This window comes from Camelus ferus, chromosome 25 (genome assembly GCF_009834535.1).
Source record: "Camelus ferus isolate YT-003-E chromosome 25, BCGSAC_Cfer_1.0, whole genome shotgun sequence".
Taxonomy (NCBI): Eukaryota; Metazoa; Chordata; class Mammalia; order Artiodactyla; family Camelidae; genus Camelus; species Camelus ferus.
The window spans coordinates 14417029-14561207 of NC_045720.1; the positions used below are offsets into that span (position 1 = coordinate 14417029).

General features: G+C 37.1%; 1 non-coding gene and 1 pseudogene across 1 annotated transcript; both read left to right on the plus strand.

Moving 5' to 3' along the window:
• The first annotated feature begins 2318 nt into the window (after positions 1 to 2318).
• Positions 2319 to 113752, plus strand: LOC102503981 (annotated as a pseudogene).
• LOC116659919 lies at positions 70377 to 70483 on the plus strand. The gene has a single exon (XR_004315292.1). It is a non-coding gene; the product is annotated as a U6 spliceosomal RNA (small nuclear RNA).
• Positions 113753 to 144179: the final 30427 nt, after the last annotated feature.

Genomic DNA, 144179 nt, shown 5'->3' on the forward strand with positions numbered 1-144179 from the left:
AACCTTTCCTTATCCTGTTAGATATTGATGTTCTGCCTCTTCAATGAGATTTCAAAAACCTTGAAGGTATGAACAGTTTCATTTCCTTTAATAGCGTGTTTTACGAAAAAATGATTTTAGAGCAGAAGGCTGAGATAGTGACTCTACTTTCATGTAAGTAGCAAAGCAGACATTGGAGGACACGATAAAACACGTAGTCAGCATGTTAAATGTAATAGGAATCAAAGGAAAATAGAAAGATTTAGAAAGACAGAGTGTAAACAATGGACCATAAATCTCCGCAGTGAGGATCAAAAGAAGCAAGTACCAGGGCACTTGGAGAGCCTGGGATGAGTTCAGTTTGATGGAGAAGAAAGAGCGAGACGTTATGGTCAAACGAGCCTAGATTTAAAGGGTTCTTCTGTTTGTTACCAACTGTATGACCCTGGGGTTGTGAATGAATTCTTTGAGTTTATGGAGAGTCTCCCATGGGCACTGGACATCCCTGCCAGCTCTTGCTGAGTACCTCGAACTGCAAGGTCTAACTGCACTCTGACCTTGAAATGTTTCTTTCCTTTAGCTACTTATGTAGGCAATTCTAAGAAGTAGGGGAAGGCAATTGCAGTACTGTACTATACTTGTTCCTATCATCTGTAAAGTGGGTATAATATTCCTACCTCACAGTATTATAATGATGATGCAATGACAAACATTTTGATAGGCTTTTAAGAAATGCCAGTTCATGTTGCTGCAAATGACATTCTTTTATTATTTTTTATGGCTGAGTAGTATTCCATTGTATAACTATACCACAACTTCTTTAAAAAAATACATATATATATAAAAGAAATGCTAGTTCAAACTTTCCCCCATAATTGTAGCAGAGGTGTGTCTTCAATTAAGTTCAAACATGACCATCTGGGAAAGTTCAGGCACTTACTTTTACCTCAAAGATTGGCAGTAGAATGCTGAGCCCTGGAGGCTACTGAGCAGAGGAAGGAAAAGGTAATTTTCAAAAACACATTTTTCAAAAAGAAATGCTTTTGCAAAGGTAGAGAATCACAGTGACTCATTTTATAATTGTTCACACATTACATCACTGTTGGATAACGTGTCCATGCAGGGATTTAGTGGTTTTAGCCTAGTGGTGCTTTCCGAGAATAGATTAGTTGGCATTTATCCCTGATTAATGATATGTCAGCCTTAATTTACAGGTATAGTCCAGTGAGAGTTTATAATTCATTTCCAGGATCTAATAAAGAAGTTTACTTGGTTAAGGTAGGGCATGATTTCCCTTTGAGCTTCCAGTCCAGACTTATCATCATACTAGAAAAGAAAGAGAGAGTAACAGGAGTTGTAGGAAATGAGAGTGTAGGTGAGAAGAATCACTGAGAATTCATAAAGGAAAGGCAGCTGGACCAGGACAATTATACGTTAACAAACAAACACCATCTTGAAACTTGCCTACCTAATAACAACCCTTTTTTTTTTTTCTAACCATTGGCTTCAGTTAAGGATTACCTAAGCTTTTATATACTATGAGCTTAATTAATCATTTTATGTCTTAAAAGAATACAGTTTACTTCAACAAGATGACATAAATCTATACTTTATACAAACCACTGACTCTCTCACTCCTGCCTTCCCTCCTCACCCCCCACTTACTTACTTTAATTTCAGAGTTTAAAACACATATGCCTTCTAGGTGGCTTATATGTTTATCTAAATTGAAAACTGCAAACTGAAATAATTCTTCCTTCCTCTTAAAGGCTCAATGAGTCATGTTCTATTTCTGTTTATTGTTAAAATTCCCTGAAGTATCATGGGCCATCTTTTATCCTCAAACATGAGCCTACCTGTGGCAATCAGTAAGAAAAAAAAATGTCCTATTATTTTTCAAAAAAGATGATTAGTTTCTGTAGCTCATACTTTTTCTTCTTGAGATTTGTACTCAACAGAACTTTCTAGGCAAACTAAGGAGACTGTCCTATTTTCAAAAGATCATTTTTTAGCATCATTATAAAAATTCAACCTAATTGCACATTGAGGATACCTAGATGAAATTAATTCGTGTAGCCAGCAAAGGTTTATACAATAATTCCCATATTTATAGCTCTATTCGAGGCACTGATTATAAAATTAATTCTACAGTCGTTTTGTCAAAAAGAGTATCAGATAGTAGAGGAGACAAATTGCAACATAGATAATTATATCGCCATGTTCTAAGAGTAATGATAGAGAGGTAATACGTTATTACAAAGATATTTAGAATAGAAGGGTGTACTGCCCAGAGTTAAGAGTAGAGTTATTAGGAAAGATTTTACCAAGGTTGATGATCCATGAGTCGAGTTGTAAAGGATGAAAAGGAAGTAGGTAACAAGAATGGACTCTTCCAAGCAGCCATGTATAAGCACGTATGTCAGAAACCCAGAAACATGGAGGTGGAGGTGGACACAGGGAAAGCTATGAGCAGTAGGGTGATATTGAGGTGAGTTATGAACATGGCGAGGTAGGCAGAGGCTACACTGTGGAGAACCCCATATGCTACCTTAAGGAGCTTAACTCATATGGTAAATGATGAGAAGTCATCATGGGGTTTTGAGAAAAAGTGGCACATTTATATTTGCCTTTTAGTTTGAATGCAGTCAGTTGTGGGAGAGCAAACTGATGGCAAAGAGAATTTCGCTGGATAAGGTTGACTCTAATCCCTAAAATAAAGGTAACATTTAATCTTTAATATTGATGTACATACCACATATAGCATAAGCCTAACATAGTGGCTCACCTATATTTAAGATTCAATTTAAGAAAGTATCATGCAATGGAAAAAATTACAATTAAATTTGGACAATTACTTAACATCTAACCTTCTGTAATTTTGAGGTGACAATACCTACCTTAATTCATTTATGAGGATTAAAGAAGTCAGGGTATAGTCAGCACCTGTTCAGTGGTCATTGGATTGGAGAGTTGGAAGATATGGCAGAGCCAAGAGGGTAGGTGTGTTAAGAATGTAAATATTGGTTACAACTCACAAACATCACAGAATACAGAAATAAAAACATGATTATTACAGTGAGTCTCGGGACCACACCATTTTAAGGAGAGCACGCCATCCGTGAGACTTTTATACATTAGCTTTCTATGTAAAATTTTGCACATTGGACTTCTGTGTAAAAGAAATGGATGTTTATTACTTCTAGTGTGGTATGGCATGGTGTATGGTAAAATCGATGTGGCCACAGGGGGAAATGAGCATGAGGCTTGGAGAAAGTTCTTATTATGCGCCAGAGAGCAAGGTCACTATGTGCCACACAGGGCCACAGGGGAAGTGCCAGGTTTTGGTCTAGTGGCAGAAGATGGGAGCAAGCAGAAAGTCTAGGCCAGAGCCTTTATTGGAGATTTCAGGGGAAAGGCGAGGCAGGGTAAGGGCTATGGTTGAGGACTGGCTAGTTTGAATAATTCCAGAACACTCTGGGCCAAAGGGGTGATCTCTGATGGCCTGATTCCTAGAACAGAGAGCAAGGAGATATTGTCTTGAAAGCCAGTTAAGAGTGCAGCTTATATGTTAAACTTCTACATATCGGAATTTTATGTAAATTTTTACACATTGAACTTCCACACAAAGTTTTGTTGAATAAGGATGTATCCATTAAAACAAAGAAGGAAAAGAGGAGCCAAGGGACTGAGGAAATGAGGAAATAAGGAAGGAAGGAAGGATGGAAGGAAGGAAAGAAGGAGGGAAGGAAGGAAAGTAAAATAAGCCAAAACTCCAAAACCTCCTCATTACATTTTTCTTCCGTAATTATCATTAAATAAAATTGATTTTGTTAAATTTGCCTTAGTTTTTCTCATCCTTGTTCCCTTCCGCCCACCACCCAGGACATTTGACAATGTCTGGAAATATTTTTTGATTGTCACAATTTGAGGAATACTACTAGTAGCTAGTGGGCAGTGGCCAGGGATGCTGGTAAACACCCTATTTTACACAGGGTAGCCTCTCGCAAATATTTTCTCAGCCAAAATGTCAATAGTGCCAAGACTGAGAAATGCTAAGCTAGATTAGTACCATTTTAGAAAGGGATGGCATTTTGTAAAACAGCTGTTTGTCCTCCCATACTGTCACTGGGAGACTAAGGCCAAAATAATGAATTATAAAAGTACTTGTATATCAGAAAATGCTTTGCTTAAAAATATGTTTAGTAAAAAATACTTTTTTAGTTAAAAATTATTTTACACAATTAAAAAAAAATCAGTGCATTGTGATTTCTAATTTTCTAATCAGATCAGCCACATGCTTCTTTTGTCTTTATTTAAAGAAGGAATTTTTAAAAATTTAAAAAGAAACACCCAAAGTTTGCTTTCTCTGTGAAACTGTATACCTCTGAGAACTTAGCACACCAACAATGCACCTAACAACTTCCCCCATTATAAGTGAACTTCAAGGTCACAAAGAGAGAAGAAGGCAGAGGAAGAATTAAGAAGTTGACAGTTTTATTGTTCATTATAGATTGAAACAAGAAGATGGGAAGATTATCACAGGGCAACATTGCTTTAATTCTACTATCATGGAAAACAGTATTTTAAGGCGAAAAAGTAAGTAGGAAAGTTGTAAACTTAAAAAACGTTCAAGCCGTTATTCAACAAATATGGCCACTTTGGACATGTGCTGAGTCAGGTGTGAAATATGAAAAGTGGCCTCTAGGAAACAAAGATTCCACTTTTGAGTAGCCTCCGATAATAGTGGATACTCAGATAAGGAATGTGATATTCTGAGTAAACTGTGTAAAAATTGAGAAAAACATTGTGTAAAAGTCTAAATAAAAATAGTTCTTGGGTGGTTTGGCTGTGTGAAACTAATGACAATGTATTAAATAATTTATACTCAAAATACAGTTAAATGCAATACATTTTGTAAATGCATTCAATGAAGTACCACCTTAAACCTTTTTTTTCCCAAGTAATCTAGACAGTTCGTGTTGTTTTCCATCTTACTCTTTCATTTTTGACTATTACTTGCTCAAATTCTACACCTATCCTGGCAAGTAGTGAGCACTGAGGGAAGAATCAGTTAGTTGAGTTGCATTGACTTGTACTACACTGTTGTCTTCTGGTTACTTTTAACTCCCCTGAATAACCCATAGGCTTCTCATTTTTTTCCTACTCCCATAGGTTCAGCAATCATCTATATGCTAATGATTCTTAAAATTACATTTCTTTCTAGTCCAAATCACTATTTTTAACTTCTTCCTATGGACCCAAAGTCTCTTCCATTATCTCATCTTGGTGAATGTCTTCCAAACTCCCAAGACATTAATTGGTAAGTCGTCTGTGATTATCCCTGTTTTTTTGAAAGATGAGCTGAAACTTTTCTCATCAAGAGGATAAAAGAATGACACTATGGTCTTGAGAACATGGGTCCATCCAGACTATATATGTGTTAATATGTTCAAAACTGGCCAAGAGTACAGATAAGATGGAGACTGCCTAGTGTATCTGCCATTTAAGTTATGATAACTTGCAGGAGCTGCTTCTATGGTGCGTTGGGAAAAGTAATTGAACATCATGAGCAGGGGAGGAGAGAATGGGAGATAATACCAATTTCAGTAGCTGTTTCTATTCCACTACCTTGTGAAGAACGTGACATATAGTAGACATTTTTAAAAATTTTGTTGAATACATGACTAAGCTGGATTTCAGAAGCTCCAATCTCTTTGGCAAGCTTTTTATCTGAAAAGGACCGTAGTGTAAAGTCTTTGTGGGACATATGGTATGTGTCACAGTCTTTTAACGCTGCCTTTGTAGGGCAAAAGCATCCATAAAATACCACTGCCTCCCACAGAATCATTCAGAATAGAACTTCTATAAACTCCTAGTCTCATATCTTCCCACTTTGCTGTATTAATGTCTGCAAACTCTGCTTTCTCCTATTTTGTAGTCAGTGAGCTGTCCATACCCCTCTTTGAGGCTAACCCCCTTCCTCTCTACATCCTATTCCCTTTTACTTACTCAAGAATGCCACTCTATTAAATGTCCTCTCTTCTTTATATCATCATTTTTTTCTATCTCCTGAATCAATTCTACCAGCACACACTTATTTCTTTCATTTTGGTACAGAGGAATGGACTTCTTTTGGTTTCACTGCCCTCCTCCTGATATCATCCCAACTCTCTGGTCCTCTTAAAGCAAATTTCCTCAAAAGAATTGTCTGGACTGGCTGTCTCTAGTTCCTCACCTCCTATTTTCTCCTAAATCCACCACTCCAAACAGAATTTTGCCTTTATCACTGCACCATAAAACGGGACCCTTGTCAATGTCACCAGTGGCCTCCACATTGCTAAACTCAGTGATCAGTTCTCACTCTTCAACTTATTTGACCTACCAAAATCAACGCAGTTAACTACTTCCTCCTCCCTATAGCTCCTTTCATGGAGTCTAGGACATCACAGTCTCCTTGTTTTCTTCCTACAGTATTGGCCCCTCATTCTCAGTTTCCTGAGCTTTTCCCTTCTTATCTCTTAAGATGTTTAACAGCTGAGTGTCCCAAGACATTTCCTTACACTTCTTAGCTTCTCCCTCTTCACCCACTTTCTTGACAATTTCATCAAATTGTATGTCTTTAAGTAATTATCTATCTGCTATAGCTTCCAAGTATATATTTCCACCTATGCCTCTTTCTTATATTAAGATTCACATACTCAGTATCTTGATACAAGTCATTTATCATATATTTTACTTGTGCTTATTTTCACATATTTTCTCCTTGTCTGTGGTTAGTTTCTTCATTCTTTAAACAGCATCTTTTGAAGTGCAGGAACTTTTAATTTTAATGAATTCCCAATTTATCCATTTTTTTTTAGGGACAATACTTTTGGGGTTATATCTATAAAATCTTTACTTAACCTAAGGTCATAAAATATCTCCCCTATGTGTTTTTCTAGATGTTTTGTCATTTTAAGTTTTTAATTTAGTGCTATAGTTTTTTGAGTTAGTTATTATATATGTTGCAAGGTATGAATCAAAGTTATTATTTTTGCATATGGTTACCTAGTCATCTCAGCAACATTTGTCAAAAAAAGATCTTATTTCTTAATGAAGTCTTCGTATTTTTTTTCAGAATCAGTTGTTCAAATGTTCAAGCCTGTTTCTACATTCTCTCTTCTGTTTCATTAGTTTGTTTATCTTTACCACCAATGCTGCTTTCTCTCCGAAGCTCTCTGTGCAGCTATCATCCCCTCTGATACTTTGCTCTGCGAATTCTAGCACTTGGATCTTCCTAGGTTTAGTACCATCTCCCCATCTCAGGAAGTGCTCTGGGTTATGACTGGGTTCCTACTCCCTGCACTGAAACCTGGCAATTATCTCAAGGCAGTAACCTGGGGCAATCATTGAGTAATCTCATCTGGTTCTCATCTCTCAGGGATCACCATCTTTTGTTACTTGATTTCAAATGTCTTCCAAAATTTTTTTCTTATATTTGTTTAGAACGTTTGCTTGTTTCAGGTAACAGGATAAATCCATTTCTTATTGTTCCACCTTAGCCGGAGGCCAAATTTATCATTCCTCAGCCTCCTTTTCCTATACAATCAGAGGCAATGAATAATAATAACTTTTTAAGAAACATTGCAAACCGTATAAAAAATAGAAAAGTAAAGTGTTAGTTACTTGAAGGATTCACGCATTTAACATAATGCAGTACAGAATCAGAAGATTATCAGGACAAATGAAATAATTTTGTACACCTTGGCTTCTGTGTAGCTTATAATAACTTAGGACATTGTCTTTTTGCCACGTGGGCTGTTGGAAGAGATGACATTATTTGAATGGGTATAAAGTTCAAGCTGATGGGTTTTCACTGCTTTAACAATTAAATTATCTTGGCAGTTGACTGGTCTGTTGGTTGTTATGAAATACATTGTGCAACTGTCCCTAAACCTTTGCATGGTGACATGCTGGTACATATCACTCTCACTTGGGAACTTGGATAGGCACCATGATGTTCCCTTTGGTTACAGGATTGTTATTGAGTTGTATTTCTCTCCAGTAGAGTGGGAACTATGCTATTAAATTGCAGAAGAAGTCAGCCAAGGCAGAGGAAAGTTGACTACTCAAAAGGCCTGTGTGCCGAGTAACTGAGAGCCCCTCAAAAGAACTTCTGGACGAGCACAAAGACAGCTGTATCATTCAGCTGTATCATCTTAGCACATGTATAGGACCATAACTTCCTATTCGTTTAATAGTTATTTGTTAAATTCAATAATTTTCAATGTCTATATTCCAACCTATATGCTTGGATAAGAGACTTGGACCTAGAGTGGTTAGGAGTTAATTTTGCTCAAAATGTGCTAAAGAAAAAAAAAAATGCATTTTTTTTCCATTTAACTCCAGGAACAAACGCTTAATTCTCTCTGCCTTTGTTTTTTCCTCTCACCAAATCTCAGTCCTAATAATAACTGTTAAAATAAAAAAAATCTATCTTGTCCCATGCACTATGCTAAGTGCTAAGAAAACAGATATAAATAAGATAATATGGCTTCAGTTTTTAAAGAACTTAGAAAAAGGATTTAGAATACCTAAAACCAGAATATACACTTTACTCAATTACTTTTCTCTCCTAATCAGTCAAAAGCACCCTTCTGTGCCCCAAATTTCAGATACTATTTGCAAGTCCAGTCTGTTACCTGTGCTTCTGACCAACTGGCTATAAATCAGAGGTTCCCAAAACCTCCTGGGTTTGACTGATTTGCTAGAGTGGATCACAGAACTCAGAGAAACATTTTATTTACTAGATTCCCAATTAGTTAAAAAGAATATAACTCAGAAATAGCCAAATGGAAGAGATGCACAGGGCAAGATACGGGGAAGGGGTGCAGAGCTTCCATGCCCTTTCCAGGTGCACTGTTCTCCTGTACCTCCACATGTTCACCAGCCTGGCAGCTCTCTAAACCCCGTCCTTTTGGGCTTCTATGGAGGCTTCATCACAGAGGCAGAATTGGTTAAATCATTGGCCACTGAAGATTGATTCAAACTTCAGCCCCTTTCCACTCCCCGGAGGTAGGGTTGGGGTGGGACTGTGAGTTCCAACCCTCTAATCACATGATTGGTTTCCCTGGCAACGAGACCTCATCCTTAAGGTTAACAAAGGGCTTTCCAAAAATTTCTGCATCAACATAATGAAGGACACCATTATCACTTTCAACACAGAAAATTCCAAGAGTTTTAGGGAATTTGTACCAGGAATGAGGACCAAAGACCAAATATATATATATATCTTATTGTAAATCATAATATCACATAAGGTGAAAGGAATTAATTTTTTTAAAAGATACTTACTATATAATTCCATTTACATACATTTCTAGAAAATTCAAAAATAAAGAGTCACAGAAAGTTGATCAATTGTTGCTTAAGAAGAGGGGAGAGGGAGGAGAAACAGGGATAAAATCTATTGGAAGGGTGATGGATTTCTTCATTTTCTTGATTACAGTGATGGTTTCGTGGAAGTCTATATGTGAAAATTCATCAAGCTGTACCCTTAAATACATGCAATTTTGCATGTCAGTTATACCTCAATAAAACTGGTAAAATACAGACTGTGATTATAATCATTAGTGTAATGTCGTTCTAATATCTTCTGTTTAGAGAGCTCACCCTGAATAATTGGAAAATAGACTCTCTTTTTTTTTTTTTTTTTTTTTTTTTTACTTCTCTCCAATATATTCTCTTGCTTCTAGGTGGGAAAATTAAAGAGAAACTCACTAAAATGGAGTAGGGAGGCCAGAAGGGGAGCTCTCATGCACTTACCACTCAAGGGCAATACAGATTTCACAGGAAGAGACATACTTTGCATCTCTGGCAGGAAGTGACACTACTTTGCCACTGCCAGTAGAAGGAAGAAAGAGTTCTCCTTGTCCGGCAACTAGCTCAGCCAATGAGAGACTGTGACAACTCAGCCAATGAAAAGCTACCATCTTTTGAACTCCCAGTTTCCTCCAATGGAGTTTTTGTTTATAAAAACCCCTCCAAACTTCCCTTCTCCTCTGTAAAAAAGTTTTATCTCTTTTGCTTTATGGGGACTTGCACGTGGTTTGCCATAGATGCATGTCCCCAACTGCAACTTTTTTGTTGCTCTAAAATGAACTCATTTTGCTAGTAAAATAACTAGCTGTTTTACTGTTTTGGATTAACATTTTTCTACTCTTTTAAGTCTCCTAGGACTCATGGTTTTAAATTATACTGCCTTAGTCAGAAAGAGTGGAGGGAAAGACACATGTGAATTTTGCCTAGGTGCCAGGTGTTTAACATAAGGTTTTTGAGCCCTATTGCTACATGGAAAGCTGAGAAGGCTTGCTTAACACAAAGCACTACATTACCCCTAGTAAAATGCCAGGTAGTATTACATCTTAGTAGAGTGTGGGTTGATTTGGGGGAAGAGGTCTCCAGGCATCATTTTCACTGATCAACAAATAACATATTCCTTTCTAAAGCTGGCTTTGAGTCTTAGTAATAACAATGACTTGTATTTGTATAGGATGTTAGTGATTACAAAGTGTTTTCACATTTATTATCTCATTCATGCATGCAAAGTCCTTTGAGGTGAATTAGCTCCAATTTATGAATACTAACGTTGACAGTTAAGGCAGTTCAACAACTTGCTTTCTCTTCAGAGGCAAAAGTGGAATTTTAACCAAATTAATTTGACTCTCAGTTCAACAATCTATTCTCCAAACATAGCTGCATCCAGTTTAAATGATAAGTTCCTTGAAAGCAATGTACTTCTGTTTCCTTTGAACTTCGTAAAACCCTTGTTGAAGCAATCAACAGTTTTGTTTGACTTATGGATTGAAATTTTGGCAATTTTAAATAAATAGTTAATTTCAGGGGATAGGAATGGATATAAAAGACCCTGCAAAATAATAAAGTGATTTATGGAGAATAAAATGCTATTAATCCTTGCTCTAAACCACTAAATTCATATTTGATTTCTTGGAAAGGAGAAAGAGAAGGAAAGGAGAAGGTAATGCTAAGTATCATGCATATTATTAAGGGGAGAAGCCATATCCCAACACTGTTGATCTTCTCTGGACCTGGATTAGTTTTAGAATTTGCTTACACAGCCAATGACCATACTCCTCACTACCTTCTCTGAGGATTCAAACCTCCCCCAGCATCTTGTCCACCATAGAACACAAACTCTATGCTAGAGATTGTGTGGTTCTTACTGTCAAAGTAGAAAAAGAACAGTCCCTGGCTCTAAAAGGGCACTAATCTAACTAGGAAGGGAAGATTAAAAAATTGTTCAAAACAAATAAATGAAAGATAACACTAAAATTTTTATATATCTTGCTTGTCTGACAGAGTTCTTAAAGAAGCCATAACATTTACATGTTATAAAAATTACGTGTTGTAATCACTTTTGATTACAAAAATTACATATTGTAATCACTTTTTTTTCTAGATTAGGAAACTCATAATAAACAGCCTTAGAAAACACAGAGAATGATAGAAACAGGTTTAAGTCTTAGTATGACTCCAAAATCATGATCTTTTCCCAAATCCAAAAGGTAAATATATATATTCTGTTGATTTACAGACAAGTTGCCAAAGTAATTCAAAGGAATAAATATAGTCTTTTCAGCAAATAGTGCTAAAATAATTATGCATCTCCATGCAAAATATAAATCTCAGCCCTTACCTCATACCTTATATAAGAAATAACTCTAAATGTATCATAGACTTAAAAATATAAAAGCTAAAACTCTAAAACTTCCAGAAGAAATGACAGGAGGAAACTTTGTGACTTGTGGTTAGGCAAAGATTTCCTAAACAAGACACAAACCGTATAATCCAGAAAAGAAAAAAACAAAATGAACTGAACTTCATCAAAATTTAAAACTTCTGCCCCACAAAGACACTGTTAGAGAATGAAAAGACAAGCTACAGACTAGTAGAAAATATGGCCCAAACACTTGTGTAGGAAAGACATATTTAGGTAATAAATAAATACTCTTAGGAATTAAAAATAAGAAGAGAACCCAATTTTTGAAATGGGCAAAAGATTTGAACAGGCACTCTACCAAGAGGATATATAAATGGCAGTGCTCGACGTCATTAGTTATTAGAAAACTCAAACTAAGACCACAATGACATATCATTATATATCCACTAGGTATCTAAATTTAAAAAAAAATACTGACAATACCAAGCTTGATTAGTATGTGATTCAACTGAAATGTGCTCATATTGTTTGCCATAATGCAAAATGGTACAGGCATTAAAAAAAAATGAGCTGGCAGTTTCACGTAATGTTAAATATTTTTCCTTATAATCCAGCAGTACTACTCAGTGTTATTGCTCAAGAAAAAGGAAACATTTCCCACTCAAAGTTCTGTATGTGAATATTTATGTAAACTTATTCATAATAGTCAATATTGGAATCAAGCCAAAGATCAATCAGTTAATATATTAACAAAATGCAGTATATGCTTGTAATGGAAGGCTACTTAGCCATTAAAATGAATGAACTATTGATATATGAAACAACATGGGTGGATCTTAAAGGCATTATACCAGAAAACACATATTGTATGATTCCACTTAAATGAAATTCTGAAAACGGCAAAATTATGAAGATAGACAATAGGTTAGTGGTCACCAGGCATTGGAGTTGGAGGATAGAACTGACCACCAATAATCATGAGGAACCTTTCTGTGGTAATGGAAACGTTCTATATCTTGACAGCATTGGTTAAATGTAGTCTGTCTTTAACAAAGTTCACCAGTGGCGCACTCAAAAGGGCAATTTTACTATATGTAAAAATTATCCTTCAAAACCCTGATTAGTAGAAGAGGTGACATGTGTTAATAAGTGCAGAGAGACTTCAGAGGAGGAAAGAGGTCTAGGGATTGAAGTAATCCACAAAGACTCCCTTGTGTGAAAAATGAGAGAGGTTTTCAGTGGGGAATGAGTGTGAGGAAAAGCACACGGATCACTGTTTACAGAAGAATGAGATAATTCATATACTTGTTTGAACTTTCCTCCTAGGGAAGTAAAGGGGGGGCCCTGGGTATTTGCTGAATGAGGTTTGAAATTTTAAGGGCCAGAGATGGGCACAACACTAAAAGTTGAGTTAACGTAACTCTCAAGTTGGAAATCAAATCACAAAGACAATTTTCCAGGCAGTATCCAAGACTGGCACATAGTCCAGAACTGATAGTCTGAATAGAGCATCAAAGTGTCCTGGTCTGAAGGACTGGAATGAGGGGACAAGAAGCTGGACAGTAATCAGAGAAATAAAATGGCCATGAAGTTTACAAAGGTGAATAGGAGGTTAGCTGTAGAGAGAGTCACTCAGGGTCCGTGGGCACCCAGAGGCAGATATTTTCATAGAACCTGACAGACTTGCCCTATTAAAAAAAAAAAAAAAAAAAAAAAGCAACTATTGAGAACATTAAATTGGTTCAGGTGTGGAGATAGTTCGCAATGGAGAGATATGAGAGACACAATTACAGGTATTATTTGTCAAATGTACTTCTATCTATACTCTGTGTATGGTCTGTTAAATTCAAGTAATGCCAAAATGCAGCTTTTTATGGTGGTAATTCATGGCTTGACATTATAATCTTTTATTAATAATCAAAACAACTTTCCAAAAAGTTTTTCTTTCTTGCATCCTATAATAATAATTGCTTGCACATATTCAGCAAAGTGAGATATTTAGTGAGGCAATCAGCGGCGTCGGGAACGAAAAAGTAGTTGGCTTGGGCTATGCTTACTTGGCCCTAAATTTTATTTCTTAAGCTACAAGACTGATGTTAAGAGGATTAAGTGGTGGTTGCCAAAGGGTGTTTCTCAGTTGCTTCCTGGAAGTACTGCTGGCTGCTTCATTCCCTTGCTTTTCAGGGCAGTTGCATGAATCTACTATTTTATTAAATTATTAATTCATACAGTAAACATTTATTAAATATCAACTATACTCCTGGCATTGTTATGTGTTCTGGGGGACAGGATACCACTGGTGCAGTGTGGTGAGACTTCAAGCTTTAAAAGACAAAATTGAATAGGATACCATACCTGCCTTCAAATACTCAAAATAAAAAATATATAAACATATATAGCTGTTGAATGTACTGGAATCTTACCTGTGTTCCAAGGATAAGTATTAGATCATGGGCCATCTATTAATGGACTTGATAAATACGTTGTTGTAAAACACACTATTAAAAGGTGGGTCCTCATAATACTTCCTAGGGAATAATACAGTATTTTCCATTCCTCCACCAGTAACATTTATAGTTAGGGTCTAAAAAACTTCAAAGCAGGGGAGAATCAGCTTCTAAAATTTATGTGTTCAATTTATAAAAGCATATTGTGATATCTCTTACTTTCATTTATCTTTTCTATTATCTTAAAAAAATTTATTGTCATTTATTTCTGCTCTAATCTGTTATTTCCTTCCTTCTACTAACATTGGACTTTGTTCTTTATATATCTATATCTATATCTGTATCTATATATACATCTTAAGGTACAAAGTTAGGTTGTTTATTTGAGACTTTTCTTGTTTCTTGAGGTAGATATTGATCAGTATGAACTTACCTTTTAGAATTTGCGGCATCCCATAAATTTAGGTATATTACATTTCCACTTTTGTTTGTCTCAAGATGTTTTTTTGATTTACCTTTTGATTTCTTCTTTAACCCACTGGTTACACAGTAGCATGCTGTTTAACTTCCACGTATTTGTGAGTTTTCCAGTTTTTTTCATGTAATTAATTTCCAGTTTCATACCATTGTGGTTGGAAAAGATGCGTGATATAATTTCAACCCTCTTAAATTTATTAAGACTTGTCTTGTGACCTAACACGTGGTCTATCTTGGAAAATGTTCCGTGTGTACTTGAGAAGAATGTGTGTTCTGTTGCTTTTGGTTGGAATGTCCTGTAAATATCTGTTAAATCCATCTTTTCTAACATGTCACTTAAGGCTGATGTTTCCTTACTGATTTTATTTATGGATGACATATCCATTGGTAAAAGTGGGTTACTCAAGTCCCCTATGATTATTGTATTACTGTCTATTTCTCCCTTTAGGTCTGTTAATATTTGCTTTATATATTTAGTTGTTTCTGTCTTTGGCAAAAAATATTTACAAATGTTATAACTTCTGGTTGGATTGAATTCTTTATCACTATGTCACACGCTTCTTTGTCTTTTATTACAGTATTTTAAAGTTCATTAGTCTGATATAAGTATAGCTACTCCAGGTTTCTTTTGGTTTCCATTTGCATGGCATATCTCTTTCTAGCCCTTCACTTTCAGGTGTGTGTGTCCTTACATCTAAAGTGTGTCTGTTACAGGCAGTATACAGCTGGATCTTGTTTTTTTTTAATCCATTCAGCCACTCTATGTCTTTTGATTGGAGAATTCAATCCATTTACATTTAAAATAATTATTGATAGGTATGTGCTTATTGCTATTTTGTTCATTGTTTTCTAGCTATTTTTGTACTTCCTATCTGAACATTTCTTCTCTTGCTCTTTTTCCTTTGTGATTTGATGGCTTCATTTGGTGGTATGCTTATTTCCTTTCTCTTTATCTTTTGTGTATTTGCTGTAGGTTTTTGTTTTGTGGTTACCATGAGACTTACATAAAACAACTTACCATGAGACTTACATAAAACAACTTACATCTGTTGAGCTATATATGTATTTACATATATATATAAAATATATCTGTAACAGTCTATTTCAAGTTGATAACAAATTAACTTTGACCCTACTCTAAAGCTCAATATGTTTATTTTCTTCCAGCTTGCTTTATGTATTGAATGTCATATTTTACATCTTTTTATCTTGTGTATTATTTAACTAATTATTGTAATCATAGTGTTTTTCACTATTTTTGCCTTTAACCTTTAAATCTTCTAAAAATTAGAAGAAAAGGGAACTCTTCCAAACACATTTTATAAGGCCATTACACTATTACCAAAGCCAGAAAAGGATGTCACCAGAGAAAGAGAGAGAAAGAAGATTACAGACCAATATTCCTGATGAACATAAATGCAAAAATCTTCAACAAAATATTAGGAAACTGAATTCAACAATACATTAAAAAGATCATACACCATGATCAAGTGGGATTTATTTCAGGGATGCAAGGATAGTTCAACATCTGTAAATAACTTAATGTGATATTTCATATTACAAAATAAAGAATAAAAATCATATGATCATCTCAATAGATGTAGAAAAACATTTGACAAAATTCAACATCCAAAGATAAGCAGTAAATTCCTTGACATAGGTCTTGGCAATAATTTTTGAATCTGACAGCAAAAGCAAATGCAACAAAAGCAAAAAAAAGACCAAGTGGGACACATCAAACTAAAAAGCTTCTTCATAGGAAAGGAAACCATCAACAAAATGAAAAGTCAGCCTTCTAAATGGAAGAAAATAAGTCCAAATCATATATCTGATAAAGAGTTAATATCCAAAATATACAAAGAACTCATACAACACAATAGCCAAAAAAAAAAACCTAATTAAAATGGGCAGAATATGTAAATAGACATTTTTCTGAAGAAGATATACAGATGTCCAACAGGAAAATGAAAAGATATTCAACATCATTAATCATTAGGGAAATGTAAACTAAAACCACAATGAGTTATCACCTCACCCTGTTAGAATGGATATTATAAAAAAGACAAGAAATAACAAGTGTGGTGAAGATGAAGAGAAAAGTTTTAGAAGACTTGATATGTAATTTGGCTGCATCTTTTGATTTCTAATTAACTGAGGGTTCTTTATTTTGTATCTTTGAGCTACTGTACAATGAGGACCTTACTGAGTTTCTAAGTAGATTAAGTGACTCAAAGAGCAAGTGGTTTAAAATAATGCCTTGTATAGTAAGTACCCGGCCATGTATATTCATTTTTAATATTTTATACTACACTTTTCATTGTTTTAATAAAATCAATGTTACCCACTATGGATAAAGAATTATTTTATATATTTCACCTCAAACTGGTGTCCAAAGTAGGGAAGACAGATGACGTAAACAGCATTCTTTTTAGCATCGTGCATGAATGAGATCCTATTATAGCCATATGTGTATTCATTCAACAGCTGCTCCATTTATGCAGGTGACACCTAAGTTTGTATCTTTCCTAAACCTCAGTCATATGCATTAGACTGTCCATAAGACATCTCCATTTGTGCATACCAAATCATCTCGAACTCAGCATTTCAACATTGGAATTTAACTCCTGTGTTAACTACTCAGAGAAAAGCATCAATATAAACTAGTTCTCAACTGAGAGTTTATGAATTATTCTCGATTTTTTCAATAGTTACTTCTAATCCATTTGTTAACTATGTATTTTAAATGTATTTCCTGTATATTTTTAAAGCAATCCACCTTTATTCACCCCATTGCCGGTAATTTAATACAGAATACCATAACCACTTGGCTAGATTACTGATACAGTCTTTCAGTTATCTTACATCCTTTGTACTATACTGTCCTCCTTACACATCCATATATTTTTCTCATTTTATAACGTGGGTGTGGTTGAATTTGCAATCATCCATATTTGATTATGTAATTTTTATATGTAGAGCTCTTAAAACGTCCTTGCTTTCAAGATAAACTTTCCTTGATATGGATTACAAATGTCTATATGATCTGTTCCTACTTTCTTCTCCAGCCTCATCTAAGTCCTTACCTTCTACTCCAATCTCCAGTGGTAATAAATGTCTCACGGTTTCTCAAAGGCATGCTGAGCTGGCATTCCATTTCTCTGGAACTTTTAAATTTTTTATTTAGCTAATCTATGACTGTCTAACTTCTGGACACCACCTAAAAGGAGAAGAGAACATAGCTTGGGAAAACATCTGGAAAGTTATAGAACTAATCTAGGCATGTGAGAAGAATTTGTGGTCTAGAATGTTAACTCCAGAAATGGGGGATGGGGTAAGGATGAACCCTACTAATAGCTCAGTGGATTTTATTGAAAAATAATGAATAGATGAATTTCCAAGAAAATATCAAGGTTCTTTGAGAGTATATTGGTGATATTAGAAAAAAAAAAAAAAAGAACACTGAGATGGGGATCTTCACATTAGTCTCTCCATCTACGAAATGGATTTAATACTATCTGCTTTACCCTTATCCTACAGAGTTATTGTGAAAATAATATAACAACTGTGAATGTCCTTTGAAATAACATACAGTTCTATATAATTCAAAAAGGCTTTATTTCATGAATTGGCCAGGCCACGTGATACTTAGGACTTTGGCATGCTTCGCGTTCTCTGGGCATCTGCATCCAGAATGCAGCACGACAGTACATTTGTCTAGAAGCAGGGGGTAACTGCTGCCAGAAAAGTTACACAATATTCCAGTTGGCCCTTGTATCAGAAATGATGTTATTTAAGTGTATTCGCTGACAAATGGAGGTTTTCTGGGCAAAAGAGTTTTTCTTTTAGGCAACTAGATAGGACTTGGTGCTAAGGTACAGTTCTGCACTGTGTGCTTGCAGCTGGAGTGAAGGAGAGAGGTAAATGAGCAGTTCAGCTGTTAATGCCAGGCTTCAGAGACAGGACCAGAGAACGGGCGCCAGATTATTCATCTGGCTCTTTCTCAGCCAGTTGGGAGAATACAAAAGAAAACAAATATTATTTCACAACGGGGCTCTATATTAAAACACGCACACACACATACACCAACTATGTGGTAACCGAGGACAAGGAATCAATTATTTTTTCTGAGGTAAAGATTTTTAGACTGCAAAATGTGTGATTTAGTTTTCTGTGTCTGGTACTTCGTTCTTAGGCCTTAAAACATGCAGTAAACATTTCAAAACAAATCTTGAGATTTTTAAAACTATGTGAATCAATTTGTTTAAACATTAATTTATAAGAAAAAGACATTCAGTAGAAGTTTCTTTGGACTCATTTTAGGATCTCAAAATTTCTTCCTCTTATTTGTATAAAAGACAATGAAAATCATAACTAATTATAATTAACTAGATAAAGAGAATAAAATTAAGACTATGGAGAAAAATAATCAGAAAATGACTTTACTTATGGTGATCATTATAAAAGCTCAGAATGAAAAGTACACCAAAAACATACCTAAATAAAGGGAAAATTTCTCTCAAATTTTATTTTCTCTTCTCTTCTTTTTCTTCTCTTCTTCTCTTTTCTTTCTTTCTTTTTCTTTCTCTTTCCTTCTTTCTTCTTTCCTTTTTTCGTTCTTTCTTCTTTCCTTTTTTCATTCTTTCTTTCTGAAGTATCAGCAGCTTTTAATTGTTGTATGAAAGAAAAATATTTATAAATTTAAAAGTCCAGTTAGTTTTAATAAAGTGAGATCTTAGAGGAAATTTTAAAGTATCTATAATGTCTCTGTTTCCTATAGAGAAGAAATACATAATCCTACTCATAAATTATGTGGCTGCTGTGTGAATTTATAGTTGCCCCCTTTCTCTAACATCTCTTCCAGTGTACTTCCAATGCATCTGCATGTAATAAGCATGTTTTGCTAAAATTCCAGATCTCTAACGTTTGAAGTAATTTTGCTAAAAAACATGATTTTAAAGAGTTCAAATGTGAGCAGATACAGATATTTCCAACTGGAAAGACAGATTCTCCACAGGCCAAATATGGAAATTTCTTTGGCTATAGGAGTTTAAGTACTTCCCACTCTGGAGAAGCTTATGGCTTATCAAATGCAGATGAATATGGTTGTCCTACCCACCTCCCTGAGATGTCATGAGTCAGAAGCAAATCCGCATGTGAAAATGCTCTGTGCGGGAAGTGGTGGGAGCATAGAGGGAATTAAAAACATTGCACAAGTCTAATAAATTTTATGAAACACAAACACTGAACAGAAAAGATTCCTAAGGAAACTTTTTTTGTGCTTGGGAATATAAAATTATCAACCCAAATGATCTGAACAGAAGTTTGTGAATTAGTTTTCACATACTCCCAAATATTTTTTAGTAACACATTGATTTGTATGCTGAAGACATTTAAGTGCCTTTAACTAAAAACTACAGAGAAACCATCAGAGCAAGCATCCTGAATAGACTCTGTGACATGATTTGTTGATTTGATGCTACAGATACACCATAAGTCACAGGGTGTCCCTCTGCAACATGACAGCTGTGCACAGGGAATTTTGTGTATTAACTTCAAAATTGGGGAAAGGGTTGGACCAACACTGAAAATACTCACCTTCTAAAGTCTTTGATTTTATTACATATTTTTGAGACCAGTTGTATCACTTTTACTGGAGACATGCTTTAATCCTTGCCTTTTGTATGTTTTCACATACATTTCATATATTTTTCATTTCACTGTTATGGGATTCACTGGGGTGAACCTCCCTTGTGTCCTCATATTCAGTTTCACATTACAGGTTTCAAGAAGAACCTCATTTGCAGTCATGAATCTTTGTCCACATTTCTATAGTTATTGACCCCTTATCTTTTATTAATGATTAAGATCATCTCAACCACAGGCTTCTTTTCACTTTTGTGCCCAATAGATTGGTTTTAGAAATGGAGGGCACTTCATGACCTCCCTCTTCTGTTTTTTTCTTCTATAAATTCTGTCAGTTTTCTTTTGAAGAAGTAGCTAAAATGCAACACTTTTCCTGGACTCTTGTTAATCTCTTTTAGGGCAAAGTCTTCATCTTTATCAACTGCACATCATTAATCATTGAGCAACATAGAGCTAAGTCAGTCTTAACAGTTGTACCACATCCTGAAATACAACCTATAGTATCATTTTACTTTATTATGTGAAGTATTTCTGGTCTGGAAAAATTGATTATAATTCTGTGTTTATCTCAGTATTTATCTTGTAAAGAGACATTTACCAGTACACCAGTTTTCTTTCACCCTATTGTGTCATTGATTACTCTCTTCCTAGTCAGCCTAGTCAGTCATTCCTGTGGGCATAAAGGCATGCTTTCAGAGAAAACCTGTTAAAACAACTGAACCAAAACAATGCATATGCAAAGAAATCTTGACCTCCTGATTCCTCTAACTAGGATCTCAATTCCCTGATATGCTTCAACACAAATCTCTTCAATATCACCTACTCTCCCTGCCTTCTCTTCCTTGCCACTCAATCCCTTTCCAGAACACTCCAATGAGACTTTTAATCCCAACCACTCACTCAGATATCTCTCACCCAAGCCACCAGTGAACCCGTTATTGTCAGAACCCATGGGTAATAGTCTGCCCTCATCTTACCAAAACTCTCATACTCATTCAGGAATTGATAATCTTATTCCTTTGCACTAAAGCCATTTTCCTTTCCTAGTTTGCGTGACCCCAAACTTTTTCCCACCTCACTGAATGCTTCTTTTCATGATCTTTTTCTCTCTCTTACCCTTTTACCTCTTCAATAAATTTTGGGGTGTCCTGGGGCTGCCTCTGCCACTCTTTCTTTTCTATTTACATTTCTCCCTGGATATTCTATGCCATCAAATAATATATAAAAACTCGATTTATATCTCCAATCTAAAACTCTCTCCTGAGCTGCACAGTCATAAATGAATACACTTTATTTTATGTTTGCTTTTAGAAGTCCACTAAGCACCTCAAAATTATTTTGGCAAGAGCTGTTTTTCTCCACATGCCTCCAATGACTCTTCCTACAAGCTTTCATTAGTCACAGTAAATGGTACACTTTTTCACCCAGTTGTTCTGTCTTAAAACCTATAAAGTATCTTTGATTCATCTATTTCCTTCAAATTATACATCTAATAAAATCAGAAAATCCAGGAGGATGTACCATTATAATATTCCCTCAATCTGATCACTTATCTTTACTGCCACTGCTACAATCAAAGACATTTATATTTCTTACTTAGAACAGCATAGAAGCTTCCTATTGGTCTTCTTGCCTTCAACGTTGCATCCTTTTAGTCTGTCTTCCACATGGGAGCCATGGTTTTCTTTTAAAAGCATTGATTAAATCACAAACCATGCTGATTAAAATATCAGACAATTGTATTCCATTGTACTATACTCAAATATAAGGCCCTAAAATAAGCAAGGTCTTTTAAAACTGGCTCAAATGATCTCTCTTCACTCTTCATGCTGGCTTAAATTTGTTCTAATACACAAACTCCATTTCTACTCAAGAAACTTTTCCTAGCTAAATCTTTTGCTTGGAATGCTCTACTTCCTAACAATCTGGCCTATCTCCGCATCAGAGAGATCTTCCTTTACTATCTTTGCCTCCTGCCTTCTCTGGCAACCAGAAATCACTTTCTATAACTTAACATACTTCTCTCTTCTTCATGGATTTATCAGTTCTTGAAACCATATGTTTATTTATGATCAGCTTCCCTATTAAAAAGCGAGCTCTGTGAAAAGATAAACTATGTTTGTTTTATTCTAGCATGTTCCCAAAGCCAAGAATAATACCTGGCACCGTAGAAACTCAATAAATTTCTCTTTGAAATTGTCTGCTTAATTTTCGTGATAGTGCAATGAAACGTATAGCTACTATACAATTGAGAATCCTGAGCACAGTTAAAAAAATTTATTGTTATTTCTGGTTTTACAACATCCCTTTGGCAGGCTTACTATGTATTAGGCAATCTGCTAAGAACTTTATTTCCCTTATGTATTTCCATCTTTATAATATCCTAGGAGATTCAAAGGATATCCCTCAGCCTCCCTTCCATCCAGGGAAAGCTTCGTAACACAGTTTTAGGCAAATGAAACATAAGCAGAAGTTTCTTGGGCAAAGTTTGTTTTAGAAAACACACTGGAGATATTCCTCCTTCCTTCTGCCTTAAAGTCCGTGGGTATGATGTCTCTATCTGCAACAGTCATCTTCTACCATGGTAAAAGACCAAGAAGCTCCAGGAGTCCTCCTGACATAACTGAGCTATGGAACCAATAACAGAAGCAGCTACCTCCACACTCCTTGTTATTTGAAGAGAAAGAAAAAAAAAAAACAAAACTCTTATTTGTTTCAACCACTGTTGGATGGATTTTCTTGAGAGTAAAAGCATTTTGGCATCAAACATTTGTCGATGTTGAAAAAATCGTATTTAATGAATTGTCTTTATTTAAAGGGAAAAATTTGCATTATTTCTGAATGTTCAGTTAGTAAGGCATGATCTATTTTGTATATTCAATAGGCATGTCTCTTTTGAAATGATTTAAGGTGCATCAAAGTGTCCCATCATTCAGTTTTGATCATTACACAATGGAAATGTCAGTTAACTTTCCTTTGGGCAATGTTCCTCAAGCTCAAGTGTTCCTCATGATTCCCTGTGGATACTTGTAAAATATAAATACTTAGAAATACTCACTATATTAAGATTCAGAAAGTTATACATATAATATATATATAATATAAATATATAACTTAATATACTTTATATTAATATATAGTATACATAACTTTATATATTGTATATAACTTAAATACATGGACAATTCTAAAATATATTGTAGCTTGAAAATCATTGCTTAAATCTTACGCTATATGATTATATAGAATTAAATCTTCAGTTTGGTAACATTACACCAAAGAGGGCATTTTATTTGATTAATAAATTGACTTCAACCAGCGGAGAACTGTAGGAGAACTAAACAGGATTAGATAAAACTGAAATAAATATTATAGAATGGGGGAGAGGATTTGTAGATAATCCATTGGGATGGAAGCCTGGCTTATTAGCTTGAAGCAGCAGGTACAGAGGGGAAGTGACTGAGTATAATGAGAGGATTGGGAAGAGGATGGTTGCCAGTCACAGACACTCACTGCCAGAACATTTCCCTTGCTTTCACTACAAATTCCCTTACATCTCAGCTTTTCAAACGTCTCCCAAGTAGGTGCTTATTTCAATAGTTTACTTAATCATGCCTCAGCTACTTGGGCAAAGAGAATCAACATAGACAGCTGTTTTCTGTCAGTCAGCTACAATTAGTTGTGTCATGTAACAAACCACTCTAAAACTCAGTGAATTAAAAACACCTATTTATTTCTATAACTCTGTGATTCAGCTGAGTGGCTCTGCCCATCTGAGCCAGGCGTGGCTGATCTCAGCGAGCTTGCTCGTGCGTCTTTGTCAGTTGGACAGAGGTTAACTCTTCTAGGAGAGTCTCAACTGGGATGACAAGACTTAGACCACCTGGTCTCTCTCTTCCCTAGACACTTGTCTCAGCTTGTTCTCATGGTGTGGCAAGGGTTCAAAAGAGGAAGTGCACACACAAGTACTTTTAAACTTCTACTTGTGCCAAATTTGTAATTATCCTAATGATCAAAACACGTCACCTAGTCCAGCCTGCACTATGGGAAGAAACTACAAGGAGGTATGAAGAAAGGAAGGCTGGAAAGTTAGGGCCAATCAACACAATGGTAGTTTAATTCAACACTTTAGATCTATAGTAACAGTCAAAGAAATTGATAGTTTCCCACCGCAACTGTCCTTTCTTCTTAGTGACAGAAGTTTTATTTTTAGAGGGAACATGTCCATGTAGGATTAGAGACTATTGTCTTCCACCTTTGAAAGTACATGTACCCATGGGACCAGTACCATTCAAAGCAGTGTAAGTAGTAATGTCCAGTGGTAATTCTAGTAACATCCCTTAAATAGGATTTTGTCACAGTTTTGTCATCTTGCTATTCCCCCTTCTTCTTGGCTCCAGCACCAATTTAAACATCACATAACACCATCAGCCATTTCTTACTATGAAATGACCGTGAAAAGGAAAACAATGTTATAATGATAGAATGGAGAAACAGGAGTTTGTGTCCCCAGTGACCCTATGGAACCACCATATTAGCTGTGTAATGTCTACTTTTGCACTAATTTTCCTGTGAGAAAAAAATAAGCTTCAATCTTTTCCAAGCATTGTAATTTTCTTGTAATTTTTATCTGAAGTTAAATCTCATTTAGTGTAAATCTGCAGGTCTCAAATATTTTATAAATGCTAATAAATTGTCCATTTTTAAAAAAGGGAAATAATATAAGGCAAACATAAAACCCTAGTTATGAAAAAATATTTTAAGAGGTTTCCTCTGTGTTGGACTTCTCAAAACCTTAAATGCTAACAAGCATGTTTAATCTTTAAGAAGGAGATAGTGTCCTATGTTTGCCAGTAGATGGTCAAGTCAAGATACATGTTTTCTAGAACACAGTTTTGCAAAACCTATTTTATTGTTTATACAAGCTACATCAATGTGCACAATTTCAATTTTTTTTTTTTTTTACTATTTGTTACTCTAAATATTATTTATGTCACCAAATACTACTCTGGTGGTAAGAAAATACGGTCACTAATACCATGAGACACCCAGTTATACTGTTGTGGGAGAAAGGAGTTTGGGTGGGGGTGGGGATGGGATGTGTTCCAATCTGGATCCAAATAGGAATGGAGGGAGAAGAGAGTTCCTGTAGCAAAGTGCTCGTGATAAATAATCACACTACAGAATCTGCAACAGAAGAAAAATGGGCATCTGTAGAGAATAAACCATATAATTAGTGCCTATTTTTCCTAACAATAAGAAACAGCAAACTAGAGGAAAGATCAATGTTAAGAAAACAAACTCACAAGGATAAAGAAAAGGGCATTTTCTGTTTGTTATTTCCTGGTTTGCTTTGGAATATTTCTTTTTTCACGGAATTTATTTTAGCTTGGCATCAGCCTGTGAAAAAGGTGATCTCTCAAACCAGAACATTTTCTCAGGCTTTTCCAGCTGTGAAAATAATGAATGTGTTTTAGAAAAGACCAAGTAGTTACCAAATATGGCCTCTGAGGATGAACGCTCTGGCTGCAGTATTTTCTCTGGCGATTTTCTAAATGTTTAATGACTTTATTTCACAATTTCCACCTCCTTTTAAACTAAGCTTAGTTTAATCAGCAAGAGTATTTACATTTTAAATGTAACTCAACAGTAATTTATCCAACATTTAATGTAGCCAGAGCCCTGGATAAGATGTGCAGAGTGTACTGCATAAGAGATTGCATTCTTGTCCTCATGGTGTTTATATTCTGATTGGGTTGGCACATATGCCATGAAGAAGAATGTGTTCTGGGCTACCTGAGAGTTAAAGTAAGCATTTATAAATATGAGAGAGACAGAGACAGGGACAGAGTGACAGACAAAGACAGAGAGAGGATATGAGGATACCTGGGAGAGGAATAAAGGAAGGATTTGGAAAGGAGGGATTATGAAAAGTATCTCTGAAGTATAAGAAGGATTCATATGTCAGATTCAGGGAAGATTTGTCAACAAAGACATGGAAACAGGAAAACCAAAGATATGTTTGGGTACTATAAACTTAATACCCTTTTACACAGTCACATATTTGGTGAATATTTGATAAGAAACAAGATATTTGGTGGAAATAAAATAGCCAACGAAAGGAATATTAAAGATTTTCAAGGATATTTAGATCTGTTTTAGAGGATGATTGTCCTTTTGGAAACATATAGAATGGAAAAGATTGGGAGAAAACTGTAGGCAGAAACTGGAAGTGGGAAGAGGTTGTTGCGGTCGAAAAGTCAGAGAATCACTAGATGAACATGGACGTGAGCAAGAGGGTGTAAGAAGAAGAACTGAAAGCAAGAAACATTAAAAGCATAGAGTTACAATGCTTAATTCCTGATTTTATGTAACTAAGTGCTGGTTGTGGGGCTTGAGGGAGGCATAGTAACATTAGTGGAAGAATCTTAAGTTTTACTTGGTTATCTGAGACAATTAGTCAATGTAGTGCATAAAATAACAATATACTTTAGAAACAACACAGAAAAAACACCACAACAACTTACCCATTACATACACTAAAATGGTTATCTTTGAGAGGATGGAGAAATGCAGAAAGATATCATGATATAAAGGAAATAAATTAATAAAATATGGAGAAAATTCCATATTGTGATCAGACAGCAAAGGATAACCCAAGAGATTAAGCCTAAAAATATTCAACCCTCAAATCCTTGTTGGAGGGCCATAAGCCATTCTAATTGTACTCCTGGCCACAGGTACCTTCTACGATGTGATTTTACACTGTTGTGTAATATCTGGAGTAAGGGGCCGACCGTGTAAGCCATCAAAGCTGTCCCATGTCTTCTCTGTAACCGAAACGAGCACATTCAGTATTCACGCACAGCAAACGCTGCACACAAAACTGTTCGAAGTGAAGAAATGAGTTGAAGGAAAACAGCGAAGTAAAAATAAAAGGGAGAGGAAAACAAAGCAAAGAGGAAACAGGAGGCCAGAAGAAAAGGAGAGAACTGTGGCGGGCCCTGTGACAGGCCACCCAGATCCTCCTTAAAGAAAGGACATGCTTCAGCAACAGAACGAGGCATCGTGTATCCGAAAATACATCAGTGCAGACGTATAAGCCTGGTCTTCCAGCCCAACTCAGGATGTCTCTGAAGAACCGTTCTAGCTCTGGAGTGCCCCACTGGGTTGTTCAAGGACATTTTGAGAACTGCTTCACAGCTCAACTTCTCCCTCTGCCCATTTCTGTTTCCTTTCCATCCCTTCCTCAGGGGTTAGTTCTAATCCTTTAATAAATTCCTTGCATGTTAAACTCCATCTCAGAGCCTGCTCGCCCAGAAGTCAGTCTGTCACAACAGTGTTGCCCAGGTGTTTTGTCTGCATTACAAGCTATCCACAGACATCATTCTGTGTCCCTCTCTCCTGGAGTAGCAGCACGCTCACCCGCACTGGCCATAAAGAGAGTCAAGAGGATTAATCCTTAGCCATGGACCTATTCTAGAACGTAAGAATCAAGAATGGCATTTGGTTGGCAGAGCTGAGAAAAGAAGAAAAGGCACAAACAGAATAGCAAGATGAATCCTGGAAACAGTGTTGGATAGGGTGGTGGTGAAGGTTCATTAAGGAAGTTGAGAGGTTTGTGGTGGGTAGAATAATGTCCTACGATGTTCCAATGCTAATCATTGGAACCTGTCAATATATTACCTTACATGGCAAAGGGGACTTTGCAGATGTAGGGACCTTGGGATGGGGAAATTATCCTGGATGATTCAGGTGGGCCTATTGTAATAACAGTTTTTCTTAAAAGTAGAAGAGGAAGGCAGGAAAGTAGAGGTAGGTGAAAACATGATGAAAAAGTGAAGGTTGGAGAGGTGCAACATTGCTGGCTTTGAAGTGGGAGGAAAGTGGTATAAGTCAAGGACTGTGCATGACCCACAAGAGCTGAAATAGATAGATAGATAGATAGATGATAGATAGATAGATAGATAGATAGATAGATAGATAAAATTTTTAAAAAACTAAAAAAATGAATTATTCCTTAGAGTCTCCATAAAGAAAGACAGCACTGCTGGCATCTTAATCTTACCCCAGTGAGACCTGTATCAGACTTTCAATGAAGACAACATGTGTTGTCTTTTTATGTGTCGTTTTAAGCCACTAAGTTTATGGTAATTTTTCAGCAGCTACATGAAACTATGTGCATATACATATACTATATGTAAGTCGAATCATACACTACACAATGCTCATACCAGCCACATGGCAAGTGTGGGGAAGAGGAGTAAGACATTGGGCCAGTAGTAAAGGGTCTTGTGATTAAAATCTTCATCTGCCACTTAGAACTATGACCTTCCTCAGATCACATCTCAGCACTCAAGTTTTCCTGTCTAGAACCTGAACAAGTACAATGACCTTATGGAGAGTCTCTGAACTTGAGTTAAACACATGCTGGACACATAGCTTGTGCTCAGAAAAATATTGATAAACCAAAGTGCTTGTGTTAAGTGTGTATACTATTTCCCTTTATTTCATTTTCTCCCTTGTTATGAGGCTCTTAAGTCATGCCCGCATCCTTGGAAGGAGCCCCCGGGAAGTAAAATCATAAGGCTATTAGGCCTTCTTTACAGCAGTCTTCAGATGTTTAAATCTCAGGCAAGCAGGGTCACTGTGACTGTTGATCATGTCTAAGAATATATTTTCTCCCCACATAAGAATGAGGGACAGAGATAAAGAAGAAAAGAAAATGCAGCATTAATATCGTATCATCATTATTTGTCTCAATTGGCACTGGCTTTCCCACTGAAGAGCATCTAATTCTTTATTAAGTTGGTATTCATGCCCTTTAACCAACCCCCTCTGGAAGCCCAGTGTCTGCATTTATTATTCTCAGAGTGCAAACTGGCCATTTAACATCTGGTCTGCATTTGTTTTCCTTCAGTTTCCTTTACCCTCCCCTACTCCCTTATGCATTTGACTATCTGTGCTTTTCTAAAGATAGTAATCTCAATGGATGTTAATCCCTTTTAGCATTTTACATTTAAACCTCTAGCTTTCTGCAAAGAGATCAGAGACACACCTGATTGACTTAGAGAGGTGTCAGAAATAAAATGCCTCTACCTGCATGTAAAGGGTGTTCATCGCAAAGATATTAGAATTATTCTTTCAGTCTGAAAAGAAAGGTGCTCTGTAAAATAAAATCTGCAATATGCACACATATCTAACATAATGCATTTGCCTTATGGTAAAAGAGCGGTACACAGGTCAGGAATAATAAAAATAAGAAAATAGATGTGTGGGAGGTGAAGTGATAAATAGGAAGTTTGGGATTTGCAGATACTAACGACTACATAAAAACAAACAAGTTTCTACTGTATAGCACAGGGGACTATATTCGTTATCTTGTAGTAACCTGTAATGAAAACATGAAAAGGAATATACGTATGTATGTGTATGACTGAGACATTATGCTGTACACCAGAAATTAACACAACATTGTAAACCGACTATACTTCAATAAAAAAAAAATGGGAGAAAACAAAATAGACTTTGTATGTATAAATGTGTCTCAGCTGGTGCTTGGCTGGCTACAGGAGAGTATCAGTAATTGGGGGAACTTCCCCCTAAGTTCCTGAGAAGTTCTTCATGGTCAGAGGAACAAGGCATAGTTTGGCCATAGTTTGAATGAGTCACACCATGAAAGCAGAACGATGGGTAAATGTGAAATACTCAGTTTTTTAAAAATCACAGTTGGAGCAACATCTGGGCTGAGGAAAAGGGAGCTCTTGGGCAATGTGGCCATTCTGTCAGCGCTGCATAATACAAGAGAAGGAATGGGAAACCGGATGGAATTAGAATTGTTCTACACTGGTGCGTCAGAATTCTATTGAAGTCCAGCGGGTCTCAGCATTTGAAAAGCTGGATTTCATATGGGGCATTTGCAAGTCGTGACTTCCTGGCATGCCTAAATGTAAGAGTAAACTCTTTTCCATCACACTATGCCTCCATCTGGTCGAATGAAATCAACTTCAAACTTCTATCCACTAACTCTTGGAATTTATATTTAACTGTGTAGCAGGAAAACCTGAGTAAACTGACCCATATCCATGCACCATTTGCTTAGGAAGTTCTTCTGTTGATGAAGTACTTCCTGGTCCCTTTCACTTTGTCACCTTTCTTCATTCATTCATGCCATTTTTGTCCTTAGTGGGAGAGCTACATGCCAACTTGGGTTTTTTGTGTGTTTGGTTTTTTTTTTTTTTTTTTTTGGCCTCAGGGATTTCTGTGGAAAAGAGTATCTAAGGCTGACCCTTCTGGGTTGGCTTTTGGGCCAAGACGGACCGTGGCGCCCTTCTCTTTTCAGTTTACAGCTTACACGCTAATGAATATATTCAGGTCATCTGGTTGAAACCTCTTCATCTACCAGCTTATGACTTTTAATTCTAACTCCACCCATTCTTAAATCATTCTTTCTTGAATCAGAAATATGTGTCCCTCCTCCTTTCTAAAGTTCACCCCTCAGTTCGACTCTACATTCATTCCCCCCCACCTCCCTTTTGAGACAGTCCTTTATCAGTTATCTCATCTTTGTTTGTATCCTCAGTCATCTCCACCCTTTCTCCAAAGGCTTTTCTAACCTTTGTTTTGTCTCAAAATCAAAAACCAAAGCAAAACCAAAAATTTTTCATGACCCTGCCACACCTCCATCTACTCTCTAATATTTTAATTTCTCGTCACTGACAAATGTTTGTTCTATATCTACTGCTTTAATTTTCTTCATTTTCCTCAGTGATATTTCCAGAACTCTGGTAAACCTGTACTTTTATCAATAATCTTCTAATTATTCAGTTTGGCAAATTTCTCAGCTTTAAGTTTTCTTGAAACTTTTACCTCTATAAGACTTAAATGTTACCACATTATCATAATTCCATTTCTGCTTTCCAGTAACTTCTATAATTTATCTTCTGGTTTCCCTTTATCTTACTCTTGGATTCTTCCACATGATAATTTATTCCATTCTCTTTCCACAATACTTTCAGCAAATTTACTCATTACTTTTTTATATTTTCTCATAGAAGTCAACTATCCTCTGAAAATGTCATCACAGCCTATGACCTCATTCAGCCATTCAGTAACAACACAACTATATTCACTGAGTACCTTTTATGACCCAGACATCATACTAAGTGTATTATTAGAAGTAAATTGAAAGGCAAACTCATCTGTTTAATTCCAAAGTCCATGCTCTTTACAACTACATTATAGAAACTCCAATTAATATACCTTGCGCTAAGTAGAGTATAGCAAACCAAAAATATCTGCATTCCTGACCAAGGAAGCCATAGTCGAATTCTCTTTGGAATTCCAGTCCTTTATTTCTGACTTCCTGGTGATTTACATATGGCCTCAACACTGCAAATTCAACACACAAAAATTTATCTCCCTAGAAAAATATTTTTTAATTCTAATTATCCAACATGGATAATCCCACATAGAATATATACAGAAAGTATCACAATATCCCTTTCCTCTATGTCTTGAAGTCCCATCAAAAGCCCCTACCTGCCACCTTCCAGAAATAAAGATGGAAAGCACAGTATGTGAGCATAGACGTCACAAGATGATGATGTTAGCTGATCTTGTTTTACCTTCTGTGAGTGAAAGAAAAAAAATGTAGTTTCTTCAGAATAGTTATATGGAAATGTGACAAATGTTTTATTAGAGTTTTCAAGGCTGATTTTCTATATTACCGTATTTCACATCCTATCACATTTCAGACAATCACAGATTGTGTTGTATTCTGAAGGAGGAAGGCATTATAATTTCAATATAGAAAGGAATGGAAGAACATTGTGTTGTGAGCCCCCAACCACACTCATTGTACTTCAGCTTAGTTTTCCAGGAATCTCTAGTCCAAAATCTTGCATCAAGCTTTGGCTCTCCTTACTCTCTTGAGAAATATGTCAATTCTTCCTCCTTATTGTATTATATTAACCTATCCCACAGATGTACTGTTACGGCCACTTGAGTTTAAGCTCTCATTACCCGAACAAAGACAATCTAATGCAGAGTCCACCCTTAAGAATACACTGTGTACCAGAAGAGACAGGATTACAAGCAATTAATTATATTACAAGACAAAATAGAAATTATATCAAAGATTATAAATAACTCTGGGGATGATTGTGGTTGGCTTGGCACATTTTAGCTACACATACATGGTGTTTAATTACGTTTCCTAATGCTCAAAAACTTCTTGTTCAGCTACTACAAAGGGCTAAGAACTAGTCTCTTCTCTGAAGGAGATAGAGAGAGGAGTGTCAGTGTTCTGATTTTTTACCAACTAGTTGTAACAACAAGACAGATGATAATGGATTCCTCTCTTATAAATCAGGGGTTCTCAGCCTTGTAGAATTCAGGGATATTCACTAGCCTCTAACTGAAATCTTGCATTTTCTTCCATTATGAATGCAGAAAAACAGCACACACATACACATACACGGTGGTCTTAGCAAAACTTGTCACCAGATTTCTAGTTTGTAATATTATAGTTCAGTGTTGCAGATATTTCAAAGTATTACTTAAGACATCACTACTTTGAAATTACAGTAGACTTTCTACTAGACCTTTTTTAATGCATTAATAAAGAATCATATAGTATATCACAAATTTTTTAATATTTTGATAACTGTATTTCCATACATTGGTTTGTATTATAATCCCATGTGTGTTATTTTATGAATTTTAAAAAATTACATTCTTTCTAGGAGGGACTCATAGGTTACACCAGAATGTGAAGTAGCCATAGCACGAAAAGGCAAATAACTTCTCCATGAAATCTGGTGCTTTGGAAGTCTGGGGGACTAAGAGACTGACAAGACGGGAGTGGATGCAGCTTTCCAGAGGAAGCAGCGCTGCAGTAACACAGGAGCTTTTGCTCAGGCATGGGACACGGAATCCCAGGAAGGCTGATCAAGATGAGCAGAGTGAAGAAACAAAAATAAAGACAGAGCAGCATGAATGAGAATAAGTCCATTAGCTGGAAAAGTAGATGACTTATATTCTTAGGGCATAAGCCACTTCTGATAGCATAAAGGAATTGGCAAGGTATTTCATAGTAAACACGGTATGCTTCTTTTTCCCCAGGAAGCCGTGTCTACTCTGGGAGAATTTGACGCAGTTGATGTAGTATGTTTAAGATCTGAATTCTGCCTTAGCACTGTTTGTTTGGTTTTTTTTTTTTTCTTTTTACTCATGTACAACTTTTTTTCTTTTTTTTTAACGTAAGAGTTTTACATCATCCTTGCTTGGTTCCTCTGTGGTCTCAGTTATGTAGTGCAGATGTGAGCAGAGATGGTTTTAAGGATGCAAAAGAGTAGAATAATGCTTGGAGGGAATGGGACCTGGGGGTGGGTAACACACAGAAAGAGATCAAATCAAGACATGATGCAAAGTGACAGGGCCCAGAGGCCATTTAAAAAATGTCCTGCTCATTCACACTTTTGTTCTAATCCCTAATGGTTTCTAACCACCAAGATCAACCTCTGACTTTTCTTTGATAACCCTGTGCCCCACTGCGCTCTTAAATCCATTCAAGTGGCCTAAGGTCACTGATAGAGCTGAGTGTACTGTTGGCAGGGGGATGAATTTGGCTCTGAGCTAAATTGCCATTCAGTTGAAAGCCCACCAGACTAGTGTTCTTTTCTGACCCAATCCTCTTCATCATAAATATGCTTAAGAGAGACTCTGCAGGTCTCTTTTTAACTCTGGTGTTTGTTTGATTCTTGACCTATGTTCATTTGTTATTTTTGAGCAGGTTGTATATACTTTTTTCTAAAGTCCACGTTAAACTTGAGTAACCATATGTCAACCGTGTTACAGAGCAGTTCATGAATTTTTATTCTGTGTATTTGTTACTTCACATGGAGTAATGGGTGAGCTGGGGTACCAAGAGACTCCCTTCTGTCTTGGCCTTGAGTCCAGATTAAAAACATGAGATGTAAACATAATAGAAGCTACTGGAGAAGCATCTCTACCATAGATTAATTTTCTTTACAATTTCATAGAGTTTAATTGTTTGCTCAACTTTGAATCCATTTATTCTTGCCCCACTCTCTTCTTTAGTTCGTTCCAGCCAAAACTTCCCCCAACAAGAGAAAAGCTTGTAAAATAAATGCTCACGGCTGCCAAAGGGAATTCTGACAGGCTGCTGGATACAGTGGTGTTGCAGTTATGAAATTCAGACCTTTCCCACTGGAGCTGGGAGAGAAAGCAAACACTCAAGACAGACTGCCAAATCACTTTTGGAAACTGATTCTGGAGACCTTGCTCATTGTGCCTCCGTGGTCTCTCCTGCGTCATCTCCAGCCTATCTATCCTTCTGGTTATAATAGATACTGGAAAAGATACAGTCTCTCTAAATATTACTGATTTTTTTTTCCCTATTTACTCATGTGGAAATGTATGCATCACTCTATTAGAGCTGCCATTTAGTCACACTGAAGTACGTCCATCACTTATGTATGCCTCCCTCAGTTCACAGAGCTCACAATAAACTTCTGTGCCTGGAGATGCCACCGCAGACAGCTGCACAGAGAGATGATAAAGAAGTTCTAGTGTGTCAGAGTTTCAGTGTGTAGTGGGTGTAAACATCCCACCAGGTTGCTGTTTGATAAATGAAATTCAGGATCCAGTAAGCTTACAATTGCACTCTGAGAATCCAATGCTTTTTATCTATACTGAGTGTTGAATGTGGGTTTAGCACTGGGCTCAGCTCTACAGAGTGGAGGAAGGAAAAATATGTCAAGAGAGACAGACTCATCAAATGAAACTGTTGGTAGAACATATAAAAGCAATGTATGAGAGTATTTAATTAAACACCCTATAGTTGGGAAGATTTAAGATAATGTGAAAACCTAGATGGTCCAAGCATTGAGAGGGATCTTCCTAGTAGTCAGCATCAAAAGAGAGGCATAGAAATAGCCTGATTTTTATTGTCAGGGAAACAACAGGAATAAAAATTTGGAGAGAGGAATGATAATGAAACATTTCTGGAAAAGACTGGTTTGCCCATGGATGCATTGGGATGGTACTTTAGTGGGAAAAACTGGAGTCAGTCTTTGGGAGTCAAGGGGACGTCAAATTCCAGCTCTACCCCTTGCCAAACTAGGGCCAACTACACTGGGCATGTTTCTTCAAAACTCTATGCCTCTGTTTTCTCATCTATGAGGAAAATAATTTACCTAGCTTACAAGGTATTTTGAGTAATAGACAACATAATTAATACAAATTTCTGAGAACAATGCTCAGCACCTAGCGAACAATCAAAAGATAATAGTTGTGATGTTGTTATATTAAGCTGTGTAGGTGCAGGAGACTTGATTGGGCAGATGGTGGAAAATCTGCAGAAATTTAAGTTTGTGGTTAAAGGAAATGGGGGGGGGGACTTAAAAACTTTTAAACAAGCAGTACAACAGAAGATGGAGATACATTATGTATGAATCAGTCAAATAGTGACTCTCCATTCCAAAGCTCGACCACTGAGCGTTATTCAGCATGGATTGCTGAACACCTGCTTTAGGCCAACTGTGTGACAGGTATCCTTGCATATCAAGAAGCAGGGAAGAGTCTGCCAATGAAAAATCTGACATTCTTTGGGAAGACAACGCCTAAATATGGATAACGTCTAATTAAGAGTAAAAGACCAGATAGATGAGGAGGTGCCAAAGTTAGTGATTACAACTCGCATTTCCAAAAGTTTGACCCTAAACCTTTTGTTCCCTGGGTTTGGCTGAAACGTGAGAGCCATAGGAGGGAGGAATTGGATTGTGGGAACTGAGTCACTGCCAGTCAATCACTGGGAACTGTTCTGTGTCCCTGGCAGGAAGTGACAGTCTTCAAGTCGGTCAGGAGCTATTTATCTGGAAGATTTCTTTCCAAGAGAGAGTTTATTTGAAAGACAGAGAAGTAAGTGAGAAACAAAGAACTCTACTACTCCAAGTGATGTTGAAAAGGAGGCAGGAAACAAAAAAGCGTTTTAAAATTCACCTTATAATAATAACAAAAGCTGACCTAATGCTTAGTATGTGCCAGGCTTTGTTCTAAACACTTCACTTATATTAACTCATTTAATCTCCCCAACAATCCCATGAGAGAGATACTTTTCTTATTCCTATTTTATAATTGAGTAGCTGAGGCACAGAGAGGTTAAGTATATTGCTCAGGTGATAGTAAAAAAAAGGAGTGAAGGGGATTAAGAGGTATAAACTACTAATAAAATAAATAAGTCACAAGGATGTAATGTACAGCACGGAGAATACAGTTAATAATATTGTAATAACTTTGCATGGTGCATAATCTATAAAATATAAAATCACTATTTTTATACCGAAAACTAATATGATATTGTAAATCAACTAGACATCAATTTAAAAAATAATAAAATACAAAAACAACAACAAGGGGGAAAAAAGGAGAGGAACTAGGATTTTGAACCCAGATTCTATGGCTCCAGATTACACATCCTTCACCACTTTGCCATACTGTCCCTTGGTGGTACACCTGGACCTGTTCCCTTCTAAAAAGGAACTGTGTTTAGGGTGAATTATGCACACAAGACATTTGAGCTAACTTTTTATTTTTGTTTTTATATTTATTCTGAGGATCTTAAAGAAAAGATACTGAGAAAATGTGACCAGACTATCTGGCATCCTATAGATAAAGTTTTCAATACATAAATTTCCTTTGATATACACCATTGAACAAGAATCTGAGCTCGCCACCTGCAGCAAAGAGATTCACATACTGCAAAGGTGTATTTTCCTATCGCTCTATGGAAATGAACAGACTTTTCTTAAGTATGTTCCTCTTTTAAAGGGTTTCATGCTGGAAATCTCTCCTTGCCCCTCTTTCTCTCTTCTCTTTTCTTTCTCTCCTCATTCCTCCCTCTCACCTCTTATTGGCATCCAGTGGCCTAAAAAACATTCATCCAGAGTGCTTAAAATATGGAAATTCTTTTTATCCATCCAAAATTCTTGTTGGTTCGCATGCTGGCCCCTGTACATGGAGGGCAGAGAGAGACTGAAGACACAGGCAGATCACTTCAGATTGCTAGGTGTTGGTTTTAATAAGCAAAGGAACTTACCTGTGCAGCTTGAACTGGATGGTTGCAAGATGAGTAAATCTCTGCATTCGCCCATCAGAAATTAATTTATACAGAGGCTAAGAAGAAGGTCTAGACTTTTTCAATAAGATGGATTAAGCTGACAAATTTGGCGTAGATTATAAAGTTCAGACATGTATACTATCCTGGTGATCTCAACAACATCTCAGTCTCTTAGGACGATGTCTTTGAAAACACCTCCCACTGTGGGAACAGTGGGTAGCGTGGATATTCCAAGGACAGGGCAGGGGATGAGAGGCCTCCGACTGTCTTGTGTGGCCCAACTCTTGGGTCCACTGGAGGTCAAGTCCTCTCAGTAACTTCTGGTAACATTCTCCTTGTCTCATTCTTCTGCCTGGTCTTTACCATGCTCACACACACCAAAATAGCCTATTTTGTTTTTGCTACTAAATTTTTCACCATTATTCAAGCATCTCGTGATGTTTTATGATGCTCTGGCTTTGCACATGCTGTTCCCTTTGCTGAACTGTCCTTTCCCCTTCTCCATCTGGCAAATGATACATGTTATTTAAGATCCAATATCACCTCCTTTGTTGAGGCATCTTTGACCTCCACAGCGAGAGATGTTCCCAGAACACTTTGTTCTTTCCTATTACTGCATTTATCACAGTACAATATTTTGCTTTTGTGTCATTGCTCCTTAGAACTCCTCTCACTAACACTTTCGTCTATAAGTTTTTGAAGATAAAAATGATGCTTTATTTACTCTCATACTTTTGGGTCTTGGCATATAAGGCTTCTAACGATGCTTCCTTTTTTGGAATCTGTCCACTTTGAGGATATGTGGCTGCTCTTAAGCCTGGACAGGTGATCTTACAAAGAAAGGGTAGAGATATTTAATACTACTTCTTGGGGGGAGGGTATAGCTCAAATGGATAGAGTGTATGCGTAGCATGCAGGAGGTCCTGGGTTCAATCCCCAGTACCTTCTCCAAATATAAAATAAATAAACCCAATTACCTCCCCCCAAAGAAAAAAGAGAAAAAAAATCATTAAAAATTACTGCTTCTCCTCTCTGGCATTAAATGCACTCAAGGAACTCAGAATGGTTGTGATGTTAGTTCAATCTAAATATAATCTTAAACAGAAGTCTGCTGCCACAAGTTAAATATTTAATCCAACCTGTTAGACACACATACATACACACCCTGGATTATAAAACTGACAAAACAAATTGTTGTTGAATTTGATAACGATTACCACTATTTAGAATGGAAATTCTTCTCACCCACGATGAAGTTTGCACCTTAGCAGACACCTCCTAGAGTCCCTGATCTATCACATCCACTCCTCTGCCCATTCATAAGCTACTTTATGCTCCACTTTGCTAAGTGTCTCCTGCCACCCCTGCTGACCACAAAAAGTGAATCAGAAATTGATATCTGTCCTACTGCTGGGGCAATTCTCTCTCTTCTTGTATTCACAGCCTTATATAATCTCTTTTCAGTTCTTGAATGGAGAGGTCAAAGTGGCCTGAAGATAAAGACTTGAAAAGAAACAGAAGAGTGAGCAGACAAATAAGAGACAGGGAACTTGTTTTCTAGAGAAACAATCAAAACCACAGCAACAACAAAATGACTAATATAATATAATATAATTGAAGTACCATTTTGTCTCTTCCACACCATTGTAAGTCTCTATCTTTATAACCAAAACCAACGATTATCATCCAGTACCAAGAAGAGTATTTTTCTTAGATCAAGTTCTTTGGGAAACAACTCTGAGATGGAAATTTATAGGCAGGAGATTATTGGGCAATATTCTTGGCAATGAGATCTCTAAAGGCGTAGGAGAGCGAGACTGGACAGAGGAAAAATTGAGCAGTGAGATGTAATTGTAGTGGAAATTTCGCTCTAGAGATGAGCTGGCTCTTCAGTGTTGTCCCACTTTGAGGCAAAGGGAGCAAGGCCATTACACTGTTGCATGGACCATTCATTGGATATGGCCTGGCCTGTTGGGGTGCCTACAAACTTGGACAAGAAAGCTTCCTTCAACTGAGGAATTTCCCAAAGAAGTCCTCAGCTATGAGTTATCAGCAGCCTATACTCACAGCAGCTAAGCAATAAATGCCTCATGCAAAGGGGAGAGCTTGGTGTCACATCACGGCATCTGGAGCAGCAGCCTGCAGAGAACAGCTATTCAGTAACTATTGAAAAAAATTCAGTTTTATCTATTAGTTTTAACTATTCTAAAATTTTTTTTCAATACTGGTGTGCATATTCTTCTATGAGCACTGAATTCTCTGTTATTTTCTGATCTTTAACTCTGAACTCATTTGATATTTATTTCTTGTAGGGAACTAAGTTCCCCAGGGTTGGAGAAAGATTCATACCCGCATCATACATCTTGCTAGTCAATGGACAAGGCCTCCCTGTTTGTATCACTCAGCAATTGGAATTTTAATCAACTCGTGGTCCCAAAGAAATCAATCATGATCAAAGCATCCACAGTTGGCTGGCAACAAAGATAACAGTTAAGGGGGAAGTGGTGTTCTATGCTAAGAAGTTGGGAGTTCCTTGGAGTTATGCCCAAGTTAGAGGGGATGATATCTCTTTTCAAAAATCTAAATCAAAGAGACTTTTCTCTGGTGAACTCAGTTTAATCAACATAAAACAAAACAAGAAAAGCAGCCAGTGAATCAGTTGAGTAAGAAAAAATACAGTACTTTTATAATCTATGCCAAACTAGCCAGCTTAGTTAATTTAATTGAAAGAGCCTAGACTCACCTCTATTAGAAAAAGATCCAAAAATTCTGAAAAACTGTTGACATTGATCAGCACATAAGCAGGTATATGTTACACAAAATTGGCCAAAGAACAGCAAAGTGAACACTGATTCTTAGTTGTCCGAGTGGTTGGCTTACTGAGTATAACCTTGACCCTATTTGAGAAAGTTTGCTGACAGTTTCTAAACTCTGAAACTCCCAGAGAACTCCACCAGGAAAATAGTCTTTTACATGAGGATGGGGCAATCAGACCCTGGGAGGTTAGTAAGCTGTGTGCTGGTTTTCATTGCATTACGTATGGCAATAGGAAGACTGGAATTTGTAAGAAGCTAATTACAGATTATTTAGAGGAAGCCTGGGAAGCTTGGCCATTTTTATCATTGCCTCAACTTCTTCTGTAAATTGGGGCTATCTCCCTTGCTACCTCCCTTCAAGGTGGGATGACCCCTCAAAACAGGTTTTTTTCAAATCTCTAAGAATTTAGCCTGTATACTCCTAGCTCCTAGAAATAATTGAATATTGGTTCCTGCAACATTCAATTCTCTCTCTCTTTTTCTCCCTCCCTCCCTCTCTTTCTTCCTCACACCTGTTGTTTTTGTTTTCTTAAAATATCTAGATTGTCATATAACCATAAGCTAACGCAAATTTGGTAACCACTTAGAGATCATTTAACTTAAACATAGTGTGCAAGGCCCCATCTCTTCAATATCTTCTAAAAGAGTTCTTCAGCTTCAATTTAAAATGCTCCAGTGAATCATCTCACTGCATCTGGAGGCAGCCTGCCCCATGCAATCAGTCTTTCATTGAGCACCTATGAGGCATCAGGCATTGTGCTAGAAAGAGTGCCTAGTCTGGATAACTCTAGTCTTTGGAAATATCTTTCTGTTATTGAAGTGGGACTCTTCCCTTTGAAACTTTCAAGCACTGACCCTAGTTGTGATTGTTATGATCACACAGCACAAGCTTTACCTCCCCATCAACTGAATTTAACAGTAGGCGGTATGATGTCACACTCAGGAGCTTTCACTACAACATCAGAAATATCCAAGTGTTTCCAACCCTGCTTTTTGCTATGCAATGGACAAGATACTTAAATGCTCAAAACCTCTTTTCCATTCCTCTTTAAAAGAGGTTATAATGGTACTTATAAGTATGAGATGAGAATTGCATGAAGGGTGTTTATGTGAAGTTCTCAGCCAATCATTAGTCATAGTGCAATTACTCAGTATTTAATGGCTGTTATCACCATGAAGTGAAGGATCTTTTCCACAAGGGAATAGTTAAGGCAAACAGCACAGAGCTAGACAAAAATTCAGCCACTGGCAATTTCTTTCTGCCTTGTTCATTGCTTGCTCCACACACTTCTCATGCTGCTGAGTGTAGTTGATCCTTATACAAAGTGCATTCTAATAGTGAAGCATTTCAAAGATGAGTCTAGGTGAAGGAATCCATTGTCAAATGGATCATGTAGATCCCTGATAGCATCTATTTTGTATGAGATACCAATTAATGGGTTGTAACTGTCACATCCATTACTGTGTCTGCCTATTATTTAAAATTTTGTGCTAATGAGTATGTTGGGAGTTTAATTTTTATGTGAGAACCATGTTTTTATCTTACCCGATCTTTCCATTCCTTCATTTAACAAGAATTACACGGACATCTTCAATGCTGGGGACGTCAAGTTGAAATAGACAAGTTTCTTACACTCAAGAAAATCCCAGTTTGAGGTAGAGACAACAGCCACACAGACAAATAGTAGCAATAAAGCACAGCCCATCACTGCGTGTCCATTCTCCAGTTGCATAGGTGACTGGGACAGAGAATTCAACTAGATTCATTACATGTATATAGAGAAACAAAATCGCTTTTATTCAATACCATAAAAAGACATCAACAATAGAACAAGGATTTTCAGTTCAACTGGAACTTATTAAACTTACTATTTACCTGGCACACACTGTGTTAGGTGCTATGGACAGCTCCAATAAGTAAAACACTTCTTGTTCTAATAGAGATCACATTCTAGAGGGTGAAACAGATAACTTACGTTATAGGAAGACAATGATGCATCAGAAATTTTATTCAGTGATTAGAATTTTCTGAACAGCCCAGAACACTTCAAAAGCTGCACCTCGTCCTGGAGCAAAGTTCAAAATTTCATGTAGAATTAATAAAAATATTATAGCAAAGTCCTAAAATATTAAAAACTTAAAGGCTTTCCTCAAATAACATCTTTCTTTTTCTTACCTTTGTTGATAATTGGGGAAGAGTCGAAGACTGGTTTTATTTTTCTCTGCTGCTGTTATTACCACACAAAATGTGGGTATATATAAAATTTGGCTTATTTTTCTCCCCAGAACAGGAAAGTTAGGTGGGTAAGTTACTGTTGACACAGTAAACTGGATAGATAATGCATTGTGTGAAGTCACAGGTGTAAAGGTAGCTGATTTTGCTGTGGGACAGGGCATGCCTGCAATTCACACAAGGAAAGGCTGTGAGGACTTCTGACTATTTACTGCTGCTCAATATTTTCATAGGAAACTATAAAATGTCAAAAATCTCTTAGGAAAGGAGCTAGTAAGTCTTTGCTTCTGAAGCTGCGCCTTAGGGATTCAGATCAATCAAAGGGATGCCTCTGGGCCACGCTTTTTGAAAGGAAATCTTTGGAAGCATTGTTTTAGAGGCTGTAAATCTTCTCCAGTGTTTGCTGGCTGCCCAGACCAGCTTTAATCACTCACCAAACGAAATCATTCGTAAGACCAAGGGAAAGACAGGCATTTCCAAAAAGACCTCTTTTTCTTAAACCTCAGCTTTATCTCTTACACATCTCACCAAAACATGAGAAGCAGCTTAGTTTCTTAGTAAATCAAATACATCTCACTGGATTCTGAGAGCAGGGAATTAAGAAGCAATAGGATACTAAGACATGAAACCTTCTAGACAATACGAAACCAGCTACAAGCCAGATTCAGCAGTAAGAAAAGCAAATCATACTGCATAGGGCCCAGAGTAACATGCTTTACATTAACAAGTGAGATGTGGTTCCAAAGCTTGCTCTCAGACTGGAAGACATAAGGTTCTCATTAGCACTAAGGGGATGGGGCTTGTAAGAAAAGCCAGACAGATGTGCTTCGAGGAGCACATTTAAATACTGCAAGTAGTAACCTTGGACAGAAGAAGCTTTCACAATGACTTGTAAAGGATATTTCTTATTTCCATTTGAAAATGACTTAGAAGCAATCAGCCAGTTGAAACCTCCCCTCCTGACTGATTGAGGCAAGCCTGGTCAACCCTCCTTCTCTTGCAGACAAGAGAATGTGAGTTGCTCTGAATCTCCTTCTGTAAAATCAAGTGCAAGCTGGAGTTAGGAGAGGAAAAATCACAGCACAAAGAGAAGTACAGAAAGGGAGAGTGAGCACCAGAGCAAGTCATTTCTTGACTGTAAAGCTATTGAGTTCACAATAAACTGGGGATTGTGACAGGAATATACAGTGAGGTAAAAAAAAAAAAATGTGAAATCTTTTTTCAAAAAATCAAAAGAGCTAGTTCTTAGGGTAATAATAGCTTTGTTTAGGACTAACTGACATCTTTATTAGGCTGATTTTTTTTTTTTTTGAGTCAGTTTCCCTGTATTGTCTTGGCCAGAATGGGTCTATAAATGTAGTAGGCACTTAAATGAACAGAGTTTATTTTCCAATGCACTTAAAACAGAAGTTAAAGTATCCATACTGACTTTTTCTGGGAACATAGGTAAAGACAGGCAGACTTGACCTCTAAATACTAAGCATCTTCAGGTAAATTCTAAGCTCCTTGGGATAAAGGGTCTTCATCATAGTTCTAATCAGAGTTCTTAGCATATTTTGAATTCTATAAATATTAGTTTAGTTAAATTGACATTTCCTACTTTCTTATTAAATATCTCAAAATGTCTGTTTCCTTCTACTGTGAAATTTCTAGGTGAGCTTGACACTTAACTGCATGGCAAGCGTTGAGAGGCACTGAAAGAGCCCCTTTGACCAAAGTGAAGTCTTTATTTGCCCTCACTGCCCTTACATTGTGGCACTGAGATTTATTCTTTAGGTTTCAGACACTTCCTGTCCTAATCATGACATCCTTGATTGTCACAATGAGCAGAATAGGCTGAAACTGAGGTGAGATTGTGAAATACAGCAATGAGGGAAGGGATTTTCTCTAGTTTATATAAAAATACTCTTGGGCTGATTCCTTCCAGTTTTTTAAATTTGCATGGAGTTCCTCCAGAGATTACTGCATCAATACAATTAACAAAAGTCTGCGATCCTGACTTATTTGGTTTCTTTTATTTTTTTTTTATTTTTATTTTTTGTTCTCCATTTAAAAATTTTATTTATTTTTTGTGGGGATAGATAATTAGATTGATTTATTTATTTAATTTTGGAGGAGGTACTGAGGATTGAACCCAGGACCTCATGCATGCTAAGTATGCACTCTATCACTTGAACTGTACCTTCTCCCTGGTTTCTTTTAAATTATTTCAGAATATCAAAATGGCCTGTCTCCAATAAAGAATGTCCCAGGATGTACTGCTAACAACGTACAGTAGTGTTTGGATTGGACTAGGCTGATAATACTGTGGGAAAATGTGGCTCTTCTCTTTGAAATTGGTTCTGAGCCTCCAGGCAGGATGATTTTCTCACTCCCTTATACTCTTACAGAAAGTCATTTGTTCTTCTCTTTCATGGATAGTCTGTTAAGCCTTTTTTATACTCCAGCGCTTTCCTGCCAGTTTGCTCCATTAGTTGTCAAGCTTCAAGAAAACAGAGATAATTTTTTTATTCGTATTTTTTTATCCTTCTCAACTTTATCCCAGATTTTCTTCCACATCAGTTCTAAGGAAAAAAAAAACTAATAAGCAACTCAAAATCTTAATGGTAATGCAAGAGTCATAATATAAGCAGAAATCATTATACTAATCCTTTTTATGATGCGTAATGGTCTCCAAAGTGGGGTGCCTGCATCCAAGAGATATGTGAAAATCTGAAAATCATTAAGTGAAAGGAAGACAATGTTAGAAAATCTATTCAAACTCATTTTTACTTTATTCTTTATAATTTTCACTAGAAGTTCTTTAGGTCTTCAAATGTGAATTCACTTAGCATGATTAATTCAAGGTGTTTAACCTCCAATAACTGGGAAGGGAAAATATATTTATAGAAAATCAGGCTTCATGGAAAGTTACATATATTCATACCCTCCCAAATTACATCCTTCCCTTACATTATTTTTAAATCTTTCTTTTAATTTTTAATCTCTTTCCTTGAGTTAGGTTATGTTCCTACTATAATAGAAGGTAGAAAAAAGATAACTTGATATGCACTATTAATCAGTTATATCAGTAAGAGTAAGGAGGCAGTCAAAATTTTAAATCTATATGAAATGATTGTTAAATGATCATATATAAATACATATAGTCATTTATCACATGTCAGTGACTCTAAGAGGGATTCAAATGCTAAAATGCAACAGCAATTTAATAATATTTTCTGAGGAAAAAGAAAGAGGTTCTATATTAAATGAGTATATAAATTATAATTCACTTACCAATCTTAGAAATGTTAAAATAAGGAAAAATAAGTTTGCTTTAACTTAGCTCCCTCTTTAACCTCCCATGGCTCATTTGTCTATTCTGTCATACCCATGACCTCTCTGCTATCTACCTTAAATCTGAAGGACCCAGTTGGAGTATTTTAATAAATAGAAGCTTATTAATGTTTCTCCTAGTTTTCTGTTTCATTTAAATTTATCCATTCACTTTAATATAATTTCAGGCTCTATTACAATAATTAGAAGTTTATAAACATTTTTTAATCTTTTAAATTTTCACCAAAGACAGATTTGCTATTAGAAATTTCCAAACCAAAGAACTCTTATTTTGCAAATATTTTTAACACTAATAAATTTTTAAAAAGTGAGTTGATTTACAAGTCTACATGATTTGTATGCAAATGTAAGGGCCCACAGAGTTAAATCAAAATCAACAAATCATAGTTCAAAGCTATAGGCTATGTAATAGTTGATTGATTGGTAGGAAAATTTAATTAGTTCATTGTTAAGTATTGATTAATGGAAAAATTGGAAGGTGATATGAGTTCTTAAGAGGAATTTTATGTTTAAAATATTCCCTGCAAATATTTTACTTATGGTAAGCTTTTGTTTAATTAAAGCAGAAATAGGTTGCTGCTAACAGAGAAATTATCATTACCCTATTAAAAAGTATGTCAGGATCTGGTCAGGAATATAAAACTCACACAATTATTTTATCAAAGAATATTTAATATAGGAGGTGGAGAATGGCAAACGCCAAAAGAATATACTGTGGTAACACAGAGATATGGAACTAAAAGACGTGTGTACTACCGTTTCCTAGTGTTAGGGACAGATTGAAGAGGTTGTTGGGGCATTGAGAATCTAGAAGCATTGGAGAAGTACCCTACAGAACTGACACCCAAACTCAAGACAACAGATGAATCCATCTTGTACTTTTCAGAATATGCAACAAGGCTGGCTCTGGGAGTTAAAACACACACACAAAATGCTGAATACTAGAACCAAGTATTTCTGCCAGGTTGAAATATCTTACAGGAATCCAGCTGGCAAAGGAGAAATGTGGCTTATAGAGAATCAGACTCAGTTCACAAAGCAGATTATAAAAAGGATTTTGTCTGAGAAAAAAATAGCTTAAAGAAACACACATACAAAACCTCTGAAAATATACTCAAGATTCTCAAAAACATATGTATCCTTAAAAATATGTGTTTTAGCAATTTCTTGTGAAGAAATGAATTTAAACATCTATGGCCAATCTACAAAAAAGCCCAGTAAATTCAATCTTATTTTCCCCTACACATTTCTGAAACTTATTTCGTAATTTAGGACTCATTCATTTATTTGTACATGTTCAAATATATAGCTTATAATTACCTAGCAATATTTTTAAATCAAAAGATCTAGTGATATCTCAGTATTACTGAAACTCTTTTAATTGTTTTCCTTGCTTTGGGGACATAACTTAACATTTGAGGCCTTCATAATAGCATCTCCAGCCACTTCAATAATATGATGGTTGAGCCTGATGTCTGGAATCAGATTGTGAGAATAAAACCCAGGACCCATTGCATATTCACTGTATGTGTTTGAACAAGTTACAAAATTCAATTTAGCCTTTGTTTCTTCATGCAAAAATGGAGATAATAATAATATCTACTACAGAAGGATGCTATAGGGATTAAATAAGCTGATGATTGTGAAGTGGTTAACACAGGACCTAGCAAATGAGATATGTTACCTAATACTAGTTTTGTTTTTTTTTTTCTCTTGTCATATTGGACTAGTCAGCGGACTAGTCAACTAGTCTGAGGACTAGATCTCCTCAGAGATCTATGCATATTTGCACAAGCTCTTTTCCTTAGGAGAAGAGACTTCTGTTCCCACCATTTTCTCCAGTTCAGTTCTACTCGACTTTCAATCTCAGTTCAAGCATTGCCTGATCCAGGTAGTTGTCTCAAGCCCCTCACAGAAGTAACTGCTCTTCCTTTATGGCACCAAAGCAACTTTTGAACAGATTAAAGCCTTTACTGAGTTACACAGGGAAATGTGTTTACTGATTTGTCAGTCTTTCCCAGTAGATTATAAGGTCCCCACAGGCTGCAGCATGACTTACTCAGTGTTGATTCCACAGGGCTAAGCTCTGGACCTGGCACATATTCAGGTCTCGATATTTATTTTCTTATACATAAAATCTTCTTCACAGTACTATTTATAGGTACAACAAATCAAAATAGTATGATATACAGAGTATATCAGAGTAAATGTGCAGCAATTAGAAAAATGGTTAAATAAAATATGGGAACCACATCTACTAAGCTAATTTATGCATCCATTAAAATTGTTTTACACATTATGTAATAATAAGAAAAATGTGTGTGATGTTTAATATGTGAAAAAATTTACAAAATTATCATATGCATATAAACATAACAGAACAAGAGAACAGGACGAATGTTTATACTTAAATAAAGAAGTAAAATAAAAATAAACATACAAAAAAAGTTGTGTGCTTGTCTTTGAATATTGGCATTAGAAGTCACTTAATTTTCCTTTTCTTCCACTTAATGCGTTTTTCTAGTATTCCATCATAAGCACAAATTTTAAGTACTAATGCTGAATGCGATTTTATTTTTAATACATTTTATTTTTCAGATACTATTGAAAAATGTATACAATATATAATTACGGAATTCCAACTGCAAAAGCACTTTAATGTCAGCTGAGTAACTTAAATAACTGCCTGACCTTTGAAGTTGCTAAAAATATCAGAAAAACTCACACGCAGAGGGGATGAGTGAAAGTCATGTTTTCATTTGTGAGAGAGCACACTCACCCCATGTATTAAGTGTCAGTCAGTCCAGGGAATACACAAACCAAACTGTGAGGCAGGCTCGTTTTTCCTAGACAGCCTATTTGCTCTAATTTTAGTCCCTTTTCCCCCCTTGCATTTTCTTTTAAGTTTCTACCATATGCTGCTGAACTCATCCATTTGGAATTCCTTCTTCAGACTCGTGGTAGAAAAGGACACAATTTGATATATTAATTCACAATTAGACTACAAATAAATACTAAACTAATATTCCTCTGAGAGGTATTTCCATTCAATTAGCAAATCATACAAAACTAAAAAGATTTAAGATCTAAAGGAATACATACATAATGAAGAGATTTCAGATTAAATGAGAGGTGAGATCTGCACTGATAGCAATAATACAAATAAAGTATGTGCATATAGTATAATATAAATAATGAACATATACTGAAGAGTGAAAGCATTAATAAAGATATTAGTATGGTCATAAATATGTAATAATAAAACACATTATACTTAATATCTGATTTTATTTTAGATTCTAAACCATACTCTAACTGCCTTTCATATATCCAGTCATTAAATTCTCACAATAACCACATGAAGGACATACCAAATTTTCATTTTAGAGATGGGGAAACTGACTAGTATGTAGTGTTTAACACTACATAAGTGTTACATAGCACACCCAGGGTCAACAAAGCAAAGCCAGTGTACAAATCAAGTCAGTCATGGTCTGGAAACTGCAGTATACACTCCATATATTTCTTAACAGAAGCAAGTTTCCTCAAAACATAAAATCAAGTGGTAAACCGGCACCCTTCTCTATCTAAAAGAGCAGTGCACTGAAAAACATTTTTTAAAAAATGCCTGATAATTGCTTAACATATTGCCAGGTTTAGTGGGGAATGCAAAGTAAAAGATAGTGGCTCATAGTTTTGGAATCAGATAGAGCTGAGCTCAAACTCCACACTGCCATGTGCAGTTATAAAAATTGAGCATATTGTAGAGCTCAGTTTTTGATTGTTTCTTTGTTTTTTATCTGGAAAAGGGATAAAATCCGTCACACTGTTTTCTGAGGAGTGACATAGGAAATTCATGTCAAATATTCATGTAACAATGATTTGGCACACAGCAAATATTCAACAGAATTCAGAATATAGATATATACACCCTTTTAGAACATGATAACGAATTCCTTCTAAGCTCAAAGCATTTATTACCATATTCAGTATGTTTTAAAAAACAATTTTTTTTAAATCAAGGAACTTACAAAATTCAATAATCTTGCAGTCTTTGACAAACACAAGATAATGCACTTGTAATTAGGAAACAGAGCATAATTACCTTTCTACCACTGGTTAATCAGAATGATGAAATGCTACTTTTTTTCAGCATAGAGAAATATAGTGACCCTTATGCTTATTTAGTTTTAACATTTATCTACAGAGTTAACTCCTTTTAATCGTTCTCCTCAACAAATGTTTTTGTTGGAGGTTCTTTTTCCTTTTCCTTCCAATGTCATAGCAATCCGCATGCAATATTGACTTAAAACACAGAGCAATTGTCCAGAGAGTCTGGTGAAAGCCGCCACTGGAGTCTCCATGTGAAACTGGAAAAGAATTGAATGAACAAGCTGCAGCCACTCGTCCACTCCCAGGGGGGGAAGATTAGATGACCCAATACAGCTTGTTCATTCTCAGTTTCTATGTTTCCTAAACAAAAACAAAACATTGTCTCAACTGAGAAGGAAGAAATGCTGTTTTCTGAGAAATGTTTTCATTTGTTCCTGCCCTACGTGGTCACTCTTTGGTGACCCTGCCCACAATTTCAGCAGCACAGACGGAAGCCTTCCCTTACTATTGACAAAATGTCTGCCAATTGAGACATCCTCAAGGCAGGGTGGGGAGGGAAAAAAGAGGATTTTCCCCATTTCTGTATTTAAAGAGGAGACACCTTGAATCATGGACTCTTTCTTGCAAAGACATGAGGAAGTCTTATACCATATCTCCTCTTTCTTCTAAACCAGTCTGATTATGTCTTCTGGGGAGAAAGGCATGGTAGTGATGTTAAAGATCAGGGTCAAGAGGAGCCAATGAGTGGGAGCACATGGGCTTTTATGAGCATCTTTTGAACACCATGAAATTATAAAACAACATGGCTGGAAAAAAAACCTCAGAGATGATCCAGCCCGGTATTTTACAACTTAAGAACCCAAAATTCCAAAGAGACTTCGTGAACCATGAGCTCATTCTTGAGGATCCAACCCAAGCAGCTCCTCCTTTCAGAAGCCGCTCCTGGCTTCTCATCATGAGTGCTCACCATTCCTCTCCAGGTTACCAGGACTAGCACATACCTTCAGTATTACCCATTGGCTTTTGCATTTTTCTTTTCCAACACTTCCAGCTGAGATGGCTTACCTGGGTAAGGCTTATTGCTCCCTAGAATGTCTGTGGATGCCCTTCATTTTAGAAAGGGAGTGCAATCTGTAAACCCTTGAAATTATAAGCAGAGTTGTATGTACATGTCTATGTCACCCTCTGCAGTTCCCTGTAGACGGAATCCAAAGCTTTCAATACATTCTTGAAGGAGTGTGTTATTCATAAAGGCTGATGGACCCACTGCAGTAGACCATTAATCCGATGGAAACACCTAAGTCCATATCTCATTCATCTAATTCTCCTGTCCTGTCTCAGTATTTGTTATATAGTAAGCCCTCACGTTTTGTTTAATGAACGAATGAACATATGGCCTATAGTCACTTGACTAGTTGATAGCAAAACTTACATAGGTCTCGTCTTTGTGTATAGGGCATGTCTTCGGATTCTTTTTCCTTAAACCGTTAGCTGACCAAAGCTGAAACTTAATTAATACATTTCTAACCACTCAGTACGTTTCCTCCATTGTCCTCCCAGTTTATGACCCAGGAGATCACAGAAGTATCTGTAAAACAGGAAGATTCAGTAGTGAGGGAAGAATCTGGGATTTCAAACCAGAAGAAAACTACTCAGTCCCAAGCCTTTCACTTCTTAGCTTTAAAGAGCTCTCTCTAAATTACCCTGGAATTTTCAGCATCTTCATCTCAAATGAGTACAGTCACTCTAATTAGTATTGCTTTTGCAAAAATTACTTGACATGACTGCAAAAGGTATGTGTATAGATTGAAGGTCTTGGTAGAAAACAAAAAATCTTAAGGTTATATTCATGCCTTAACTGAATATCTATGAAGCTTCACTCCTATTCCCACCTTCTGGTGATTCTGAGTTAAATCAACAGTAAACTCACCAAGGCAGCCAGAGCCTCAAGTCACATGCCTAGCTTTCCACTTTTAAGGAACATCTTTATTCTGGTTTCTAGCAATTTTTTTTTTTTTTTGTAGAAGCACAGTCATTCATCTTATGTTTCATCATTTCATCATTTCCACCACACAGATTTTTGCTACTTTTAAAGAGGTTCCCAGTGCCTTAGACTCTCTTGTCTAAACCACACATTCCTTATTGTGTGATTTTTATAAAACAAGATGATGAGGAGTCCAGACATGCAGCTCAAGTCATATCTTTTACCTTAGACAAGTCAGTGAACATCTCGGGGACCCAAGGATTTACATATGACAGTGGGAAAAAGGATTCTTGTCTTCTTTACTCACAGGGTGGCTGTCAGTATCAAATGATCCAATATAGGTAAAAGTACTTTGGACAGTACAAGGTGTGACACAAATATAAAGAACTGCTGTAACTCTGCCTTTGATGATTTGATATTAGAAATATACCAAAAACCTTTATTTCTTCAGTACAGTCTAGGGGTTAGGAGTGCAAACTCTGAATCTTGGGTTCATATTCTGCCTAACATTTATAAGACAAATGACCTTGAGCAAGTCATTTAATGCCTCATGCCTTGCTTTCCTTGTCTGTAAAACGGGGCAAATAAAAGCAAAACAAGGTAGTTTAGAGGTTAAAGGCACCATCACATGCACACTCTGTTTAGAGCAGCACTACGAAAGCATGGTTCACAGACAATGTTGGGTCACAATCTGTACCTGTTCCATGAAAAACGTGGAAATTTAAATAAACACTCAGAAATGTTTAATGAGTTTGGCAGTCATGATATGTTTGTTGAATCTAATAATTAAAATGCATATGTATTTGGGATGTCTTTTTATTTTATTTTTATATTATTTTATTTTTATATTATTCAAATTTAATTTAACTTGGTAAAAAAATCAGATCCTTGATCATAGATATCTTAGGAAGCACTGATTTAGAGACTGCTACATGGGAAGTGTCGCAGCTGTTACCTGTTATTATAACCATTACTATCACAAGTGAATACGTAAATATCCATAAAACGATTTCTTTATAAATGGAACGCTGTCACCAGTCCCTCTGGAGAGGCTGTGATAAAAAAAGAGGAACGCGGTTCCCTTGGTGAGCTGGCAATCTTCTGGATGCCCACAGCAGTGAGGTTTGCCTCATGCGCACAGGGAGAAAGGACTTCCACCTAGGGCTGGACGATGTTCAGCTGAGACTGAGTTCTTGAAAGAGTCAAGAAATCTCCCTTTTTTAAAATCTAGTCCCTGGGAAAAGTCACAGAGTGGGAATGAATTGTTAAATCTCATGAAGCAAATGCTTTTGCCTCTTTGGAAGATAACAAAGGAAACCGGGAGACGGGAAAAGATAGTCTATCTTGAGACTGATTAGGGAATTTGGGGGCAGTGAAGATGGTCTTCAGCTCATTCCCATTTTTGCGGAAGGAGACTGTGATTGAAGGAGACCAAAATATCACCCACCCACACCCTCAAACCAGCGAGCAGGAAAACAAACAAAGGTCTAAATCTCAGACAAGGTGGCACTGGGGGGCCAGTGTAGAAAGCCACCATTTCCCCATCTGACCTTTTCCCTGCAAATGTTCCTCCTGTTCCATCTGTCTGTGATAATTAGCAAAACCATTCCAGAAATGCCCATTTTTTCTTTATTCAACTGACTCTCAGTTGACCAAGGGGAAACTATCCTTCAGAGATATTAATTCTGGAGGGTTGGCCCCTTTTTCTCCTCTCACCCTTTAATTGTAAAATAAAAACCGATGGTTAGAAGAGACCCTGCTCTGATCTCTGGAGTCCTGATTATGTTGGAATCATTATATTGTAGCAAGACATACATTCTAACCACACATGCACACACAGATGCAGCAATCGCAAAAGTACTAATAATATTTTTAATAATGGCGAAACTATTGTCTATCAAGTCCCTATTAGATCAGGTGCTGTAATATATATGACCTCACTTTATTCTCGGAGCAATCATATGTTAATTGATGTTTATATTCTTATCTTAAATTTGAGAAAACTGAACTTCAGGGATGTTGAATAATATGTCTGTCCTCTCAGAGTGAGTGATTTGATAGTGAACCTACCAGGTATCAAAGCCAAAATTATTTTAAAAATGGCAATCTTATTTTTTCTTCATAGTCTAATGGAAATCTTGGACACGAGACTTGTTAAACGGGCACCAAGAATAAAGATGACAATGACAATGATGATGAAGATCATAACAATGATAATAATCATTGCAAACATTTCCTGATCGCTTTACATGTACCAGGTCTTGAACACTTTTTCTACAGTATCTCATTTAACCTCCTAAATTCTCAATAAAGTTGGTACTATTACCCACATTTTACATATAGGAAAATGAATAGACTGACGTTCACACAGTCGGTAGATGACGGGTCCAGAGATTCAATCCATCTGTTCTAATTACTGCCACTGTGACATGCGAACTCTCAAAAATCGATCTTATTGCCCTCACTGTGTATACTTTTTGCACAGCCAAGTCCCACACTCATGCACAAACTCCAGGCACATAAGAATCATTGTTTTCCAGCATATATCATCACATTTGCCTTCGTGCCTTTGCTCATAGTGTTCTTCGGTCTTACAATCAATTTACACCTTCTCTATGCCAAATACTACTTATTTTATATAAAGATTTATGTGTGAAGATATTCTCTGCAGCATTAGTCTTAACAGAACTATTTAGCAATGATCTAATTATTCACCAGGAGGGTTTGGAGTAAACATCTCAAATTCCACATGAGTGTTATAAAGTCCTAAAATTGTGCTTTCTAATAATATTAGAAATGCGTTAGAAGCACACACAAAATGTTCACCATATGTGCCTAAACAAAGATGCAAAACACTGATTTCAAAAATAACACTAAGAAATGAAAGGGCTAAAATTAGAAGGGGCTGCCTTCATTATTATACCTGACACACACTGCGCTTTCCTTCCGCACCCTGGTAAACAATACTTTCAAAAGCTCTTGTTTTCAAGGAGAATATTGCACCACGGCTGACTGCCATTGTCCTAACAAAGTAGAAGTGAAGACTGTCTCTGGCATTTTGAGCTCCTTTCACTGCTGAGCTAACAGGCTAAGGAGTGATAACTCTATAGGACTGGGTGGCTAATCTGTTTGCCGGGAGCAAACAGGTGGCTGATACATGGTGTGGCAAGGACTACATCAGGCACACTGGTGACTCACTGTGGTGCCTATGATAACTAAGGTCTGGTGGAAGCTCTTAATGCGATAGAAATAGGGCCTCTCAGGATTTGGATCTTTTGGAAGTAAAGTTTAGTGTCAACCCCCAGGCAAGAAACTTTGACTAGTTGAGGTGCTATAAGAGAAGAAATGAGATATGGAAAAAAAAAATGGTGGGAGAAGGAAGTTATAATTACCAATTTAGGCTTTGTGCTGGATGGAAAAGGGGGAAGAAGACAATGAGTGGCCATGATATTTAGTTTCTCAAGTCTCCCTTTTCCAGCTACCCTATAAGAAGAGTATAGGTGGTGATTAAGTTATATTATAACTTAGGTTTTGGTGCATATCACATCATGATGATACTGGGGCTAATGGGACTTTATGTCAGTTCCCACCAGGACCCAGACATAGAGACATTGTCAATGATTTGGTGTATGTCTTTCAACTATTTTTGTAAATGTATATATAATAATAAATGCATACATATGTATATAAATCAAATCATCTATGTTATAAATTGTACTCATGAGCTGTGTTTTTCTCTTAAAAATATATTATGAATATTGTTCATTTCTATTTATTTGAAGCTATGTCATTTAATAACAATAGACTACCATAACATAGATTATTATAATTCATGTTGAATTATATTTTGACTGATATCGTTGATATAACTTTCAGTATAACCTATTTACATGCTGTTATGGACTGAACTTGACCCCTCCAAATTCGTATGTTGATGTGATGGTATTCGGAGGTGGAGTCTTTGGGAGGTGATTAGGGTTAGATGAAGTATGAGGTTGGGGCCCTCGTGATGAAATTAGTGCCCTTGTAGGAAGAGGCATGAGAGTGCTCTCTCTCTCTCTCTCTTTCTTCTGGGAGAACACAGGGATACGCTGGTTGTCTGCAAGCCAGGAAGAGGCTTCTCAGTAGAATTCAGTCAGGCTGGCACCTTGATCTGAGATTTTCAGCCTCCAGAACTTTGATAAATAAATTTCTGTTGCTTAAGACACCAAGTCAGTCCAAGCTAATACATACCCTGTATTTTCAACCTTTATGTTTCTTTAAAAATTTTTTTATTTAGTTTTATATTTTGTATATAGAATATAGTTGGATATTGTTTCCTTGACTAGAGTGGTATTATCCTATTTTTACTAAACAAATATTCCATTCACATGTAATTTGATTCCTGACATAGTTGAAAGTATTCTTGCCATCTTATTTAATGATTTTTATTTGGCATACTTTTTAACATCTTAGAATTTTTTCTAGTATTATGTCTTGTTTTTCACATTTTTTTGATTGATAATATTTCCTTCATTTTATTTTCCTGTAATTACCCAAAATTTATATTTTTATTTAATTTCTTTAGCAGTTATATCAAGAGAAATAACAAACTTATTTCAACTTATGTTTTTCTTTTGTGTCTAATTCAGAGTTGAGAAAGATAATATGATTTCCAATCCCTCTTAATTGTTGCTTCATCCATTTTGAGATTATCTCAGAATTTAATTTATAAATGTCTATTTTTTTAAATTTTACATTCAATATAATTTAGATTTAAATGTAACAAGTACTGATTTATTTGTTGACAATTTCATATTAAATCTTAAATCTTCCTTTCTCTTGAACTCATTATTTTGCTGAAATTTCTCTTCAACATGACTTTCAGAAAAATTTTGTGATTGTTAAAATTTTTACATCCTGGCATGCCCCAAAACATGTGTGTGTTTGTGTGTGTATGTGTGTGTGTGTTTATATTTTGATGCTAGCTAGCTCAGTGGTAGAATCTTAGAGAGAATGGAGAAAATGATCAGAGAAATGCTATGTAGGTCCTAACTGAAGCAAAACAGTCCAGCTTTCTTGATGAAAAGTAATTTCAGAATAGGAAGATCAGACTTTGTTTCATCTGTTTGCACTAAAAATCCAGGTGTCACCCTTGATCTATCCATTTATTTTACCTTTTTAATCTACTATCAAGCTGCCCCAAGGCATATCCTAAAGGCATCAACTTTTCTCAGGTTACACTGACAGTAACTCAGTTCAAGCTACCATAACCTTCTGCCCATATTATGACAATGACCTCTTAAATGATCCACTCATGCCCCCTACAATCAATTCTCACCTGCTCTTTTCAGCTCATTTAGCTACGTCATAATAAAATAGCATCATTTTCCATAACATAGAACACCTGATTTGTCCTGAGTTCCGTCCTGACTGATATTAGTAATTTATGTAATTCACTCTTTCATTTGAAGCCCTCTAATGGCATCATATTGCACTTAGGGTAAAAAAACACAAACTCATTTCCATTTAAATTTTGTGAGTTTCATATGTTTGCCTTTTTAGTTCACTATGATATCAACAAACTAAAAAGGGCATACATTCAAGCAGACTTGAATCCTGGCGCTATTACACCTTGGACAGACAATTTAATTTCTTGGAACCGTCTTTCTTCATCTGAACAATGGGTTAATTAATAACTTTCAAAATGGGTAGTTACGGGTTTAACTGATCTGATACATAGAAAGCATTTTTTTTATACTGTTCTCAACTAAGGCATCTTCCTTCTTTCTGTTCAGTCTTGTGATTTTGTAATGGCTCTTGTAACTTATCATTTTTATCTCAACAATGATTGCCCAATTCTGTATTAAAGGAACATACTTGCCATTAATATTATTGCCTCAGAATATTTTTTCTTACATGCCAAAATGCCTGTCCACTTTCGGATTCTTATCATGGACCCTCCATAAAAAAGTAACAATTTCTTTCTTCATCTCTTGTCTGTTTTTTTGTTTGTTTGTTTATTTTCCTTTCTCTTTTATTTCCCTCCTATTCCTTCTTCTACCTAAAAGTAGAAAATATAAAGAAAATTTTTATTTAGATTTCCATTTATTGATGTTCTAATTAAATATTATTCATGTGAGATTCATTATAGTGCATTAATATTACTATTATTTTTAAATGATAATAGCAGTAGAATATTTTAGCTCATTCTATTGCTAACTTCCAGCAATTCTAGAGAGAAATAATTTTGAACCATAATTTGGTGCAGAGTGTACGTAACGTCTCTGCTGAATTTCAGCACCACAATATTTATGACTTAGGATATTTTGGGGAGCATAGACTTATGTCAGTACAATTGCTTCATGCTCCCCACCTGAAATCATAATTCTTCAAGCACCAGGTTTATTACTCCAGCAGTCTGTGGCCCATGGACACATGTATTCACTCAATACTGAAAATAAACAAAGAGATATAAAGTGGTACATAAAACCAAACTTCCCATATTATGTAGAAACCTGTTTTATAGAAAGAAGAAATAGCTTTTTTAAAAGTATGAATATTTGGGCGAGACTAAGAAAGACAATATTTAGTATAAGATTCGCTGGGAATTGAATGACATTTTTGATCATTTTGAAGTGTTCTTGCATATGTTATTTCACTTTATTCTTAGAACAATCCATGTTTTTTTGTTTCTGTTGCTGGTGCTGATGTCATTTGTCACTATTCCACAGAGGAGAAAACTGAGAATTAAGGAGCACAATGATCTTGCCTAAGATTATAAATCTTAAAATGACAGACTTAGTCAAAACCAAGTCTTCTAAAATCACATCACTATGCTATTGCTCTCATCATTTTAATTTAGTCGTCACTGTTAATTTCAGATTTGTTTGCAGTGTTTCAACACCTTGAAGTACTTTGTTCTTGCTTTTCACGACCATCACCAAAGCAGCTTTCCCTGCCTTGCACCAGTATAGATCTGCATGGAGGTTCTGGCAACGGTCCTAAGCACGGACAAGTTCTGTTCCCTGATCTGCTGACTGATTGGTTATGTAAATGTGGTTACGTCGCTTACTGTATCTGATACTCCACTCTTTATTTCCTCATCTGTCAAAAAGGGAGTAATGGTATCTCTTCCTGATTTATCGCAGAGGCCATATTTTTGAAGGTAAGCCAAAGTAAAGAAAGTAAAAGGAGGCAAAGTAAGTGAAGAACACATTATAAACTGCAAATGTGCCACTCTTCTCTCTGTCATGAATACCTAAAGCCTACCCTCAGCGAAAGCAGTCAGTGTGAAAAGGCTGCATACTGTCTGGTTCCAAGTATGCGACAGTCTGAAAAACAAGAGAAACTATGGAGACAGTGAAAAGATCAGTGTTAGTCAAGGATTTGAGGGGCTAAAGGGAATAAATGGAGCACAGGATGTTTTTTAGGACAGTGAAATCGTTCTGTATGATACTACAGTGGTGGGTAAGTCATTACACATTTGTTCATAACTCATAAAGTGTTTGACACCTAGCATTACTAGTGTAATCTATGTGCTATGGGTGACGATGTGTCAGCGTAGGTTCATGGACTGTCATAACGGCACTGCTCTGGCACAGGACATTGATGGTGGAGGAGATTGTATGTGTGTGGGGGGGTGGCAAGAGGTATGTGGGAACTCGGTACTTTTTGGTCAATTTTGTTGTACACCTAAAGCTTCTCATAAATATAGTTTATTCATTTAAAAAGTGAAAAAGAACGCATCACTACGTATATCACAGTTTAAAAAATAAAAATACATTGGGAAACATAAATTGTTAATACATTTAACAATATAGATGAAAACTAAACTTAATCAAGCAAACATAGAAAGAAATAGAAAATATGAACAAAATTGTTGGATTCTTAATTGAAAACATTTTCACAAATGAATCCAAAGGGTCAAATATCTTCACTGGTGAATTCTCCTAAACATTTAAGGAAAAGGGAAAAAAAAAAAAAAAAACAACAATCTTAAACTCTTCCAGAGAACAGAAAAATAAGAAACATTTGCAAACTTGTTTTATGGGCCCAGCATGACCCTAACAGAAAACTTGACAAAAACCATACAAAAAAAGAGAAAGAAATTATAGGCTAACATCTCATGAACATGCACGCAAGAAAATCCAAACAACATATTAGAAAATTAAATCCAGAAATATAGAAAAATAATATGATATTATGATCACGTTGAGTTTATTTCAGGAATGAGACATTGGTTTAATATTTGAAAATAAATCACAAATTAACAGAAAAAAGATAAAAACCATATGAAGATCTCAGTAGATATATTAAAAGCCTGTAATAAAATTTATCACCAATGATAAATCCATGACAATAGAAATAGAAACTCCTTTAATCATCTGATTAAGATACAACTGCAAAACCCCTCTAGTTCTTATTTAATTATTAAATATTAAAGATGCCCCTGCAGTCTAGTAAGAGACAGGGATGTCTGGTAACATCATATCTATTCAATATTTTTATACCATTACAAGTTCAGCAAAGCAAAAAGAATAAATGAAAGACGTGAAAATTGAAAAGAAATATAACCATCTTTATTCATGCACAACTTAATTGTATATATTAAACATGCAAAGGAATTCTATAGATCAAAATCCAAATGTAGTAACTGGATATAGCATTGTTGAATATGAGATAATATGTAAAATTCAATTATTATTTCGATTCCTTAGTAACAAACAAGTAGCAATCAGACGTCAGAAAATATGTCATTTATGATAGTACCTAAAATGCCTCAGACTAAACAAAGTTGTTCTATACTTCTATAAGAAAAACTGTAAAATATTACTAAGAGAAGCTATTTTAAACATCTAAATAGATGGGTGTATGTACCAGATTCATATATTTGAAGATTTAATGAAGATGTCAATTCTGAAACTGATGTATAAAATCAATATCTAATTATAAATCATTTAGGGCTATTTTTGTGGAAATTGGCAAGCTAAATCCTAAAATATATTTAGAAATACAAAGGGCTAAAAATATTAAAGAAATCTAAAAGATGAACAATGTTAGAGGACATGAACTAACAGAGCTAAAAATAAAACAACAATAAGACAGTAATTGAAACTATAATTTTAGTAAAGATAGACACATGTGTAAGTGGAATATAATACCCCCAAACTGACCCAGGCATAAATCGGCATTGATTTATAGTAAAATGCTGAGGCAGAACAATGCAAAAAGAATGGTCTTTTAGATAAATGCCTCAAGATTAATTGTGTATCTTATTAAAAAATTAATTTGACACCTTTCTCATACCATACACGAAAATTTATTCCAGATGTACCTTAGACCTAAAATTAAAGGGTTATGTTACAAAGTTTCTAAACGAAAATATAGAGGAAAACCTTCATGACCTTGAATTTGGCAAAGATTTCTTAAAAGAGAAAAAGAGAACACACATAGACATACATGCTCATGCTCACTCATCATAAAGTGAAAGATTGATTAATTGTATTTCATTAAAGTTAATAATTTTTATTCATAAAAAAAAAAACCCACCATTAAGAGAGCTATCATGCAAACCACAGAGTGGGGGAAGCTATTTGTACTTTTATGTGTCTGACAAATTGTATCCCAAATATGTAAATACGTGTTATAAATTAACAAAGCAAATGCAAAAATACAGTATAGACATAGGTCAGTAAGGTTATCCAAGTGGTCATGAAGCTTATCTTATCATTATTTATCATCAGGGAAATTCAAATTAAAACCATACTAAGCTACCCCTACAAACCCGCATGAGTGACTAAAGTTTAAAAAATCGGACAGAGTCCCTGTTGGTAAAGAAAGAAAACAACAGAATCTTTCACACAATGGTGATGGTAGTTCAGATTGGTAAAATCACTTTGGAAACTGTAAGATAACACCAATAAAGCTCAGTATATGCGTGCACAGTGGCTTGGCAGAATATGTGACAGAATGCATACACACTGCACCAAAAGACATGTACAAATCTTCAGAGCAGCTTTATTTATAATTGCCAAATCTAGACATTGCCAAAATGTCCATCAACATTATTAAATCATTGCATATTAATAGAATAGGATGTCATTTAGCAATGAAAAAGAATAAACAAAAGCTATACAAAGCAAAAAACTGAATAAAATCTGTAATTATAATAATGAGCAAAAAAAATCAAACCAAACAAAAATAGACACAAAGGAGTTCATTCCACACTATCCTACTCATATGAACAGATGAAAACATTTTTAGGGTGAGAGAAATGAGGACAGTAATTGCTCTTAGGATTTGCCTGTTGGGAGAGGTGGTTGTTTGTCAAGTCTAAATAATGATCTATAGATTTATCATAAAGATGGTTACATGCCTTTATCCACTTCGTACAAACTTTCAATCTATATACTTAATAGTTATACAGTTTACATCTTGTAAAAGTCAATAAATAAGTAAAAATATTTGGAAGTATTTTCCAAATTTGTTTTGTATATACTTTAGTGACCCTGAGAAGAAGCGCCTAATATGTTATCAATTTTTCACTGAAACTTGACTTTGTCTAGTGCATTGTGCCAGATATTGTTGGAACAGAAGCATGGTTGACATCTGACTTCTGCTTCCCCTTGTCCAGTTTAGGGTTTAATAGACAGAGTGAGATATGAGTACAGATAATAATACAAGGCAGACAGCCATGTGAACCACATATGGAGCACAGAGTGGGCCACTAGGAGTCTTCAAGGAAGAGATGGCATCTGAGTTGGACTTTGAAGTCTTAGTAGGATTTCAACGAGTGTAGATAAGCAGTGGTTATCTGCAGGGGGAAAAAAGGCATCAAAAAGCTGTGCAAGTGAGAAAATGTAAGGATGTGTTTGTGTACCTATATGAAAATATAAAGTCTGAATATGGTCTATGTGAAAATTGTGAGTGGCATCTCCAATTCCAGCATGTGAATTAATGGTCACTAAAACATATCAACAAATTGAGAATCAAGAGTTAGAAATCTATTGAAAAATACAAAAAAAAAAAAAATCTATGGAATACTAATACTTTCCATGGACAGAATACAGTCTTTGGTTTCTGTAATCACACTCTCAGGGTTTGGGAAATCATAAAGTGCATCCCACTGGCCAGAGTGTTCTGAGGGGACCTGAACTGGCAATCTTGGGAAATGCTTCTAATCTAAGAACCCATAGGAAGATTCTCCTGGAATGTGGAACTTGTACCAACGAGAAGTGGACAATGAAACTTAAAGAGCAGCTTGAAATTAGTTTGTGGAGGGTCAGAGGGTCTAGGTTAAGGATTTGATGTAGTACTTACAATCAAGAGTGTTTGATAGCTTGTTAGCAAGAGTATGACATGGAAGAAGCCACATTTAAGGACACTTCGCCTGATAGTGAATGGAAGAATAGAACTGTTCCAACAACTCAGAAAACAAAGCCAGGGCACGAGTGCTAATATGTGATTTTTATGTGCATGTCTCTGTCCATCCATCAATGGTGCTGAGAAAAGGAGGTAACTAGCCAAGGTGACAATGCCCAGAACTTGATTTTGCAGGCATTATAACCAGGCCTGCTCTTGACCCCAAACTTCTGGGATTCTCAGGCTTGGCAATGAACGAGAAACCCTGCTAAGTAACAGGCCACATCTGTGCAACATAAACAGATTCATGCACATGGCTGGGAGCCGGCAGCAGGGTGCTTGCCAGTGTTTTCCTAGAAATAGGCTGCATCACAGGTGACTTTCTCTGCTAAAACTATGATTTATGGTGGTGGTGGTGGTGCAGGAGGTTATAATGGAGTTACAGGGTGTGAGGCAGGGAACAGGAAGGGGAGACGGAGAGAGACGTTGTTGTTTTAAAGTAAGCTTCTTTATGACTTCACTTGATTTTGACTGTAGCAAGTCTCTTGAAAATGATTTCAGGACTTGTGCTTTGGGTCATCTTCCTCCTTCTGGTTGTTTTAAAGAGTCTTGAAGGATACTTTTTGCTCTCTCCACAGTATGAGTCCTGGGCCACGGGCCAAAGTTGTTTTAAATCTCAGTTGAAAGTTCTGGCTCTTTCCGTGTGAGTGTGTGCCAAAAGGAAGTCGAATAACTTATCAAGCTGAGGCACCTCGGGGAGGTCCAGAAGCAAGAATTTTTGAGCAGTTTAGGGAGCAAGTTTATTAACTCTTGACCTGATTATAGCCGCTTTTGAGCTACTATTTATATTTGGTTAATTATTTAATTTTTTTGCGAAGACCATCAGTCTGAGAGCCCTGAGACCTAGATTTATTCTCTGAAACTTTTTAATTGATTGTGCCATTGACCAATTCCAGTGATCACTCTATGCCCTAATTTTCTCTGTAAAATAGAGATTGTGTGTGTCTGAAATACCTCATTAATATGTCCTTAAAGTGAGACACCTGTGAAAGAGCGAGAGTAAGCTCATCTCAGCGCGTTACTTATCCAGCACCTCTTATGTACTATACTAACAGCTGCAAGGAATTCAAGAAATATTTGGGGCACGATTTCTAGTTTCCAAGGCACAAAGCCATGGCCTGCAAAGCTGAGTATCCCAGATTCCACATACGCTAAGGGAGGGGATACTGTGTGTGCCACTCACGTTGCTGCCCCCACCTCCCTCAGACAGAAGCCTTTATTCCCCCCTAGGAGTGTGACAGCTGACAGTTCACAGATAAAACTTGCCTATCTGCTACTGCCTTTGGTCCTTGCCCCAGGTCCTCAGAGCCAGTGACTGGTGGATAGAGGGATATAAGGGCCCTGATCCTCTTGCAATAACTCAGAACGGTTCTGAAGGGTCCTCACAGCTCCAGACCTCCCAACCGGAGCGGCGGTGGCCCTCTCAGTGACCGGACCGCAGCCCAGTTCTGCTTCCTTCACTTCCCCCAGCGAGCTCCCCAGTAAAAGTCATTCAGGCGTATCTCCATCTCAGAGTCTGCTTCTCAGGGAACCTGACTAGTGGTGATTCAGCAGGAAAAAATAGTGCGATAGGAATTCACAGAAGGAAGATAGAAAATCCTGTGTTTTGGAAAAACGAGGCAGGAAAAGCTGCATGTGGAAGATGGTATTTGTGGTGCAGTTTGATGGCAGTGTGAGGTTTAACTGTTAGAGAATGTGGAAGAGGAAGCAGGGGAAGGAGTGTTTATTATTAGTCCTCCCTCGATATCCGCAGGGTATTGATTCCAGGAGCTCCCACTGTACCAGTGTCCGCAAATACTCAAGCCCCGTAGAGGTAATGGCGTATGTAGCACAATGAATGCAGTCAGCCTTCGTATCTGCGGGTTTCTCATCTGCCGATTTAACCAACTGCTGATGGAAATTTTGGATATGGAGGGCAGATCGTATGTTAGGAGGAAATAGCGTAATTGAAGGCTCAGAGATCGGAAATATTTGTGAATCTTAAAAGTGAAGTTGAGAGACTATGAAATGCCTCTTCTCAGAGCACTAGAAGATCAAGATGAGAAGGAGGATTCGTGCATATAATAGAGAGTCCTAAAATCCAGGCTTAGGGTCGTACACTAAATCAGAGAGGACAAGGAAAAGGAGAAAGTCTAACTAGTAGAGGAATTATACAACAGAGGCTATGCTTTCAAAGAATGAGCCAGGAGCTAAGATAATGAAGCATTCTAAAATAAGATTCTTGATGATGCTTAATAATTAATCTTAAATCATATGAAAAAATAGAAGGGTTCCAAGTGAAATGAGATAGGGAAGATATTAAAGCAGGTTGAAAAATAGAGTTCCAATACCTATAATATGCCTATTTTGTGTTTTAACTTAATAATTACCCAGGCCAGCTGGCTTGAGGATACTTGGCAGGGGAAGCGAGAGAGAAAAAGGGGAAGAGAAAATGAGAGAGGAAGTCTGTCTCCCTTCCTCTCTCTTTTTTTTTTTTCTCTCAATGACTCCTTTTACCACATGACCAGTCCCTTACAGGACCACGTCTCTCCAGCTCTTTTATCTTGAAAAGTAGTCAACAAATTGAGTGCTTTGGGATTCTAACCTAGAACATAAACTCAGAGTCAAGCATGGCTGGCTGATATCGCATCTTGGGGCTGAAACTCATCTCTGCAATCTATTGCCGTTTAGGCAAATCCTTTCACTGCTCTAACTCTCATAGTCTCTTTATTTGCAGGAAATGAATTGTGGTGAAGTTTTAAGAGAACATTGTGTGAAGTGCTTTGCAGGTTCTGGTGCTTATTAGCACCCTCTACAGGTGGACCTTATTATTACCCAGCCGCTAATGGTCTAGATGCCCTTGGAAACAGTCCTGCACACCCATGGGCCTCAAAGTCCTCATCTTAAAAAAATAGCTACTGGCTGCATCTTCAACCCTGAGAGTCCTACTAGGTTCCAAGTGTGTTTTCTTCAAAACTAAATTAAAATGAAAACACAAATTAGCTAATCCCATTCAACAAAATGTGTGTACTCAGTGAATTTACAACTGAGAGGCAGGTGAGGGATTTGAAAGGGGAAACAAGATGTCATTGACTTTAGGGTCAATGCCACAGCCAGGGTCTCTTTTGGAATTACCTGGTTAACAGTATATATATATATATATATATATAATATTCTCCCCCCTGAGGTCCTGTGGGTGCTGGGTTCACCAAATATTTTTGGCTACCAGAAAAATTTGCTACCAGAAAAATTTTATTGATTTCACTAGTCACAAAACATTTGCTTCCCTTGCAGCTTTGAGCTTGAGCCAAGGACCTTTAAATCTTCTTCTGCGTGACATGTAGCTCTTTTCTGCAAACGACTGACATAGGCAGGCACTGGATCAAACCTAATCTGTGAAAAGAATTCTGGTACCTCTGCTATGCTTCCAGTGTCCTTATCCAGGTGTTAGGAAAAGCACGGGCATCCACCACGTCAACACACTAGCACAGCTTGGTGTTTCCTGGGGCCCCAACAGCCTGCAGACAGCAGCTAAACTTGCTGTGGCAGAACAAGGGAGAATTCCCTCTCTCAATTCCCCACCCTCATCCTTCACGGCTCATCCAGTACAGACTTGTACAATGTTCATTCCAGATTGAAAAGGGAGGCTGAGCTTTCCTCACTCCCTGTTTTACATATGGAGGACCAGAGAGAGAGAGAGGAGTGGAATGAAGTGGTATCTCTAATCTACTTTAGGCATTGTTTTTGACTGTACAATGGGAGTTTTGGATTCAGTGTCAGTGCTTGGATTTCGGTTATAAGTCCTCTGTGCTTTATTTTCTTTTGTGTGTGTCACATAGTCAACAACGGAGAAAACTTCTAGTAAATGGGGAAAAATATCCTGGGGTGTGTATTCCTCATGAGTCTCTAAGGGCATATTAGGGAAATGTTTATACTAAGTTGCTGCCCAGACTTTGGTCTCATCTCTTATCCTCCTCTCGGCTACTACCATCGAAATAGCTGTTACATATGTGAAAGTCATAAAATCCAGAATCAGAAGGCTTAGGGTCTTGCTTGGTTCTACGTGTAAGAGTTATTTAACTGGCAAGTCAGTTGTTCACCCTGAGCCTTGGTTCAATTAATCTGAAAAATGGGAGTGATGGCAAGCTGGGGTGAACCTTGAATTAGCTTACACAAGTGTTTGTGGATTTCAAAAATACAATAGGCATATGAAGTGAAATCATGATTTCATAATTTTACGTCAGACTGCCTGGACCAGAACTTCACAATTTTTGGACCTCAATCAACAGATATCTTTCCAACTCTGCTATATGTAGAGAAAAAAAAAAAAAAGAACTCATCATTCATTACTCTTTGCTATCTTTTTTATGACTTCCTGGCAAATACACAATGGTTTATCTGGTGAGGTTATTATGTTTTAGTCAATGGCTAGGGCCCAACACAAATATCTTTACTGCCTTTTTGAGATAAAAGTCCTGTGAAAGACTAGTGTTCATGCCATTAGGAATGTCTTTCTATTCAAAAGGGGGGAAAAGAGAACTTTCAGTGGGCTCCTGATTCTCACTGTCTTCCAAATTCCACACTGAGGGCTACTGACCCCCTTAGAGTAAACGTTGCCCCAGCTTTAAGAGATGAGCCCTCTCTTGGTGTAGAGAAACAGAGAAGAGGTGCCTATCTCTATAATTTGTCTCTCTTGCTACAGCTTATCTTGTGTCTTTGTGTACCAATTTTTGTAACTGAACTTCTTTATCTTAGGACAGCACTGGAACAGAAGATAGCTATAGAGAAGAAAAGCTATGAACGTAAATACATTGGCTTTTATCTCCAGCACGACATCTTCCTTCTGGATCTATCGCTACTTTATAGGTCCTGGTCGTCTTCCACATGGCAGACATCGTTCTCTAGAACAAGGGAACATGCTGCTGAACATTTAAATACGTCAATGTTTCTCTGTTTTCCTCCCTGTAGCCTTTGAATAGGTTGGCATCTTAGAGCAGGTTTTATATTTGAGGACTAGCTCTATCCGGAACACTGACGGCACAAATGACTTTCCCATTCAGGAAGTCACCTGTCTGGTCAAAGTGATGTGGTCTCCATAATGTGGACATTTCTGAATATAAGCAATAACCTCACATTAATCCCATGTATCCCAAGAAATACCCTCGCAGAATAAGTGATGGGCTATTCTCAAAGAGCTGGCTGGGGAATTCAGCTGTGCTGATTCAATAACCAACTTAGTCTCTTGCATGCCTCTCAGGATCAACATGAACCCTACCACATGGTCATTAGATCGTGAGATCCCATTTTACTGATGTGATGTGAGGCTCATAAAGCTTCAGAGCCAGCTCATAGACAGAGTGTACACAGCCTTCTGTCACTGGATTCTAGACACTCTTTTAAACTGCATCTTGGTTGCTAAATCAGATTATCCCTATAGAGTGCACTCCTTGCTCAGTTTGAAAGCTCATCAAAGCTTGGAGCAAGAACAAAATAAATCCAAGCCAATGATAGGAAAATATCTCAAAGCTTAGACAAACAGTGAGTTGGGTGGAGTCTAATCTGAAGCCTCAGGTTGAGCTCTGTTCCTGCCATGCTCTCTGCTCCTTTGTGGTTGGATGAGATGTCACACTAAGGAGCATGGGAGCTGCTTCACTGAGTGGTCACTGAGGGGTCAGATGATGTAAACTAGAGGTCTGGAGAGAATCAGACCTCCATGGCGTAAACCCAACCAGTGTTAAGCAGGAGAGAGCAGGGATCCAGGCAGCTACATTCCTCCTCCTCCTTCCTCTATGAACTGCTCTGAGATGCATTTTCTAGGTAGCCCCTCCAGAGAAAGTTCTGTGTGCTAGAAAACTCATAGCATCCAACTGTTTGTCTTCAAGGCTTATCATAAGGAAGTGGCCAGCAGTTTAACTCAATGAATAATTCTCATCTTTTCTTGCTTCACTTCTATTTTTTTAACACATATCAACTAAGCTTTCATCCTGATCCCAAATGTAGCGTCAGTGCTTTTATCCTTGCCCTGAGCTTTGCTTTTAGAGGACCTAGGCTACGTCCTTATATTGGTTACTCCTACTCCATGGTAGCTGGGACGATAATGGGCACATTGTACTCCTTAATAAATTCAGAAATACTAAGTTAAATCGAGTCTTTGAAGTCAAATAAGTCAACTATCAACAGGGGTGTTGGCATTTGCAATTTGTTTCTTAATGTGAGATGAAAGATTAGCATTAGTAATAGGAGAGGAAGTATCTGGAAGCAAGTTCCTTTTCCTGCACTTTGAAATTAGTCGTAAGATCAGATCCCTTTCAAGTAATCAAAGCCGAGTATCAGTCATAGATGGATTTGAGTAGTTTTAGGGGTTTATTTCCCCATCTTCTCTCGGAAAAATAGACTCAATCAAAATAACTGACTTGCCTATAAAATTGGTCCCAAAAAAAAAAATCCATTTTCCCGAAGCCAGTTCTGGAAAGTCTCCCAGGCACCTCTCTTGATTTATTGTGATCTAATACAGATTCCAAAGTCTTCTTTAAAAAAAAGGTTCTATATACCCATATATAGATTTAGATACAGAAGGATACAGATAAATGAATACATACATGCGTAGATAGGTGTACAGACAGACACACACGCGCACACACATGCGTCCCAATGTAAGATCCTATACTGTCTCCTATGTGCAAGTCAAATTTTCCATCTAATTAAGGGACAGAGTGACAGATGGCTTGAGGCTATGTTATGCTCAAACCACCATGAAGGGCGTGTATGAGAAAGAATCTGATAGCTATGCATGGTTAGGAGGAGACTTGTTATCTCATGTTAAATTTTCTTCTCTAATAGCAATATGGGTGGCTTGCCAAAACAAGAAAGTGTGTATGTGATATCTCTTTTCTTAAATGAGATCTTTATAGTAAAGATGACACAGTGAGGTCTCTATAATCAGAGTGAAATATGCCAATGTGTTCTAAATATATCAGTGTAATGATTCTACATTTTTGTCACTACATTTATGATCACCTCTAATGGAAAACTCATGGGTGTCATCAGCCCTTCTGTCCTTCTTAACAGTTTGATCCTCCCTTCTTGAAATGATTAGTCATCTCAGAGCTCGCTTCGGCAGCACACATACTAAAATTGGAAGGATACAGAGAAGATTAGCATGGCCCCTGTGCAAGGATGACACGCAAATTCGTGAAGCGTTCCATATTTTTTAAATAAAATCTCTAAAATGAAAAAAATAAAAAATGAAAATAAAGTCTTAAGTACCATTTACCAAACGAAACAACAAAACAAAACAAAACAAAACATTTAGTCATCTCAGATCACTAATGTCAGTTTGGAACACAAATATGTTATGCAGCATGGCTTGTTACTGATAAGCTGGATTGTCTTTCTCAATTTAAGTTAATCTGTTAAACAATTTGTAAGGAATCCCTATCAGCTTTAGAACTCTGAATTTTATCTGTGATTTATTTAATTCCATAATGAGACCGGCTGTCCCGGTTCACTTCTTTTGGAATCAAAAAATATTTGTTCAGTCTCCAGTTTACTTATAATTGTGACAGTTCACTAAAATGATATGTTGACTGGGGTCCTGCTTCTCAAAGTGTGGTCCGCAGACTGGCCATGTCAGCGTCACCTGGGAGCTTGTTAGATGTGCAGAATCTCAGCACGTAACCCAGGTCTACTAAGTAAGAGTCTATACCTCACCAAGATCCCCATGTAATTTAGATACATGTTAAAATCTATTAGAGGGCTGGCACTGGTAATAGCATCCAGGTCTAATGTCAAGTTCACAGCAAGCTATTTCCTTCTGAGCAATAATGGTAACTCATAGGTGCTAAACTGAATACTAAGATTATACGAACTGCTTAGCGGGAGGGAGGTTGGAGCTTTCCAGCTGCAATTGCCGATGAATAAATTGTTTCAACTGCTGCCAATAACTCACACAATCTCTTCCTCCATAGCTTATTTCATCACTTGACCTCTTTTGGGTCTATGGGAGAGACTGACCGCTATGGGTCAGCATTTTAGCCATTCCTTGGCCTTCCCCATAGGTACAATATCTGATTGTCACTACAGCAGGTTTCCTTATACAGCATTCAAAGGTACCTTCATAAGGTAATGTAGTTTAGTTATTGAGCTCCATCAATATTCTCTTTACAAACTATTATAAATTAACATTTTGCGACCAATACCAAGTGCCTGTTATGACTGTCCCAGAGAGCAGATTTTTCTCAGCTTTCAACTGAAAAATCTTCTCAAATGACCTTGAGAAGAGTCTTGTGAATATAACACAGGAATACAAGTTGACTTTTTCGTTTGAGATTATTTGATAAGTGACCTGTTCAAATCAAGCGCTATATTTTATTTCTTCCACCATCCATCAGCCAACACTGGATTTCTGAAAATTAAACTTGTTAAAAGCCAATGGACTCTAGATGTTATGTTTTGAATTAAACCTCAATGGATAGATTTCTGTATAAATGTCTATTGTATTTATGATTCAAAGGATCAAATACATTACTTCAGGTTTTGAGAATTTATCTACCAAGATTTCACTGACTTTTTAGGTGATATTTTCAAATTAAAATACAAATATTTAACCTTACCAGCCAGTAATTGTCAGCCTCTGCCCTTCCCCCAGTGTGTGCTCCACACAATGAGTAACCATTCACTTGCAAATTGCCCTGTTTTTTGATGGAACCAGTGAGAATCCAAGTGTAATGACACTCCTCCCATCCTGAATCTGGAGATCTGTGACTGCCGTGACCAATAGAATATTGTCAACATGGCACTAGGCCAGTTTCTGGTCCAACTCCCTAAATATTGGCAACTTCCACTTCCTTGGAATATTCTTTCTTAGAGCCCAGAGACCACCATGCTAGAATCGTGGAGAGACCATATACTCAGAAGGGAAACAAAATACGGGTAAATATCCCACTAAACCTTACGGAAGTAAAAAGTTTGCTATAGAAATGTGATAGAAGAAATCATAAAATGTATGCATATATTTAACTAAATATGAACTTCAAACTTCAACTGTACAAGATAATAATAAAATAATTAATTGTCCACATCACACTGGGAAAATTATTTGTCACAATCATGATAAATTAACACTTTAGTATATTCTTATTTATTAATAAAACAAACATGATGCCTTCAATTAAGGTTAAAAGAGTGAATAAACAATTACCTTTCATTTCTTACCTTCCATTCTCCTGCTCCAACCTGAACTGGGAGGGTTATCTTTTTCCTCTTCTTACTCTTACACAGATCTTACATCTTATTACTTATTTTTCTCCTGTTTCTTCTTCCCTCATTTGCTGAAGCCCATCCTAGAGTGCCTTAATTGGGACAGTTGTATGTGAGATACATCTCATGGGTACTTACTTACATATCTGAAACATTTTTAATATTTTGTTTTCACATATTTTCTTACGTGCAAATCTGCTGAATAGGTAGTGGCTGGGATCCCATATGAGGAAGTGACAAGCAGCCCTGACGTTTCTCATATATGAACTTTTACCTGCTATCCCTATTTCTGCTCATGTTTAACTTCTGTTTCCCATTTCATCTGTCGCTCCCAAACTGCAGCCCCTCCTGCATTCTCTAGCATCCATCACCTCTTCTTTCACACACATTCTTTGCTGCATATGTTTTCAGCTGGGGTAGCTCTCTCTGCTCTGCTGCGTCAGTGAGAGTCCTAGCAAGAAACAGATGGATTTTATACAGTAAGATCGTTTGAAGAGGATTTAATAAAATTAACAAAGCTGTGGGTAGTGTGTAAGGAACCACAAAGGACAGGGGAGACCCAGTGGAATGGAGGAAAAGAGTAATGAGGAGAAGCCAATAGGAGAGAGGCTTTTAGAGAGAGACTTGCCTTTGATGTAGGAGTGAGTCAGACTGCAGCAACCACACAGGGACGGTGCCAGGGAAAATAAATCCCCAAACCCTAAAAAATTCTTTCTGAGGCTCCCTATTGGATGAGCCCAACCAGAAGTCAGGGGACAAGGGCACCCTTTGATGAAAGTCAGATTGCTGGAACAGAGATCAGAGTGGGGAGAGGCAGAAAGTAGATCTTCAAGGGCAAAGAGCAGGCAGGCATCTAAGACATCTGCTTAGTCATTTATCACTCTTCTATCTGGATTCTTTCTTTAATAAGGAAATATTTCTTATCTGGTACTATCCCATCCCTCCAAATAGTTTTGTTTGTGGGAGGAAAAATAAAGGTCCCTAATCAATCCTCAGTCCCTTAACCCATTTTCATTTTTGGTGTATCCTTAGTATTTTAGTTAATCATTATGTAAAATAGGTGCCAGTCGCTGTTATCTATTCCAGTCCATTTTTCACCATTGAATAGTGTTCTGGTAGTCCATTTGTTGTTTAGCATTTAATATTGTACCAACACATTGTAACGTATTTGATTCTATAAATAAGATGAAGAAATAATCCTTTACTAATCTTCTTTCTAAAAGTCCTTATAATCATTGAGGCTTTGTGGTAGGCATTTCGTGCAGTGATGTCTGTGGGCTAATCCTGGACCTGTGAATGTTACCTCATACGGTAAGAGAAGTTTTACAGATATGATTAAGTTAAGGATCTTGAGTTAGAGAGATTATTCTGGATTATCTGAGTGGACCAAATGCAATTGCATTGGCCCTCATGAAAGAGAGGCAGGAGGCTCAGCATCAGGGAAAGAGATGACATGACAGTGGAATCATAGGTCAGAGTGATGTCATTGCTGGCAGGGGGCCAGGGATCAAGGCGTGCAGGCAGTGTCTGGAGGCAGGCGAAGGCAAGGGACAGGTTCTCTGCTAGAGCCTCCAAAAGGAATGCCGTCCTGTCGACATCTTGATTTTAATACCATCAGGGCATCATTTTGGACTTCTGAGCTCAAAAACTGGAAAATAAATTTGTCACAACAGCAATAAGAAACTAATGTAGGTTTCTTCTTTTTCTCCTTCCTGGTTTTTTGTTTGCGTTATGATGGAGTTAGAATCATATACTAAGGTAGCCATGAAACAAGCTGCAGTTCCAAACCCTCATCCCTGTTCTCAAGGCTAGGCAGTATCTCTGCCCCCTTCCTCTTTTGGCTCACTTTGTGGCCCTCTCACCATCACGCTCAAAGGTACGACTCTAGTCTTCGTTCGGTTCATCAAACGTTTCACCTATTTATCATAGAAGGGTTTTCACACATAATATCCTCTCAGCCTGAAGCTTTTCTTTCAGTGTTTCATTCGGCTGCTTCATCAGTTCTTCAGGACTCAAGTATACATCTATTTCTCAGGGAATGTCTTCCTCTCCTCCAAGGTCAGGTACCCCACTCTATTCCTTCCCCCATATTTTTCTTTTCAGCCTTACGAGTTCTCATAATTAAAATTGTTATAGTTGTCTACGTTAGCTGAGAACTTCTGGCATTTCTTAACAAAATGAACTTTATTTTTTTATCAATAAAATCATAAGTGCTTATCTCATGGGATTACTGGAAGAAATAATTGAACTCATATATTTAGACTAATTCTCCAAACACAACCAGGTCATGCTGAACCTACTCAAAATGTTTTTTCTCTCAATCTGTGAGTGGCTTGATCCTTTTCTTCCTTTAGATACCAGTTTTAAATGTGATCTTTTTAGAGAACAAGTGTCTGGGCTGGAAATGGGAACTGAGAAAAATTTATCCAAGACTAGAAAGAAATTCCAGCCACCCTACCTACCAGTCAGGCTCTGTGTGGAGAAAGAGAGTAGTAAGATGAAGAAATGTTACAGCGCATCTTCCTGACAGCTCTGCTTGTGAAATAAGAAAGACTCACTGAGTTGAAATGACTGTACAGGATGACCAGGCAAATGGGAAACCTAACAAAACATTACTTTGCTCCAAACACAGAACAGAAGCAATAGAAAAAAAAAAAAAAAACTACAAAACCAAAAGAGGCCATGGATTTCAGATAATGGCAATTGTAGGGCTGCTTAGACCAGGGTTGAAGATCATACTGGTGTCCCCCACAATGACCCAAAGTCAGTGGCGTAACTCTAGGGACATAGAACCCTAAGAAGAACTGAGGCCTCTGCCCTCTAGCAGAATGGGATTTGGAGACAAATATCAAACTCTAAAAAGTGAAGTTCTATTTCTTATTTAGGTCTAGACTTAACAATAATGCCTACTAAGACTATCTGATTGTCTTCTTCTCTCATTAGAAGTTTCATGATAGCTGGGATAAGAGCTCGATACATTTTTCATAAATTAATCTTCAATGAAAATGTTTTAGATGAATGACTAGAGAGGCTGTCAAGTTCTTATCCCATAGTAAGTATTTGTATGTTAATTCTTACTATACTTTCCACCTAGAATAAAAGAACTTTAGAATTATCTTTGTCTTGAACTTGAGAGTTTGTTTTATATATTTATGTAGAAAGGGGGAAAAAAAGGAAAGGAAAAGATTTAGTAAAAAGGTCTAAATTCAAACAGATTTTAATCAAAATGCTTTCTTCCTTGGAACTGCATCTGAAATTTGGTGTACCAGTATACAGTCAAGGCCAACTCGTATTGAAAATAATACTGTTAAGTTTTGTCTGAGCTCACTGACAATGAAAATATGCCTGGGAAAAACAGCTGGACAGAATTAAGTTTGTTTTCTTCCACGGCAGTAAACGAGGTCAAGGTCTGGAGTGAGGAACTATGCCTGGTTATATGTAGTCAACCTGGTGAACTGCTTCCAACTCTATCCCCAAATGCCAGGGGTTGGAAAGGCTTTACCATCCCTCCCTATTAATAAATCTGCTTAACTAATAAGAGGGACATACAGCGAATGACCATTTGAAAATGTGGGGTCTTGCAGAAAGTTAAAACTATATATATGTGTGTGTGTGTGTGTGTGTATATATATATATATATAAACAACAACGACAAAAGACTTTAAAACTGTTAGTTCAATATTCTCATTTGACAGATGAGAAACTGAGGCACAGAGACTGATTTTAACATGAGAGCTAAGACTAGAAACCGTTGAAGACTAGAAACCGTCGGCCTTCATCATCTGTGTGTTCTACACCCGGTTTTAACCACCCTACGTGGAACCCAGTGCCAGTTTTCATATAAGAAACTTGAACGTCTGTGGAGTTTTGGTATCCTGAGGGGTCCTGGGACCAACCCTCCATGGGTACCAAAGGAAAAACCATACATGTCTTCTGAATTGCAGTCCAAAGATTTCTCCAGAATCCTGCTTTTTTTCACTTCACTACAAGGAAAAAAATAAACGGAAGATTATTTGTATCTTTTGTAAGGATTACAAACGTCTCTGTGCATGCATCTATGGTTTGGTGGAAGATTTTGTGGTTAGGAGCAAGCCTGGGCTAAGAGCCACATTGCATGGCTGAATAGAAATCTGAAAATATCTTTAATTGTACCATTTTTAAGGTAAACAACTCATTCAAATGTGTTTAAAAATCAGAGCAAATGATTGCATCTTGATGTGGATCTGGCTACAAAAAGGAATGTATCTCTGTGTGAGATTAGAAAGAAAACCTTCTTTAATTCTCTCTCTCTCTTTCTCTCTGTTTTTAAAATAAGATATTCCTCCACACATGAGATGAAAGAACCCACAGAGCCTGACTGCTGTGATTTCAGACTACAGTCAGTGAACAAGAAAGGAGAACTCTGAAGTTCCTGACCTTTCAGGAAGTGAACCGGATGTGGGATAAAGTTGGTGGAAAGAAGCCAATCCTGATGCCCATAGGCAGTAATTCTTAAATTAGACTTTAGGGGTATTCAGAATAATGTTCAGTTAGGTATGGTAATATCTCACAGAGAAAGTTCAGGCAGGAAAGTGGGAAAGAGAAGGCTAGAACAATTTTTGGAAGGGATTAAATGGAAAGGAAAACTTGAAGACTGAGTTTAAGGAGGTTTCAGTGGTTATAAATATTATGTACACAATAGAGGAACGTCATCCTACAAACTAGAACATTCCTCCCAAAGTGATATTTCAAGAAATTATAATGGACTTGAAAAATATAAAGTGTAAGGGGAAAAAAAGCCTTATAAATTTAACTGTATTAAAATGGAAAATGCAAACTCTTAATCATCAAAAGATATTATGAAGAGAGTGAAAAAGGTAAGCCACAAGCAGGAAGAAGATATATATATTTTAAAGCCTTGCACCAGGCCCATGGTTCACTTTTTTTAATTTTTTAATTTTTAGTGGGGGGCAGTAATTAGGTTTATTTTCTAATGTAGATACTGGGAATTGAACCCAGGACCTCTTGCATGTTAAGCAGGCACTCTACCACTGAACAATACCCTACCCCCACTTTTACTTTTTGCTCTTTTTGTTTTACTTATTTTTTATCATTGCATTTATTTTTATTCTTTTGGGGAGGGAGTAATTAGGTTTATTTGCTTGCTTTTAATGGAGATACTGGGGATTGAACCCGGGACCTCCTGCTTGCTAAGTACTCACTCTACCACTGAGCTATACCCTCCCCCTGGAAGAGGATGCTTTCCATGCACACAGTTGACAGAGAGTTCCTGTCCAGAATACACGAAGAATTTTTGTTTATGAAAAAGAAATGAAAATAAAATAAAAAGACACAAATGGGCATGACTTTGAAATAGAAACACACATGACCATAAACATAATAGAATTTTGCTCAAAGGTATAATCAGAGAAATACAAATTTAAACCACTAAGCCAGTATTTCACACAGACCAATTTGGTAAAATTATGCAGCTGGATTATAGAAAATGTTGATGAGGATACGGAGCAATGGGGAACTGTTATACTGCTAGTGGGGGCTTAAATTGGTATAACTATTTTGGGGGAAAGGCGGGATTACCTATTAAATTTAAACATGTTCAGGCCATGGTACATAGCTGTCCTGTTTTTGGTGTGTATCCCGGATAAAGTTTCATGTGTGCCCTGGATCAGGGGTCAGGCTCCAGAATACTCACAGCAACAGTGTCAGTTTTAGTAAAATACTGGAGCAAATCCTAAATGCCCAGCTCGGCTAGATGAGGAAATAAACCAATCATTCATTAAATGAAATAGTAATCACAGGAAACAAGACTCCATCCATCATTAGTGGCAGTGAATCTCAAACATACTATGGCTAAAATAAATGTATATGTTTTATTTACATAAAGGGTCAAAATCAACCAAAACTAAATACTTTTACATAAATAGGTGGTAACACTCCAGAGAAAAGCAAGGAAATGATTGAGACAGAATTCAGGATTGAGGCTACCTCCTGCAGGGAGGAAACGAGATGGCAAAGATGGCTTGATGGCTACACAGTTGTCGGTTTGGTATTGGCTTACATGGGCATTTGTTTTATTATCATTATTTAACCATTCAAATGTGTCCCATATGCTTTTTAGTTTTTAATCTATGTCAATATAAAAATGCCCCCAAATCAGTAAGTTGGAGAAGAGAAAGGACAACACAAGTAGTAGAGTGGGACGATAAGATATATATATCCTAGTGGGCAATGTGAACACCACTCTGCTAACTCAGTTGTACTTGCTACCTCTTGAGAAAGTTCTCTTTTGGCCCAGCCATCCGGTCAGCCCACTCAGCCCCATTCCACGCATTCCAGGTTAAAAATACTAGTATTTCATGAGAAACCATGGCAAATAATCAGACTCCCCATTCTTCTATTTCTAACCAGCTCATCCTGATCAGTTTCACTGATGAGAATTACACATACTCATTCAGTATAACACACAGGTACAACTTTGGCTAAAGTAGATTCTGTAAGAGGTAAGGGGATCATAATTAATGTTGCCTACTCTGATAATCAGAATTTGGGTTGGACCTATTAGGAAGATGGGTTTGAATCTGGATCCAATGCTAATTTGCTACATTCTCTTTGGCAGTTTCATCTGCTTACATGAACTAGAATTCTCATTTGTAAATGGGAATAGTAATTCCAAACCCTTGGTGCTGTTGTGAGAATGTGTACAAAGCCACATAGCACATTATCTGGCAAATCTTAAGTGACATTTTCTCACTGAAGTGTAGTTAGTTTACAATGTGTCAATTTCTGGCATAAGGCATATAGTTTCAATCATACATATATATTCATTTTCATACTCTTTTTGCTTATATGTTACTATAAGATATTGAATATAGTTCCCTGTGCTTAGATGACAACTTTAAAAGAAACTGTCAGATAAGTTCCAAATAGCCTGTGTATATTCAGAATGTTTCATGGGGAGATTTTTTTTCTTTAGATTAACTGAACTTCACCCTATGAATTGAGATTTTTAAAAAGTCTTCTATGGGGTTAATCTGTGTGTGTGTATGTGTTCATAGAATAAAACATAAATGATACAGAGTAGTAACAGTTTCAAATTTGTCAGCACTAAGGACTGTAGTCCTGTTATCTTCCTCTACTTTGCACATTCTGCTGCATTTCTTTATGCCTCAGTTGCTTTTGCACTGCCAGAGCTGTTTTTATGTGTTAGAGCACACATCAGGGATTACAGAGAATACATAATCCCTTAGTTTGCAATCATTTGAAGTTCAGTCTTCATTCTTTGTCTTTAACTACTCTGGGGTCTTTGTTTAAAATTCACTAAGTTTAAGAAAGTTCCCTCTGTCTTCAGTACATTCAGCAACATGTCTGCTGCCAATTACTCATCACCAGGGAATTGCATCGACTTGTGTCGGCTTCAGTGTTCTGCTCTCTCTCTTTCTGCATTACATCTTCATCTCTTAACAATGATCTCTCTGTTCTGCTTTTGAGCCAGGATGGCTGGTTGAGGTTTATATCCATGCCTTTTGGCAGGAAGGAAATCTAAGAAATATTCTTGTTAACAGAGATGTCTGAAACCAATTGGTATACCCTTTAAAAACTGAGGATTTTGCTCTCTAAATATTTTATAGTAGTGATAGTGAAAAAGAAAAAGTACAATTCAGATCGAACCAAGGATTATTTTTTTCCAAATAAAGAGAAAAGATAACATTTGATTAAATTCTGTGAAATGTTCATCAACCTATCTCTTGTGCCTGGCATAATGTTTGGTATGTGGTTTATAATAAGGCAGCTATTTAACAATATGCGTTTGTTTGGGTGAATTAATGCATTTGAATGAATTAGTAAAGCTAACACATGTGATCAGCAAAGGAAACATTTTATTCTAAACCTTGGCATGACCCTGAAAGCCCTGCTTAAATGTATGAGTCCCTAAGAATTCCTGTCAAGATAATCTTTTAAAAAAACTTTGTATTTTAGAATAGTTTTGTATTTGCAGAAAACTTGCAAAGATAGGACAGAGTTCACATAAAGCCTACACCTAGTTTTCCCTGTTGTTAACATTGTACATGAGTATAATTACATTTGCCACAACTAATGAACCAATATTCATCTATTATTAACTAAAGTTAATCCCTAATTTGGATTTTCTTCATCTTTAGTTAATATGTTCCAAGATCCTACCAAATGACTTCTCCTTCAAAGTGACACAGTGACACTTTGATTCCTATTTCTTCTTTAGGGGGTTAGAAATCCTTGATTTTTTCTTTTTTTAATTTATTTTTCAATGGAGGTACTGGGGATTGAACCCAGGACCTCATGCATACTAAGCATGTTCTCTACTGCTGAGCTATACCCAATCCCCCTTGATTCCTATTTCATTGGCAAAACCAAGCTTTGCATCCATTCCTTACTCTGAAAAGACAGGGAACTCCAATTTTACAAAGCTTATGAAAGGCTGAAGAAATAAAAATATTTTGGTCAACAGTACTAAAGGATTGCTATAATTGATAGTAATTCACACATGTACTACATTTTTATAGTGCAGAAAGTTGTTCCAGAATGTTCCTCAACTTTCATTTTAAGGTCAGAGATAAAGTAGCAGAGAGACTTTGGAAACAGATGAATCCAAGGTTAAATAGCTTGTCTAGAATTGCATGCTAGCAGAGAGCCAACCAAATTCAAACTCAAAACTTTTGATGATGATCTGATAAAAATATTGGCTTGCAACTTTTTGTTCTTATTCACCTAGCCAGAGGAAATCTGCGAACTTTTCTGTACAGAGGCAGATAGTAAATTGTTGAGGTTGTTCCAGATACATGATCTCTGTCAAGACTACTCAGTTTTGCCACTGTAGTTCAAAAACAGTAGAGAAAAACATTAACAAGTGAATGCGTTCCAATAAAACTTTATTTACAAAACCAGAAGGTGAGCTGGATCTGGAGCACAGGCCATAATTTGTCAACTGCTGTCCTAGAAACTGGAGGAATCAACACACTAATCTGTGATATATTGACATGTGTAGATATGTCGATATGGATATGGATATATTGACATTTCACAGATACCTACAACTCAGAATTCATTGATTTACTCATCACATTATTCTTTAAAACTCTTTCTTTCTGGATGCTTTTTAAGTTAAGGATTACATTATAAAGAACAGTCTGTTCTTTGTTAATCTCCTGTTAATATCATTCTATATCTCATTATAACTTACAATTATCTCTGACCTAACAGGATTGCCAACTTCCCTCTCAAGAATTGAAATAAATGCAGATCAAAGTATTTTGAGGCCACACTTAAAGATACATGAAGTTGAAATAAGACAGATATAGGACCAGCGTCAATTCAAACTGTAAAGGTTTAGCAATGTATGTACTGAAGTTTCCAAAAAATGAATCATAGATCTCACAGCCTTTCCATCCTGATCTGTGCTGCTTTTACCGAAAGACACCCTTCATGTTTTTGCTAATCTACCAAATAGTGAAAAATCACATAATGTGGCACTTCGGGAAAAAAAAGTTTTCAACTTTTCCTTTTTTTTCTGTGATTTTAAAAAATATATAGATATAAATCCTGTGTGGTCTTTATCACACACATCATATCAACAAATGACAGGAAAAGCCCAAAAACATGCTATAGGGTATTTTTGAAAGGCTTTTAAGGCTATATTTATATAAATTACTTTCCCCTCTTACGTAATCACAATAAAGGAGTTGGATTGAGACTTTGAAATATTTTTAACTATGGAGATACATTTATATACAGTTTGTGAATAACAGCATGCTTATATGTAAATAATACACATGTTTATATATTTCCATGTCTATGAATACATATATAGCTCTACATAGTTAGGAGTTTAAAAAAGAAACCGGGTTGGTGGGGTATAAAAGCTAAGCAGATTTCCAAGTGGTCCTCATATGTGTGGGGTGGACCTAACACAACAAAATATTTTAATAATGATTAATGAACAGAGAATATTCTCTTTTTAAAGAGTTTCCTTGGCTCACTCAGGGCTGTGTTTAAGCTCCTCAGATTCTGATACTTGTTCATATGACTGAAGAGAAACCCTTTAGGACTTAGTCTCAAATCCAGCTACGAAAATTTGGTGGATTAAAATTGGCCTCAAGTTCTCTGCTGCTCCTCATGACAAGTCTCTTTCCCCAGACTTTGACTTGAGATTGGCCCTGCGTTATGCTTTGACCAGTAGAATACAGTGGCAGTGATTTTGTGCAACTTCTGAGAAGGGCATCAGGAGGCCTTGTAAGTTTTGCACTTTCATTCTTGGAACACTGAGACCATGAGAGAAGCCAGACATCAGTCAGCACCGATCACCAGACATATGAGTAAAGCTTCCTTGTGGACCATTCAGCTCCTGGTAATCAACAGATGGCTGAAGTCACATATGTAACCTCCAGGTGACCCCAGCAGAAGAACCACATAGCAAACCCATCCCACTGAATAGTGAGACATGATGAATTTTTGTTGTTATGTTTTAAGCCATATATGTTGAAAGACAAAATAGTTTGAGAAAATCTCTAAACATGATCAGTTTCTGAATTAAAAATATGTGGATGGATAAATTGATGTTTCAATATTTGTAAGTGTTTGTAGGTACGGCTATTGTGTGTGAGCAAAAATCATGGTGGGACACAATTAATATTTACTGAACACCTGATGTGTGCAAGGCATTGTGAGATAGATGTTTACTTAAACTACTAAGTTTTATGTGTCTGTTCTGATTATGTTATCAGTGTTAACCAAAGAAAAAGTGAATTACTCACCTCCACTTTGGCATATGAATAGTTTAATTTTCTATGTCAATCAGAGATGATAACATCATAGAAACATTTGAAAGAAAATATTTACCTTCATAAAAATTTAGCTTATAAACTAGTTCCAAACATAATAGGCAAAAATGAAGTGATAGATAAATTAAGGGAGAATATTAGCAACTCATATCTCAAAAATCTAATGCTCATAAACTTTTTACATTCTTTCTAAAACAATAGGTGAAATTCAAACACCAAATAAAGTGGAAAAAAATACTACTACTAAAATTACAACACATTGATATCGAAAGAAAGATGCGTATTCAAAAAAAAAAAACCACTTGTAGCCAAAATTGACATCATATATTTACTGTCAAGGACTATTTTGTTAATTCATCCATTCGTTCAAATGACGTTATAAAATGCTAATGTTAGGAACTTAAAAGTGAGCAAAACATAATTCTCCCCTGAATTAGTCCAGAGTCAAGTTGGAGGAGATATAAAAGCAAAATGACCAACATAATATAGTGAGTTGGTACTGAATTGCTCACATGTGCAAAGAGTATTAAAAATTTTGAGACAGTCTTCAAGGAAATGATAGAGAGGCCTTCTTATGGGTGACAAAGCCAGTATTTTCTTAAAGGACAAGTTAGAATTTTCTAAGTGAAGGAAGTGCCAGGGAAGGTAAGGAAGTTATTTGAGGGAAAGTGGTGACCACATGCAGAGACTAAGGAGAGAAACCGCACACTGGCTGCAGGGAAATGACCAGAAGTGTGATAGGAAGCAGAGCTGAAGAGGCTAGAAGTAAAACTGAAGAGAGGTACCCTACCCATACAATAGTTCCATTCTAAAGATTCTGGATAGAACCTGAAGGGGGAGCAGGGGTTGGCAGGGGTGGGGAAGAGCAACCAGCAAGTCTGTGACATGTTAAAATTGGATTTTAAATAAACCTTGTTCCCTGGAGATGATTTTTAGAAGTAAAATTAGGGGCTAAGAGACCAATTAGGAAACTGTGGCAGTAGTTCAGAAAGGAAAGGTATAGATTTAAAGATGATGCCTGGGTTTTGAGCTCAGTGTATCCATACACAATTATGAATTTTTTATTCCTCATAGTGGCAGACACATTTAAGGTGATAGCCGGGATCTCTGTCTCCTGGTGGTTACAGCTTTGCCCACTTTCCTCTCATTGAGCATGAGAGGGACCTGTGATTTGCTTCTGATCAATAAAAATGGCAAAGGGGATAAATCTGACATCACTCCTGTGATTATACTAAAATATGTGATCTACTTTACCTGTCAACTGGCTCTAGAGATTCTCCTTGCTAGCTTGAGAAATTAAGGGGCTATGTTGGAAAAACCCACATATCAAGGAACCATGAGCAGCCTCTAGGAACTGAGGACAGCCTCTAGCTGACAGCCAGCCAGAAACAAGGGCCATCAATCCTACAAAAAGGAAATACATTCTTCCAAAAACCTGTTAACTTCTTCACACAGCAGAAGTGGATTCTTCCCCAGTCATTCCTCCAGATAAGAATGCAGCCCAGTTGACACCTTGATTACAGCCTTGCAGGAAACCAGATAACCTGTGTCCAGAATCCTGATCCACAGAAACTTTGAGATAATAAATGTGCCTTGTTTTAATCCTCTAAATTTGTGGTAATTTTTTTGGCAACAATAGATAACTAATATAATTATTTATTATAAAATTAAATGAATTTCTCTGTGTGGACTAGTCAGATCCTCCAGAAAGCAAAGTATTTCTGTAGACAATTTTAAAATTTGTATTTGCTCACTTAACCTTTAGTGGTCTGCCTAACTTGCCTATCTTTTGGCTGTCCGTCATGATCTGGCAACTTAGATCCAGTGTACGGAAATTGCTCTCAGTGATATATTTAAGTACTTGTGTTTTCAGTGCCAAAAATCTTGACTTCTTTGAGTGATATTTCTAGGGCTACGGCTTAGTTGTCAACCAAAATGTCTGTTCTCTATTGCATTGATTTCATGCCAAGAAGGTAAAGTTCCCAAATTCCCCTGAATGCTTTGATTGATGTTAATTACAGTGAAGTCTATTGACATAAAGCTAAATACGATTTCCAAAAGCAATGTTGCCAAGCATTATCAGAGACCTCTGGCTTCCACAGGCAAAGCCCATTGAATGGATTTCTCTGTCCATCAACACCTTCTCAGGAAGCCTCTTTTTGTATCAGATTTGTCCAGTCTCCTCTCTGGGTGGCATCTCTTCAGCCTTCTAGTATTTTGTCATATTTGTGAAGCTTTTCTAAGCTTCTGAGAGAATGAAGAAAATTCAGCAGCAAGACTATTATCATTTAATACTCACCTGTATCAGAAAGCTACAAAGACAGAACTCTGTACAAAGGAAGAAAAAGGGACACAAATGATGGACACTCATTTCTCAGGTTACCATCCCGCATCCTCAGGCTATTACAATGACCTTCTCTTAGGAGTGACCATATCCTATGTATATTTGTAGCCCTGGCCCAAGGTGCAGTAACTGATACCAGTAGACAATCTAGTGTTTCTTAAACTGCAGAGAATGGAAAATTTTATAAAATAAAGGTTATAATCATCTCCAACTACATGAGAATTCTGTATTTCTCAGGCACAGCCGTGGGAGTTGATTCTGGTTTCATGAAAGACATAAACCTTGAGCCAGGTTTCACGTGATGATTAAGATTTAGAGAGAGCGGTTTGGGGAGATTATATTAAGTTGGATAAGCACTCATAAGACACCAGGTTGTATACATAATGGAGGAGGAGCAGTATGGTCAAGGAATTTAGAGTAAGGGCAGTGTTGATGGCCAAAGACAAAGAGGGACTCTGCCTTATTTGAATGGAATATTGTAATTACAAAGAAGTTGAGATAAAGTGAGGTTATAATTGATTAGGGGGAACTTTAAACACTTCAGTGAGAATTATAAACTAATATGGAGTAGCTCTCCTTAAATCTAACCTTTACTAAGAAGCTTTTCATAGTATTGCTGTTGATTTAAGAGCCCCTCCTTCATTTTCTCATAGTTGCACTTTTTTCACAAGATAATATAAATGTCGATTTACTTGCCTTTCTCTCCCCAGAGAATTATAAGCAACTAAAGGACAGAGATACTGTCTTCTGTCAGCAGAAAAAGAGAGAGGCAAACAGACAGACAGGAAGATAAAAAGGAAAGAAAGATATGAGATACTAGACTTTAGAGTCAAAAAAGCTTCTAATGGCATGCTACATACTGGCTTAGTTCTTAAGAAAGCAAATAAAACTGTAATCCTTCGTTTTCTCATCAAAAAATAGAGTTAATAACAGTTATCCAATCGTCTTCAAAAGATCATTGTGAAGGTCAAAAGAGACATTGAATATTAAAGCATTATGAGAAGTATAAAACTATACAAAAGTGATGTTATTCTAGGCTTTTCAGTAAAGTAATGCCATTATAAATGCCATTTTGAGAAAAATAATGTGCTGTGGAAAAGAAAGATAACTCTAGTTTCATGGATAGTCATGAAAATGCTGTTTATAGTATAAAGTGTTGGAAATAAGCTAAATGATCAACAATAGGGAGTTGCTTAAATAAACATCCATTTAGTCATAAGTTAGACCATTGTGTAGCCAAAGTAACGGTGCAGAAGAATTTTAAATTGTATGGGAAATTGGTAATACCATAGGAAAAAGAATATTACTTACAGGTGACCATGCATGTATGTGTATGTACATGCATGAGCTCACATATATGTGCATGTATGCTAAGACATGCAAACAAATATAACAATATAGCATATTATACACTGGGGGTTTTTTTCATCATTTTTGCATATCCTTTTTAATGAACAGCTGGTAAGTTGTAAGTAACAGAACACATTCCCTCATGCACCAACAGCCGTCGCCTCATGTACCATCAGCTGGTGTCAATTTCATAGCCATGTCCTAGCTTTTGGAGAGCCTGGGGAAGGAAGCAGCCATCATCTTCAGCTTCTATGTGGAATGAAGGCTATTTCAGAAAAGAAGAGAATGAGGATGACTGCTCTATGAGCAATCAGTGTTCTCTACCACAAAAATGTAATAATTGTATTACAAACATTTTTTTAAAAAGAACATGAATCTAGTAGCAGATACATGCTGGTGTGAGAGAGATTGGAACACAGTCTCCATTTCCACTTTAGACCAGTTGCCTATATTCTCAGATTGACTCTCTAGAGCAATGAGTTGAAGGAGGACTGGGAGAAAAGTCATGAGACTTGAGATTCAGCCAACTCTCAACCCTCAATGAGTGTATGACTTGAGGTACATTGGTTAATGTTTATTTTCTCATCTATATAGAGTAAAAGTCTCTTCTGACTCTGAAATGTCATGTTTCTATGAATATAGGGCTATATTATTCTGCCCACAGATAATCATGTATTCTTTCAACATCCCTCCCCTCATTTATTCAGAAAACGGAGTGTCTAACTCTTTCCAAAAAACAAAGGGACTTGCCCTGAGATAAGTAGAAAAAAGAAAAGCTATAATGTGTTGTATTATGTGCTATGCTTTATTACTGTTATACATCACATCACCCTAGTGAGTTTAAAAAAGTAACATTTGGCATTTTATACATGAGGAAAGGAGGCCCAGGTAAGTGAACTCATTAGGGAATAGTTGAGAAGCATTTATACGCAGGTACAGCTGATTCCAAAGCCAATGCTTTTCCCACCAACCATGGTTCTGTGTTTCTGAACTTATTTTAAATGATAACTTTAAACTCATAAAGGCAGATTCTGTCTTGCTTGAGCACTGGGATGTACTGAAAAAATATATATTTTTTTAAAAGGATGAAAGAAAGGGAGAGAAGAGAGGAGAGGGAGAGAGAGAGAGAGACATTGTAAGGATTTCTGAAACATGTAACCCGCCCCACCCCACAAGAAATGAAAGAAAGAAGAAAGAGTAAGGGGTGGAGGGAGAAGGGAGAAAAGGAAGGAAGAAGGAAGGAAAAAAAGAAGAAAAGCAGAAAATATTTTCAGGACAGTAGTGATTCAAATGCTTCCTCAGCAGAAATGGGTGGGTAAATTGAGGTTGAATTAGTTTCATTGTTCAGCATTTTCCACGTAGGTTTGATGTCAGTTTCTTCTCCTTTTCTAATGGAGTCAATGGTGGGAGGCCAAGGGGGAGGCTGGTGATTGTATTTAATTATGTTCAAAGAAAGTTTCAGAATACCCAGCAGATGTTAGGCTTGCTGCTGGAATCCCGTAACAAATGCAGCTCTGCTATCTCGCCTTCCACATTACTGCACCAAAGCAGGGCCCAGAAAATGCCCAGCAGACACGTTGGCTGGGGCTGAGTGAGAAAAGATAACAAATCTTAAGGAAACATGTTGCCTATTATTCTTCACAATGAGAGCTGCCAGGGTGTACGCTGAGCAGGCCCCCGGCTGATACCAGGACACAAAGGATTTTAATGCATCCCACACAAGGATGTCATTTGCAATCTGGAGCAACAAAAGAGATTGAAGCTTTGGAAGGTAGGCCTTGTTTCTTGATACTGTATAACCCAGGGAGGACAAATAACACACAGTTTGCTTTCCCAAGCCCATAGGCATTCAAAGGAAGCCAGTTGACTACAATTAGGACACTCCAGATTTTAAAAGCTAAACTTCTCAGCAGGCAGTGGAATTCCATCATGGGTGATACAGTTTGGGCATGTTTCAGATTTACCATGGAGGCAGACTCATTGAAGGAGATGACAAGGAAAAAAACCCTAATGACTTAAAATTCACACCCTCCTCAAAAGGGTCTCCACTGATGCCTCCCAGATAGAATAAGCTGGTTTCACACTTTGTAAAAAAAAAAAAAACTCTGATCCTCTCTCTAGTACTATAAAGCTGGGCCCACCTAAGGGATCACTTACACATGGCTACTCTACTTGTTAATATTTCCTCTGTTTCTCCGGTAAAAGGCTTTCTCTCATGAGAGTGCTTTTAGTTTATGTCAAGCGATCAATTCTGGGGAATTATTACTGTAGACGATATGCCCAGTGGATGAAGAGTAGAGTACGTGGATGAATACTCCAGATTCCTCACACTCGGTAGGACAACTCTATGTTATATTCTGTGTCTCCCAGCAAATCCCATTCCAGATTGAGCCCTAGACGTCACAGTGGTAGCCTCGTCATTTTGACATCCACTAATGGCTTTCCTCCTTTCCCTATCTCTCCTCTCCATTCGCTCACCTTGATTCCTGAGACTGCATCCTAAATAAATGACTCGTAACGAAATCCTTGTCTCAGGCTCAGCTTTTGAGGAAAATAAAATTCAGGGACTTTGCCAGGAGATTTCAAGATCCCCTTCAATGCTCCCATTTACAAACCGTGCAGGGTTTCCTACTGCTTATGGAATAAGTAGGAAAATCTCAGAATGATAATGTGATTCTTCTTGATGTGGTCCTAAATTAACTTACAGACTCATGGACAACCCTTCTTCCTTCACAACACAACTTCAGTTCCAGAATAATCTTTATAATTGCATTATTTTAAGCCTTAATATGTAAAGACTTCCTTCAGTCTGAATTCCTTACTCAGCAGATGTATATTTTTCTCCTTTGCCTTCTTTAACTGGCTTTTTACTCAATTAAGCTTTTTATGCTTCCAAAAATAGAGTAAGGTCCTCCCCCTGAAAGTTGTCAAAACATTTTGTGGATACCTCTATTAAAAGCATTTACAGCCTTCACCACTAAACCATGAGCAAAAGCAGAGGGGACTCAGTCTTTTTCTTATCTTTGTATTCTCAGTTTCTATCACAGTGCCTAATACTTAATAGATGCCCAATCAGAATCTATTGTTTGAAAAACTAAATTAATAATAGAATGAAATATCAATACTTCGTTTTTCAAGAACAGATGTTTGATGATCCTGCTATTTTTCTCTCTCATTCTAGTAAGGGAAAAAACCAGAATTTTTCATTCTAGATTATCTAGGAAGTCAATAGTTTTTTCTCAAGGATAGGTGAAATATAAAATATTACAATTTACCAGGATGGATGCTTTGTTGAAATTTTGGTCTGTGTCTTCCTTTTATAGTATACATTTCAAAGTGTAACATTCTTCATACTGGTGACCAACATAGGGAGGGGTGATGACTAAGGCAGTGAGCTTGGTAATGGAATATGAGAAATCAGTGGGAGATTTGGAACCACAGTAACTGAATTCAGCTCCTGGTTTTGCTAGAGATTTTTATCAACTCACTTAAGATTTCTTCTTCTTTATCTATAAAATGGAGATCATACTTAATTTGCAGTGTGTTTTGAGACTTTTACTGAAATAATATATGCAAATGCATTTTGTAAAATGTCATGTGACTAAACCACATATATGTGTGTATATATAGTATACACATGTCTATATATACATTTATTTACTTATTTATAATTCTTAAAATTTTAATGATAGATTCTATATATAAACTAGACCCTCAGGAGCCAGGTATCAGCATACAGATATGGGTGTACAGATATATATATATATATATATATATATATATATACACAGATACATGAAGCTAGAAATTTTTGTCTTTGTGCTAAATCACAAATAAATGAAAAACTATCTTAATTTTAAAGACCTGTGGAGAAACAAGCACCTCCATTGCTCAGATATTCCCACAATTTGAATTGGGAAATTTAGGCACTATGTACCTAAATATGTAAAGCATATGTATTTTTTCAAAATATGCAGGAAAAAATTGCTGTGAGAAAGATAGCACAAACATAGTTTTCTTGTTCTAACAAAAGTTGATTCCATTGCTGGCACTTGATATCTTCCTCACTCTCACAGATTAATTCAAGTGGTTTCCCGGGGTGTTGCAAAATTTAATGCTTCTGGTTGTGATTATTTCCAGGAAAAGAAATTGTTCCTGCAAGGAAATGTGCCAGCAGTGCTATATGGCATGTGGGATTATGCAATCCCACACACTGACCAGAAAGGGATATTTGTTTGCGTATTCAGCAGTTAGGATTTATGGGGCCCTGTGTGTCATATGTCTGCCCAAAGTTGAGTGATGAAATGGAATGGGGCAAACGGAAGTGCTCTGGGAGGGATAGATACAGGAAAGAGATTAGCCGCAGGTACCAGGAGTTAAGTCCAATTCATCAACATAACCACAAATGCAAAAAGTTAATGACAAAAATGGCATTCAGGAAGCACTTATTATGAGATAGGAACTGGAGGAAGTATATAGAGGGGCTTATTGAGGGGATGGGAATTCAGAGCAAGTAATAGTTAGGAATCCAGGTAGCTTGTTAGGTATCAAAGAAAATTTGCAATTGGGTAAAAATGCCTCAGGCATATGGGCAAGGAACCAGAGCCAGAACTTTAACTCCTGGAAACTGGCTTGAAATAATCAATTCAGATCCCGGTTTTAGAAGTATGGGATCCTAAATTAAAAAAAAAAAAAAAAAAAGTACAAGAAACAAAACAGGGATCTGGTTACCAAATATGAGGCATAAATATTACCCATGTCTCAGGAGTAAAACTGAACACAGAATCAGAGCTTGAGGCTGAGTCGCAGGGTACTAGTTACATTCCTTCTATTTTGAGTTAGTAAAATCCTTAAGGACTAGGACCAGGTTAATTCTGCAAGTTAGGCTGAAGTCGTTTTGGATCGGGAAAGCAGTGGTACTGGCAGCCAGGCAGAGACTTATATTGTGAATATTGCATTATGAAAATAACAACTGTCCATCAATAGTTAGAGAATCATCATAGCATAAGGCATTATCTTTGTCTCATTGATCAATCCTTTAGAATCACATTCTTGGAGAAATCACACTTCCAGTGTACTACATTCTTCTTTTAGGAGAAGCAGGTTTTTTTTTTTTTTTTTTTAACTCCAGAGTTCTGGGGATTAGATCTCTATCAGAGATCTTGTCTAGAAGGCTAAAGTGATGACTTATTCAAGTTTCATGGTGGAAATTATTCTTTCCCAAATCCAATTACATTCCAGCTGGCAAATAGCACTGGCTGTCTCAAAACCCAAACATCTGGAAGGAGGCTTGAACTGGCCATCCCCCTGTCTCTTATGTCTGAAACCTTTCTTAGATGTAGGTTAGAAAACACATTTTTGGCTGGACAAGATAAATATATTTTTTAACCATCAAATTTCTGAAGTGACATAAAAAATAATACATAAGATACAGAGGTGGGAAAGTCATGGCAGTTCTAATTTATTTAATAATTGTATATCAACTACAATGCAAAGACCAATGAAACCATGGATATGTTGTTAATAAACCATATGTTTTGACTTTAAATATCAAACCAATAATTCATTTATTTTTAAGTTGGTTGATCAGTTAACTGGATGGCTCAGTTGTCCAAAGGCTGGTCTGAATAGAGCTGTCGCTTCAACATTACTTAGACACAGAGATTGGAAAGAACTGCTCACACTTAACCTTAACCTTCATTCTTTAAGGATTTCTTTCTTAGGTTCTGCTACAAAAAAATAACCCTCAGCTTGAACCTCTATTGAGCTGTTTAGCAACTCTGTGAAAACAAACACCCTGTCTATACTTTCTGGTCCTTGGTTTCTTCATCTGTAAATGTAGACAGTGATAACTAGTACCAGGTTTGCTATAATGATTACAATAGGTAATGTATGCAAAGATATGTCAACAGTAGGTGCTCATTACATGCCAGTTGTTTTTTCTCTTATTGTTGTTATTAAGCTATGAAGCAGAGATCAGAGAAGCACCATACAGTAAGAACACTGAGAGTTGCTGCCTGAAAGGACATGGGTTTACAGTACCCAATCTGTCATAACTAGTGGAAGAAGTCAGGAGACAGTTGACATTAGTAACAGTAAAATGTGTTCCTTTGGATACATATGGAATTCAGCTGTGGAAAGAGTTCGTTTCCTTCCTCCCTTTTGAGGACACCCACATAAATATCAGACAAGGATTAGCCCAGTGTCCTCTTCTCCCAGTTCTCATATGGCAGCCAACCTTTGCGAGAGGCTTTCTACTGAAGTTCCCAAATCTATTTGCTCATTTCCTGTTGGAAAATTACATTTGATAATATCCACCACTGCCTGAAATCCTTTTTTCTTTTTTTTCACTCCAGCCACTCTGAGAGTCAGTGTTTGAAAGACTAGAAGATTAAAGGAAGTTTGTTTCCCCTCGTATTCTGTGCCTGCAATTAAATTTAATGATCTAGTATGATGATTTTATGAGAAACTACGGTTACGCATAATGTAAATTTATATTCCTAAACTCCTAAGGAAGCATTTTATCTAATACAAATATTAACTACTAATATAAAACTAAAAAGTTTACTTTTATGTATATCTTTTTTTACTTTTTCCATATCAGTTTTTAAAAGGGTAAAATACTTTTCCTGTATTACGAATTTTTGGAAACTCTAAATTTATTGACTTACTCAACAAATGTTTGTTGGGTGACTAACAGACTCAGGCATTTTGGTCTTTTTTTTTTTTTCTTTTGAGAAACAATAATAGGAAAGACAGATACCTTTATCCTGTCCTCACGAAGCTTAAAATCTAGAAATAGAAATAAAACCATAAATCAACCTAATATAGTGGGAGGAGCGCTTTTTATTAAAGCCAGGAATTCAAGAAAAGGAGGTGTTTCTGTGGTGGTGAGACTACATTTATGCACAGAAGTATCCTGGTGGTCTTTTTTAGTATGAAAAATGATGCCCTTGGAGTGATTTAATGGACTTAGTCAGTGGTTCTCAAATCTGGCTGCATATCAGAATAACTTAGGTAAATTTAAAAAAACAAAAGCAAAAACAGATGCTTGAGCCTCCTTCTCCAGAAGTTCTGATTTTGTTGCCTGTGTGAGACCGAAACATAGAGATTTTCGTAATGCTTACTGAGTGGGGTTTTTTTTTTTTCTTTTTTTCTTTTTTTTGGTTTACTGCAGCACTTTTATTTCCTGTTACTGAGGATTTGTAATAGGTGGGTCTAAGAGTACACTGAATTTGCTATGCTACAACGTGGAAAAATTCCACCTCCTACCACACCCACTTGCACTGTCCCCAGCTTTTCAGGAAAGTATGAAACACATTAGCTTATTCTCTGTTCAGCAAAAGAATAGCTGTCATATCCTATAAGAAGCAAGAATATGTAAAAATGGGTCCAAATGTACAGGTATCAAGATGTAGATAACTTTCGGAAGTTTAACTTTTATGTTAATTACCAAAATATTTATAATATTGTATATTTCCATGTGTGGAGTAAAAGTTTGACCCATTTGTATTTAAATATTACAGAAATGTATGATTCCACATTTCCAGAAGACTTGGGCACTGATAGAGAGTTGGCATCTTTTTTTATCTGCAAATAAATAAATAAATAAATAAAATTATATTGTAATACATGACATTACATTGAAATGATTGCTTTGAAAAAGAAAAAAATGCCAAGAGATCATGTAGTAGGGAGAAGTGAGAAAGACATCCTGAGAAAAACACAATTTGAGCTGAGACTATGCAAAAGACTTGTAATTTTAAGTGTGTGTGTGTGTGTGTATGCATGTGTGTGTTTAGCAAGGAATTTAAAAAATCCAAAGATGATAAAACAGAAAGAAAGAATTATAAACAGATGAGACAGGTGAGTGGGGCAAATTCAGGTCACGTATTAAGTAGAACATGTGATGGAGGACTGAGCCATGGCAGATGCTAATCTTTTATAAGAAAGAAGGCAGAGGAAAGTAATAAGAAGCAACCAGGGCAGAGATAGAATAATATGATGAAAGGGCTAAAAAGAAAAGAACTGTTTGACCCATCTAAGATACATTCAACCCTTACACAAAAACACCAGCCACTTAAACCATGATTATGGATAAGCCGTCATCTCTTTATCTCATCATTTCATAACTATGAGTAAAGAGATTAAACAAGATCATCTCTTGTTTAATCCAGATATAGGAAGAAGCTTACTTAGCACAGTGATTGAGTATACGCTATGTCATATGACTGGTTGGGTACAAATCTTGACTTTAGGAGTAACAGGCTAAAGAGTGTAGCCAAAATGGTGGAGTAGGAAGACACTGAGCACACCTCCTTCCATGGCACACCAAAAATAGAACTATTTACAGAACAATTGTTGTGAGAATGGCCTGAAGACTAGCAGAAGAAGTTTTCCAAAAAGTAAGATGTAAAGAAAGAAACACAAGGAGATGGATGGGAGAGACAGAGACACAGAATGATCAAGACCCACATGCCTGGGTAGGCAACCCACAAATGGGAGGATAATCACAATTGTAGAAGGTATCCCCAAGGAACAAGGGGTATGAGCCCACACTGGGCTCCCCAGTGGGAGTTCTGTACTAGGAAGATGAGCCCCAAGAACATCTGGCTTTGAAGGCTATGGACTGCATGAAACAGAGATTCCATTCTTAAAGGATACAAGCAAGTGTCATATGATCCAAAACCCAGCATTGAGGCAGTAGTTTAAAAAAAGCCTGAGTCAGACGCACTTGCTGATCTTGGAGAGCCTCTAGGGAAGGAGGAAGCAACTGGGACTCTCCCTGGAGACATACATGCTGATGGCAGCCATTTTGGGGCCCTCCTTCTACCACAAGGATACTGGTGCTGGCAAATACCATTTTGGAATCCTCTCTCTAAACTATTAGTGCTGGGGACTTACCTCCCCACAGTGGACTGGCAACAGTCCTGGGATCCACAGAAGGTCTCCTACATATGGCTAGTTCTCAAACAGCAGGAAATATAATTGGCCTACTTAATACATAGATAAAAGCAGAGAATTAAGCAAAATGAGACCACAGAGGAATATGTTCCAAACGAAGCAACAAAATAAAACGCCAGAAGAAGCATTAAGCCAAGTGGAGATAAGCAATCTACTAGATAAGGAGTTCAAAGTATTGATCATAAAGATGCTTGGTGAATTTCTGGTAGGGCAGAAACTCACTAGATACACCAAGAAAAGTACCCAAGCCATCTCACTCAAGTTTAATCTTCATAGCCAGCTTTCCAGCCTTTCAAGCATAATCTCTTGCCCTCTATGGACAACGTTTGATGAATGATTAACTAAACACTTGCTGAACAGAATCAGCACCAATCTTTGACATTTATATGGGCCTTTCTGGCCGCCGAGATTATAGTTAGGTAGATACATTTGCAGGTAAATAAATTTGTTTTATTGGGTCATGCTTTTAAAGTGCTTAGCCATTATCACTACCACTAGCAGCAGCAGCAGCATCACCTCCACCATGATTGTCAACAGCTTCAACGCTCCGTGAATTTGAAGATCACTGGGTTGTTTATAACGTGCCTTCATATATACTAACTTGTTTTCTTCCCTCCTCCCCTCTCCAGTCAATAACTACATGAATTAGGACAGTATTTCCATTTCACAGGGAAGAAAACTTATTCATGGTAGGTGAAATGGACTGTCTGAGTTCACACAGATGAGTATAACAGAAACAGCACAGCATAGCTAGCATAACAGAGTTGGCGAAATCAATTTTGTAATTCAAGTCTTGTAACTCTAGATCTTATGCCATATGACGTGTTTGAAAAATTATATTCTGTATACTATTTATCTCCTTAATTTAGCTACTCTGTTATAGAGACTTATTATGAATACAATTCTTGTAATGTCATTTATACCTAAGTCATTTTAAAACTAACCTTCTCATGGAATGCTTTAAATGTTATGAAATATGTATGTATTTATAACTATTTTTGCAGTTTGTGATCATCCTCTGATCGACAACTATGCCCTTCTCTTATTGTCTTCAATTATTTTGGGGAATTCTTTGGGTGTGCTGAGACCCAATTCCAATATGGTGGTGGTGATGGTGGTGGAGTTTCCTCACACCTCCAGTAAGCAATACTGAGACACAAACAGGGTGCCCAAGAATTCAACCCAATTCTGACACTATCAACCCTGCTAATTCAGTAAAAGTAAAGGAGTTAAATTCTTCCTGTAAGAGGACAAAAGACAATCTTGTAGCTCTCTCTCTCTCCTCTTTGGCACACGGAGTTGCTCATTACCTTTTTGGGATAACAATAGCAAGAATTCACAAAATAGATGGATCTGCTGGAAACCCTGAGTATGAGGATCACTTTGGGCATGAAACACACAGGAGAGGAATGTTCTGGCACCATCATCACATGTGTTCACAATAACTACAGAGGAAAAATCCCCCCAAATTATATATATATATATATGCATATATATATATATATATTCATTATGCAAAATAAAATTCCACACTGAAATGTTGCATGGCTTCTATAAACAACTGTATTATTTGAAAAATAACAGAGCTGCATGCCTCTTTTTTATGTAAAATTTTGGCTTGTGTTTCTCTCATTTTGAAGAATTTTCAGTCTTTCCCTCATACTTGATTATTCAGTAAATTGAAGAATACCGAAGAAAGATTATTTTGCCCCACAGAGAAAAATCTCAATATTATACAGCACATATTAGTTTCTCTTTTTTTAATGGAAAAACAGAAACAGATTTATAATTCTCTCCAATCTACCTCTCCAATAGCCAGAATAGCAAGAATCAACCTGGCAGAATGACAACAAAAATTCATCTTCTAGTACATGTATATTCTGGGAGTAAATACTGAAGTAAACAAGAAAACATGTAAGATCAAAGTTTTAAGCCATGAAGAAGATAAAATAATGCAGTGTGACAGAGAGTGGTTTTGGGTGTATTCATTTTCTCTTCCTGCATAATAAATCACCAGAAATTTAGCAATTTAAAGCAGCACAATTTATAGATTCACAATTTTCCTAGATCAGGAGTCTGGGTGTGAGTTAACTGGACCCTCTGCTCAAGGTCTCATCAAGCTGAAAACAGGATGTTAACTGGAGTTACAGTCTCATGTGGAGCTCAGGGTCTTCTTTCAAGCTCATTCGTTTTGATGGCAGGATTCAGTTCCTTGCAATTGTAGGACTAAGGTCCTTGTTTTCTTACTGGCTGTTAGCCAGAGGTAATCTCACCATCTTGAGGCCACCCTGAGTTCTATGCCATACGATTCCCTCTGTAGACTCACAAAATGATTGTTTGCTTCTTCCAATAAACAGAAGAATATTTCTGCTTTCAAAGGGCTTGCTTGCTTATGTCAAGCCCACCCAGGATAATGGCCCTTTGCATTAATTTATAGCCAATTTATTAGGAACCTTAATTACATCGGCACTCTCCCTTGTGCCAAATAACATGGCATAAATCTTGACAATGATATTCCAATATATTCACGGGTCTAATCCACACTCAAAGAGAGTGGATTATACATGGATATGGGTAATTGTGGGTCATCTTAGAATTCTGACTACCACAGTGGGTAAGCCCACAAACTTAACTAGCATAGCCAAGAAAAGTCATATGCAATATGACTACCTAGGGAAGTCATATCTGAGGTGAAACGTGAATGTTGATAAGCAGTCAACTGTATAATAATTGTAGAAGAAATATTCTAGTAGAAGAAATGACTTGTGTGAAGTCTCTGTTGTGGGAGATAACTTTGTAGGTACAAGAAACAGAAGACCCAAGTGCCAAGAAGAAGGATAAGATCATGGAAGACTTGTAGGTTTTGCAGATTTCAAATTTTAGGATAATTAATGAGCTGCACTACAGGTTTCAGAGGAAATTTGAATTAAAATTCAATAAGAAGTATTGGGATGATTTAAGCAGTGAAATACCATAATCTGTTTCTTTGTAAAATTTTTAAACCTTTCAGGTTATTTTTACAATTACTTTTTATGTTTGGTAATTAAAAATGCTTGCAAAAAAAGGAAGTAACTACAGGAAGCATAACTCTTGACTCAGTCAGCAAAAAGAGTTTGCATTGTTCTTGCTTGTCACTGTAGGCCACTTTGATTTTTCCCTTAGGAAAATAGATAAAAAGAAGGCAAAATGACTAAAGATTTAAATTTTAATTTTAAATTAAACCATTTGTATAGCACAATTTTTTCAAATGATTTTTTTCCTGGGTAATTGAACTTTCTAAAGGCAGCGAGAAAGAATAGAATATATCAAATTATTATAGTTTTGTATTGTTATTTGCCCACCAAATGGTTTCAGCCACTCACACTAATGTTACATCTGACTTGAAATTAAAGTTTTAAAATAAAGTAGGTATTTAATTTGCATTTATACCAAGAAAGCATCTAGCATACTTACTGACTTTTCAAAGCAAGTAAAGGGTAGACCTGGAACTAAAAACTAAATCTGATTCATGATTTCCTCTTTTTGCCAGACAGAATAAAGGGGACACAGTTTACACTAACACTAAAAAAAATAAATAATAAACAAACAAACAAACAAATAAACAAACAAACAAACCAGAAAGCTGGTCCAAATATGGGAAACTACAGCTTTCAATATGTTGGACATCACATAATGAAGGGTAAGGATAAATGAAAGATGGGAGACAAACATGCTGAATCTTATGATTGTCTCAGATTATTGCCTGGAGAGTTTCCAGACTGTACTGCAGGAAGAGGAGTCCTAGACAGAGCCTTATTGTCGCCCTGGGTTGATGAGATGAGACAGGAAAGTCTAGGAAAGACCAGATGGCAAGAGATCACAAGGCCGAGTACTAGAGAGGAGAGAGCGTAACAGAACACTGGAGGTTGGTCAAGTATCCCCTTTGAGTACTCAGCGGAATTCTGATTAGCCCCATGCACATGAGAAAAGTACCCAAGACTAAGGAAAGAACCATCAAAACAATACCCAGAGCTCACGTAGTGGCATTAACAGTGCCTGATCCCACCAGTCAGAGTGGAAAACTTCATAACACACTGGGCTTTGGGTGGTACACTCAGAATGGAAACGCTGCAATAGTGGGGACATTAGCCCTATATTGAAGACTGTTCTCTTCCAGCCAAACAAGCCTTAAAAGGAAGACTCAAAGAAACAAATTATTCTCATATAATGTAACCACGTCTCAGTACATAGCTCCAGAATATTTATAGAAAAGCAAAAATATCCAATACTCAAAAAATAAAATTCATAATGTCTGGCATCCAATGAAAACTTATTTGCAAAAGCAGGAGAAAAATATAACCAATACTGAGGAGAAAGGTCAACGATTTGAAAATGACTGAGAATGAACATAGAATAAAATTAGTAGACAAAGACATTAAAACAGACATTATAATGGCTTTCCATGTGTTCAAGAAGCCAGAGGAAATAGTTAAAACATAACATAGAGACATAAGATATATAAAAATGCACAAATTGAAATTGTACAATTTAAGACTGCAAAGTCTGTAGTGAAAAATAAAATAGATGGGATTAATGGCATTTTAGTTATTGCAGAAGAAGAGACGAGAACTTGAAGGCTCAATGACAAAAGCAATACAAAGTGAAACACACAGAGGAAAAAGACTGAAAAAATAAAGAGAGAATCAATGAGCTTTGGGACAATTTCGAGAGACTCAATATATGAGTAATTGCAGTCCTATGAGAGAACAGAGGAGAGACACAAATGACTGTTGAAGAAATAATGGCTGGAAATGGTCCAAATTTGCTGAAAACAGTAACACCAGATATCTAAGAAGTTCAACAAACACCAAGTGCACAGCACACGTGAGAAAAGGACAATGTGGTTCATTATAATAAAATTGCTTAAAATCAGTGACAAAAAATAAAGTGGGCAAATTTTTAAAAAGTCACATTACATACAAAGAAACAAAAAAAGGAGAACAGCAGCTTATCACTGCAAAGGAGAAGACAGTGAAGAAAATTTGCCTTAAAATCAAGACTCAATTATATACCACCTACAGTAGAACAAATGTACATATAAAGACAAAAATATGTTTAAAAAGATGTAACATAATATAGTATGCTAACACTAATTAAAGGAAGCAGAATGGTTGAATTACTATCTAAAAAAGATTTCAAAGCAAAGAATCCTACTGTAGGTTAAGGGGATAATTGCAAAATGGTATGGGGAACAATTCATCAACAAGACATAACAATCTTAAATGTTTATGCCCTAAACAACAGAAATTCCAAACACATGAAACAAAAACTAATAGAACTTCAAGAAGATGTAGACAAATTTACTACTAGTCAGAGATTTCAAGATTACTTCCTCAGTGACTGATAGAAAAAGTACGCAGAAAATAGGTAAGATGTATAAGACCAGAGCTATGCTGTCAACCAACTTAATTGACATTTATAAACCGCTTAACACAACCATAGTGCAATAAAATTTATTTTCACGTGCACACAGAACATTTACCACGATGGACTATATTCTGGACAAAGATAAATAAATAAAAGAATTCAAATAATAAAAAGTAGTTTCTTTTATCACATCGAGTTAGAAATCAATAACAAAAAAAAAAGATACCTAAAAATATCCCCAAATATTAGAAATTAAATCATATATTTCTGAATGACAACCTATGGGCTGAAAAAAGATCAAAGGAGAAATTTTTTAAAATTCAGTACTTTGAACTGAATGAAAACAGACACACCAAGTATCAAAATGTATGGGGCACTGCTAAAACAGAATTAGAAATATCATTATAGTCTTAAATATCTATATTATTAAACAAAAACATCTCAATTTAATGACCTTGGCTTCCGTCTTAAGAAATTAGAATGAGGAGCAAATAAAATCTAGAATAAGCAATAAAGGAAGTAATAAAGATCACAGTGGAAATCAATAAACTGGAAAACAAAAACAATAGCAAATGATAGAAAACTGATCAAAAACCAAATAAAAAATCAAAAACTGGTTCTTTGAGGATATCAGTGAATTTAATAAATTTCTAACCAGACAGATTACACATAAGGAGACAGCACATTTTACCAATAACGTAATGAAAGATGGGGCATCAGTATAGATGCTAGTTACATAAACACTTTTGATGGAATGTTATGTACAACTAGATGCCAATAAATTCAACTACTTAGATGGAGTGGAAAAATTCTTTGAAAGACAGTAAATAACAATACTCATGAAAGTAGATATAAATAACCTGTGTAGCACTACATTTATTAAAGATGTTTTAATAGTGAATTATACCAAGTATTTAAGGAGGAAATAATACAATTTTTAAAAAATTCTTCCAGAAATTTGAAGAAAGAACACATCCCAAATTATTTTGTGAGGGTAGTGTTCTCTAAATAAATTATAAAAAAAAAATTAGACTTATATTCCTTATGAATATATAATCCCAAAATTCTTAATACTATTTTTTGCTAACTTAAATGAAAACACAGATAAAAAAAGATGATACATCATGATCAAAATTGTGCTATCCCAGTAATGCAAGATTGGCTTCATGTTTTATATCTGAACTTCATCAATTTAATTAACCATATTAACAGGCTAAAAAATATGACTATTTCAATAGATGTAGAAAAAATGTATCATAATCCAATATCCATTCTTGAAAAAAAAGGGTCTTATCAACCTTGACACAGAAGTCACATTCCTTAGTCTAAGAAAGAGCAGCTATGAAAATTGTACAGATCATACCACATTTAATCATCAAAAACCCAAATACTTTCCCCTGAAAGTCAGGAACAAGACAAGGATACTCAGCCTTATCACTTGTATTCAATATTGTAATGTCTTAGCCAGTGCAATAAATCAAGAAAAATTTAGTGACTTGGCTGTCTAATACGCAGAATTAAAAATGCTTGAATTCTTTTCTCCTTGAAGATCACTAGCATAGCATGCCTGGATGTGGGACTACAATACAGAGGTTATAAATTATACACTGGATGTGATAACATTATAGGACACCCCAAGATTAAATTAAGAAACTTGAGTTGAGCCTCTCTTGATAGTTAATGCTTACTTGAATTTATTTCTTTTCTTTTTCTTCTTTTCTTTCATTCTTTTTCTCTTCTCTCTCTCTCTCTCTCTCTTTTTAAATAGTGGAAGCCCTCTTTTGAGACAACTTTTCAAGCTACTCTCTTGGCTGTTTCCTTAGCTCTATCCTTCAAGCAAATCTGCCCGTAAAAACCCTGTGAGTTCACTCTCTGATTTTACCATGAAAGGTCTTTCATTTTTTCCAAAACATCTCCGTCTTGGGCCTGTCTTTCAAACAGTCCTTGTTAATTGGGATAATTCACAAGTCAACAAGCATTATATCACACAAACACTACATGTACTTTATTTCTCATAGAACTCACAACTATCCTCTTAGTGTCTATTGTATGAATTTAACAGATAACAGAAAAATAGGACCAGAGACTCAAAGAAAATCACCCAAATGAGTAAAGGTCAATGCTAAAATTTTGAAATTGGAAATTTCAAGTCTCCCTGGCTTCAAAAACTCTTATTAGTAACATGACCTTTGGCGTGTTGCGTTGAGCTTCAAATTTCTCAGCTGGGTCGTGGTCATTCATTTCATTCTCACGTATTTATTGAGCTGTTATATGTTAGACACGTGCTGTAGACAGAACAGTAAGCTAAGCACAGAAATGACGTGCAGCCTAATAGGGTGACCAAATATTTTTAAAAATTACAATGAGAAATGAATAACTAGAAACTGATTACAAATACTCTGGAAGATAGAAACACGAGTCTGTATTTCATGCCTATGTACGTAAGGCATGTTTAGAGTAGGGATGGTCAGGGAAGATGTCCCTGAAAAATTGTTTTTGAGCTCACGCCTGGAGGATAACAGGGAGTTAACTAAACAGAGGGGGAGAGGGTGGGTGAGGTTCCCTTGGGAAGTCCTGGACAGAGAAACCAGTGGGAGCAGATGCTCGCGGTGAGAGGAGCATGGCTTTCTCAAGGATCTTACTTTTGTCAATGGTGCTGGATGGGGTGTCGGGGCGATTTCCACAACAAACTCTGACTAATCAGTGCGGTTGTTCTGTGGTTTAAAGTGAAAGAGAGGCAAGGCCAGCCAGCGGAAAGTGCTTTGTAAATTAGAAATCACTATGTTAATGAGAAGGTTTGTGGAGCTTTTGCTGGTTTCTCATTTTAAAAGACTATCACGTTTTCTCCCCAAACTATTCTTAGAGTCTTAGCGTAGAGTGGAATCTCTCATGGTGTGAAACTGGGGTTTACAGAGGCGCTTCTGTTTCAACATGACTTAGCTGGAGACAATTCTCAACAGAAGTTAGCTTAACTCCTGGGGTGAAAATGTGCTTCAAAGCATTCAATACGCAGTCCCTGGCTCTTTCTAAAGAAGCCATCCTCAGACTGACAATTACGTATTTGTAGTTTGATTAATCATAAATGTGTGTTTCTTAGCCGAAGAGGGGAGAGCCAGAGAAACCCGGGCTGTTTCACAAGCCAGAAAGCAGAGGAGAATTTTCCCCATTGGAGAGTGAAGGAAGAGGAGGAGGGAGAGATGTAAGCTGGTGACTGACGGGTTGGTAGCTAAGTGGTCCTTCGGGAAAAGAACAAATCCCCACATGGGAGTCTTGCCCACCTTCCTCCCAGCTTTGCTTTCTGGGGAGGGCTGCACCACACCCTCTTTTCAATGCAAGAGATGGAGGGTAAGGACCCATCTCCTTCCTGATCAAAACTATTTTCTTTCACTCAGAACACTTAAGAACAATTACTTGAGGAATACAAGTTCCAAGTATCTGTATAAAAGCTCTTAAGACTCCTGGCCTGACTGCGCGAGTGGTTTAGAAGCCTACTGACAGATACTGCTTGAAGTGTTCGATGCTGCTTATGAAGATTGTTCTCTCTGGATTTAACCTGACCGTCCATCAAGGAAAGGCAGACGGGGCCTGGTGACACGATCAGCAGGGGGCTGTCACACTGGCTCTGCCACTGTAGTTCATTTGTCACCAGGTAAGCCATTTATCAACCATGCAGAGCCTCAGGATCCAGGTCTGTAAGATGCTTACCAGAAAATTCCCTTCTAACTATAAAAATAAATTCCTTATTTAGATTGATTAACTTTAGGTTTACATTAAAATAAAACAAGCTACTTAGATGATCATAAATATAACAAGTAAGGTTACCCTTCTGGAATGAAAAAAGACCTCCTAACTAAAGTCCACCTACTGTACTGACAGCCTGGTTTCTGCGGATGAGGATGAGGGAAGCAGAAACAAAAACAGACTGAGGTGAAAGCCACAAGGCCAGGTTCTAGAACACTGCCGCTGATCACTGTGTGCTCCTTTAATCTCTGCTCCTTGACCTGTAGAGACTGCGTTTCCTCCTTTGAGAAATCCTATCCTACCTCAAGGACAATGTAAAGATAACAATCAGGACATGCTTCTGTAGCGCTTGGCACTCTGTAAAAGCTCCTCCTCGTTTGTAATCTCAGTCCCTTCACATACCGTAACCTTTCTAAGGAGGATGGGAAAACCCAGGTATAGGAAGGGTAGGGTTTCTCCCAGGTAACAAAATCCCATCCTCCCGGTGTGGCAAAACCACACCCTAACCCAGGGTCCAGCGCTGTGGCTCTTCAGTGAAAAGTGCCACACAGATGTAGAGGTCTCTTCAGGACAAAACCTGTTCAATTTGCCCATCAAAGAAATAAAGGTGAGGACACCAGGGAGGGGAAGAGTGACGTGCCTGGGGGCGGTGGGGTGAGGCTGATCCCTGGTGCCTGTGGGTCCCTGCCCTCCACCACTACACCCCTGCTTTTCCCCCTCTTTCAGACCCTCCACCACCCATGGTACCTTCCATTCTACCTCCCTACCTGGGACCGGAGCCCACCTCATCTCTTTTATCCTCTCCATATTTTTCTCCTTAACATCTTATATTACTTTGACTTCCAAGTCCTTTGTTAGAAAAAGGTGTTAGGGAGAGGAGACCACAGTCCTTGTAAGCAACATGGTCAGAAGCTATGTTTACTTAGTCTGCGGGCTGTTAGCCCCACTCAGCGCACAGCTTCCCACTGAGCAAGTGAAGGACAAAAAAGGCCATTATCAAAGTCAATGATGCTGAAATTAAGTTGCTGCAGTAAGGGTCATGCAGTATAATTTTTAGAGCTTCTTCTATCAAAAAGTCATTGAAAATGCTAAAACGAATGGAGAGATGCAGGAATCACAGAGCTGTAACCATGCAGCTGGTGACTGTGCATTCCTGCTGTTTGTTAGGTTAGACAATCTTCATTCATTCATTCATTCATTCATTCAAAGTCCTTTGTGGATCATATTCCATGTGTCAAGTAATATGTCAGGGGTTTTAAGAAGAAAGACATAAGCTCTGTTTTAGAAGAATAGAGACGTGTTAAACACACATGCCACACCTGCCACTACTCCTTCTGTGACCCTCCTTTGACCTCTCTGGCAGACCTACCTCACCAGTCACTTGGAGCACACTAACTCTCAGAAACCATCTCAGCACAGTGCAGCCGATCCTAGAGTAGGTATGAGTGGTGACCCTTTCTATCTCCTGTCACGGCAGAACTGTTTATGAATATATCATCGTGCTCCTACACTGAATTTGAAGCCCACAAGATGCCCCATTTCGGCTGCATGAATATATACATACCAAGAAAGGTTAAGTTCCCTGTCAGTCTTATACTCAGCATTCTAAGTGGTTTTCTGCCTCAAGTGCCCAGTTTCTGACATCACTAGTGCCCTTCAAGTTGGCAAGGGTGCAAATAATTTTCAGGAAGAGTTGCACGGGTATTAAAGACCAGCTTTTTGCTCGTTGTAGGAAGACCGCAATTTCTTTTCAATCAAGAATGTCTTCAGTGAGAATTTACAGATTGCTTTTTTGTGTCAGTCACTCTGTTGGACACTGCAGATTTGGGAACAATGAGAAACCATTTTTGACTTCAGTTTAGTGGAGGAGATGTATGAAAATAAATATCCATCACAATAAGGCAAGGATAGAAGAATGTACAAGGCTCTAGGAGAATCCAGGGGAGAAAATGATTAGTCCTGCCAATGAGCATCATAAAATGTATTAAAAGGGAGGGCTATTTGAGCTGGATATTGAAAGGTAAGTGGAGTGTGGTAGGTGGAGAAGGTGAAAATCAGCTTCCCGAGGAAAGGGGGAGCGGGAAAGCCAAATACACTGAGGTTTGAAAATGTGTCCTGCAAAACAAGGCTGGTAAAATAGTTTGGGCTCAGATTGTGAACAGATCTGAATGCCATGTTCATAATACTATAAATGAAAGAGTAAATAATATCCTTGACTTGTTTATTAACATTATTTCAAGTTTGTGTAATTTCTAGGCTGACTGTCCACAAACCAAGGGACTGTTGCTTCTTGCTACTAAATGAGCTGGGACGTCAACATGGGAAATCTTCTGTGATCTCCTAGAAGGAAAGAGAAGAGAAGGGAGGAAGGAAGGAAAGGAAGGAGGGAGGGAGGAATGCAAAAAGGAAGGAAAGAAGAGAGGGAGGGAGAGAGAAAGGGAGAGGACGTGAGAGGGAGGGAGGTAGAGATAAACCACAACTAAAAGAAAAGAAGAAAGAGGAGAAAGTAAAGAGGGAAAGAAAAAGGAAGAAATCATTTGGGGCCACTGCCAACAAGAGTTAGGAAAGCTGATTTCTTAAGATAAACTGAAGTAAAACAAAATATGCTCCATATGTTGAAACTGTATACTTAGTTTGAGATAAACAAAAACATGTTTGGAGAATAGCTGCCACAATTAAAAAGAAATTAAAAGAAAGAAAGAGAAGCCATCTGGGGGATAAATACATATTTAAACACACGCGCGCACACACACACATACACACACACAGGCAAAAACACACAGTGATTCCAAAACCTGAAGTTTTTCTTGATTTAAAGTAAACTCTCTTGTTGCAAAAGGGCATTGCATCAGTCCTTGCCCAAGCACCCGTGTTCTACGCTGGATCTACATAGGCTGCTTCACATTACTCAAACACCGAAAGACCTTTCCAAATCCTGTCCTTTGCTCCTGGTTTCTTCTGTGCTGTGAATGCACGCCCTGCCTTTTCCCTCTGGCTGACTCCAACCTACCGCTGGGTGCCCAACTCAAGTGTCACCTACTCCGAGCAGTGCGCCAGACACACATCAAGGTCGACAGTATCTTCTTCATCTGTAGACTTTATGCACACATATTGGTTTCCTGTGGTTGTCATAGCAAAGTACCACAAACTGAGTGGCTTGAAACAATAGCTTATTGTTTCAGAGTTCTGGAGGCTAGAAGTCTGAAATTAAGGCGTCATACTCAGGCTTGGTTTCTTCTGAGGACTCTGAGGGAGAATCTAGCCCACGGTTTTCTCCTAGCCTCTAACGATGGCTGGCGATCTTCGGTATCCTTCAGACTGCAGATGCATCTCTCCCGTTTCTGCCTCCATCTTCACGTGGTGTCCTCCCTGTGTCTCTGTGTCTTCACATGGTCATCTTCTTAGAAGGACACCAATCATGCTAGATTAGGGCCCCACCCTATTCCAGTAGCATCTCATGTTAATTTACAAGTCATATCCGCAACTACCTCATTATTAAATAAGGTCACTTCCTGAGATACTAGGGGTTAAGACTTCAGCATATCTTTTGAGGGACATAATTTAACTCATAACAAAATGTCTCTAATATAGATCTGGTTTCACTCAAGGAGTCAGATATATGCATGTCTGAGTCCCCAGTCCCCAAGGAAGTTGATAAGAAACTCCATTTCAAGGAATATATTATTTTTCAACCTTGTTATTTCCAAGACTGAGCATAGTCAGTTTAGTAAATTAATAGATCATGTCTTCTAAATTGAATTACATATTGAAAATTTGGGGCAGAGCAGTTCTGATTAGAGCTAAAAAGGAGATTAGGTGGCAATTAAGTCTACACTTGACGGGACACAGCACATGTTATTACACTTCCTGGACAGAGATTTCTTCCCCTGCAGAGGGCGATGTGACGGAGGAGAACTCTTGCCTGGAATAAGCCAACGGGATGAGCATCTGAGAGTAAAAGACCCATGTTTCAATGTAATTCTGTCTAGATAGCTATATAGTATTGATACTAACACGTCTCCTTCGTTGGCCTCAGTTTATCCTCAAAAGATGAGAATTAGATAAGAAAGAGGGTGATTTTAAAATGTAAAGATGCATAGGAGCTCTCTTTTCAAATGAAATCTTGCTCAAGCCCCAATTTAAATGGTAGATCTTTGTGAAGCTGCCCGAGATCAGGGGAATAAAGGGAGCCTGGAATGCCACTGGATCAGCCATACCCAAGGAGACTCCGCAGGAACTTCTGAAGAATTCTGGAAACTTAGATTTAAAACTACTTGGCAGATGAAAGATTAGTTACAGACACAGAGGGTCACCTGTAAAAATGAGAAGAAGAAAGAAGAGGACAAAGAGAAAGAGGAAGAAGAAAGGGGGAAGGGATGGGGGAGGAGGGGGGAAGGAGAAGGGGAAAAGTGAAAAACTTATTAGAAAGTAAGATGCTAGGGAGGAAAATTGTAAGACGGGTCACGGATCTTGGACAAAACTTTTTACGGCTATAGAAAGGTATTTCAAAGTGTCCTCCCAATTTTGTCTTTATATTTATATAGTCTATTCTAAATTACGTTGGCCACATGTTTCACAAGGACATTGTTGTTTTTAACAGTATTGTAACTACAAGATCACAAAGGTAACACAGTCTGAAAGAGAGACAGGATGTGGACAACTCCATGCAAATTTCAACTAATGAATCAGAGGGAGATGGACTTGTATGCAAGTTAGTAATATCCAAAAACAACTTTATCGTAACTACTCCTTTGCAGTTTTTGCTCCAGCAGTCATAAATTGGTTCTATTTTCCAGGGAACACATTTTGTTGCAGGCTTCTGTCCCTTGGTGAATGCTAAGCCTTCGTTTTGACGCACCCATCCCTACTTTCAACCCCTAGTCTTCTTTCCAAATGTAAAATTTAACTTAACATTCTCCAGGAAACCTCGTCTGAATACTGAGGTCCAATTAATCTCACTCTTCTCCATGTATCTCTGAGCACCCTCTGTATCTTGAATTAAATGATACCTTTGTCCTATCACATTGAATTGTAAGCTGTTCAGTTGCTGCTTATTTGCAAATAGTGAGTCATTCTGGAGCAGTCTTATTTGTATCTTTACTCCTCAGTACTTACCGTTCTGGGTACATGATGGATACTGTAAATCTTTGGTGACTGAATAACTTAATGTATAGGAGTGTTTGTTTCAAACTATTTTAAAGTTTTCAGGTGATCTTAGAAAAGTATCAAGATGAGAGTAGGCATTATTTGAATGCTAGCATTCCATTTAATTTGTATAAGAGAAATGAAATAGTGCAGTCAAATCTCTGGTGGCTTCATAGTCCCGATTCAACGCAGTTGCGAAGAAGGGAACACAGAAAAAACAGACATTTTTGGTGAATGTTTCTTGGAAATTAGCCCAAGAGCCAAGTGTTTTATTTTAATGGTGTGTTTCTTCTCTCATACCACGACTAGTAAACATTTCAGATCACACACACACACAATGTTTGTTTGTATTTACTGTAATTCCCTGTGCAGCTCCAGCTGCTTGGACCATTTAGGTATCTAATACATATTTGATGAATTGAATAAATGAAGGGACATGAATAAAATAAGCTAAGATTCTGACATCCATTAGCAAGCTGTTAACAGTTTTCATCTGCCTAGTTTAAATGCAGGCCATCCTTTTGGAGAAAGGGAATGGGAAAATGTGGTACAAATAACTGATCTGTTCAGTGCTTTTGAATCAATACTTAAGATGTAATCACTTGTAAAACGTTTGGTTCAGCATGAGGTAGAGTACTGCATTTGGCTTCAGGTTTGTCCCCACGTTTCGGTGTGATGTTAACTTTTTGGCTAATAAGATTGACTTTGGTCTCACCTATATTACTATAGTCTGACTTTATGACACAAAGACCAGATTTTTCTTTAGGTCTGATATAGTCCGATATGATTCTGACATGATTATACATGAAGCTGGACCATTACAATATGCGTACATCTCAGGCAGGCTTTTAACTTGGTATCTTTGGTAGGCAGGCATCAGCTCCAAATGTTACTTTAAAGAAATAAAATTTTGTCTCTTTGATTAATTTTAGGGGAAGTTTTTGAAAAAAACTCATCCACTGTGCCTCAAGCGACGTACCTTTGGCTCCATACTTTTACATTGCACTCTTTCTTCAAAAGAGCTGCAATTAAGTGGAGACCTCCTTGGAAAAAAAGCATTATTGAGCATGATTTAAAAGTGATCTTGAAATGGGAGTGGTAAGGGCATCTCACTTATTTCCTCACATAGCTTATCAAATATATCATCCAACTATATACCATACTGCCTCGAGAATTCTGGCAAGTTAAGCATTCTCCACTTCCTTACCCTTCCCACTCATTTGTAAATGATTTCCCTGATGGATGTCAGGGTGACATGCCATGTCTGTTCATGTGTTTATAGTAGCTTAAAACTCACAGTGTTTTTCATCTGCATTATCTTGATAGAGCCTCGCAAGTCTTAGTAAAATTAGCTGATTAGATTTCTGCTCATTTTTCAAATAAGGAAATTGAGGCTCAGAGCTCTTAAGATTAATGAAAGTATACATGATGAAAATGGATGGCATCGTGCCTTGAACCCAAGTGTTTGATTTTTAGTTCAAGGCTAATGACTACATCATAGTGCCATAATGGGCATTCAAGAAACAGCCTTGCTTGTTCATACATTCTTTCCTTCAGCGTATTTCCTGAGCATCTATTATCTGCAGGTATTGTGCGTGGTGTTGGTGTTATAATGGTAATTAAGCCATGACCCTTTTTTTCACTGAGTTTATAGTAGGGGAGAAAAGGACATAGGCAGTTACAAAGTTACTAACTCACTCAGAAAAGGAGGTAAACGAACACAATCACTGTTTGGGGGGACTCATCACAATAGCCACTGTTGGGATAAAGCAAGCAAAAGAAAGATAGGTTTCATCCGTGGACTGCAGCCTGCTCCTAGAAATTGTGTTTTCTTCTGATTTAATTCACTGCAACAACTGGAAAAAATGTAACACACTAGCTATAACCTCACCAAACTGTCATTTAATACAAATTAATCATATAGGAAATAAGTTTCAAGGCCTGGGAGTAAATCAGTGTGAGAGGTTGGCTTTTCTGCTTGGAAAGATTCATTTCTATAGGACTTCCAATAATAAAAGAACAGGATGCCTCTTGAGTATCGAAAGTAAGGAAATTTGGATGATAAGCCCAAAATTACCGCATGGAATGAATCTTTTTCAAGGCAGCTGCTAATAAAAGAAGCTGTAGTCATTCCTGCCTTTTCAGTATTGTGTCCTCTAAACTGTTGTCCCCAGAGAGACATCAAGAGTTTCCACATTTCACAGCTTCACCTTGAGATTTCCTCTCCTCTTGGTAATGCTTAAACCAGGACAGAAACTGCTTGCAATCACTGTTAAGTATTCAGGGGCATAAGGAAATGGTGGCAAACACTTCCTCCTAAGAAGAAGAAACTATTTAAAGAAAGCGTAAGGAAGAAAAATATGGAAGTTGTAACTTGGATTGCTATTTGTAGTTGTTTAATTTTACTCCACTGGAAGTAAGTCCAATCACAGGAAAGAGCAAGTTACTATTATTGGGTAAAGAACATTTCAGGCTTTTTTCAGAACTGGAACATAAAGCTTGGAGGGAAGAACTTTAAAATGATGTGCTAACTGAGAAAGACACCCAGGAGCACGCTGTTAAAGATGTGGTTCATCATCTCATTGAATGAAAGAAGGCTATTCCAGGGATCTCTGAGATCTGCTGGATTATTCATGTGGTTGATCCTCAAATATAATTGCCCTTGTGGTTCCAATTTTAGTATCTGTGTTGCCAAAGCAAACATAGGATTCCAAATGGGCAAATGTTCATCATCACTGGTCTTCTATATAGTGTAACTAGTATTCATCAGCTTCTCTTCCTTCTGGGCCGTGAACTAGCCACATGCCGTACTTGGGCATGCTGCAGGAAAGTCTAGCGTGGTTGATTTACTGGATTTCTTAGGTTTGATTTTTCATACCTAAATCATTTTCAATGATTTGGGCCATTTGTCCTTGAGATAGTTTGGCACTTTCAGAAAGTCTACATTGCAGGACTATATTTTGATTGACCGTACAGAACATTGGAGGTTGAAGCTGACAAAATTGGATGACAACTTGCTGCAAAGGCTTGTGCGGATGTCAAAGCCAGTTTAGTGTTTTGGCAGCAGATGGAATTTGCAGATAGCCTCCATGGTCATCGCAAGTTGCCAGGATGGTTTTGTACGTACCCTTCATGGAAATTGAGCTGAGCACTTGACTGGGTGCGCACCTCTGGCTCTCGAAATTAGGGAGACCTGTAATGCCCCAACACTTTCTGGACCAGACCCTCAATTACTATTCATATTCAGCATGAAGCATTTTCTTGAAGAATCAGAAAATTGAAATATCACTGTTAAGAAATAGAATATGGATACTCTTTCCATTTAAAAACAGGAGTAAATACCATTAACGTATATAATTGAGAAAAGACTGGAAGCTGATTTAAAATGTTTGAGACGCAGGATGCAGAAAAATGCAGCATTATATCATTTCTGTGTTACTTTAAAAAATGATGTTTGAAATGAAAACAAAAATGGATGTTCAGGGTCAAATTATATATATTATAGGTATTATCTAAATTCTTCTACCACGTTATTTATTTTTTATGAAACATTGATTATTTCATTCTATTTTTAGAAATCTTCAGTAAGGAAATGTCACAGAATAAGTTCATATTACACGTTTTAAAAGTCACTAATTGCATCTCTACTGTGTGCAAGTGATTGCTCTAAGCCTGTGGGGAGAAATGATTCAGGAATCAATCCATTCTTGCAGACGCCTGTTAACTCAGTGGCTTTGAAAAATCAATCAGCTTAATGTGTTTAGCTTCTGTTTGGAGTCTGCCATGTACCTGGAATGAGAATGGAGGGGAAGCTGAAGATACCTTGGGGTATTGGCTTTATATTTAAAAAAACATTCAAAATTAGGTCTTTTAATCAATTAGCAGACCACCTCAGTGAAAACATGAACTCCTCCAAGAGACCATATTTATCACTTAATTGGAGATCTAACCAGCACCTGATTTTCCTTAGGTCTTTTGTTTGCCAAATTCCTTCTGCATTACTTTTCAGTAGACGGGGAGCTAGTCTTTCCCAAATGCTGTGCCTGCCCAGAGATGGAAACATCATTCCTCCACCTTTTCTTTATGTTTTAGGTTTAATTTTTAACAGAATTTGTTTTTTAGAGCGGTTTTAAGTTCACAGCAAAATTGAATGGAAGATACAGAGATCCTATATACCCCCTGCCCGACACAGCCACTGCCTCCCCCATCATCAGCAGCTCACACTGGAAGTACATTTGTTATAATCAGTGAGCCTACACGTTATTAACACCCAAATCCACAGTTTATATTCGGATACACTCTTGGTGTTTATGTTCTATGTGTTTCAATCAATGCATAAGGACATGTGTCTACCATTGTAGTATCATATATACAATAGTTACACTGCCCTAAATATTCTGTGGTCTGTGTATTCATCCCTTTCCACCCACTTAACCCCTAGCAAACACTGTTTTTTGTTTTGTTTTTTTTACTGTTTCCATCCTTTTGCTTTTTCCGGAATGTCATATAGTTGGAATCCTATAGTATGTGTGGCCTTTTCACTTAGTAATACGCATCCAAGTTTCCTCTGTGTCTTTATATGGCTTGACAGTTCATTTCTTTTGAGTGCTGAATCATATTTTGTTGGATGGGTGTACCACACTTTATTTATCCATTCATCTGCTGAAGGACATCTCAACTACATCCACATTTTGGTGATTATGAATGAGGCTGCTGTAAACATTTGTGTGCAGGTTTTTTTGTGGACACAACTTTTCAACTCGTTTGAATAAATACTAAGGAGGGTGACTGCTGAACAGTATGATTTAAGATTACTAGACTTAATGTTTTTAGAGCAGTTTCAGGTTTACAGCAGAATTGAGCAGAATATACCGAGTTCCCACATAGCCCTCCCCATCCACACATATGTACTTCCCTACCCTCAACATCCCTCATCAGTGTGGCATATTTGGTACAATTGATGAAACATCAATGAACCAACATGGACATATTGTTATCAACCCAAAGTCCATAGTTTACATTCGGGTTCACTCTTGATGTTGTACATTCTGTGGGCTTTGACAAATGCATAATGACAAGTAGCCACCACTATAAAATAATTATTGGGTCTTGATATCCATCAGTAAGCTGATAGAGACAATTAGATGCTTCTGGTACACAAATATAACCCCAGAGAATATACAAACTTTCCAGATAAAAAGTCTTTTTTTTTTTTTTGAGTCTGAGTCTAACTTAGGACTATTTTATTAACCACACACTAAGAAGTTCTTTATGTATTAATCAACAACTCATTGTGCTCATGTAAATAAACAAGCAAATAAAAGAAAATATCAAATGAATCATCCTGATGCAGAAGATTGTTAAAGTAATGAATGTTGTCGAACCTTTGCCTTAGAGACAAGAACTGGAACACGAGCAGAACTAATATCTCGCCCTGCTCTCACAGGAGTCAGGGGCGCCCTGCGTACTGTGTCAGAGACAAAGAGGGAGAGAGAGCGCGCGCGAGAGAGAAACACTCGCACTTTGAGACAAACCAAAGCAAAATAAAACAAAATAAGCTCACAGAAAAGTATTATTATATCAATCACTAGTCCCCCAAATAAATACAATCTTGAGCCTTTTCCTATAAATTTCTATCTCCCTAAGGAAACCAACTTTATCCTTGTAGGTATAATTTTGTGAAAAGAATTGCTATTTTTTTCTCCAAGAGAAGAAAATCTATAATTTTTATAATCCTTGTAAGATCCTTTTTCCCTTTAAATTTTATTTGTATTAAAAGTGTCTGACATTTTCCATGTTATAATTACAAAATTAAAACCAGCATTTAAAAGTAGAAAAGAATGAAAATATTACAGACAAAAAACCTGTCTGGCATAGGACCCCAAGTTATTCATTTGACATGTTTCTTGAGCACTGTCTCCATACTAAGCACTAGGAATGAATCTGTGGACAAAAATAAGGTGATCAAAACCTAAAGGGATAAACGTGAAGCATGGTGGCATTTCAAATCAGATGGTTAGAAAACATGTCTCAGGTAGGGTTAGATCCGAGCAGAGATGTGAATAAAATGAGAAAATTAAACAAGCAGAAAGCTGAGAAGATTTCCAGTGTAAAGAACATCCAAATCCCAGAAGAGTCTGCCACGCTGAAGGTACAGCATTGAGGCCAGCGTGAGCACAGGTGAGAGCAGCTAGAGATGGGGCCACAGAAAGCAGGTCAGAGCCAGAGCGCATAAAACTTTATAGGTCATGGCCAAGATTTTAGCCTTTCTTCAACTGTAATGAGGAGCCATTGGTACTCAACAAATACTTGTAATTTATTGAAGCAATATCTCAGGGGAAAAAAGTCTTTGTGTTTATACACATTTTCAATAGTCATCTAATCCAGGATTTCTTAGTCTTGGCACTATTGACATTTTGACTCAGATAATTCTTTGTTGTGAGGATGTCCTATGTATTGTCAGATGTTTAGTGACATCTCTGACCTCTAATCCACTCCATGACAGTAGCACACCCCCTCCAAACAAAACGGTCTTCAGACAATGACAAATGTCCATTTGGCCCAGTTGAGAACCACCGATCTAATCCAGTCCATTTTACAGACTGAGAAACTGTGAGGCTAAATTACGTACGTTAGGTAGACAAAGCCAGCTCTAGCATTAAAGGTAGAACTCATAAAATCACACACACGTATGTTTTCACAAACATATAAAACACTTCATCTTGTGTTTTCAACTATCTCATGAGAATGTTACCTTTATTCCCATTTATAGATAAATAACTTGACTCCCAGAAATATGAAGTGGTTTGTAGTCGACTTATGAATTGAACTCAGATCTCTACATTTCTGTATGCTTTAGAAATAAATTGTCAACTTGGGATGCATTTGAGAAGACAAAAACTTGAAGTAATCATGAGCCAGAAACTTCCCTGAGCTTTTTAGCAGAATGACATTCAATGCCAATTCAAGGAGTAGGGAAACAAGGACCCCTGATCTTCCAAGCCCTAAGTGGGCTACTTAAAGTACTAGAAAGGGGAAACAAAAAAGAACTTGAAAGTTAATGCAAATTCTCATTTCCCTTTTCTTAATCTAAAAATAGTCTAAAATACCTTACTTTTGGACTGGGCCATACACCTGGGCTGCCTGTATTTTGACCAGAGGTTGTTTCAAAGGGGGCTGTCAAAAACTGTATTGAAAGGAAGTTCTCAGTTTCCGGGGTCATTAATCTACTTGTTTCTAACTCACCAGGTGTTTTAGTACTTCAACTCTCAACAGATTATTGGGTGGATCTGGTAGGAGGGTTTCAAATCAAAACAATTTGTGGGTTGGGGGGTTTAGAGTTTGTAGGACTATTTTTCTCTCCATTTCTTCTCCTGAGGGAGAGCAATATGTTCCGGGATCTGAGGGACGCATCAGTGCATCTCTGTTTACAGTGCATCACTGAGCCCTGATGGATGCATTTGTAAGTCCCTAAGTGATGTAGAGGGCTGGCATGGGGAGTGGGAGAGGAACATTAAGACAGAATGAAGACTGGGCAGAAGCTGTTGATGCCCCACTCACATCATCTCAAATTTACTTCTACACACAGGTATCTGCTTACTACAAACCCCTGTTCTCTGACCAAGGACTTTTTTCACTGCTACAAAATACTTGACTCATGCACAAAACAAGCCAAGAGCGCCAGAACTTTTATCCAATGATGAGAGTGGTTGATCAGTTAATGTCCCAACTTACTCAGCCCTTAGAATGCTCTGAAGTGTATCCTATACACTCCTCCAAAGTGCCCTAACAGGATTGAATCCCAGTTGCCCACAGTGATAAATATCTACATCGTTCACTTTTTTGTAGTTTCTTCCCCTTCCCTATTTTCTCCCATATTCCTTAAATGTGTTTCCTGGCATCACCTGCCAAGTAAATTGTGTGCACTATTATCCTTGCCTTAGGGTCTTGTCTTGGTGGAACACAAATTAAGATAGAAGGGATTTTTTTCCTTCTCCTGTTCTCACGATTGATTTATAGGACAGGAGAATTGCCAATCTAAGAATTTAAAATTCCATTTCTCCAATTCTGAAGCAGTATTTCTGGATTGTTTCTCTGCTATGATACATACGATGGATATTTGTCATAGGCCATACATTTTTCTTCTAACTCCAACATCTCCCGCATGGAGAGATCACTGATTCCACCCGCTATTGGAAGGATAACCTTGAATCCAGGCTCATGGATGCCTACACCCAGGTTGATCCTAACAGGACACTGCGAATGAGAGGAAAGTGTTCTTATTTTGGAGAACAACAGTATGGTGGCCAAAAGGCAGACCCACATTCTCTTTGTCTGAAATGTCTTCACCCAAGTATGACCTATTCACTCCCTCATCTTTAAAGCAGTTGCTCCAATGTTACTCTAATAGTAAGGCTGTTTTGACCACACTCCTTGAAATAACTCTCCCTAGTACTCCCTATTTTATAGTCACAGTTTTTCATCTTTCAGTTACCATGCATTTATTTAATTATGTTTAGCTTTTTTTTTTTTTTTTACCTCCACTGAAAGGTGCCTTCCATAGTGGCACAGACTCTCATCCATTCTCTTCATTGCTATTTCCTTGGCACAGGAGAGTGTGTAGCTCATAACAGGCACTCAACACGTGTAGAATATAAATGAATGAAAATTGCCATTATTCCTGTTTTATACCTGGGAAAAATAACAGTGGAGCTTGAAAAGGACAAATAATCTGTCAGAGGTTTGGCTAGTGGTAGGAAGGGTGGTTCTGAAGCCCCAGCCCATCTGCCTTCAAGCCTATGCCTCACTCATTACTCTATATTGTTTTATAAGTACTTCTTGGATCGTAATCATTCCACTTGCTAGATGGGCATTTCGTTTGTTTTTAAAGAAGATCCATTCTTTGGGCTTTTGGTTCCATATTGTTTCCTTATTAGTGGCCAAACTGACAAAGCCAGTTGTGTGCTTCGTTCAACTATGGTGGAAAAAACAAAACAAAAGTTGGGTTCTGTAGGTTTGTTTTAAAGTTAGGTTAACAGAGTGCAAAATAAGCTAACCAAATATATTTTGCATTATTTTGGAAACCCTTGCATAATCCATAGGGAAACAAAATACGAATGTTCTGGTTATTTTACACGGGGTTTCAATAACACTTGATGACTAGCAAGTCCGCAGGGCATTTTCAAAAACAAGCAATGGGAAGTTGGGCTGAGTTGAGAGAGAAACAGTTGCAACCCCACCCCCACAATGCTCAATCACAACAAGCTGTGTAATCAATCTTACACGACTGATTAAAAACTAGGGTGACTTCTTTCATAAATCTCGTAAAAATCAAAAATATTTTAAAATAAAAATTCTCACAGTTCTAAATCTGTGGAACAAACCACGATTCCACCTAACCACATGGGGAACTATTTTTTCTTGAAGGACAGTCATCCATCAAAAATAGGCCCCCTTCTTCCTGCTCATATCTTTGAAGCTTCTAGGGAGCTAGTTCTAACCGGAACTGACAAAATGCCAACCACCTAGAAGTGAAGAGGTTCTTTTTCTACCATGACTGCCCCCATTTCTGGAGTCAATGAGCCCTTCTCTTGCACATCTTTGAAACCCCAAGATTCATCTCCTGTCCTGTGGCAACAAAAAAGGCTCTGTGAGGGCTCAGGAATTTTGATAAAGTCATCCTTTTCATTTTGTTTCATTTCAAAGGATACTAGGCATTTTCAGACTGATCTTCCTGCTCTTGTGGATATAGTTCTAGTTTATCAGTGTCTCTCAGTCTCCGCAAGGCTATTTCTTAGGTCAAAAATTAAAATTGAGACTTAAAAAATTAAAAACATTCGAATTGGAACACGGAAACATAGCAATGTATGACAATTTATCCAGGTCTAAGCCTTTGGTGGCATGGATGTTTAATCAATCTGAATGGGACATATAAACTTTGAAAACTACCTCAAGAACCACTTTCTCCAAGAAACTAATTATGTGTGTGCAGTGTCTATGTGTGTGCTTCTAAATTTTGATAAATCTGGGATGTTAATTTATGAGTAGTTTAGTAACTTAGCTATCACCATGTTAGAGGTCGTATAGAAAGAGAGGAGGCTGGAAGATAAAACATCCATGTTGAAATCACAGCTCTTTCATGCCTAAGTTTTAAAATGGAGATGAATGATGGTTGCTCTAAAGGATTGTTGTAACTGTTTGTGGCCAGTCATAGATAACTGAATGTTTTCCTGAAGTACAGAAAACAAAGCTATGAGGTGTTATATAAGAACAGAAGAGTTGAAACTGCAGAGTTTTATGATAAAGGAGTGACATCTTGCTTTTTCTTTTTCTCTTTCCCAAAAAGGGCAATTATTTAAATATGCAACTGCAATTAATGTGATTTCTCAGACAACTCAATCACTTCATGTTTGATGGATGAGGACATGTGCTATTCATAGACAATCTGTGTTGGAAATCTGTGGTGTTGCTAAACACTCAGATCATGATTAAGTTATCTAGTACACTTCAATTGTTAGAGGATGCATTGTCTTTCTAAAATATTTTATATTTTTAACATTTTTTAGTTATATTTGCTAGTATCGACATTCATGGGAAAACGCTCTACTTCTCAGTGAAGTGGTCACAATCTTTGAGGCTGAGAAAAAAGGAGGAAGCCACGAATGATATATTCAACCTCCGATAACAGAGAGATAACAGAGAAGTTATGCCCAAGCATTGCTTTAATTTAGGGCACTTTTCTCTAAAATTCAGTTTCAACTAAGACTATATAATTCCAAAGCTTTTAAAGTAAAAGTTAACATGCTTAACTTTTTTTTTTTTCTATTTTAGACCCAGAAATGTATCAGTGAATTGGGCCTTTATAGAAGCCAATTAAGGTATAGGTGTGTGTGGACAGGCTGATTGACTCAGATACATAAATTTAAAGCTGAGAACTCTGACCATAATTTCATTTCAGTTCAAAGCACATTTACTAACCAAGGCCTGGGGCTACGTGTCAGTGATAGAATTCTAAATATAAAGTTAATGGTACTTTGGATGAGTCTATTGAATTACAGGAAGGGATACTTCAACAAAGAAATAATTCAAAATAAGCTGCGAGATATAATTGTCTTCAGAGACAGTTAATGGGAACATGGGACAGCATTATCTAATCCTCAAAAAATCAGGAAGGAGTTAGATCTAGTTTAAAGATTTTATTTTATTACATATTATTATACATTACATGTTATTACATATATATACGTACATATAGATGCATATATACATGATAAATATTATAGAATCCTCTCTGTGTAAAGACAAAGGGCAGATAATAAAATGATGGAAACATCCATACCTTCTTCAACTGCTCTGGTTAAACCCTTATTGAGCATCTATTAAGTAGAATAAAAGAGATTAGTGAGGTGACTGGAGTGCTGGGAGCCTTGAAGACTTACAGTAAAGCTCAGACGTCATGTATATACTGCTTTAAACATTATTTTTTTAATATGATTAAGAATAAAAAATAAAACATTGAAACCTAAGTTTTTTTGTTTTTTTGTTTTTTCTCCTAATTGAGGTTCCTTCAAAATCCAGGACCAGTAAGTTGTTGCGAGCTTCCCACTGTGGTTAATGGTTAATAAACTTCACAGTTAAATCTCTCCGATTAACAAAGTTTAGGTGATGGAGATACAGGATCCAGCTCTCCTGGCCTTTTCTTTCATTTGGATCTGATAGCCCTTTTCAAAGTCACTTATCATGAGATTGACAAAGAGCCCAGTCCTCTCAAGTTCCCAGTGTTTACTATAAACACAGGAAGTTCATAATTCTCAGAATCAAGCCTCACATGGAGCCTGTCTTCTGCGGGATGAATTCTGCAATCTCACAAAGAACCCAAGTGGAAAAATACTTGCAAGAACATGTGTACATTGATGAATATCTTACCGACTCAGGCCCCATTAACTTAGAATCTGGAGTCATTCAGACATTCTGTGTGACATGTATCTTTTCGTCTGCGTGTGAAGGAAAATCTGATAAGCAAACTGACAGTGCAAATAAGAGTTCTCAAGAAATCTCTGACATACAAGAATTGGCCAACTGTTTTTAAGTCCCTTTCTAGTATCTGTGTTGTTAATTGGTGTTTTGTTATTTTAAGAGAATTGTCATCACATGCTAGGTGGTTGTTATCTGTGAGTAATCTGAAAGCTTCTGAAAGGCAAAGCAATATAAGTATTTACTGTTCTACATCATCCTCACATTAACTTGTAGAGCATCTGATCTTAGTCAACATACCACAAATGGAAGAAGCCGGCGGAGCCAAATGGTAGGGCAGTTTCTGGGGAAGACCTTCCCCTAGACAAGCACGAGCCTGCAAAGAAAGCTGTTTGTTTGATCCGTCTTCCGTGTGAACTTCTGCAGCGGCCATTGAGGTAGAGGTTATCAATTCTTGCTCTGAAAGAGAAAAAGACATAGAAATGATGAGAGCTACTTGCATGCATTATATATATATATATCATTTTACTTATACTCTTCCAACAAACACACGAAGTATGTTTGGTTATTTCCTCTAGATGTTTGTTAAGCAAATATCCCAAGCTTGAAAAGGTAGTAAGTGCAGAAACCCATCTATGAATCTCCTTTGTGGTCTCCGAGATGTATGCTTTCTATACCCCCTCCCACTGCATCCTGGGTGCTACTGCTAAGAGCTGCTGAGGGAAGGCTCTTCATACAGGCTCTCAGCACAGCACTTACCACATTCTATCATAGTGATTTGTGTATCCATTTCCTACACAAAAATACAACTTTTTTTCTGGGCCACATTCCTTGTCCTCTTCAAGTTGGTATCCAAAGAAACCAGCGCATACCTTGGCTCCTGGTGCAGCTGAATAGATGTTGATTAAATTAATATATTCAGAATTAGAGGAACTAACCTAGAAGCCAGTCTTCAGTTTTCTGGGCTTGATGTAGTAAAGGAAAACAGGTTACATTTTGTAATGCTTATTTAAATAAAAGAGCAAACTCTTTGGGCAGTATTTTAATGGTGTTGATATTACTTGCATGCAACAGATTTCCTGTGAGTCGTATACACAGTGTGACAGACAGAATTCCAGAAATGATCCCCCAGAAATGTCTTAATCCCTAGAACATATAAATATGATAAAATATCTTACTCTTGATTATTCTGTATTACTATATGGCAGAGTTGACCTTAAGGTGAGGGTGGACCTAACCTAATCACATGAGCCACTTTAAAAGCTGAGAGTTTTCTCTGGCCAGTGGTAGGAAGAAAAAGTCAGATAGATTCAAAGTTCAAGAATGACTTGACTCATGGGGGTGTGTGTGTGTGTGTGTGTGTGTGTGTGTTTGCTGGCGTGAAGATGTAGGAAGCCACTTGAGAAGAAATGTGAGTGGCCTTAAAAAGCTGAGAGAGGCTCCTAGTAGAGAGCCAGAAAGGACACTGAATTCTGCCAATGACAAGAACGACTTGGAAGAGGGCCTCAGACTTCGGGTGAGGATGCAGTCAGCTGACACCCTGATGTCAGCCTTTCAAGATGCCAAGCAGATAATGCTGCAGAACTATGAGTTAATAAATGAGTGCTGTTTTAAACCCCAAAGTTTGTGATAACAGTAGAAAACCGATACACAGGATGAGACACTTCTTGCAAGAACTAATTCCAAAATAAATGACATTCACTATCCTCTTAAATGAAACTGTAATGAAACATTTAAAATGAAAAGTAAGCTCAGGGAACAATTCCCATCTGTTTCAAGGGGTTCATTATCCAATTATAAATTCACATTGGGCAGCTACAGTTCCTTTCCACCACATGACAATGGATGTCTGCTCTAAGAATTTAATGTATTCTATGGGCTTCCGAGTGGCATCCATATTAAAGAGGCAAAATCCTTTTGGGGGAAGGGGGGGCTATTTAAATGATCTTTGAAAGAAACTAAAGCCTTTTTTGTGGCCTTATTCAACTTCGCCCAAAACTTGCCACAGACTCTGTCACACTGAGAAAATATATGTGACTTTCTTTTATTCTTTCATGTGTTTTGAGTTTAATAACATATGCTGTTTATATTTGGTTTCTATAGAGAGTTCCTTTTTTGTCTTGTAAACAGTTGCAAAGATTTACCTAGAGCTGTGTGGGTTTTCTCTTTCTTTCTTTATCCTCCCACCTCCCCTTGGAAAGTCTGAATGGTTCCAAGGATTAGCAGCAGCTTAACTTCAGTCATGATTTGTAATAGATAAAGGCCGCTATTGTTCCATCTTGGCTGTTCTGGGCAGCCTGCAATTAAGCAGTTGTCTCTTTCTCTCCTCACAGTCTACATCTTAACAGTCACTCCTCTTCGAGTTTCACTGACTTGTCAGAACATACTTGTAAATTAATCTTCAGTATGAAATGAAGCCCAAAGGTCAAGTTATTCTTCCTCCCAAGGAGTTAGATACTTCTGGGAAGGATAATTGACTCCTTTCTCTTAAGGGCTTAATACACGGCAGATACTGAACTAGTCAAATAACGCATGCGGGTTTTTTGTGGTTACCGATATCCCCATTTTTCAGGTTAGGGCACTGACACTCAGAAAGACTGTAAGACTTGTCAAAAATCTATAGACACTAAGTGGGGGGATCTAGGTAGGGCTTAACCCAAGGTGATGGTCCATGGCTGGCACTTGGGTAAGGGTCAGGCCTCAGAATTGCCACAGGACTGCATACATTTTGTCTCCTAGGTAATACTCTGCCCTTGACCCCGACGCTGTGAAATCTATCGTGGGAGGAACGTCATAGTTCCCTTGATCTAAACATCGAAAGTGTTAACTTATAAAACTATGTAACATTTTTACATTTTAGCCCAAGCTGCTTCTTGGTGTCGACTGAAATAACTGCGCAGCCTAGAAGTTGAGAGTTATGCTTTATCTGGCAGGAGGACTCTAGCCGAGCCAGGATGACAGCGCCTCAAATGGCTCTGAGGGACTGCACTGAAGAGGTCGGGGAGGAGCTAGGATATATAGGAGCTTTACAACAAAGACCAGGTACTTGGAACAACAAAAGATTACTTGTTATCTAAAGAAAACCAGGCATCTCAAGTTAAAGAATTTGGTGCTTCTCTATGTATGGGAGGAAGCAAACATTTGGGCTCATTGAATTCACTCCTTTGACAAGCATCTAGCTATCTGGGGCCAGAATCCTGTCCTTTCTTGTTCTGAGTCCCCTCAGGGTGCACCATTGTGAGTGGCTGCAGAGGCCGGGCTGCAGGCTTGTCTTCACTGAGGGGTGGAGGCAGCCGCTGATGACTTGATGACTTCAGCATTCTTTCTTTACTGATATGGCTTGCAGGCTTTTTGTTCATATTGGAAATAATATATTCTATTATCCCCTCATGCTGTAGGTCTGTAGTGTTTACAGATTTTTGTTAAATTTCTTAAAATTAAGTAAAAATTAAAATTCAGCTCTTCAGTCACACTACCCACTTTTTGCAAGTTCAATAACCACATGTGGCCAGTGGATACCATACTGGATAATGAGGATGTATAGAACATTTCCATCCTCATAATAAATTCTTAACAACACTCTTACAGAGCCGTAGTAATACTAGTTAAACACTGCACGAAGCGTTGGGTATGCACTGGGAATTCAAAAAGAAGTAAAGCATGTAAAGCCTATGGTCTACAATGTTTCAAAGTTCATAGTTCCTTTATGCTACTAAACATTAAAAAGTGATTTTTTTTTCAGAATTTCTTATAGCAGGCCCTACCCAGTTCTATTATAGAAAGATACAGGGAAAAGCTTGAATTTCTCTTATCACAGCTTCAACATTTATACAGGTTTTAATCATACACTTTTTTAAATGCCATCATAAATAGTACTTACTGTTTTAAGTTTCCTTCTTAAAATCAGTTTATCAAGTACTCACTGAGACGAACTGCTTCAGACACTGAACTAGGATGCTTGAAATAAAAAGATTAGGTAACATCTTCTAACCAACCTCTACCTTTGCTCCTAGCTAATTCCTAACTGTCCCCTGAGGTTCAGTGCAAATACCGTTTCTTCTGGGAGGCCACTCCTGATTCTCTAGAAACTAAGTTGGGTGTCCTTGCTCTGCACACCAACCGTAACTCAGACTCGTCTTATCATAATACTCATCTCCCCTTATTCTTGATTTTAATGTGATCAGATGCCTTTGCGCCCACTTAAACAGGAAGCACCACACGGGCGGGATCTCTGCCTGCCGCGCTCATCACTGGCGTTCTAACTCCTAGAGCAATGTCAGCAATGGTAGGGATTTCTGATGTGTTTTATTCTTGAATAGTCATTGTTTTGAGCATATAGGCCAAAGTTAGCTTTTGCAACATATTATATGTATCAAGTATCTTACCTGCCCATCACAATTTCATTTCTAACAACAGTTTTAAAATAATTGACTTCAGTCACCTCAAGAAAAATATTGTCTTGGTTGTGTCTTCTAATGTAAAAAAAAGACATAATTTTTTTTTATGAAACATTTTCTCAGAAAATTTAAGGCAGCCGAAAATAGCAGAAATAACATGCTAAAGAAGAGCATTGGAAGGAAAAGACCCAAATTAATTTTTTTTAACTGCTGCCAAATTTGCTTTGTGACCTTCATCCCATCAATAAATCTTTATTCTCTAGGACCTTCGTCTGTAAATTAGGTATAAATAGGTCTACCCCATAAGACTTGCAAAAGAATTAAAGTAAGTTGTACAGGATTAGTGTCAAATGCATAGTAGAATGTTCAACAAATACCAGTGTCTCATCTGTTTTCATATACTCAGGGATTGGCTCCATAGAAAAATATTGGTAGTTTTGTGTTTTTTTTCCTCTTCCTCTTTGGTTTCTTTTAGAGATTCTTATAATTTATTTAATTTTCCCCCTTTTTTATGTGTATCTTGACCTCCTTTTCTCTTTGTTTTTGGGAGGGCGAGTAATTAGGTTTACTTATTTATTATTATTATTTTATTTAATGAAGGTACTGGGGGTTGAACCCCTGACCTCATGCATGCTAAGCATGCACTCTGCCACTGAGCTAGACCCTTTTTTATGTGTATCTTAATATCGGATCTTCCTCTCTCAATCCACTTCTCCCCTTAATAACATCATCCCCTTGTCTGGCTCAGCTGATGACATACAGGATATAATTCAGCATCGACCTCTGGCACCAATAAGCATCTGCCACGCACATTTAGGGTATCACGCTGCCTATAATCCCTTCCAGCTCATGATTCTGAATTACTTTTGAAATTTCTGTGTAATTTCAGGTTGGTAGGTTAAAATTGCAATTTTATTTTGGCAGATAGTATGTTTTAAAATGAGCTCTTCTCTGTATGTATATTGAATAGCTTCCTCATATAGCAGAGTAGCTTTTTGTTTGTCCTTGACCACATTAGGAATTAGAAACTATGACTGACTTGGCAAAAGTTCATTTACTTTCTGGAAGAAGCTTAAAATCTTATATTGAATTTGTATTGTGGTCATTTAGGTTGGTTATAAAGGTACTCTGATGACTTTGCTTTTTTTTTTTTTTTTTTGGACAAAAAAACAGAAGAAATCCCCATAGCTATTGCTTTCAAAGTTATTACTTTCTTGAAAGTTATTTCTTTTTCCTTTTTTTTTTTTTTTTGTTCTTCTCTTACTTAGCTATTGATGCACGTGGTGGTCTGAATAATGGATCCCCAAAGAAGGTCACATTCTGAGCCTGAAAAATCTGTGAATGTGTTATCTTTCGTGGCAAAAAAGACTGCAAATGAGATGAATTTAAGGTGATTGAAGTGGAAAGATTATCTCAGTTTATCTGGGTGGACTCAATGCAGTCACAAGGGTTTTTAAAAGAGGAAGGCAGGAGAGTCAGAGTCAGAGACAGAGAAGTGACGGTTGAAGCAGAGGTTGGAGTGATAAAGGGCCCTGAGCCAAGAAATGCAGGCTAGAAGATGGAAAAAGCAAAGAAGCAGATTCTGTCCTGGAACCTCCAGAATAAACAGGATTCTGACACCTTGATTTCAGCTTTGTAAACTCATTTCAGATTTCTGATTTCTAGAACTGTAAGATAAAATTTGGATTTATTTGAGCCATTAAGTTTTTTGGAAATTTATTATGGCACCAGTATGAAAATTATATATTAGAAAAGAGGCTTTTTCTTTAATTGTTTCAAAAGTCAAAAAACAGCTAAAACCCCAAAATGTACCTTTAACGTCACTGTAGGCTGCTCATGAATGTAAGTGCACATCTTCTCACGAAACTGTTGTACCTGAGCATTTGAGATGAAGGATTCCTTCATTCCTAGAAGGAGGAGGAGGCAGATGCCAGGCATATTGTGGAATGTGAATACTAAACACTTTGTATAATCTCCTGGGAACTAATGTACTGAGAACACATAGATACACACATGTCTAGTTTTAATTGTTTCTGAGCTAATATATGAAGCTTTCCTTTCTGCTTATACTAAAGATCCTTTGAGGAAAGTTTTTCTGTGCCCCAAATTAATTTGTTGCCTGATAGGCTCAGGAGCATTTCACTGACATTTAAATCAATGAAGTTGAATGGAGTCAGTTTTGAGGACTGCAGAACAGAAAGAACAATCTTACATTTTAAAAATAGTAAAATTGTCCTAGTAAACACCTAATGCCTACCCTTGATGAGGAAAATGGTTCTCTCCTCACTAGCTCCACTGACTTTCCATAACAGTGTTAATGGAATTTAATCAAACAAAATACATTACTAAGCAGTTAGCGTGGTTACCCTCCGGGGCCTGTGAAAACGTGTTTGGAACTTTGCATGCCACATAATGGCTCAGTTTACTTTGGCTATTGTCACTGACTCTTGGGCTCATGAATTAAAGCCCCCTGAGTCGGGTCTGGGAACAATACATGATTTTGAAGATTCTTTTCTATTCTAAACACTCATCAATACTATGATTTCATTTTCACTTACTTTATATCACATACACAAATACAATTTGAGGAAAAACTAACAAACTCTTGCTAACAATCCTCTCCCAAGCAAATCTTCCCTGACTTCTCAGTGCCAAGTTTACATGTTACCCTCTGTGTTCCATTAACAACCTCAGCAAACATCTATTATCCCCACGTCCATCTTTTATTCAACATATCTCATGAGCCTGCCTTCTCTTTTGGTGGTAAGCTCCCGAGGGCACAGACCAAGTCTAATTTGCTTTTGCCTCTTATAAGGCCTCAAATAAACCCACAATAATCCCTAAGTATACATTTGCTGAACAGTTCCCATCCCCCACTCCTTTCTTTTAAGGTACTTAAATGATTCCAATTTGGAACATGGATCCCTCTGGTTGGGGTTATCACATGCCTCTCTGAGTCAAGCAAAATACTTTCTACTTAAATCTCTCACCCTTTCTCTTCAAAGATGAAGGACTCTTCATAATAATACCCCATTTCCTGCTTTTTTGGTTTCAAGCACATCAAGACCCTTATACAATGATTTCAAGCCCCCTTTGCAACCTGTATAAGTAAACATCAAGAGTATTTCCTTGAGGGGAGGGTATAGCTCAAGTGGTAGAAGGCAGTGCTTAGCATGCCCGAGCTCCTGGTTTCGATCCCCAGTGCCTCCAATAAAAAAACAAATAAACAAACAAGTACATTCTTAACATCATTATCTAATAAGTCTCTGCCAAGCCTTCAGATTATTAACAATTCAGCCACTTTCTTAGCAGAGATCACAAATTTTCTTGAAGCCCTTATTGCCTTGGGTGAAGCAGAGAGAGTCTCTGCTTTCACTGTCTTTAGATAGTGAGAAAAACATGATTCTTATGTTTTCCTATTATATATGGCTGTATTTTCAACCTTGATTTTGCTGGTAGAGGCTACCTTTGATAACTAAGAAGGCAGAGAGGGTTTGAAACAAGAAGACAAACAAACCCATATGTGCTTAGATAGAGTGATTGCATTTGGAATCCAGATTTTTCTCTGTGGCTAAAGCCCAAATAAGTATGCTTTTGAAGAGCTGCCATTTTGGTTCTCTGAGATGTGCCCACAACATGCCTTTAAAATGTAGTCCAAATTGTGTATTTCTGGGTAGTTGACATTGTTTTCCTTGAATCTATTTTAATAGTTAGTTATTAGATACTCTAACAGCCTGTCTAATTTCTCTGTCAGTCCATCCAGTGGCCACTACAATATGGGCATTCAATACATAATACAAAATTAGCCGGCAGTGTCACTCTGACTTAGAGGAGTTTGACTATTCCAATGCTTTGAGCTAGAATCAGAAAGCTTAACCTTGGCCTGGGCCGAGCCCCAGAATCAACATGAAGGCTTAAATGACTCATTTTTTTCAAGGACTCAATTTCCTCATCTCTTAAAGTTAATGGGAAATATGCCCAACTTAAACTACAGTATATAACTTGCTATGATGTAGAGTATTCTAGAGAGATTGAGTAATTATTCTTCTTCCTGATTTAAATGTTTTTGATCATCTAGCTCTCCTCTGTTGGGAATATAATGGTATGTATATAAACTTACAACTAAGTGGGATCAAATTAGGAAGGTTTTGCTGGTTCCTTTCTCAGAGGAGAAGGGCAGAATCATTTTTCCTGGAATGATCGATTCCTGGCAGGGCGGGACTGGAGGACCAGAACGCATCTTCCTTCTTTGGCTCATGCCACACTCTGCCCAACCCATCACTGTTTCATCAACCTAAGGGACCTCCTTTCAGGCACAGAGGCCTCTCTTCTCAGTTAAAGAAGCCAGACTGTCACTCTGCATCACATTACTCTTTTTAAATTCTCTGCTTGGAACTTATCACTGTGTGATATTTTTTTTTCATGTTTATTCATGTAGTACTTCATTCTTCCTTTAAAATATAAGCTCAAGGAAATTAGGAACCTTGTCAGCCTGATTTATTGTTGAATCAAGAATGCTTTAGACATTGTGCTGTACACCAGAAATTAATACATTGTAACTGGCTATACTTCAGTTAAAAAAAAATAAAAGAATTCTTTAGAATAGTGTCTGGCATTTAGCAAATACTCAATTGAAATATGGTAACTGTTAATCATTCTTTAAGAACATAGAATATAGCTAAAATCTAACCACATCACACAAAAACCTGCCATTATCCTGGGTTACTAGGATGCAATTGAAATAACTCATCAATGCGGTACCACAAGTTGTCTTCCTCAGCACCGGTGGTTGTCACCATCAGTCTACTTCAGTGGCTACTTCTATGTCCGTATTTATGGCTTCAGCGTCACTCTACGTTCTTCTACTTAAATATCTGAGTGTCTAGATTACTTTTTCTAACCTATTCATCTTTCCTTCAATTTCTCTCACTTCCTTAGTATCATTCATATCCTTTGCATTCCACTTTTCTTCCATTCTATGAATAGATCCTTCCTGTCCTCACTCCCTGCCCCACAGTGCATGACTTCAACCACAAAGTTCTTCCTTTGGTCCTCTTATCTTTCCACTTCTTTCCTGGACCATTGGAAAACTTAAAATATTACCTAACATAGTGAATCCCAAATCTATATAACTAATGCCAACCTCTTTCCAGGTTATTTCCATTGAATAATTAGACATTGAAGCCTAGATCTAAAACAGGAGTAGTTTAAGAAGTAGCCTGTATTTTACTTTAAATTCATTTATCCTAGGGCTTAAGGGAGATAGTAAATAATACTACTATTCCCCATCGAAGTTCAAAAATATTGAGAAACACAGGAGCCAAACAGATGGAATATATTAACAGTAGCTTGCCTGGTATTACAACCAAAATTTAAACATATACCCATCCATACAAATATCTTCCTAGAGGTCCACTCTCAAAAATTCATGGCATGGAGGATCAGAGATGAAATGGGGCTTCTTATAAGAATGTGAATGCCAAAGGAAAAGAGGAATTCAGTCATGCATGCTCAATACCTTCTACAAACCTCACTAATAAATAAGTCACTTCCTTTTCCATGGAAGGAAGTGAATAAGGAGACCAGAACATTGCAGCAATGGATGCTCCTTCACTATGAAAACATATTGCAAGGGAGAGGAAGTTACGCACCAAATTCCCTCATCCAAAAATGTAATTTGATCAACTTTCATAGATATCATAATTCATTCCCAAATCCATGACGCAGCAGGAAGGATAATTTTTCTCGAACATCACTTTTATTTGCATTATTCTGTTGCTAGTATTTCTATCTTCACTTAAAACCTGGTTGTCTGGCACTCATCAGCTGTTCTTTCCTAACCTCCTCTTTCCTCCAACCTCATTTCTCATTACTTCCTGTTTACTCAGCCATAAAAAAAAAATAAATAATGCCATCTGCAGCAACATGGATGGACATAGAGATTGTCATTCTAAGTGAAGTAAGCCAGAAAGAGAAAGAAAAATACCATATGATATCACACAGATGTGAAATCTAAAAAAAGGAAAAGAGAGGACACTAATGAGCGATCTACAAAACAGGAACAGACTCGCAGGCATAGTAAACAATCATATACTTTTTTTTAACAAGATCCCTGTCTTCCTCTCATTTGATGTCAGTCTTTGCTTTATGTATTTTGAAGCTCTGTTATGAGGTGCTATAGCTTCATTATGTATTGATCCTTTATAACCATTATGGATTTTCTCTTTCTGTCTCTAAATAGACAAGCCTGTCTTGAAGCCTATATAACTTGATACCAGTATAGCGACTGTAACCTTCTGATATTTTTGTTTGCATTTTCTCATTCTTTTACCTTCATGCTACTTGTATCTTTAACCTTAAAGTGAGTTTTTTTAGGGTGTATAGAGTTTTGTCTTCTTTTACATTTATTTTGGCAGTCTCTGCTTTTGATTGGAGTACTTGATCTATTTAAATTTAAAGTAGTTACTAGAACTGGTGGATTTAGGTCTGCCATTCTAGGTTGATAGTATTTTCTTCAGCGCTTTGAAATTTCATTGATTTGTTTTTCTGCTATTTATGTTTTCTGATAATCATTTTTCTCTTGTTTTTTCAAGATTGTATATTTGGCTTCAATAATTTGAAAATGATGTAAAAATAATATATATGTGTGTGTAGAAGAATAGAAGAATATATATATTCTATTTCCACAAGGTGAATTATGAACAAAAGTCTTCAATATTAAATATTTTCTTTGATTCACAGTGAAGTTCCATTTCACAGACTGGAGGTCACTTTTTTATTAAAATCAGGAATTTTTTTTTCATTAAAAACCATTCAAGCATATTTTTAGAACAGCACAATATGACAAGTTCACTGACGTTCCCTTGCAGTTGTACAGTTTCTGAATGCTAACCTACTTCTCAGAGGGAATGTTGAGATCTAGCACATATAGGATGGAAGGACACGTAAGGATTTTTAAAGAATGAAATGAATGGGCAATGCTTGAAACAACTGGAGGTATTAAAGAACTCTCGAAAGAGAATTAATCAGGAATCACTAGTGGTGTGCTAGTAAAGACCAAAAATCCAGCTCTGCAGAAAACAAACAAACAAACAAAACCAAACAAAAACAACAAAGGACTGTGGTTTGTAGCATTTGCTGATTTCTATGGTATAAATAGTCCCATTGATTTCAAGCTATTAACATGACTTCATTGAACATAGAACACAAGAGAGATGTGAGATAGTGCAGTCTTAATAAAGCATTTTCACCATATAAATAGAGTAGTCATAAATAAATTCAAGAGCATAGATCAGAGTGAAATGCAGTAAAAATTAAATAGTGATGAATTTTGAGTGTCTACTAGCCTTATTTTTACTATAATTTATTTGATTCTAATTATATTCACATTATATAATTTACATGATCCTCACATTATGTAATTTTTAGTAATAGCTGAATTTAGCTACTGGTGTACAAATTTCTGAAAATTTCACAACTGTTTCTTGCAAGCCAGTATGAGCCAGGCCCAGCTCACTTTTGAAAATGTAGATGTTATTGCATGTGTACCTGTTGATATCACAGTGCAGAGAGGTAAGTGTGAGCCAAAGTTATTGAGAGCAAGTAAGTGTGAATTCTTTGGGAAAAGTCATGAATGTAGTGGGCGTTTCTCAGAAATTTCCTGGAATGTATTTGTAAATGGCATATTGATGCTACAAGTCTTAGTGAGGTTTAATCAACCACTGTTTTTTAATTTAATTTAATTTTATTTTATTTTATTTATTTATTTATTTATTTTATTTTATTTTATTTTATTTTATTTTATTTTATTTTATTTTATTTTATTTTATTTTATTTTCACTGTAGTCCTTCATACATAAGCCCTAGTTTTCTATCTTATCTGGTGACATAGAAATGGCATTGTCAAACCATTGTTGGTCTGCTTGAGGATTGGTGTCACACTTCTATGCTACCCACAGAGACCCTTTTCTTCATGCCAATTGACTACTGCAACTTTCCTTGGAGCTCTCAAGGCCCAGTTTCTAAATGTTCAGTACCCAGGTATTCTTGTGCCTCATGTTCTGAATTAATGTCACCTGTGTGGTCACATCTGTTTGTCATTCAGAGAATGTGCCACTCCTATTTCCTCCAAGTTAAGTGAATCAGCATATATCCGGGGCCCAGACATTTTCCTCTCAGACAATATGGTTCACAATCTCTAAGAGCTTCAGCATTCATGTACTGTACCAGGTTCTCTCACTTCTGTTACCTCTGGGCCAAGGAATCCCACACTCCAGAATATAAGAGTTTTACTATTCTTATAAGGAAAATGGGATTAAATGCCAGGTTAAATCTCTGGCAGCAATAAAAACAAGGTAGACATATATTTCTTTATAAATTATAATCTTGTATTTGTAAACCTTTAAATTTGAAAAAAAATGACATTTAGGATAAATGAATGATAATAGCCAACTTTTACTGAATAGTTACTAGGGCCAAGCACCATTCTAAAATCTTTGTATAGAGTGGTTATTTGTGCAACCAGATTATCTGGGAAGGTTCAGTGCCATCTTTCCTTTACAGATGATGAAATGAGGCCTGTAACTTAGGGGCTCAGGGGCTGACCTGGAAGTTGGGTGGGCAGGGGTCAGTCTGGGGCTGGGGCAGTCCCAGAATCCTGGTCTGTGGGAGCCAGTCTCAAAGCTGGGACCGCGGGGGTTTGGTGTGGGGTTGGAGTAGTCTGGGAGCCTAGGTCTGCAGGAACTATCTGAAGTCAAGGTCAATGGGCCAGCCTGGCACTGGGATAGGCATGAAACCTGAGGCTGTAGGAGCAGCCCACTGCTGAGGTGGGTTGAAAGTATGCATCCATGATAATTGGCCTAATGTAGGGCCTGCGTGGGAGCCTGGCACTCCAGAAGCTGCCCTGGCCTGTGGGAACCGGTGGCACTAGGAATGGCCAGGAGCCTGATATATGGAAGATTGTGGGAACCTGGTGCCCCTGGAAACTGCCTGGGACTCCTAGGAACCACCTGAGACCTCAGGAGTCTCCTGGGGCCACTAGAGGTGACCAGTGCCCAGGTGGGTTGGGGGTCCTCTGTGACCTAAAGCTGAAGAAGCCACTTTAAGGTGTGGATGTCACCTGGGACTGATGATGCTTGCAGGTTCCAGGTAGAGCCTGGAGCCTGGATTCACAGGAGCCATCTGCAAGCCTGATGTCACAGAAACTGCCTGGGCTGCTAGAGTCACCTGGTTCCATTGGAGAGGATAAATGCTGGAGTAGGCTGGAGTCCTGGCTTTGGAGGAGCCAGTGGGAGTCTTGTGCCAAGGATGATAAGTAGGGCCAATGGGGCCAGTCAGTGGCAAGGTGATGGGGTGTCTGGATTTGCAGGAGCCTGCAGGGAGCCACCCAGGGCTGCAGGAGTCAGCTTGGTGCTGGCTGGGCAGGCTGGCTCTGGGATCAGTGGTGAAATCACGTGCTCACTTCACTCTTCTCCCGTGGGAACGGTGTCTCTCTCTGCACTGGGCTGCCTGGTCTTGGGTTAAGAACGATGGACTAGTTTGACTCTGTCTTTTCTATCCTCCTCAATGCATCTTCTCTTATTTCTGTGGTTCATCCAGGTACTGTAATCTCTCACCTGGAATCCTTGGCTCTTCTGAAGGTGTTTTTGCATTTAGATAGTTATTTAAATGGACGTTTCTAGAGGGAACGAGTACTAGGAATCTCCCTGCTGCCATTTTGTTCTTTCATATTTTAAGATTCCAAAGGGGCTGGCATCTTCTTTATCTTTACATCGCCCCTGTACTTTGGAGCCTCACACATAGAGTTGCTTAATAAGTGTTTATTGAATCCAACAAGTATTAAGCGTAGGTGATAAATTCTCTTTGATAGACATTGAGAAGAGCATTATACCTAGTTCAGAGATGTGTAACTTAAGATGTTCTTGAAGAATTCAGGGCTGACTCAGAGGAAAGATAAACCATTGATAAATAGAATCCATGGACACAAATGAAAAAATCTTAAATGTATTTACCTTTGTATTCCCACTGCCTTTCATATGGTCTGACAAATAACAGAAACTCAATAAATGGTTGTTGAATGAGCTAGATTTGACTTCATGAAGAGGTTTTTATATAATAAAATACAGACAACGGGGAATATGGATTCTATAAGATTTATATCTTAGTGTAATCTTAGCCCCCTTCTTCAACGTAAGTACTCAAGAAATGTTCAAATGAGTAAAGATTTTATATTATCTATCATAAATGACGATATAGAGGAACTGAGCAAAAAGAAGTGTACTTAACTTTGGACTAGGGTGAATTGTAAGATAAAGTATGAAAACTCCATATGAAGTCCCCTAAAAATAGGGCAGGTTGCTGTCTGTCTTACTTATGTGCTTGCTTTGCTCCAGCCAGACCAGATTAGAGTCAGTCTCTCTCCATATGCACTGTGTCTGCATCCTTGTATTGAACCAAACTGGATTAAAAATACTGAAAAAAAAAAATTCCCGAAAGTTCCAAAAGGCAAAATGTGTATTTGCAGAACACCAACAACTATTTACATAGCGTTTACATTGTAGTAGGTGTTATAAGTAAACGAGACATGATTTAAAGTATACGGGAGGGTGTGTGTAGGTTACATGCAATACTACACCATGATGTATAAGGGATTCGAGCAACTGCAGATGTTAGTATCTGTGGAGTCCTGAAAGTAATCCCCCTCCAATACTGAGGGATGACTGCTTAAACTTTGTCACTTGGGTCATATGGTCTCTGGTCTCTAAACCATCACACAGGGGGTTCAGGCTATGTCTACCCCTTCCACTCACTTAACTAATGCCAGCATTTCCCCCAATGCCTTGCCAACAGGCCCCTGTTTAATTTAGAGTGCATTCTAGTGTGATTATTTGATATAACATGAGATTTCATACCATAATTTTTATTACATTGTACTTTTAATTTAAAATATGTATTAGTTTGACATTGTGCCATTGGTCAATTTTTGCTTTTGTTGCCCGTGCTTTTGGTGTCTTATCCAAAAAATCATTGCCAAATTCAATGTCCTACACCTTTTCCCCTATGTTTCCTTCTAGGGGTTTTATAATTTTACATCTTACATTTAAATCTTTAATCCATTTTTTAGGGTTTTTCTGTGTATTATGTAAGGTAAAGGTCCAACTTTGTTCTTTTGCATGTTTAGAATATTTTTTCTATTTCTGCAAAGAATTTCATTGTGATTTTATATAGATTGTGTTGAATCTGTAGATAAATTTAGATGACACGAACATTTTAACAATACCAAACTTAAAAACTTCTGCACATCGAGGGAAAAGGCAACCTATGGAAGGGAGGAAATATTTGCAAGACATGTATCTGATAAGGGGTTAATATCTAAAATACACAAGGAACTTATACAACTCAATAGCAAAAAACCAAATAACTCAATTATAAAATGGGCAAAGCACTTGAATAGACAGCTCTCCAAACAAGACATTCAAATGACCAACAAGAGTATGAAAAAAGGTTCAACATTACTAATAACAAGAAAAATGCAAGTCAAAGCCACGAGGAGTTATCACTTCACACCCACTAGGATGGTCACTATCAAAAGAACAGAAAAAAACAAATGTTGGCAAGGATGTGGAAAAATTGGAACGTGTTTGCTCTTTTGGTGAGAATGTAAAGTAGCATAGCTTTTATGGAAGGCAGCATGGAGGTTCCTCAAAATTTAAGAATATAGTTGTTTTATGATCCAACAATCCTACCTCTGTGTTTATATTCAAGTGAATTGAAAGCAGGATCTCAAAAAGATATTTGCACACTCAAGGTCACTGCAGTGTTATTCACAATAGTAAAGAGATGGTAGTAATCCAAATGTCCATTGACAGAAAGATGGATAAAGAAAATGTGTATACATACAATGGTGTATTATGCCTTCTGAAAAAGGAAAGAAACCTTGTCACATGCTACCATACCCAAATGAACCTTGAGGACATTGTGTTAAAAAAAAAATAAGAGAGTCACAAAATGACAGATACTATATGATTCCATGTGTATGAAGCATTTAAAGTAGTCAAAATCATAAACACAGAAAGTAGAAATGTGATCATGAAGGGCTGTGGAGAGATGGAAGAGAAAATATGTGCTTAGTGGGTATAGAGTTCAGTTCTGCAAGATGAAAAGTTATAGAGATCTGTTGCACAACAATGAATATATTTAACTCTACAGAACTGTACACTTAAAATAGTTAAAAGAGTATATTTAATGTTATGTGTTTTATTTTTAACTAAAAAGAAGTAATTAAACACCTTTCTGTGTTCTGGCTGAGAAACTGGTTTCTATAATCAAGAAGTCAAAGGCCATGATTCTGGCTTTTGTTATAAATTGTATTCCCCAGAAATTCATCTCTGTGGACACATGGAGTGGCTTAACACTTGTTTTTGGCCCCTGGTATTTTCTGAATATACAATTACATGGACATTTAGCAACAAGGAGTCAGGGTTCTCTCAAGTCAGCTGGAATTAAAAATAAATTGAAGGATTTGTTCAAATGCCTCTAAAATATTTATTGAAATATCAATAGTGCACTGTCAAACGTACTCACGTTTCAAATTTTAATGCTGTTTTCACACATTGCAAATAATTTGCAAAGATAAGGCTCTAATTTACAAAGCTCTTCCACACATGTTCTCATTCAGTCATCAGGCCCACCTTATTAGATAGACAAGGAATGCATTAGAATCCCTTTTTCATAGATAAAAATACTGAAGCTGAAAGTCATAAAGAGGGAGTGGCTTTCTGTGGTCCTACACCTCATCAATGGCAGAGTGATTACTCTCTGGTTTTTTGGACCCCCAGATGTCACTGATTGCTCCTCTCTGTCATCTTTCAGGGGAACCTAAGAGGCTGATTGGAGAACAGTCAGCACTGCTAGCACGTAGGAGCCAGACGAGGTGGGAAGCTGGGTGGTGGGGTTGAATTGGACTGCTTGAACGCTCTTCTCTTAAGTTACTAAACTCACAGCTGTTGTTTACTTGAGCAAGAGGGAAATCTGTGCTCTAAGGTAAGTTCTTCAGCATAATTTATTGAATGTAGGGATTTACTAAAAAACATCTGCCAAGATCAATGTAACATAAATATAGAAATGTATTAAAATTCTGACTTCACGCAGACAGGCTTTGACAGATATCACCGTGATGAGTTTCTGAACGTAAGGGGAATGTGCATTTCATTGTTCACAGTCAGTCCTTCTCCCGGTCCCTTAAAACGAAGCTGCATGGGACATATAGAAGTACATCCTGTCCTGGTAGCCACTGGAATTTGCTCCCACATGAAAGCTTTCTCGAGAATGCTGAGTTCATTTCTTAAAGGTTCTTGGCGTTCGTGTTCCTACCCTCGTAAGACAGCACTTCAATTTTTTTTCGCCCTTTGGAGCTCTTCTTATTTCTCTTACATATCATTATTTCATCAGAGGTATGTACTCAATGTGATTCCAATTTTATTTTGTTTGTTGGACCCGTGAACCTGGGTAACCCAAGGCACATGGCCAAGCATCTGGTAACAATGAAGTCAACATTACAGTAGAAGAACATCAAGCATCCTGTAACCATGAGGTAATATGGAGTCTATTTGATAGTGATAAAGAATACATAATACTGCATTTTTCCATGTGATAGTTGTGTTCTCTGAATTGGCAGAAATAGGTCAAATGTCGCTGATAGCATACTCGCAGAACATCAGGCCAAGAGAAAACAGAACTTGTCCTTTGCATCTGGTCCAGACTAGTTTTGATTTATCGTTTCTTCTGAGGGCCTTGGAGTCATGGACCCTTGAAAACTGCAAATAAAATATATACAGCAGGCCACCAGTGAAAAAGAGTAGGGCAGACGGCCTTTACATAACACATCATCTCCTGGTGTTTATCAGCCTTTGTTTCCACAGTTGGGGTCCTGGGTAGCTGTGGAAGAGTTTATGAAACTTATTTTCTCCTAGAGATTAATTTCAATTTTTTTCCCATCGTTTTGGCCCACTATTTTGTCCCTAGAACCTAGGATAGTTTTAACTACTTAGTACTTGCCAAGATATATTTGGTGAATGAATAAATAATAAATAATCTACTCTCAGTTTTCTCCCTTTACTCTATTGTAAACTATATTTTTCTTTTTTTTTTTTGATGTTCGCATTAGCCTCGTATTTATAGTGTGTACGTTCCATGTATCAGCGATACAAATCAATCTTTTCTATTCCAGTTTTTACTTATTAAATCAGAAGGAAGAGCTCACTCTTCTCCTTCAGATTGCTTACACAAATTTCTAACCTGACCACCATTTTTGCCAAATTGTTAAATTTTACTTTTTATCCAGGTGTAGTTGATTTACAATGTTAGTTTTGGGTATACAGCAAAGCGATTCTAACTTGACTACCTTTGACTGTTTTTCCCACCCCTTGATCATTTCAGAGTGCAAGGTTTATACTTAGGTTCATTTCACCCATTTCTAATTCCATACAAGTTGTTTTCTTCAGATCGCAGTAAGCATTTTTGATGAGCACCTGTTAGGTACCAGAACACTTTCTACATTTGGAAACTTATAAACTAAAGCTTAAGGTTTTGAGTTTTGCTATTCTTAAAATGTTTCTTAAAAAAGTCAATTCATTTTTCCTTTTTAGACTGGGATGGTGATAAGCATAAACAAGACTTCGGAAAAAACATTTAACCAATCTTTAATTACATCTTCAGAGAAAAATGTTATTAAGCTTCCTATCTCCAATGTCCCTTCCTGCCTCTCCATTAACAAGTCTTATGATCCAAAGGAAAGATATAAAATATTTCTGTTCAAGGAATGCTGGCCCAGCATATAAGGAAAATAGAAGATTTATATTCTCTCTGCCTTCATTCATGCAAAAAAAAATTGTTTTGGCCTAAATTTATTGGCCAAAATATTGTCTCCTGTGTTGTCATTTCCACATTGCACATGAACACAGATTTGGCCTCTCTGAACATTTCTGCTTCAAACAATCAGCAGTAGAGAGGGCTACTCAAAAGGAAACTGTTAGCTCATTTCCATTTAGAACACTCTGCACATTGAATCATCCCATTTGTTCTCAATTCTTGGGCCTTGAAAAAGATGCCTCATTTTTCCATGAATTTTCACTATCTGGATCCCTTTACAGATTCCCTGCAATTGCTTGGGTCTCTGTTAAAGAAAGAATTAAGGTGACATTTGTTTTCTTTGGCAAAATAGTAAGACCTGAAAATTACGTCCTGCCTCCCATTTGTCACTTTTACGTCCTTAACTTCCTTCCACAAGCTCAAGAACATCTCAATTCTGTCCCCTAAGATGAATATAAATGACAACATCCATTTACTCGGGGTGGGAGGGGGTGTTCTGTTGGATATTCACTCATTTGAAATTACCTCATCTATTTATTCAACAGATTTAATAATTTCCACTATGAGCCATTGTGCAAAGTAGTGGGTGCTAAGTGATAACAAACAACAACAAGAAAATGAAACAAGAACAAACCTGTTCTTTGTTCCTGTAGATCTTACAGTCTATTGGAGGAGCCACCGTTGCACATTTCAACTTAGTATCCTGCATCTTGAACATGCACATAACTTTACATACACCCTTGCCATTCATTGGTAAATCAATTCCAAGTCCCAACAGAAACATTTTAAATCTTGGTTTTTATAATATGCTGGCATTCAAGATTGATGCATTCATTCAACTAATATTAGGGTATCTACTTTGTGCCAACTGTTTTCTAGGTGCTAGGAATACAGCTGTGATGGATTTATTTCTATTAATACAGTATTATTATTTATAACAAATTTTTTTCCTAATTATTAGAGTGGCTTTAAGGCTATTCCTGTAAAAATTTGATTATATCTTACTTGTATTGCAATATCCTTCCTTTAGTGGAGAGACAGGGGTGGAGGGAACGTTGCCTCAGAAGTTGCACATAAACACATTCTGTCTTCAAGCAATGAAAAAGATGTTGTGGGTGCCTACAGACACAGTACGCCCGTGAAAACTGGTTTACGTGCAAGCACCACCCGCAGTATTTCATGGTGAAGAACCTCTGGACAACCGCTGTATCAAAATATCAAATACTTTTTTCTACTGTGAAGGAACAATCAGCTCCTGAGTTTATCTCTTATACACACACACACCCCTCCCAAGAGTAAACACACACAAATATTTGGTAATAAAGAGAATAAGATTTAGGAGAAAAAAATTGTAACTCTGGCTGGTTCTGCCTATGCTAATGAACCAGGTTATATTACTGAAGAGAGTACTTAGTTTATTTTGAAGCACATGAATTTAGAGGACATTGTTGGTTGAGGCCTTCCTCATGAATAAGGATTATATATTTGCTTCCCATTTGCATAATTAACTGGCTTATTCTTGTGATTTTTTTTACATACCAAAAATAGGCGTTGCTAAGTGTGACTTCAGTGATGGGTAACAGCTGCTGTTATTTTACTCTTCCTTTTCTTACTGTTATTCTATTACAATGATAATACCATCATTATTATTATTACTAATATTGCAAATATGCTTTTTTAAGCTTCAAAGAAACTGACCTTCCACATACTTCTTTTCAAATAGTTTTCTCATAAATCCTCAAGTCACCTTCTATTTAGTTATCAAATTTATTGTAATATGAACATAGAAATGTGTAGACAGTAACGTACCCAAGGTAGCACGATTAAATTGTGACTGTGGATGTGTGATACTGACTCAGCTCTTTCTGAATACAGAGTTTGGCTTTCTTCCTCTGTGCCATGACGTGGGTGGGGACAGGTTTTCTTTAGAAGATTGATGAGTTACTTTGCCCAAAACAACTGTCATCCAGTTCAAGTTGCAAATATGACGGAAGAGAGATGGAGAATAGAAAAATAAATCATCCATGCTAAGGCAAGTGACAAAGGAAAGTTTTGACAGTGACATGGAGGAAAAGCTATTAGAAATGTACATACGATGTTTGATTGTTGAATCTATTAAGCAATTTTATTTGTTATTAAGTAGCAAACTACTTAGTAATTCTCAAATATCTTTCTCCTAATTTTCACCATGAAAATAGTACCTTCTACTCATTTACCAAATATAAAATGGCATTAAATTATTTTATGTAAATTTTAAAACAAGAGTTAATCCCTCTTCCAAAATGTCAGATACGCTTCTTTGGTAGGTCAGGCTGTCTACCACTGCCTCCTGTCCCAGCAGCCTGGAGGGTCACACATGTGGACGTAAGTTTTCATCCTCCACAACAGTCTGTCCTGCCTCCAGCACAAACACACGTGCACATGTATGCACACACACACACAACCCTGAGCTATTATCTATAAAGTGTATATAAAGTAGAATAGTTGAATTCTAGTGTATTATAATTGGAAGACAATCTGCCTTTCTCAGATAGCACCTAATTGATGGGCTCCCTACCAACCAGACAAGTAAAAGGTAGAAATCAAATATCTAATTCTAAAAATTTAAGTCAATTACAGACTAATGATACAAGCCCAGCTAAAGGTG